This window comes from Alosa alosa, chromosome 3 (assembly GCF_017589495.1).
Source record: "Alosa alosa isolate M-15738 ecotype Scorff River chromosome 3, AALO_Geno_1.1, whole genome shotgun sequence".
NCBI classification, from domain to species: domain Eukaryota; kingdom Metazoa; phylum Chordata; class Actinopteri; order Clupeiformes; family Clupeidae; genus Alosa; species Alosa alosa.
In genome coordinates this window covers 26,856,095-26,981,658 of record NC_063191.1, presented here as the reverse complement: position 1 = coordinate 26,981,658, position 125,564 = coordinate 26,856,095, and the positions used below count along the sequence as shown (strand labels likewise).

Below are 125,564 nucleotides of genomic sequence, written 5' to 3'. Positions count from 1 at the left end.
GAAATGCCTCTGTATTTTGTATCAAAATACTTTAATGGTGTGTATTTTTGTATTTTAAAAATACTGCAAAATACTCTCTATGTGAAAAACACTACAAAAAAAGTAGATACTACACACAGGTGTAATGAATAATTGGTAATTGGGCAACAATGGTTTACCGTTTATCGCAATCAGCTAATGTGAGAACAGCTGTGTTCAACGACACTCACAGTTTTTCGGTGACGGCTATTGCTGAAGCATCGGCTCTGGTCTGAAGCACTGGTGTGAAGTCATACGCAAGTAAAGATGAGCAAGTTTACCTGTGCAAGTTCACAGGGCAAAGGACACCGACAAAGGCAACCAGTCCTATTGTCTCCATGCCAATCTTTAACAAAAAAAATGACGGATATCTCAATGAACCACAATGACAATCAATAGATGGTAAGGTGTTGAGTGTGTTTGAATTCCCTTCCTTGTAGCATCCTTTTCTGCATTCCACAGTGGGGAGAAGTTCACCTTGTTTAAATAACAATTCTATTTCCTTATTAGCTGCGTACTTGGAGGTTGGAGATATTAAGGCATGTCAAGTTTCTCACATACTGGAACTTCAAGATACATAGCCTTGATTTTCTTATTCAGTTCTGCACTGGACTTGAATTACAAAATTCAGCACAGATACACAATTATGATTTTGGCCTATTGATTATAATGTGGTTATTTAAAAACTGCCAGTCGTTTTGGATAAGCATCAGCTAAATGACTAAATGTGTCAGGATTCTCAAGATAGGACCCACGGCAGAGCTAGTGAGCGGAGCGGATGGAATTTTGCTGGAGCGCGGAGCGCTTTTTTATTCAGAGGCCGGAGGGGCCACTCTGTCCCGCTCCATTTTCACTCCAATACCGTTCACGCCACGAGTGTGAGGCATGCCCAAATCCATCCTGACAAAGGCAACCAGTCCTATCGTCTCCATGCCAATCTTTAACAAAAAAAATGACGGATATCTCAATGAACCACAATGACAATCAATAGATGATAAGGTGTTGAGTGTGTTTGAATTCCCTTCCTTGTAGCATCCTTTTTCTGCATTCCACAGTGGGGAGAAGTTCACCTTGTTTAAATAACAATTCTATTCCCTTATTAGCTGCGTACTTGGAGGTTGGAGATATTAAGGCATGTCAAGTTTCTCACATGGAACTTCAAGATACATAGCCTTGATTTTCTTATTCAGTTCTGCACTGGACTTGAATTACAAAATTCAGCATAGATACACAATTATGATTTTGGCCTATTGATCATAATGTGGTTATTTGAAAGCTCTGCCAGTCATTTTGGATAAGCATCAGCTAAATTGGGCAGCCGTGGCCCACGGGTTGCACTCTGGACTTGTAACCAGAGGGTTGCCGGTTCGAGCCCCGACCAGTGGGCCGCGGCTGAAGTGCCCTTGAGCAAGGCACCTAACCCCTCACTGCTCCCCGAGCGCCGCCGTTGAAGCAGGCCGCTCACTGCGCCGGGATTAGTGTGTGAATTCACGTCTTCGTAGTGTATCCAAGACTGCTACAATTAAAAACAAACATATTGACCATAATTGTAACAGTTTAGGCATAGCCAGAGCTTTGCTCATACTAACAATGTAGAGCAATAACAACTATGTGGTGACACTGTTCCAGTGAGATTTATTTTGGAATTTAAGAAGACACATTTCGTGGAAACATGAGTGTGCTAGGAAAGCAAAAAAAAACGTGAGCAATTTGAATGGCCTATGCTTTAAGTAAGGCTGAAGTAAACTCGGATGCTAAATCTGTATTATTTAGGCAATCAATCAAACGTATCCCTTTAGTTTTAGGCTTATTGACGTTGGCAAGCTTGTTCTTTGTTGCACTGTCGGTGTTGCATTAGGCTATCTTTTACAATACATGTTCTACAGTAGGAGTGACATTGCCGTTGCTCTTAGTTCTTTGGGATTTAAGTTTTCTAAGGTGACAATTCGGCTTGTAGATTATTTCTTCCTCCTTTAAATTGGAGCGAGCGTGGAGCGATTTCATTGGAGCGGGAGGATTTTGAAGTGGAGCGGGGAGCGAATTTGAGCGGAGTGGCCTGACGTGAATTTGAGCGGAGGAGCAGCCGAGTGAACAGCACCTGAGCGAGGAGCGGGATATTCGCACCGCTCAGCTCCGCTCACTAGCTCTGACCCATGGGCAAGACTCTTTCAGACAGAAAACACACTTTAATGAATAACAAAATTGACAGACTTACTAGACAAGACTCAGGATGAACAGAGAGACGATCCGATAAAGAACAGAGAAACGGGGGTAGAAATACTCCAATTAACCAGACCAATTAACAGAAAGACAGAGGACTTGATGAAACCAACAAGACAATAACAGGGCGGAGGCTGGGGCCGGCACGGGCGGGGCCGGAAAGACAGGCGTGGCATCGGGTGACTGGGGTGCAGGCGGCACAGGAGCGGACTCGGCTGCGGGCGGCACAGGAGCAGGCGCATCAGGGCTGGGCACAGGAGCAGGAGGCGCTGAAATGTCTGGCAACTGAGGGCCTCGCTGTCTTCTTGAACCTCGCCTTTCTCTGGCTGGCTTGATGGCCGTGTTCCTGAGAAAGGAGATTCCTCAGGGACCTAGATAGCAGTTAGGTCATGGATCTGGAACTCAGGCTGGGGATCTGGATTTGAAGTGGCTTGATAAAGGCGAAGCAGGCCCACCCTAAGGCCCTAGCAATGGGATGCAGGGTCAGGTGGGAGGCTAGCAGCCTCAAAAACAGGATCACCAGAGTGAACAAGGAGGGACTGAAGGCTCTTACCCAGACCTGAGAGCTGTTCGGCCAGGATATTTCTGGAACTTTCTGTAGCCAGGGCCTTGAGGAAGTAGTTATTTTCATCAAGGAACAAATCGCATGCCGGCGCTCCTGTAGACCTCCCCAGCTCAGAGTAGAGCCTGCTGAGGGTAGGGCTGGGCGATATGGACCAAAACTGATATCCCGATATTTTGGGGCTGATTGGCGATATACGATATCGATACGATAGGGCTGGGCGATATATCGGTATTACGACTACGACCGATATATTTTTTAAAACGATATGTAGTTGAGACAATATCGTAATACAGGTATTATGTCAAATAATGGACCATTTTATCAAAGCCACTCTGTGTTCAGACCATTCAGATAGCCGCAGCTCTGCTCAACTGCGCCCCTGCGTGTGCACGTTCTCCCTCGCAGCACTACAAACTTTCAAACATGACGGACACGGAGTCAGATTTTGTTTACCTTGATCAGAGGTTGGTGCTGATGCCTATTCCGTCGGCACATCAACGGCTAGACCGAGAATTCTCGTTGTGAAATCAAAATTCCACTGGAGCTCCAAGCGGTTTTGTACACGCAGATTTAAGTTACAACACTGTTAACAGCTCTTCGACTCGCGGTAAAATGTCTTTTTTGGTACAGTACATAGCCTAGCTAATTTAAATACACTGATGAATGCTTGCGTTTAGCAATATGCAGTAGCAGATCTAAAGTCCTCAGGGAGACAACCTACACGCTGATTTTATTGAGAGGATATGCACGCGGGGACTCGCGAGCAGTTAGGGGCATCATTTTTTATGATTCCTGAAACCCCATTCAATCGATCGTGCATAGGATTTTTCTTAATGAACCGAACATGCAAAATGAACGATACAAAAACGACGTTACGCCTATCACACTCTTGATGAGTGACTCAGTTACTTGTTTAAGTAGCCTAATTGTTTAAAACTATTTTTGTTGTTGATAGCAACATGTCTAGGCCATCATAGGCTACATTTGCTTGTCATCTAGGCCCTATCAAACCCTTACGGGTAAAAAAAACTGCATTGTGTGACAAAACTGCAGGGTTTTCAATATTTTTGTGCCCAAAATATTGCATTGTGCAGTACAATGTAGGCCTGCGTTGTCAGTCAGGGTCAACTTTTGGTCTTTTGTTATTTGCACAGCTTTATCAGAGCAACTGTAGCCTATGCCTATTGTAGGCCTATGTTATTGTTTACACTTTTTTGCACAGCTGTGTTAGAGCAGTCTGAAATCATTATAATTAAAGCTGGTTGAGTGAATACGAAACACTTAGCTCTTTCTGTTTAAAATATCGAAATATATCGTATATCGCCAATCAGCTCCAAAATATATTGGGATATCAGTTTTGGTCCATATTGCCCAGCCCTACTCCTTGTGCAGTTAAATATTTACAAACAGGTATGTGCTGTGTAGCCTACTTTTTTCTTATATGCACAGCTCTATCTGTATGCCAATTGGTTTATTATATTGGCTTTTAACGGTAGCCTATGTTTTGTGTTACCTTTATTGTAAAGCTGTAGGCCTGTGTTGCCAATCAGGGTCGACCAAATATTGTTATTTGCACAGCCCTCAGAGCAACTGTATGCCTATTGGTATATGTTATTGTTATACCTTTTTGCACAGCTATGTTAGAGCAGTCTGAAATGAATATAATTAAAACTGGCTGTGTTGTCATAATTGTTGTATTGAGTGAATATATGTTTGAAATATCAATATTGTATCGATATCGTATATCGCTAATCAGCCCCAAAATATCGGGATATCAGTTTTGGTCCATATCGCCCAGCCCTACGATACAATATTGATATTTCAAACAGAAAGAGCGAAGTGCTTCATATATTCACTCAATACAACAATTATGACAACACAGCCAGTTTTAATTATATTCATTTCAGACTGCTCTAACATAGCTGTGCAAAAAGGTATAACAATAACTGCACAATGCAATATTTTTAATAAAAATATTGAAAACCCTGCAGTTTTGTCACACAATGCAGTTTTTTTACCCGTAAGGGTTTGATAGGGCCTAGATGACAAGCAAATGTAGCCTATGATGGCCTAGACATGTTGCTATCAACAACAAAAATAGTTTTAAAACAATTAGGCTACTTAAACAAGTAACTGAGTCACTCATCAAGAGTGTGATAGACGCTACCGCCGCTTTTGTATGCTCATTTTTGTATGTTCCGTTCAGAAGAAAAATCCCTATGCACGATCGGGATTGAATGGGGTTTCAGGAATCATAAAAAATGATGTTCCCTAACTGCTCATGGCGTAGTCCCCGCTGCATATCCTCTCAATAAAATCAGCATGTAGGTTGTCTCCCCGAGGACTTTAGATCTGTTACTGCATATTGCTAAACGCAAGCATTCATCAGTGTATTTAAATTAGCTAGGCTATGTACCGTACCAAAAAGACATTTTACCATGAAGCCTAAGATCTGCTGAGGGTGTACTCCACCTTTTTAAGCTCCTCCATGCTGGAGTCTGCTGAGGGTGTACTCCACCTTTTTAAGCTCCTCCATGCTGGAGCCTGCTGAGGGTGTACTCCACCTTTTTAAGCTCCTCCATGCTGGAGTCTGCTGGGTCCATGCTGGTCGGATCGGTATTGTAATGCGGTAATCGGTAGCGCCATCCCATGAAACCCATTAGGCCCGCTTTCACACCGAACGGGGGCGGTCTGTTGCTGCATGGCGCATTGCGTGGCATTTCTATGTCTTTGCTTACAAGCATGTCTGATGCGGCGCTGCGGTAGCCTGGGTGCCATTCCGAATTTAGTCCCGCCCACAACTGAGGTCGGGAAGTTCGGTCTAGCATTGCTTCATTGTGGTGGAAGTATGCTCGCCCTATATCAGGCGGACCAATCAAATCAGGCTTTACGATGATGGACAGGTGAGCAACAGCGCCTGGTCTATCATGTCATCTGAGCACGCTTAGATTAGGCTTATGTTTGAAACAAAAACGCTGTAGCTAGAAGGATACATGGCTTTTAAGACCCCATATTGAAAATTCATATTATTTAATGAGGTTGTATCATTGAAAACGATTATTTCTGAAAACTTTGGCCAAAGTTGAGATGTGGGAAAATTCGTGGTTTCACTTTCATCAACGGAAAACAGCGCTGTTGCATTGCAACAGCCTTTCCCAGCTGTTTAACATGTTTGTAGCATATGGTAAGCTATTTTGTTTACCATATGCTACCCCTGTATCGGTTGAAACACGCCCCATAATTACGTCCCAATGGAGCAGTATCAGACTCATATTCTGACTAGAATTGAGTATGACTACGTCAGGCTAGCGCTGCAGTGGCCTCTCTGCCAATTAAAACGTCATTTTTTTTCTTCACTGTTTTGAATGGAAACGCTTCCAACACGATTGCGTGTGGTGTGAAAAAGAGCCGTGAGTCCTATTCCTAGCATGCACGCTCGAACCACGCCTGAGACGTTCATGTCACGCAGGCTGTGTGCAAGGTCTACTCTAACCTGTTAATATGGGAGCCGAAATAAAAACGCACATGCCACGCAGCTGACACACCACGCACCCGGTGTGAAACGGGCCTTATTGTCAATGGCTTGCGCGCGCAAGAACTGGCTGGCCACTGCGCTGAGCAAAGAGCAGCGCAAGCGGCATTTTGCCGCTTAGCTGCTCTTGTGCGTGCCGTGATCAAAGTTGAACCATGTTGAACTTTGACCATGGCGCACTGTAAATCATAGGTCTTTTGTGCTGAGCCCGCAACAAAAATCTTTGGGACATTACCTCAACCAAGAGCAACCTAGTGGCGAGCGCAGCGTATGCCGTGTACAATGTGAACCAGGCATAAGTAATTGACGTCTCTTAAAAATGATGCCTGAGTGAGCAGGACTTCTCATTTCTCATATCTGTCTCTCCTTTATTCCTCCATCCTATCCTTCCTTCCTCATTTCCTTCACAAAATTAATTAGAAGGAGGGGTTAGGACAGGAGGAAGGAAGGAAGGGAGGGAGGATGGACAAAAAGACAAATTATCTGCTGCCAGAGTTTACATTATTAATCATACGTTATGCCTTTAAAACAAACACGTGATAGGATAAAACTACCATACCCACAATTCCACTCAAAGCTCTATGCTGCACATGGTATGGAAAGGGTAAGGTTTCAACAGTGCAGGGGGGAGTATTCGGAATCGGAAGCGCCTGAAGGGGGAGTGGAAACGTAGGTGGAGTGCAGAGGTGTGCGGTGCTGATGCTGCGGCTCAGATAAACTGGATACAGTGGAGATTTGTGCGCCAGACTATAGGGAAATAAAGTTTCAACGTCTGTATTTTGATTTCATTTCTCGGCTAAAATATTGAACTTGAAACGGCAAGTGTGAATTGGTTGGGGCTACAGGTAACGTTAACGCAAAATCCAACACGCTCGAGGAGTTGAGGAGGAGCCGCTGCTAGCTGGCCAAATCGACGTTGATCAACAATGCCCATCCCAGCTTGATGTTTTGCATTGGCTTTGCGCTTTATTTTCGCTGGTTGTAAAAGTTTCTGTGGTCATTTTTACTTGGACTGGCAGATATGGCGGATGCATCTGAATGCTGCGTAAAAGTAATGTGCCGATTCAGACCACTGAACGCCGCGGAAATATCAAGAGGGGATAAATACATTCCTAAATTCAAAGGGGAAGACACGGTTGTCGTATCGGTGAGTATAGTCTACATTTATAAACTTGCTATGTTTTGATGGGCATTTCAATACAGGTGTGAAACCTTTGTTTGGCTACCCATCTTGCGTTCCGGAATTTTCATAGCACCAAACAACCTTGTCTGCTGCACATAACGGGCTAACTTACTTTTACCAGAATTGAGGCGAAGGTATAGGCTTCAAGTCCATAATTGTTTTATGTTTAGCATCTACAAGCGGGAATCATAGGCATATTATTTCAACAGCACAGCATCACACTACTGAGAGCAGAAAACGAGGGAAATCACCACCTTCATTCTTTTATCGGCGAAAGTGATGTTGGTTATTCAACCACTGTCGCCTGATGTATTTGAAATGGTTTGTTGATGGGCAGAACATAATTGAAGTATCATGATGTAAATGTGGGTCTAAATTCAGTCAAAAATCTTAATAAGATCATGCTATGGACACCAGGGACATTCAACATCTTAATTACAGGCCTGCATTGCCGTGGAGAATTTAATTATCATGACCTGCATGAACTCTGTTTTTTGGGAAGATTTGTCAAAGGGAGCACTATGATTATTTTTGCAATAACTTAATGGACTTGCATTTGTTGTTGCAATATGTTCTTGCTAGGGTTGATCATTTTTTGAGCAAATTTATGAACACCTTGTGATTCAAAGGCATTGGCCAACTAACATTTTTAAATGCTCCCGGAGAATGGAATTTGACTTGTCATTTGTGTGATGATTATTTCAGCTATTACTAAAAAATCCAATAGTCTTTGAGTTTAATTTAGCATGACCTGCTAGATCATTCAATCAAACACATGGGTGTTTCTGCTGTGGCAACAGATTGCCTTTGAATGAAAGGTTTTAAATCAAACCAACAGGAGATTTGACAGGAGAAAATGGCTGTCGAATGAAGAGACCAACTGCAGACTTGAATTGTGCCAACTGGCGAGCGCAACAAATAAAAGGTGCCTGGAGATATTCCGAAGAAAGGAAATAGAGAGAGAACGAGAATGTGACTAATAAGAGTGGGCCTGTATTTTTGTAGATTCTGGTGTGTAGAAATGATAACGATCTGAAACCGTTTGAGTCTTTGTGTGACTCATGCCTCTCCAGGGAACATTTGTCCCCAAGCTTGATATTCCCTTAATGTCATATGTGTATGCAGTTGCAGCCGAAGCAGCAATAGACACCGGACTCATTCTGGCTTTGCCTAGCTGTGTCCCCTCCCTAGAGAGTGATGTAGCCTACACATCACCCACATAAGCAAACAGGCCAGTGCCTGCCCTCTGTCATCTACTGCATCACTGCACACTTCTAATTCATGTATTTGTGAACCTAGAAATGACAACAGTACTAGCAATGTGCATGATCAGATTGGACTGGGAATTGACAATGTTCAGTTCAGGCATAATGGCCTGTGTCTAACTATCTAATATAATGTGTGTGTGTATGTGTGCGTGTGTGCATGTGTGTGTGTGTGTGTGTGTGTGTGTGTGAATGTTTTACAGATATCTTTGTGTAGGTGTTTTTTTAATTTAAATCTTCTGCACATCAAAAATGTATACATCAAAATTACTATTAGAGTTTTTGAACATACCTTCACTAAATAACTGGATGAAAACCTGTAATTTAATATCATAATTTAAGATATTTTATTTGATATTGAGCAGCTGGCCAATTTAGTCAGCAGGCACATGAATAAGGGCTTACTAATTATCTGTGGCTAACTACTTGTAAATGCCGGCTGGCAACAATCAGGCTTGCTTCACTGGACATCATAAGCTTTTAGTCGTCCTGACCCCTGCACTCCATCACTTTATCTACTCATCTGGGCATCCATTTTTAAGGCAGATGCACAAATCATGCAGCATCATAACTCTGTGTGAGGGTAAGATGCTTCATCAGCCAGGCTGCTGAATTCAAGCTCAGATGGCTCCTTTGTGCTGGTACCTGTGTAGCTGGCAGTGTTGCTCAGGAGAATTGGAGCAAGGTCTGGTGCCGGGGGTACTGCCAATAAATGGTAATTAGTGTGGTGAAGGGTGGGGGAAGGGTTAAATTCACACATGTTATCCCCCCTCCCCACCATATCCAACCTTTTCCCATTGACAGCTGTGGGTTTTGTGACAATTGCATGATTGAAAGTCTTTTTCATTTGTTGCATCCAAGTCATATAATAGTATGCTGCTTATATTATTATTATGTGTAAAAATGTAGCAATGTCATATGACAAATCCATTATGCTATTCATTTTTTTTAAAACCTCATAGCTTTAAGTATGCATTTTTAGATTTTTAGACCAACTTAATTTTCCATTTAATTTATGAGATAATTAGATTGCCATAAAAGTGTGGAAAGGAGTGCTGAAACTGTTCTGTCACATGATTTCTGCCTTTTGAAGTGCATTTCGCACCATTTACTAATGTCATCTCCAGCAGATAAATGGATCAGTCTCAGCTGCCTGCTTGTTTTGAAAGACTATTATGAACAATAATAGTAGACAACTACCAACACAAAACAAACATGTCAAAACTAAGTATTATTATTATTATTATTATTGTTATTGTTATTAATAATAGTAGTAGTAGTAGTTGCTGTTGTAGTACAACTGATGTTTATTTGCATGCTTATATATATAATGCATTTCCTATTGTCAGTCAAAGGAATGTTCATGTATAGTGTTACTGAATGTAAGATAAAACTTCATCACATATCTTGCTATACTATAAATAGAAACGGAGAATAAAGGGTTTTTTTTCTTGAATAAAGAGATTTGTGTTGTCCACTGTGCGGCTAGGAAACCCTGCCTAAAGTAACCAGTGGGATGCCTTTTATCCCTCATGCATTTTACATTCTCCTCATCGACTGTTTGAAATCCCTTGACCCCCAGACATCCCCCACAATCAGAGGACCCACTTTTCAGAAAAGATACTGTATATAGATAGATCCTTTATTCATCCCATTTAGGCCATCAAGTGCCATCAGCACTGGCTACAGTTGCTCATATTGCATATTTGCCTTTTGTCTTTCCCGTTGTTATAAACACTAAGGCATCCCCTTCCATCTTTGACTGTTAATATATAGAATTGTTTGATTGGAATGGTCTAGCCGGTGGATAATTCCATACATATTTAACAGTGTAGGCTATACTGTGTATTCATTTGTTTGTTTATATAGAAGCTTGTCATGGATGATAGCTGGAGGTAGACTAAAGAAACTGCTGTGAATGGTGGTCAGTCTGGAAAATAATAGATACAGTTATGACATTTGCTTTCCTGAAACCTTGTAAAAACACGGTCTGTCTATAGCCAATAGGTGACGGCTCACTTCCAACATGAGCAAGACCTTGGGGTCCTTCTGTGTGAATAATGTCTCCATGGTGATGGAGATGGGAGGTTGTCAAACCCATCTGGCAGGAGAGTGCTGGTAGGATGAAACGCAGCATATGAATTCCCACAGAGCATTTCAACAGACAGAGTTGTGTGGCCATATACCGGTATGTGCTACAGACTAGAAGCACTACTGCTTCGCTGAGTAAACAATAGCTGGTGCTCTTTTGAAATTGTGGGAGAGGCTTCTCTTCACACCATTTACAGCATTGATTCCTCTGGCTTTCATCTAGTTGTGACGGAACCGCGGGCAGACCTCCAGTTCTCTCCTCTCTTCTGATAAGACCGTGGCCATCTCACGAGAGAGAACATCAATTATTGAGAAAGAGAACATGTCATGTGGAATACACTGTATGTGTAGGAACGTCATGCAAGGATGTGTGTGTGTGTGTGTGTGTCAGTGATATAGCTATGTGTGTGCGAGCATCTGTGTGTACCCCGTACATGTGTGTCTTTGTGTATGCACGGTTACGTATCTCATATGCGTTTTGCTGATAATGAGGTGTCTGTGTAGGAGTGCATCTGTGTAAATCTTACCAGCAGCAGTATATCTCACTCACAGTTTGCCTCAGAATGAGATGGTGAAGGAAAAGCGAGGGCAGTGTGAGGTCAGATGTTCAAGGCTCAGGGATAACATGGCTGTGTGTCCTGTCTGAAAACACACCTTTTCTAAATAGAGTAATTCTCTAGTCAAGACAGTATGCAGGAAGAAGCTGCCACAGGTTCCATTTTTATGTACAAATGTATTGATATATGCTCATGTCTGTATTTACAAAAGAATGTGAGACAGATAGACAGACAGAGAGAGAGACACACAGACACACACACACACTCAGCATTAAAATTCCAGCTCTTCTGAGCAATCATGTTCCCATCCTGTGCAATCAGTTTTGGGCAACACCCGGAGCCAACTGATGTCCAATCAGCAAAGGTCTCTCCCACTGGGAGGTAGTTTCCGTGGCGACTGGCTTGGTGTAGATCTACTAGTGTCTTTCCATCTCTCCTGCCGTCTGTGTTGCTGATGTCTGAAAGTGCAGGGGCAAAAAGCAAAGATGCACCGTGGCTTCCAGTAGCTATCTGCTTCTGGACGAGGAGTTTATAAATGTCATAGATACGCTCAGTCACCCCCCACCCCCACCCCCCATATACACACACACAGACACACGCACACATAGTCACTTACATAAACATATTGATCAGCCTCCCCTTTGTGTTCATAGTATAGCTCTCACAGTGAAGGCCCTTGAGTACCACAGAGTATTTCATATAGTTTACTAATCTAATCTCTATCATGAGGTTAGTGTGATGTGTGCTTGCTCAAACCTCCCTCTGTGTGTTTGCATGGGTGTGACAGATGGAGGAAATCATTTGATGAAACTTGTTATATTCTCTATCCGTAAACATTTATACTTACAAACTTAATGGATCATCAATAAATTTAATGAGAATCTTAATTCAAGTTTTTGCAGGACTTCATGTAAATACACATATTCATGAAAACAGACTAAACATTTTTGTAATTAGACACATTTGGCATTGATGCTAAAGTGTGCCTTTTCTTGCTTTATCAGTGCCACGTTCGGCTAATGGGTTCAGCTCAACAATAGAAACCGTGTGAATTACCAGCTTAATAAGGGGGTCCCAAAGGAGAGGAGCATTGATAGGCAGTTGGGGGATGGGTCAGAGTGGGTCTGTACCAAGGTCTGTCGAAGCTCACCCCGAAGCTCCACTCCCAAACTACCTTCTCTTCTGTATATAAGTAATGTGCAAAAGAGATTGTGAAACTGCATGATTCTCAGTGGATTAACTCACACACAACTGCAATGCAGTTTATTGTCCGAAGACTCTTTAATACAGTCTATTCAGATAATTTGTGTAACAACAAATTGTGTACAGTGTAAGATTATTTTTGCTGGACAACTTACTGATGACCTTGAAGATCCAGTAATAGCATGTGATCTTGCACTCTCACTCTGGTGACCACAATCATCAGTTTAAATTGGACTCTCTCTCTCACACACTATGCAAAAACTCTCTTGTAATTCCCCGTGTTAATAGATGTGGCAGGCAGCCGTGCCGTCACGCTCAGCATGTAAAATGCCCTTATGCGATTTGGCCCGGCTCCCTCCTGTGCGCTCGCAGTCTTCCGAGGGGCTGGAGAGCTCACAGAGCAGCTGGACGCTGCTGCGCTAGCCGGTCCGTAGGGACCCCCAAATCCACTGTGCCCTAGTTATGACTGCGGGGAACCCCATCTTTCAGACACTAAAGCACCATCTCAGACATTTTGTCTCCCCCTAAACTGTACCGTGTAAGTTCTGGCAGGACACGGTCATGAATACATTGGGGGTAGAGCGGTAGGCTGTAAGGGGCATCTGTGGGGAAATGGTTAACTGTTAGAAATATAAATGTACTGTATGGGTTTGCAGGGTACTGTTTGGGGTTGAGCCCCCCCACTTCAATTGTGTTCTTGAATAGTTTCATTCATTCATGATGATATGATCATTTGGGAGGCTGCACTGGCCATGTTGATTATTTAACACCCCCCTTATTTTATGCCTATGTGTGTTTGTAATGAATGTGTAATAAATTATAATGAATCTGTGTGTCACAATTTAATATAAATTGGATTTGCACTGGCCAATTTGATTATTTGAGGGGTTAACACCCCCCATATTTTATGCCTGTGTTTGTATTGAATGTGTAATCCATTGTAGTGAATCTGTCTGTCAAAATTGAATATAAATCAGATTTCATTAAATTTGATCAATTTAATGAAACCCTCTGCAAATAAAAGCTAATTACCTGGCTGATTTTTTTTTTGGCAGGGCAAACCATACATCTTTGACAGAGTCCTGCCGCCAACCACAGAACAGGTGGAAGTGTACGAGAACTGCGCCAAACAGATAGTCAAGGGTACAGTCTTTTTCACAGTCCCTGAGTGTAATTGAGCACAGATAACGTGTTGATTTATTCATGCGTTGAATCTGAAAAATGTGATTGTTTTTTTTCCACAGATGTGCTTGGGGGTTACAATGGCACCATATTCGCCTACGGCCAAACATCATCAGGAAAGACCCACACTATGGAGGTAAGGCACTTTACTGTGCTGCAGAAATACTGTGCTGACAGAACAACAGGGTCCACATACAGCATGTGCTTTCATGACTATTATTCCTGCTTTATTAGCATAAATAAAAGTACATTTTCCAAATTGAATTGAATTGAAAGTAAAATTGAATTGAAAGTAAAATTAATCTGTTTTCAGTTCTACAAGATAATTGAATTACACACATGTTTTTTTTCTAATTTGATGTTCAATAACACAAGCTTCTTGCTGGGCAATAAATTGAGATTAAGTGGTTTTCTTGAGTAATAATCCTGAGGGGTTTCCCGGAAAAGGGGTTTAAAGATGCAGGATTTTTATTTAATGATCTCATAGTCTTAGAGCAGTGAAACAAGATGATTAAAGGATGCAGTGAGGATTACGGGTCTAGGGTTTCACCTGTAGCCTAACACCAAGCTTTGTCATGGTTGCTTTATCGAGTCCCAAACATCCCTCACCCCCTTTAACCAAAGACTTGCTGTAAACATAAGAGATTCGAAACACAAGCAGTCGGGTTGTACAGCTGTTCTCAAATATGAATAGTGGTGTTTATGATGGAATGATGTTGGTTAAATTTGTGTGTGTGTGTGTGTGTGTGTCGTTGGCTGTTTGGACAGGGCTGATACGCAGCGCTGCTTTGTGTTAGCAGTCTTATCAAAGTCATTCTGGGTTATGCAACTCTATAATGCTATCCCCTCAATCAGCGCTAAATATAAAGTGTTGCCAGGAAGCTCTTCATTCATGTCTACCCTTACGATGTACAAGGTAAAAGTGGATGAGATACCTGATATCTTCATCAGAGAGACTTGGTAGGCTCCAGATCTGCTCTATCATGACCCAAATTACATTTGGCCATACATAACTCTGGCCATGGACCAGGACAGTCCTCTTCTGTGCTGCAGAGGAAGTGGCAGTGGTCATCCTCTGATGTAATTTCCTGGTCTGCTGGTTGGTTACTGGCATTCACCTGACTTGGCTGAAACCTAGCCCATATTACTGGACGGAAGTCGCGGTGCGGCAGGATTCTGTTGGTGTGCCGGCGAGGCAGAGGCAGGCCACTTCACCAGAGCAGATTGCTCAACAGGAGACTGACTGCAGCAGTTACCCTGGAAACAGCCGGTAGCCGTCAGGGAGTGTCTGGAAATATGAAAGAAATGATTTTGTTTAGAAACCTAAGCCTTTAAATACCAATAAAAATGTTACACCTGTACACACACACACCTTGATAACACAGTGTTTGATGGTATTTTGGTTGATGTCATTTTCAGTCTTGTGTTTGAAGATAATGTCATTTGCACACACACACACACACACACACACACACACACACACACACACACACACACATACACACACACACACACACACACACACACATGGACACACTGTATGTTTGTGTGAGTGTGCACACATGCGTGTCCTTTGGGCTAAACTGCCACAGTTTGAGCTAATCATGTTTTTATCACTAAGTCAATAACAGTTTTATTGCATTTTGGTGCCCATGGGGCACGCTGCATACAATATCAAACAATGCCAATGTCTAGACTCAGAGTCAATTACACTGAATCCTTTTACTGATATTAGAAAAAGCCCAAGGTCAGATGCATTTTTTCATTTCATGAAAGTTTGATTCATCATTATCCCACAAGGTTGTATCAGTACAGAAATGATGTAAATGTTCTATAACATGACTAAATGCTTAAAAGACTGTGGTTAGAAAAAAACAGAATACAATCCTCACCCAATCCTGACTCCAGTCACTTACTGGAGTTACATCTATCTTTTAAAATGATTTCCCAAGTAATTTGATCAGCTTTCGGTCACGCATGGTGTGCTTTGCGTGTTGCCAGCCTCATTTCCCATCAGTGAAATGAATGCCCTGTATCTATCTTTGTGCATACTTATGTAACCCACACTGTCTCTCCCACCCTCTCTCTTTTACCCTAAGGGCAAACTGCACGACCCTGAGGTCATGGGTATTATCCCTCGTATCGCTCAGGACATATTTGACCACATCTACTCCATGGATGAGAACCTGGAGTTCCACATTAAGGTGATTAAGTGTATTATTTCAAATACAGTGGTACCTTGTGTATTGGATACATTTTCCTTTATGTTAGACCAATTCTCTACAGCAATGGTACCTTGTAGTACTGTTTTAGACTGGAGTATATATAATCTGAGTAGGGGGTCGTTCTGTTGGATTAGAGGACATCCTGACCTGGCGGGAGATTACAGGTCACCCATAGATACCCCCCTGTGATGCCAGCAGATCTGCCACCTGTGCCATATGGCTCTGTATCCAGGTCTCTGTGTTACAGATCCAACCTGTGCCCTTCTGTGACTCGGAGAACAAACCTCACTGGCACAGTTTTGTTCTATTTTGGATTCTTGAAAGCAGCATATAGATATTTCAAGTAAATATTGTTTTATTAATGCCATTGGTATAGACCCCTTCAATGTTTGTAATCATCCAGAGCCTAGGTTGGGTGTGTGCGCAGCATGAGGTCAGAAAAATGGCGCAGCTAATAGACCGACATGTTGAGCTGTCCAGGTATGCACTGTTATTGTTACCCAAGGACCATGATCCGTACCTTAATAAATTAGTCTTAGCTAATGACGATTGTCTGCCCGAACAAAATGGGTAGACGACGTTAGCAAGTGGCCAGAGATTCATTAGTCCAACATATACGGCTATCTGGTTGACAAGTCCAGCATGTATACATGTAAAAAAGTAGAAGTAGTAAGCATTTTTCTTGACGTTTCCTTGACATTTCAGTTAATTGACACACACACAATTAAATGGGGTGGAAAGCTTTCTGACCCTGACATGCACACACCTTTTCTTGTGATGTGAACTGTGAAGGGGTCAGTTGTAGGCTATATCATGTACATTTATATACATGAGTACAGGAATATAGACGAGTTCACTACATGTTAGTGGACACTGGTGTACTGTAGGTAGATAGATGTACAAAGAGTCTAGTAATGTCATAAATGTAAAATTTATTTAGAATTCTCTTTTTGTCCGCAGGTGTCCTATTTTGAGATCTACCTTGACAAAATTCGAGATCTTCTGGATGGTGAGCAGTCTGCCCTTGAACTTACTTGTAACCAGATGAGGAAATGAAAGTGACAGTATGGTGGTGAAAATACAGTAACCCAGGGTTAGGATTATTCTCTGCAAAATATCTTTCTGAAATTGTGAGTGCATTTAAAAGACGTTTATAGATTTGTATTGACTATTTTAGTGTCCAAGATCAACCTGGCTGTACATGAAGACAAATTCAGGGTGCCCTATGTGAAGGTAAAACATTGTTTTCTCTGCTCCATGTTTGTGTTTTTATCATTTTGGTCATTTCCTAAAAGCAGGTACTTCATGTGTAATATCAAATTACATTAAAATATCTTAAGAATATGCCTTTACATCTACCTAAAGTCTTCTGACTACACTGAAAGTTTAATAGTTTAATGGTTTGTGTGTGTGTGTGTGTGTGTGTGTGTGTGTGTGTGTGTGTGTGTGTGTATGATGCTTTCAGGGCTGCACAGAGCGCTTTGTTTCCAGTCCAGAGGAGGTGATGGATGTCATCGATGAGGGAAAATCCAACCGCCACGTCGCCGTTACAAGTGAGACACTCATAACTACTCATATACTGCATGTAGAGTGAACTGGCAGACCTTAAATCTAACATGCTAAATAAGAACACAATGTAAGAATGAGAGGAGAGTACTTTCCAGGCAATGCAAATGTGGTTCTTTTCCCCATAATGAATGCTGTTTACAAGAAGCCATCAATTTCCTTCTAGCCACTCTTCCCAGCATTTGCTTGCCATAGTGCTTCCTCTCTGTAGTATTCTCAGACCATTCCTGTAGGGCATTTGAGGACACTGGACACTCACTCACTCGTCTGCCATAGACCTACATTATAAGTGAAATACAGACCTAATGCAACAGTGCAAAAACAAAGAAATGTTTTTCACCCGTCACTGTCATTTCAAGTGTGTTGAATGCTGGGAGAATGTGAGGGGTTCTGTCCCAGCAGATCTCCCCTGTGTTATTGCAACGTTTTCTCAATGTCCTTCTGCAGACATGAATGAGCACAGCTCCCGCAGTCACAGCATCTTCCAGATCAACATCAAGCAGGAGAACGTGGAGACAGAGAAGAAGCTGTCGGGCAAGCTCTATCTGGTGGATCTGGCTGGCAGTGAAAAGGTTAGACGTCCGGTCGATGTGAGGTTCCCCTTCTCGAGTTCACGGTTGCCTCGTCCTGGAGGAGTGACTGAATTACGGTGATTTAGTGTGGCAACCCATTCAGATGCAACGACAACCAACCTATATTCTCAGATATGTCAGAAACATGCCTTTTCAAGTATATGAAAGTACATGTAGGATATAGTTTATGCCACAATGAAATGGATATGATAAATTATGCCATTCTAAAAATCTCTTGTGGTGCAAGACATTTCATTACAGTACAGTTTCAGGGATGCGTGTTTAATGAAGTTGCATGTTTGTATGATGAGTGTTTAATCATTTGTTCATTCATTAAGTGATCATGAGGAGACAGATAGGCCAGTGTCCATGCACGCACACACACACACACATACACACACACACACACGGCAAATGGACACATGCACACACACACATGCAGTATCCGATGACCACTTTACTATTCAGAAGGTCAACATTTTATATAATGGGTTTTATCCATCGTAGAGATCTTCCATCATTGATTAGATATGTTAGTCCAAATGTGGCATAGGTTTAAGCCTGAATAAAGCATCCTCTCTTCAGTCACCGTGGTAACAGAATATAAGATGGATCGAGTGAGCTCAAGTGCAGTCTACTGTTTCATCACTCTGTCCTGTCACCTCCTGGGTTCCGCTCGAGGTCAGACTCAGTCCCTCACCTCTGTCTTCTCAAGTGTGAATGTTCACCGTGTGTTTGCTTTTAAGGTCAGTAAAACTGGGGCAGAGGGATCCGTGCTGGATGAGGCTAAAAATATCAATAAGTCCCTCTCTGCTCTGGGGAACGTCATCGCCGCTCTGGCTGAGGGGAACGTAAGTGTTCTGTCAGCCCCTCGTACTCTCTCTGTCCTCCTCTCTCGCTCTCTCTTTCTCTCTCTCTCTCTCTCTCTCTCTCTCTCGTTCTTTCTCCATTCCTCTCCTTGCTGTCATCATCATTTTTATTTTGTCAGCCAGGGCTGTGAAGAAATTGATTACTCTCTTCTTTGAGTGATGGAAATTCTTTCTCTTTTATATTTGATCTTTTATTTACTGTGGCCACAAGCAAATAGTTTTCCGTGTCTGTCATGACACTACTGTATAGGATGTTCGGGTTAGGGTATCATAAATATTAAACAAAGTATTTCCACTCTGTTGTTGATGTGCTCGTAAACTTAAAAGCCAAGCAATGTAAGAGTAGTAAAGCTTAATGCATATAATATATCCAATCCATAAAATCTGTATCTTCCTTCTCTAGAAAAAAGATCATTTTTTTCAGACTCATGACTTCCATTTGTTGTGGGTTTCAGAAAACCCATGTGCCGTACCGAGACAGCAAGATGACCAGGATCCTGCAGGACTCTTTGGGCGGAAACTGCAGAACCACCATCATAATCTGCTGCTCCCCCTCCGTCTACAATGAAGCCGAAACCAAGTCCACACTCATGTTTGGACAGAGGTGCACACACACACACACACACACACACACACAGACAGACACAAAGACACACACAGACACACAGACACACACACACAGACACACACACTGTTCCCCGAAACCAAATCTACACTCATGTTTGGACAGAGGTGCACACACACACACACACACACACACACAGACACACACAGACACAGACACAAACACACACACACACACAGACACACACACACACACTGCTCCCCGAAACCAAATCTACACTCATGTTTGGACAGAGGTAAGAGGGATGGATCGGTGGAGGGGTTAGACAGACAGACAGATAAACAGACAGACAGAAATAAAGACAGACAGATAAGCGAGAAAGGAGTGCATATATGGAAGCCTGGGAGTATGTGAATCTGTGTGTGTGTGTGTGTGTGTGTGTGTGTGAGAGAGAGAGAGAGAGTGAGAGCAAGAGAAAGCAAGAGAATGTGTGTGTGAGAGAAAGAGAAAAAGAAAGAGAGAAAGATAGAGAGAGAGCGCCCGTATGCCCAGTTCTCTCCGCGTCACAGGAGACCCATCCCCTCAGGACACTCAGCTGTCTGGCAGAGCCGGCGCCTGCAGTCAGCCAGCTCAGATCCATATTCCCAAAACAACGGCATGCATGGGAAAGCTGACGCCTGGACTTTTAATGAGCAAGGCATGCTGACTACATTTTGGGTTTTGGGCTTTAAGGCTGTTCACTCTGCCATATTATTTTATATTACTACAGGCAACATACGCAAAGATTTTCAGTGAACTCATTTCAAATACATTAACACTAGCTCTCAAGTGAGATGGTGTTACTGATACGTACACAGGCATATTACTGGCAACAATCCAGTTTATTTAGTTGTGCACATTCAGTTAGTGTCTTTGTTAACCTACTGATTGTATTCTGTATCTTAGACAAGGGCTGTGAGCATGAATACTAATATATGACGTTTATGCATGAAACATGAGGCAAGCTGCTTCAGTCTCAGTTACTTTATAGTTAGAGATTAGAGGCGTAAAATAGTATAAACCTGATTAGGAAATAGAATTGAATCAAAATGAGTTTAAGCCATTATTTTAGGGTATACAACAACAACATTCCCCACACACACACACAACTAAAGTAAAACAAAAGGCCAATCATTTACACTATAAGTGTGTATTTTTTAAATATATACTGTATTATCTAAAGATAATATAAGACATATCCAAAGAAATGCTGCTAATTTGATGTTGTTTACAGTAACTTGAAGTATTGATAAATGGTGCATTGTCACTTTAAGGGGCGCTGAGTCTAAATTATTCTCATAACGTCCTTTTGGCCAACTCTAGTCTTGTTCGTGCCACATTGACAGCACAATATTAAGTTATTACTAGCAGCCTTCATTGTTAGGATATGGAAACATGAGTTGTTGTTGCTAAAATTGCATTATGAGCCTGGTAGCCACCTAGCTATCTAAATGGAAAAGCCTAGGCTTCGTTTCAATGCTTCATGGAAATGTTTAACTTAAGGAAAACAAATTATTTAAGACAGACCAACTAATGTTGATTAGTAATTGATAATGTTTTAAACACCAGAACAGCTAATGACAGCAAATGCACAGTTTCATATCTTATATAGAATTTTGCCCATCACTTTGGCCCCCCCCCTGGTGTAGCGCCCTATGCATACCCCTTTTTGCGCCACTGCTTACAACCCATATGTCTGGTAATCTAATGAGAAAATACATGAGAGACATTGAAATGAAGGAGCAATTTCTTAAAAAAAAGTTACAACTCTGCTGATTATTAGCTCAACACACTGTGACCTGTAGATACAGCATCTCTGTTTAACCAGCAGCCTGCAGTGAGAGTAATGACAATTTAATCTCCTTTTATGTGGGTGACATTGGCATTGCGACACACACACACACACACACACACACACACACACGTGCACACACACACAAACACACACACACACACACACACACACACACACACACACACACACACACACATCACTCTCTCTCTCTCTTTCTCTCACACACTTTCACACACACACACACACACACACACAAAAAGCAAAGAGGGAGAGACAAACAGAGAGGAGGTAGACACACAAAGTGATGCTGATTAAATTGATGAATTTGAAATGATGTCTGTGGTGTGCTGTATGTGACCTGCATGCTAATGCAGACATCAAAGACACCAGGTCTAACATGCCCATCTAAGCACTGAGTCATAGATTACTGTAATGTGCAGTGACAGTTGAATATTTGGGTTATCTGTCAAAATACACATGCATGCACACTGATATGTTTCAATTACCGGTAAATCTTCCAAAATACTTAGCTTTCTGTTAAGATAAACAGCATTAATGATAATGTGCAGCATAGCTTTTGACTTAAAAGGCAAATCTGATTAAATCACACACAGTAACAATTTTAACAATGTAACTGATAATCATCACTGAATTTGATTGGTTATAACCACTTTATCATTTATATTTTTATTTCTACCTACAGCCTTGTTATATTCTATATAATGGGACAGCCGTGGCCTACTGGTTAGCGCTTCGGACTTGTAACCACAGGGTTGCTGGTTCAAACCCCGACCAGTAGGACCAGCTGAAGTGCCCTTGTGCAAGGCACCTAGCTGAAGTGCCCTTGTGCTTCACCTCACTGTGTGTTCACTGTGTGCTGAGTGTGTTTCACTAATTCACGGATTGGGATAAATGCAGAGACCAAATTTCCCTCACGGGATCAAAAGAGTATATATACTTATATACTATATACTTATACTATATTCATGCTACATCAGAGTAACACTTTTGTTCATTCGCATCAAATTTTTTGTTCAATTGTCCTGCTGTGTCTGCCAAGACAAAGATATCTTCACCTCCCTAATAGATTGTAAATGTCTCCCCTTTGTGTAGAGCGAAGACCATCAAGAACACAGTGTCTGTGAACATGGAGCTGACGGCAGAGGAGTGGAAGAAGAAGTACGAGAAGGAGAAAGAGAAGAACAGAGGACTAAAGATTGTCAATCAGCGCCTGGAGAACGAGCTGAAACGCTGGAGGAAAGGTAACGAGGGAGAACGTTGGGGAGGAAACACTAATCACAGTGAACAGTAATCTAAAAAAGCCCTGTAATCACAGTGAACAGTAATCTAAAAAAGCCCTGTAATCACAGTGAACAGTAATCTAAAAAAGCCCTGTAATCACAGTGAACAGTAATCTAAAAAAGCCCTGTAATCACAGTGAACAGTAATCTAAAAAAAGCCCTGTAATCACAGTGAACAGTAATCTAAAAAAGCCCTGTAATCACAGTGAACAGTAATCTAAAAAAGCCCTGTAATCACAGTGAACAGTAATCTAAAAAAAGCCCTGTAATCACAGTGAACAGTAATCTAAAAAAGCCCTGTAATCACATAATCACAGTGAACAGTAATCTAAAAAAGCCCTGTAATCACAGTGAACAGTAATCTTAAAAAAACATACTAATCACAATAAACACACTAATCACAATAAACAGTAATCTAAAGAAAAACGTAATTGCACATCAATCAATCAATCAATCAATCAATCAATCAATGGGAGCATCAAAGAAGGTCAAAGGTGAAGGAGAGACGAAATATGTGATACCGGTAATAAACTGTGTCACCAAGACAAAGAGGAGATGCAGTGATGAGGAGTGGGAGGACAGAGAGTATAGACATCAGCACAGCTGTAGTGTGACCACAGGGATGTGAATCTCAAAGAGTCTGTCTCACAGAGCACATGGTAGAATAACATATAGCTTGTCTCCGTCATCCGTCAAGGACATCATTGTATTGTATTGTATTGTATTTTTGAGAACACATTCTGTATCTCTCTTATGCATCTCCTTCTGTAGTGCATTCCTTATTAATGTTTTTCTGTTTCCTGCCCAGAACATGTCATTTAGGACCTTGTTAGACTTATGTTGGAGACTTTGTTGATGTAATGGGTTTAACAATAACAATAGTCTTCAGGATCATATCTTAGCTTTGCTAACAAGCAGCAAAGAGAAGGCCTGCCCAAATCTCAGTTTCTACCTTATCTTTACAGACTGAAATGGGTCAATATTGTTGGCCTCTCATCAGCTTGCAGCTTGGTTACTGCTTTTTCCTTACTCTAAATAACTAACCTAGTTTTGGCTTGTATTTGTGTGGAAAGGCGGAAGTTTAGTGCAGTAATGATATGGATGAATACAATGTTATTGTAATGATACAGTCTCGTCTTGTCCCCATGGCATAAATTCCAGCCATTATATTTGAAGTATTGAGAGCATTTGATCTGAATGACATAGGTTATATTAGCTGTCAATCCATAATGACCTGCGAACATGCTTGAAAGGAAATGTTTTTAATACTTTGTACATGGAAAATCTCACTGAGATTTATGACATTATTCAAACAGCTGTTTCTGACAATGACATACATGGAAGGGTTTTCCTGGCTATTGGTGGTGTATGTAAACCGAAAGTTATATTCTGTCTCGGTTAAAACAGTTACACACTGTGCTGTAGCTTTTGTGTGTCCCCCCACATTCTATAGTGTTTTGGAGAATGTTATAGTGCCTCTTCACTGTCAGTGGATGTGATTAAATGATGAGCATAACACTCATTCTCACTCCCTCTTTGCTTAGCAAGTTGGTGCTCTCTTTTCGGGGGAATGTGAATCCAATTAACTCTTGGCTTTGTACATCTCTGTCTGATGACAGATAACACCCACTTGTGGCTTGCTGCGCTGCAGATATCCAGCTCCACTACAAAGAGCCAGACTGCTTTTATAGACTTTACTGTGTGTCTGTCTGCCTACCTGCCCTGTCTGTCTGTCTGTCTGAGTCTGCCTGCCTGCCTGTCTGTCTCTCTGTCTCTGAAGGCCTCCCTTTAATCTGGACTCCTGTAACTTCCACCACTTTCCTTATCAGTAGCCTCACAGCAGGCTAGTCTCCCGTTGGCTAATCCCGGCTCTTTCTTTCTTTCTTTCTTTATAATTTCAGACTGAGGGGATTATTCATGAAGGCGGCATTGCTTGGCACATGCTCACAGTAGGGAGCTAAGTCTGTCTGCTGGCATTTTTACACTGATATCTGTCTCATCGCCTCTCTCTCACATCATAACATTAACTCCTGGGAACCGTTCCCAGTGTCATACTCTGAAGACATGTTGCTGGTGCACTGAGAATGGACCCAACTACACAATACTCTGTGAAATATCTTTATAAATTCAGGTTTTGGGCATTTGTATTGGTATTTGTTAGGATGGTAGAGGTTATTTTAGGACCTCCAATTTGTGCTTGTTTCTGAAAACAGTGCAGTTTTCTTCACTGAAGAGAGACACTTACAGTGTAGACTAAAAGAAAGTAAAAATAGGACCTTACAGGTTCAAACCTTCAGGTTCTCTCTCTCTCTCTCTCTCTCCCTGTCATACTTCTAGGAGAGGCTGTCCCTGTGGAGGAACAGACCGTTCCCAAAGAGCAGAAGAATGCCGAGGCTACTCCCATGATCGAGTCGACTGCCCCGCCCCCTCTCCCCCTCTCTGACCAGGAGAAGACCCAGTACGAGGAGCTCATCAACGACCTCTACCAACAGCTGGATGACAAGGTAGGCCTAGGACTGCACCACACCTGGACTGCTGTCTGTCATATACTAAGCAATAAGCCCCTTAGTCCAAGTCCTAAACACTCAAAAAAATTACTGCATATTATGTAAGGGATAATGTAGAGAACGCCGGTCATCACTGGGAAAATAAGTCCCGACAGGGCGAACCGGACGCGGAGGGGTCTTGTTCCGCCCTGAAGCGACTTACAGTAGGCTACTGCTCCTAACTGAAGAAACGTTTACGTTACTGTAAGGAAATTATTATCATCATTGTATAACCATTTGTGTAAGCAGAAATATTGTTGTGTTGAGTTCTACGAACAGAGAGTTTAAGTTACATGTTGTTGTGCTGAGTTCTAAGAACAGAGAGTTCAAGTGACATGTTGTTGTGCTGAGTTCTAAGAACAGAGAGATCAAGTTACATGTTGTTGTGCTGAGTTCTAAGAACAGAGAGTTCAAGTTAAATGTTGTTGTGCTGAGTTCTAAGAACAGAGAGTATAAGTTAAGTGTGCACCCAGACAGACAGGAACTGCACCCTGTGTGTGTGTGTGGGTGAGATAAGAGTATGTCACAATGAAGTCGCTATGTCTTGCTTCCTATTTTCTGTACAATAAAAGACACAGATTTTGGGCTGCAGAGTCAGACTGATGGTGTGAGGAATTCTTCCTTACATTAGCAGGCTCTCCTCTTGGTACCAGAGTTTGTGGGCAAAGCCATACTATGTATTGTGGTTCTTGCATCTATATGTTGGGGTTACATTCCCTGACAGTTACCAACAATGTTAACAACAAACTCAGCTTCACTGCTGCAAACAAAGCTGGCTATATGCTTCGCCATATAACAAAATCTTTACCTTTTGTTTAGTCCACTGAAAGTTATCCATATATTAAATGATTAAATACACAGTTATGGAGGAATTGTTTTGGGGAAGCAGTTGCACTATATCCCACTTTTGCTGCTTTTAAGCCACTTAAATCCATAGCCTAGATGAGCATTGCGCATACGTTACAACTTGACGTGATGGTGAAGCTAAATGCCCATGAAACGTCATGTCATAAAAGCTGTAGGCATACTAAACGCAAAAACTTAATGACAGCTTGTTCATGGTGGTGTAGTGATGCCTAATTGAAATGGGATAGGCAAGGGTTATCTTATATTCGGCTATTACGTGTGGCACATTTATTGGGCTTTTAGCCTCTTTTAATTTATTTGATGAGGAACTGATAAAGACTGAGCAGCAGAAAAGTCATAGTCGATACATAAATCGTTTATTATTATAATTAGGCTATTGATAGCCTACTATTACTTTACTATTATTACTGTTATTATTATTATTATTCGGATCAGGCAAAGGTATGTAAATCTGAGTCTGAAATGTTGGCTACAAACTGGATGTCTATACTGCTGTAACTGCACTGCTGCTATTATTAACTTTGAACTTTCGGGAACTATTTGAGGCTTCCATTAGCTGCCATTGTTGTGAAAAAAATGGAACATTAGCGTCAATGGAGTTGTCGCAACTCTACCTTTATATGGCTCTGGCCTAGCCTATTTGTTACCGTTCATCGTGGCATTTGCTGAGAAACAAATAGTTTGCATCAACACGCGCTGAATTTGAATCAAACATTCTTTAGAACACAGCTGATGGAGAATGGAGCGTTCTACTTGTCTTGTGAAGAGCCGTGTAATAATGCATATTAATATGTCATCAATCATACTTTATATATCATTCTTATCATATCATACTTTACATATTGAAGAGTTTGATACTTTTATAATCACAAGCTCAAAGACAAACAAAGTATCCTTTGTTCTCTTACTGAGTAAAAGTAAGAGTGAATACAGGATTTTTGATTGTAATTTGTTCACTAACTGGTAATACTATGTCCCGACTGTTATGCTAATGAAGCAACTTTAAAGGAACACTTTTTTAGCTTTCATTCACCGTATTTCCCAGAGTTTGTCTGTGTGTGTAGTTAGGCTCCTCGGTCTGACGCACCCACCGATAGCCTACCTTATCACAAGTGCCTCGAAGTGGCCGGCTTCATTAGCCTACACCTCCCAATAGAGACAAAAGAATTCCAACATTTCCTATTTACATGCTGTGATTTGTATAGTTACAATGTGTACAAATAACAAACCACAATAAAGTCAAATGAGACACAGCCCTTTTGTAAGCATACATAGGCTACTTGGTTGGAACTATGTTTTCATTCAGGGAAATCAATGCTCCTTGGGGTTTGAAGAAGTACAGTAGGCCTAACACCAGAGCTTTTCAGGTGCTGTCTGCAAATCACTTCGCCCAAGTAGCTGTGCTTCGCCATAATGTGAACATAGTAGCCTACCAAGTATGTGTTATGAAATTGGGTTATTCACTGTCTCCCCTAGAGTTAGATAAGTGAGCAAAAGCATTTTTTCTCCTTGCATGCATTGTCTTAGTCTGAATGACTATGAATGAATATGAATGCAAGTGTAAATCATCCCGTAGCTTGTTTAGGTGAGCCACAAGCTTGCTCTCATGTTCTAGGCAAGTGCCAGCTGCTGCCCTGGTGGCATCCATGTTCTTTCCCACAAAGACAAACTAGAACGCTAAAGTGCTAAAAGATAAAGTCTGAGTCTAGTCTTGAGTCCAAGTCGAGTTACAAGTAATTTCTAATTTCGTCAAGTCGAGTCTGAAGTCATGAAAATCGTGACTCGAGTCTGACTCGAGTCCAAGTCATGTGACTCGAATCCATACCTCTGACCAGAACTATCCTTTTTCCAATGACACTTAACAAGAGGCCTTACAATTACATTATTCATTTTGGGGGTTACGTTCTAATAATAATAATAATAATAATAATAAGCTTTATTTGTAAAGCACCTTTCATACACAGAATGCAGCTCAAAGTGCTTTACATTCGGAGCATGTAACACAATAATAGAGTCAGTCAGTCATTATCAATCACTTTCACTTTTCTTCATTGCTGTGGCCGTTTATGATCCAATCAGCAACATATCAGAAATATAGAAAACTAGATGTACCGCATAGCGGTACAAAATATGACCGCCGCTCAGTCCTGTACATCCGTTCCGCGAAAATAAATCACACTTCAATTTGTCTCCATATTTTACTCCATCCCCACTCTTGAAACTTTTTGTGTATGCTTGTTTGGCATGCCTGAGTGTGTGCAAAAGCGGCTGCACAGAAAGTACCCTACTGGTGCTGAAAAGGTGAATAGATTATAGAATAGCCAAAGAAGATGTAGAATTGTTATAAAACCTTTAAAATCTCTAAACAATCACAAGTAGGGCAGTTCATCACAGTTCATCCATTGCAACTGGATTGATGAAAGGTCACTTACACCTGTAGGCTACATTGTATTTGGGAAAAGCAAAAGGTATCAGCATAATGTTATTTATTTATTTTTTATGTATTTATAAACAAAAACATCTCTGTCAGTTCCATGCCGTTTTCAACAGCTATCAAAAACAAAGGTCATTTTTGGATGGATGGATTTTTTTGTGAATGTTTCTTTGTTCTACATAAGATTTTAGTCATCTTTAGTTCATGTAATAACTTTATTGTCAATGCACAAATTAAGTAACAGTAGTCTGAAACGTTATTGTTAATGCACAAATTAAGTAACAGTAGCCTAGTCTGAAACGAAATGCTGTTTTTTACATCTAACCAGTGGTGCAAATAACTGACATGTCCAAATGGGCCTTGATGAAATGCGTCGCTAGACTGTTCATACACATTTTAACGGGCCAAAGTTGAAGAGCTTTTGTCCGTTATTGTTAGTGCAAATATAGGCTGATTCATGTTCCCTTGCATTGTTTAACTGAGGTCCATGGCTAGTCTGGCTTTCATCAGACCAAGCTCAATTTTTAAGAAATCAAAAAATAAATAGCTGGCAGATCAGGCTGGGTTCACCCATATTGAGATATACACTTTCTGGCTATTCTAAATGCAAAAATGCATCAGGGAGTTATGACAAAACGGTAACTAACAAACTAGATCCTAATAGAAAGTTGTTAGCTTCCCTAAGCTACAGGTAGGATTATAAGGTAGGCCTATTGACAACATAAATTGTCAATAGGCTATGCTTTTGGCGACACACAAATAAAATCTCCTTTGAAACCAATGGCTTACGCATGCTTACAGTATCAAGCGGACTTAAACTGTCATATCGTGGCTTAAAAGTTGTAATAACATTCACGCAGCTCCATGAGTCAAGGAAAGCCGAATGAAGTAGCCACTTCTAAATGGGACCCACTACACAGTAGCTTAAGGTGTTTTGCTAAAGCAGCCATAATGAAATGAAGGTGTCATTGTTTGGATACTTCACACACACGTTTTTTTTAATTTCACAGACTACAACTACCAAGCTGGAATCAAAGCACATCGATTCCCCTCTCACACCCCTGCACGACTTAAAAAAAAAAATAAACAGGCGCCTCAGTCTCAATGATGTATAGGCAAAACTGTATCAGACCGTGTAACGTTGGTAAATCTTCCATTGCACAGAATGATTTTGTAGCACGCAATAAATGACAGTCGAAAGATACAAACAGTGCTGCTATACATTTGCTTGGTATAACCAAGATTTATAGTTTTCTACAAATGCAATAAATCAAATGCCTCCATCACTAACCAACGCTAACGGTAACATTACCTAGGTCCTTATTGATATTACAAGATTAACGCATCTGCAGTAAAACCAAGCATGTCCGATAAACATCCTCAGATTTATTTCGCTTCAAGAAGAAATGGGAATTACACTTCATGTGAACATGAAGTTGTGTGTCCTATCCTTATTAGATGTTCGCCAAGGTAAATTACAGTCCTTGTATGAAGCGCCCATTGTTTTTTTCCAACCCACTTTTAACTTCCAACAAAATTACGCCTCACTGCAAAGATGCGCCATCTAGTGGACAAACGACTACTTCGCCAATACTGAAAATTCAGCCATGATGATGATGATGAATATTTATTTTGGCTTTCTTTTTAATCCTACTGATTTTATTTTTTACCGGGGCAAATCACAAATGAGTGATTATGAGCCAGGTTGATGTGGGCCCTTGAGACCAACATACCATAAAAGATTCACAGAAAACTGTGTCTGCCCTACCCTCCTTTCGGGGTCCAGTCCAGCGGGGGGGGGGCTGCAGATGAAAACTAAAATGACGGTTCCATGCTATCCATGTGGGGGTACATGCTCACCAAGTTTTGTGTACCCCGTCTTTCAGTGTCCCGAACTTTGTTGGTGCACGCCACTAAATGTACACATAAATTATTTTATTGTAAGGCCCCCATGAACGAAAAGTACACAAAACTTGGCATGCATTCAGAGGGTGTCATAATGATCCTACACTTTTAATTTCGTGCAGTTTTGACCTTGTCAGCCAGAGATATTGAGATGAAAAACACCTAATTTTTTGCTTTTTAATTTTAACTAGGTGGCGCTATACATGAAATAAGTGGTAATGGGATGGGTTGACATGCCCCTTAAGACCAACATACAAAAAAAAGGTGGACCTCCCAGGCCCTACGGTTCTCGAGATATTCACAGAAAACTGTCTCCGCCACCTACAGGCCAGTTGGTGTATAGTAACATAAATTAATTTATTGTGTGGCCCCCATGAACGGAATTCCACAAAACTTGGCGTGCATACAGAGGGTGTCATAATGATCCTACACTTCCAATTTCGTGCAGTTTTGACTATGTTAGGTCACAGATACCTTCATTACACCACCTCATTTTTACTTTTTGTGTTTAACTAGGTGGCGCTATACATGAAATGAGTGGTTATGGAATGGGTTGACATGGCCCCTTGAGATCAACATACAAAAAAAAAATGGTCCTCCTAAACCCTACGGTTTTCGAGATATTCACAGAAAACTCAGGTCTGCCCTACCCTCCTTTCGGGGTCCAATTCAGCTGGGGGGCTACAGATCAAAACGAAAAACGATGGTTCCATGCTATCCATGTGGGGTTACATGTCCACCAAGTTTCGTGTACCTCCGGTCTTTCAGTGTCCGGGAATCATTGACGGAAATTTGGGCATGCGAAAAAAGAAAAAAAAAAAAAAAAAAAAAAAAAAAAAAAATCTGACTAAACCTATATGACGCCGCTAGCTCTTGCTGGCGGTCATAATAACATGTAACACAGTTATAGAGAAGAGTCAGTCATTCCCCTTTGTTGCTGTGCCCGTTTATGATCCAATCAGCAACATATCAGAAATACTATTATACTTCTACTTTGCTAACAAATGCCTAGGCTAGCAAATGCTTAGGCCCTGTTGATGCGGACTCCAAGCAGCCAGCCTTAGCATGTTCTTAGCATAATATTATGTTGCAATTATTTGACTTCTACAAGTTCTGCTTGCTCATGGCGATACACTACACCATATAGTATGTGTCATTATGAGAGAAGCATTTTATTATTCTATTGTTGGTCATGTGCTATAAGCACACATACTTCATTATGGTTTACACTCTGCAACAGTGCAGTCTGTGTTTCATTACTGCAGGCTCATTACCATTGTTCCATTACTAATGTGTGCTGTGGTATTTGAGCAGTATTAGTGAAGTGTGTCAGTTTTAGAGACCCTCCTCCAAACGTGTGGAAATGCCCCCTTCCCTCCTCTCTCCCCAGGACGATGAAATCAACCAGCAGAGTCAACTGGCAGAGGAGTTCAAACAACAGATTGCTGAGCAGGATGAGGTGTGCACAGGCGACGTCACACATTCAAGTACACACAGACACACACACACAGACACACACAGAGACACACACACACACACACACAGACACAAATATACACACATGCCCACATTCACATATATACATACCCAATGCCTTCTCCATCTATCTATGCTTAGACTGTACTAATACAAGGCATGCAAGAAGCCCATACAGAAATACAGTATATTCATACATATATTGTATATGAATAGTTCTTTGCAAAAAAATTTTAATATAGATGATTCTCCAGTAATATTGCAAATACCCTACAGTTCAGATTTATTCATGGAATCACTACCAAAATCCCATGTTAGACTGAGAGATGGATTTATTTCCATCCGAGGGGAAATTGGAATATGGGAAATGCAAATTAGCAAGAGGAAACCAATAAATCTACTGCCATCTAGTGGAGAAATATAACACCTCCTCTCTGTGGTAAAGACAAACAAAGCACCATCTTAGCAAGCCTGTTTGTGAATTCATGTCAGGTGTAGTTCTTTTAAATATGGTTGTGGAGCTATAATTTCCTCCAGGACCGATCTGAAGTAGGGAGAATCCATTTAAATATGAATGTGGTTGCTATGATGATGGCTCCATTAAGGCCATTATCTTGTCATGATGCACTTCAGAATTTGAGACCTTCTGTAATTCTCCACACAAATCGTCCCAGTCCTTTTTTGGGCGTTGCCAGGAACAGTGATGCACCCTTGTTGACATGCCAAACTGTCATGGCTACAGTATTTTGAATGCATGATTAAGCATTGAGTTTAATTTGTACATTTCAGTGACTGCAGATGACTAAAATCACAGGCACAACAACTGAAATAACTTTCACATGACTGATAAAAGAAGCTCTGAAACATATCTGTTGTATTTCTAATCGTATACTATTTATTGATTATGACAAGACTATTTGAACTGTACATTAACAGACTGGTATAGTGACAGTGTTTAACTATCACTAACAAACAGTTTTTAACCCCTCTTATCTCAGTGTAGAGAATACGCCCATAAAGACAGCATGCTGTAGTAGCAGTTTGCTGTTTTGCACCTATGGTCAAGTTACACTATGGATGTACCTTTTATTCATGTTAAATTACCATACAATTGATTCAATGGTATCAACTGAATTTTGATTCTGACCTTCCGACAAACATAAACATCACACACACACACACACACACACACACACACACACACACACACACACGTAGCTCCTGGCGTCGACGCGGAGGGACTACGAGAAGACCCAGGAGGACCTGTCGCGTCTGCAGCGGGACCACGAGGCATCCAAGGAGGAGGTGAAGGAGGTGCTGCAGGCCCTGGAAGAGCTGGCCGTCAACTACGACCAGAAGAGCCACCAGGCCGAGGAGCGTGGACGCTCCAACGAGCAGCTCAGCGAGGAGGTCAACCAGAAAACTGTGAGTGTGTGTGAGACGGGGGTGGAGGAGGGGAGGAGTGGTGAGGAAGTGTGTATGTGTGTGTATGTGTATGTGTGTGTTTGTTTGTGCAGAGATGGGAAACGTGGCTTCAGAAAATAAATGTCCTAGCCTGTGCGTGTGTGCGAAATGAGGTGTGTGCGCGCGCGCTCATGCATGTCTGTGTGTGTGTGTGTGTCCAGGCATCTCTGCTGGTGGTGGAGAGGGAGCTGGCCCAGGTGCAGGAAATGAGTAGTCACCAGAAGAAGCGGGCGGCAGAGATCGTCAACCTGCTGCTGCGAGACCTCAGTGACATCGGCAGCGTGATCGGCACCAGTGACCTCAAGGCTGTAAGTACCCTCACTCTACACTTCAGCTCACGCAAACACATATACACACTTCTGTCTCATTTAGAAGATGACATGCGACTCTGCTAAACTGTAACTTGGAACATCCACTTCCACTGAGGTCACACTGATCTGCTTCTCTGAGTTCAGCTGAGCGAACTAAGTGAGGGAGATAAACTCAATCAAGGTAAAACTCAAACAAGGTAAAAATATTTACATGTGAATCCGGAAACGTCACCAGTCTTAACCAATGCTCACTCTTCTTGTGTCCCTCACTCTCTGGTGCCCAGATGTAGTTATTTTCTCACAGCCCATGTTCCTCTCTCCCTCTTACCGTGTCCCAGATGGCCGAGGCGAATGGAGTCATAGAGGAGGAGTTCACCATGGCCCGTCTCTACATCAGCAAGATGAAGTCGGAGGTGAAGTCTCTGGTCAACCGGAGCAAGCAGCTAGAGAGCACTCAGGCCGACACCAGCCGCAAGATGCAGGCCAATGAGAAGGAGCTGGCCTCCTGTCAGCTCCTCGTCTCCCAGGTATGGGTCGACATGGGGCCTAGGAGTCAAGGGCTGGCTATCTATCTATCTATCTATCTATCTATCTATATATAGTGATATCATGAGAGGCTACGCGGCTCTCGGCGGGACAGTTCAGCAGTGCAAGGACACAAATTTAGGGTATAACGGAAGGTTTTAATCAAGTTCTGGGGAATTAACAAAAAAAGGTAACTAAGGATAAGGTTGATTGTTCAACCGTCAAAACTTAAACAAGGTCTCTTCAAACTAAAAAGTCATAGTCCCGATTCCCTCAGGTAAATCTCTTTGTGAAAACTAGTCTTCAGCCTTACTTTTAGACAGCACCGCAGCCCGTGGCCAATCCGTGGTAAGTATTCCAGTCTTCAGGTAAGTATTCCAGTCTTCAGGTAAGTATTCCAGTCTTCAGGTAGAAAGTGCCACTCTCGACCGCCTGTAGCCCTCTGAGAGCACAACTTGAGCTTGTCTCTCAAATCCCACTCTAACACCAACTGTGTCTCTGGGCCTTAAAAAGCCCTTCAGCTCATCAGGCCCTGATCGGTCTCAGGTGTGTTGGGATATCGTGTGTTTGAGGGGTGGAGTTTCCAACTCCCCCAGCAGATGGAGCCAAAGCTGTCCGTGACTGCAGCCATCTCAGGGGAACGTAGCGGCCCTCCAGAACGCAGCCTCTCGTGACATCACACATCCCCCCCCTCGAGACCGACGTCCTCGTCGGGGTGAAGGAGGCTAAGAAGCCGCTACCGCCGGGACAGGGCATCCAGATATTTTGGCGCTTGCCAGCCCTGTGAACAACAGAAAAGTTAAATGCTTGCAAGCTTAAAAACCATCTGGTAATCCTACTGTTAGTCTCCCGGTTCCTGGCCATCCACTGTAGAGGGGCATGATCCGACACCACCGTGAACCGTCGACCCAGGAGGTAGAACCGCAGGGATTCCAGGGCCCAGGTCACAGCGAGGCATTCCTTTTCCACAGTGGAATAGTTCCTCTCCCTTGGAAGTAGCTTCCTGCTGAGGTAGAGAACGGATGTTCCTCACCGCCATGTGCCTGGGCGAAAGTACAGCACCCAGACCCACCTCAAGCTGGCCCGCCTGGACAATGAAGTCCTTCTTGAAGTCCGGGCGCCACCAGGATCGGACTGGAACACAGGACTTGCTTCAGGGTCGACGAAGGTCAGCCCGCCTGGGAGTCCACCTCACCATTTGTGAGTGGCGTTTGGTTGTCAGCTCTGTTAGAGGTGCAGCAATGGTAGCAAAATCCGTAATAAACCGTCTGTAGTAGCCGGCTAGGCCCAAAAATGACCTCACCTGTTTTTTTGGTGATGGGCCGTGGCCAGTCCTGTATGGCCCGCGAACTTGGCTTCCTGAGGCTTGACCAACCCCGCCCAATGGTGTACCCCAAGTAGTTCGTCTCGCTGAAGGCCAGCCTACACTTTTTGGGTTTGCCGTGAGCCCTGCTTCCCAGTGAATCAATCACAGCCTGTACCCGGGCAAGTGGCTGGCCCAATCGGGACTTTGGATGACTACATCGCCCAAATATGCTGCAGCTGCCCTCTTGTGGGGTGCGCAGGGACGCCGGTCCATCAAACGCTGGAACGTGGCAGGAAATCCGTGGAGACCTCAAACGGGGCCGGTATACTGGTAGAGCCCCTGGTGTGGTAAAGGCCGTCTTCACCTCGACGCCGGGTCAGGGGCACCTGCCAGTAGCCTTTGGTGAGGTCAAGGGTGGTTATGGCGAGCATGCCCCAAGGAGTCTATCAAGTCATCCACCGAGGCATGGGGTACGCATCAAACCGGACACTTCATTTAATTTCCGATAGTCATTGCAAAATCGCACCGACTGGCCTGGTTTGGGAACCAGTACAATGGGACTTGCCCAGGCACTTTGGGACTCTTCGATCACCCCCAGCTCCAGCATCTTCCTTACCTCCTCCTGAATCACCACTTTACGAGCCTCCGCACGCGGTAAAGGGTGCTGGTTTACCGCTTTGCCAGGCATGGTGCGGATCTCGTGTTGGACCACCTCCTGTGCCCAGGTAGGAGGAGAAGACATCTCGGTTGCGATCCACCAACTCCAGGGCCATCTGCCGTTGATGTGGGGACAGGCTTGACCCACCTGAACCTCTTCTCTCCCTGGTTCCTTGGTCTCTGTGGGGTAGACAACTGAACAGCGCCTCCTGGCGTGCCACTTTTTAACAGGTTAACATGGTAAATCTGCTCAGGCTTTCTTTTTATCCGGTTGCCTCACCTTGTAGTTTACCTCTCCCACCCGCTCAATGACCTCATATGGCCCCTGCCAGGTTGCCAGGAATTTGCACTCCACGGTTGGCACCAGGACCAGCACTCGGTCCCCCGGCTTAAACTCTGGGTTGAGCAGACCTATTGTAGGAGGCTTGTTGTTGCGTTGTGCAGTCTCCATGTGTTCACGCGATCATGGGATAGACCAGCCTTCATTCTCTCTCTCATGGCCCCCGACATGCTTTCGATCAGGGTCCGCTGTCGGCACGGTTTTCCTCCCAGGCCTCCTTGGCGCATGTCCAGCAGTCCCGGGTCTGTAAGACAGCAAGAGCTCAAAGGGTGAAAAAACCAGTAGATTCCATTGAGGTACCTCTCACCGCAAAACAGTAGGTACGGTAGCAGCTGATCCCAGTTCGCCCATCTTCCCCGACGCCTTCCACAGCATGGATTTTAGAGTTTTGTTAAAGCGCTCGACGAGCCCGCCTGTCTGGGGTGGTAGACCGGCGTTCTCAGCTGTTTGATTTTCAGCAGAGTACAGAGTTCTTTCATAACTTTGGACATGAATGGACTCCCCTTGGTCTGTCAATATCTCCTTCGGGAGCCCCAGACTAGTTGACAGAAGGAACAACTCCTTGGCATCTGTTTGGACGAGCCTTCCTCAGCCGGGATGGCCTCCGGATATCAGGGTTGCATAGTCCAGGATGACCAGAATGTACTGATGTCCCTGGAACTCTTCGGTAAGGGGCCCAACGATGTCCAGTCCAATTCTCTCAAACGGGTCTCGATAATGGGCAAGGGAATGAGATGGTTTCTATATGTGGGCTTTAAAGCCACCCGCTGACACTCAGGGCAAACCGACAATAGTTCTCTATCGTTTTGTGCACCCCTGGCCAAAAGAAGCGCCGCAAGATCCTTTCTTTTCGTTTTTCTCCACCTAGGTGGGCCTAGCGGTGGGTGTGTGCTAGGTTGAGCACGCGGTGGCGGTGGGGCTGTGGTACAAGGAGCTGTTCATGCACCTCACCATTTTTCTGTACCACCTGATACACTAACCCCCGGTTTACTGCAAAATGGGGGTAGGTAGGGCTTGTCCTATCCCCTAGCACCACTCCCTCTATCACCTGCATTCTTTCAAAGCATTTGTAAGAGGGATCCTGTAACTGGGCTGTACCATACTGGCCTGAGAGGGGGAAGCTCTTTGGTGCCATGGACGCCTTCCTCGCTGGAGATTGGAGCACTTCCTGGGACCATGTTCTCTTCCTCCGTGTCTGACCAGTCTCTGAGTCAGCCTGGGCACCTGCCATCCCTGCAAGAGCACAGGCTGGAGTTAATGGTTCTGAGGGTTGTATTTGCGGGTTCTCCGGATACGCCTTACCTCTCCGCTTCCGAGGTACTGGGTCAGCCTCTCCAGTCTCCCCTCCACAGTTGGTGAAAGGCTGGGCAGTCTCGCCCAATTAGGACAGGAACGGGTGGGGAATCAACCACACCCGCTGTCGTGAGGATGGTTCCCCTGGTGGTGGTCATCATGAAGTTCAGTGGTGGGGTAGTCTCTGGTGTCTCCATGGACACAGGAGACCGGGAGGACTTTCCCCTGGGGTCAGATATGATGAATCCACCAGATCCTTATGCACCAGGGTGACCCGGCTAATGGAATCTAGCAGAGCCTCCACATCATGGTGATTCACCGTCACCGGGCAGGTGGGGTGCGTTCTTGAAAGCCATCTGACTCCCCAGCCGAAGCAAAAAGGTGGGCGGGTGGTGAGCTGGAGGACTCAGCAGTGGGCATAGGCTCATCCGCTGGTTTCCCACACTGCCAGGAGATGTGTCCCATCTCCCCACACCGGTAACATCATGGTTTCACTCTCCGGTGTCCTCTTCCTGGTGCCGGCTGGTTTGGGCTCCCCTGGAGCCTGGACAGCTCCTGAAGTGGCTGGATTGGATCCCTTGGGGTTCTTTTGGCCAGGGCTCCCCCCCGCCTGTATGGGACGCACTCTGGGGCTCCTTCCTGGAAGCCCGAAGCATCTCTGCTGTGGCTTGGTACCTTTCCCACGGCTTCCACGGTTAGGTCCGCTGTCGTCAAGGCCTGTTGACTAATGAGCCGTTTAGCCTCATAAGGCAGGGCCCGTAAGTATTTGTCCACCACCACGGCCTCCACTACTGCAGCTGTCGTGCTCTTCTCCGGTCCAGCCATTTCCTGATGATCGGACAAGTTCATGCATCTGTGCAGGGGCTGGTCTGGTTGGAAGGTCCAGCTGTGGAACCGCTGGGCCATGCCAAACTTGGTGAGCCCACCTCTGCTGAGGATCTCCGCCTTCAGTGCCTGCGTAGGTCAGTAAGCCCTGTCAGAGGCCAGGTCCCAGACAGCATTCAGCGATTCCCCGACAGAAAGGGGCTAACAGTCCAACCCACTGTACCTTGGGCCTTCCCTCGTGGCTGTAGCTTCAAAGGCGTGCAGGTGCGCCTCAACGCGTCATCTGTGGCCCCCATTTTGGTTATAAAATCACTCGCCCTTATTGGGTCATTTAACGGCCAACTGTCTCTGCAATTGCAGTTCCTCTGACTTCAGGAGGTTGGCTCTTTTGCTCCTCCAAGAGAGCCACGTTAAAAGCTTGCGTCTGGGCTTGCTGGCCAGCCACCAGGGGCTTTCAAAATGGCCTCCATTTTGTTTGGCAGGGAGGTCTATGGCCAATTTAGAAAATTGGGATATCAGCAGTTCAGTGTCCCTTCTCTGACATGCACTATTCGCGTATGAACTATGCCCACATTCTCCACCATATGTGATATCATGAGAGGCTACGCGGCTCGGTAGGACAGTTCAGCAGTGCAAGGACACAAATTTAGGGTATAACGAAGGTTTTAATCAAGTTCTGGGGAATTAACAAAAGGTAACTAAGGATAAGGTTGATTGTTCAACCGTCAAAACTTAAACAAGGTCTCTTCAAACTAAAAGTCATAGTCCCGATTCCCTCAGGTAAATCTCTTTAGAAAACTAGTCTTCAGCCTTACTTTAGACAGCACCGCGGCCCGTGGCCAATCCGGGGTGGTAAGTATTCCAGTCTTCAGGTAAGTATTCCAGTCTTCAGGTAAGTATTCCAGTCTTCAGGTAAGTATTCCAGTCTTCAGGTAAGTATTCCAGTCTTCAGGCAGAAAGTGCCACTTCGACCGTCTGTAGCTCCTCTGAGAGCACAACTTGAGCTTGTCTCTCAAATCCCACTCTAACACCAACTGTGTCTCTGGGCCTTAAAAGCCCTTCAGCTCATCAGGCCCTGATCGGTCTCAGGTGTGTTGGGATATCGTGTGTTTTGGGGTGGAGTTTCCAACTCCCCAGCAGATGGAGCCAAAGCTGTCCGTGACTGCAGCCATCTCAGGGGAACGTAGCGGCCCTCCAGAACGCAGCCTCTCGTGACATCACAATATATATATATATAAAAAACCTTTAAGACCTCTACATTGCATAGTTGTGCAAGACAAGTTTGTATTTTTGTTGGGATGTTGACCTTTGATGTTTTTTGTGTGTATTGTATTGTTGCTTTTGCGTTTTTTGCTTTTGCAAGCACTCTGCAGTATGAATGTTGGGGAGCTTCTCATTGTCATCATAGAAATCAGTTGACCTTTAGCTCATTGGCTCTGTAAAAGGATCTCACCCATCCTGTTCTTTTTTCTGTTCCTCAGCTTCAGGCCAAGATCAAGTCTCTGACAGACTACATGCAAAACATGGAGCATAAGAAAAGACAGCTGGAGGAGGGCCAAGACTCTCTGATGGAAGAACTTGCCAAGTTACAAGCACAAGGTGCATGTCATGACATATACTGCGCTGCATACACACACATGTACTATAAAGTGTATGTATAGACTATACACACCACACATATACTGGTACACATGCATGGTTACATTTGTGTCCACTTTAACACACACACACACACACACACACACACACACACACACACACACACACACACACACACACACACACACACACACACACACACACACACACACACACACACACACACACACACACATGCACACACGCACACACACACACACACACACTAAAGGACTGAAATGGCTGTATCTCTGCAGAGAAAGTGCATGAAGTGTCTGTGATGGATAAAGAGAAAGAGCACATGAGCAGGCTACAGGATGCTGAGGAGATTAAGGTGAGCCAAGCTCTCTGTCTGCACTAACCTCTCTTTCATTCCTCACTTGTACATTTGCACTTATACATACTGTACATTTCTCTTCCTACACGTGCCCTAGATGTTCTCGCATCAGTTATTTGTTCACAATAAACATTTGTCAAGCAAAGTGGATAAATAATGTTCATCAGTACTAGATATAGATGGATGGAAATGAAAAATTCTGGATATATCATAAAGTTGTGAACTTCAAAGCAAAGGAACCAAGCGAACAAAGATAAAAGCAGAGTGTGTGGATTTTGCCGTGTTTGTGCAGAAAACCCTTGAGGAACAGATGGAGAACCACCGAGAGGTCCACCAGAAGCACCTGTCGCGTCTGCGAGACGAGATCGACCACAAGCAGAAGATCCTGGATGAGCTCAGAGAGTGGGTGACTGCATTAGTGTCTTAGAATAACAGTCACACCATCACCAATATTTAAGCACCTGAGTTGTATGTCAATAGCTTTGCATCCTTCTGATCCTAACAGAGAACTTGAGATGATGACATATTACAGTTTTTCTCAGTAGTTTTGGTGCTTTTCTCACATCACTATTAACATTTGCACAGCAGTTAGTGCATTTCTCAAAACAATTAGTGCAAACTGAAAAACCTAGTGGATAATCTGCAAAAGCACGTCGCTTGCTCAAAATGGATAGTCCATTCCTCAAAAGCAAGTATTTATGTCAATGAAACTGCCAGTGTCATCAAAATGAGAAGTCTTGACACCATCGTTTATGAACAAGATAGTCAAATGGCTTTGTCATGTTTTCATTTTGGCAGCTTATTCTCTACCTGAACATGCTCAAGACAGCACTAAACAGTACTTGTACAGCCATTTGAAAACTACAGTAAAGTTAGAAATTGCTGTAGTTAGGAGTAAGTGAGTACAAGACACTGTACGTTTCACATTTTTACTGTAAATGCTCTTTGCAATTCTACAGCATTGTGACAGAATTTGATAACTAGTTCACCAATTTTGTATGCAATGACTCAAGCAATGAAATGAAGACTATTAGTTTTATTGGGACTATTCAGCATCCATAAGTATAGTTCATTTTGACTGACATGACAAAGCAACTGATACATGTCCAAAAGCATTTGCAATTTGTTCAGAGGAAGGAGAAATTGCTACTATGATGTGCACAAATGACTAAATGTTGTGGAGGTTGAACTAATAGTTATGAGAATTTTCATTCTGATCTGAGAAAAGCACCAAAGCGACTGAGAAAAACTGTAATGAGATATTTTTGACCAGCATCATCCAGGTGAATCATAACACCTGTCCTGTAATAGTACCAGGCGCAGTACTGTTGTGCATACACTCTATGATTAAGTTGAAATAGGATTGTGTTGAGTTGAAATGAGGTTGAGTTGAGTTGAAATGAGGTTGAGTTGAGTTGAGTTGAAATGAGGTTGAGTTGAGTTAAAATGAGGTTTAGTTGAGTTAAAATGAGATTGAGTTGTGTTGAGTTGAGTTGAAATGAGGTTGAGTTGTGTTGAGTTGAAATGAGGTTGAGTTGAGTTTAAATGAGGTTTAGTTGAGTTAAAATGAGATTGAGTTGTGTTGAGTTGAGTTGAAATGAGGTTGAGTTGTGTTGAGTTGAAATGAGGTTGAGTTGAGTTTAAATGAGGTTTAGTTGAGTTAAAATGAGATTGAGTTGTGTTGAGTTGAGTTGAAATGAGGTTGAGTTGTGTTTAGTTGAGTTGAAATGAGGTTGAGTTGAGGTGAAATGAGGTTGAGTTGAAATGAGGTTGAGTTGTGTTTAGTTGAGTTGAAATGAGGTTGAGTTGAGGTGAAATGAGGTTGAGTTAAGTAGAAATGAGGTTGGGTTGTGTTAAGTTGAGTTGAAATGAGGTTGAGTTGTGTTGAGTTGAAATGAGGTTGAGTTGAGGTGAAATGAGGTTGAGTTGAAATGAGGTCGAGTTGTGTTTAATTGAGTTGAGTTGAAATGAGGTTGAGTTAAGGTGAAATGAGGTTGAGTTGTGTTAAGTTGAGTTGAAATGAGGTTGAGTTGAAATGAGGTTGAGTTGAGTAGAAATGAGGTTGAGTTGTGTTGAATTGAATTGAAATGAGGTTGAGCTGAATCGTGAGCTGAATCGTCAGCTGTGTGTGTGTGTGTGATTCCCCTCCAGTCTGAATGAGGCCCTGCAGCTGGAGCGGGCGAAGCTGTTGTCGGACTATGAGAAGCTGAAGCAGCAAGAACAGGAGAAGGATGAGAAACTGCAGAACCTCATGTAAGTCTCCTGGGCTCTTGTGTCCACGGTTACCCTTCCCACGGTAAAGATGTCTATCTGTCATGTAGCCGATCTACTGATCCAAAACCCAATGCTGCGTGGCCTTATGGTTTCACAAAAGTTGCTTATGGGTTTATTATGACCGCGAAGTTGCGTTTTTTTTTTTCTATCTGTCATGTAGCCGATCTACTGATCCAAATTTATTATGACCGCGAAGTTGCGGTCATATAGGTTTAGTCAGATTTATTTATTTTTTTCTTTTTCGCATGTCCAAATTTCCGTCAAGGATTCCAGGGACACTGTAAGACCGGGGTACACGAAACTTGGTGGGCATGTAACCCCACATGGATAGCATGGAACCTCCTTTTTTCGTTTTGATCTGTAGCCCCCCCGCTGGACTGGACCCCGAAAGGAGGGTAGGGCAGACACAGTTTTCTGTGAATATCTCGAGTTTAGGAGGACCATTTTTTTTTTTGTATGTTGATCTCAAAGGGCCATGTCAAGCCATTCCATAACCACTCATTTAATGTATAGCGCCACCTAGTTAAACACAAAAAAGTAAAAATGAGGTGTTGTAATCGCAGGTATCTGTGACCTAACATAGTCAAAACTGCACGGAAATGGAAGTGTAGGATCATTATGACACCCTCTGAATGCACGCCAAGTTTCGTGGAATTCCGTTCATAGGGGGCCACACAATAAATTAATTTATGTCACTATACACCAACTGGCCTGTAGGTGGCCGGAGACAGTTTTCTGTGAATATCTCGAGAACCGTAGGGCCTAGGAGGTCCACCTTTTTTTTCTATGTTGGTCTTAAGGGGGCATGTCAACCTATCCCATTACTACTTATTTCATGTATAGCGCCACCTAGTTTAAAATTAAAAAGCAAAACATTAGGTGTTTTCATCACAATATCTCTGGCTGACATGGTCAAAACTGCACGAAATTGAAAGTGTAGGATCATTATGACACCCTCCGAATGCATGCCAAGTTTCGTGGACTTTCGTTCATGGGGGGCCTTACAATAAAATAATTTATGTGTACATTTACTGACCGAACACCAACAAGGATTCCTGGGACACTGAAAGACCGGGGTACACGAAACTTGGTGGGCATGTAACCCCACATGGATAGCATGGAACCATCACTTTTCGTTTTGATCTGTAGCCCCCCTACTGGACTGGACCCCCCGAAAGGAGGGTAGGGCAGACACAGTTTTCTGTGAATATCTTGAGAACCGTAGGGCCTAGGATGACCAATTTTTTGCGTATGTTTGCCTCCAGGGGTCATGTAACCCATTCCATATGCACACATGTGCATAAACAGATACTGTACACACGCACACACATACATTCACAGTAATCCTACGTATGACACATACTCACACAGTAGACATATATACGCATGCATGCACATGCACACACACAGGCACATAAACAGGCAAACACACAAGCACATGCACGCACACACACCCACACACACATAAACATAAACATGTACACGCACACATGCACACAATTCAAGAATTTCTCAGAATTATGAACCGGCAAGATCGGGGTGGGGTTGTATAAAATGTATATTACATGTGAAATCTATGAACTAATCATGTTTTGGTACTTGTTGTCTAGCAGATACCAGTGAGAATTGAGTGTGCATAATGCAATTCAGTGAGACAGTTAGAATCATATATGCCTTTCAGCATGACTTATTTTTGTGGAAAACATGTGCTGGACTGGGCGGCGGTCATATTTTGTACCGCTCTGCGGTACATCTAGTTTTATTGCACTTAGACTTAACTTTCTGACATTTCAAGGCAGTGAGTAACTTTGTCAAAGATCATTTTAAGAGCAAAATAAGTGCTATATAGCATTTTACACTTGGAAAAAAAACTGCCCTCTTTTGCAACAAAAACATATCACACTACACTATAACACGCCTTCAGACTGTGGAAGGGAATGGGGTGTAAACAGGGGAAGCAGAAGGTCGGTTTCTGACTGACCCACTTGTCCTGCAGCTTGCTCAATGAGAAAAGGGAGCTGGCCAAGGAGGATCTCAAGGGCCTTGAGGAGACTGTGGTGAGTGGACAGTTCACATTTCCTGTTTTGCTCCAACTTTACCTTAGTGTGCTGTTTTATTGCTCATTATCAATGTCAGTATTAAACTGGACATAATGCATGCACATCCACTCTCTTTAAAGCCCCTTTCTGCAAACAGCAGCAAATCTTTGTCCAGAATCTCAATATCACTCTCAAGCAATATGACTGATGTAACAGTAGTATCTGCGACAGTATATGTGTAGTATGTCTGTAAAAAAACATTCAGATAAAGTTGTTCACTTTTTTCTTTTCTTTATAGGCTAAAGAACTTCAAACACTCCATAATCTACGAAAGCTCTTCATTGATGATCTCAATACTCGTGTGAATAGAGTAAGAACACATTTCTATGCTATTTAACAGCATGTTTTTTATTTTCGTAAAAAAGACAAGGATTGACTCGTTTTACTCGTTTTAACTCGTGTTAAGGTTTGTACATCAGTATAAGCATATAAAACACAGATCAACAAACTCAACAGCTTCAACATCTTGAGTTATGTTAAAGGTGAGGTGTGTGTGTGTTGAGTTATGTTAAAGGTGAGGTGTGTGTGTAGTTGAGTTATGTTAAAGGTGAGGTGTGTGTGTGTGTGTGTGTCCTTGAGTTATGTTAAAGGTGAGGTGTATGTGTGCTTGAGTTATGTTAAAGGTGAGGTGTGTGTGAGTGCTTGAGTTATGTTAAAGGTGAGGTGTGTGTGTAGTTGAGTTATGTTAAAGGTGAGGTGTGTGTGTGTGTGCTTGAGTTATGTTAAAGGTGAGGTGTGCGTGTGCTTGAGTTATGTTAAAGATAAGGTGTGTGTGCTTGAGTTATGTTAAAGGTAAGGTGTGTGAAGGTGAGGTGTGTGTGTGCTTGAGTTATGTTAAAGGTGAGGTTTGTGTGTGCTTGAGTTATGTTAAAGGTGATGTGTGTGCGTGTGCTTGAGTTATGTTAAAGGTGAGGTTTGTGTGTGCTTGAGTTATGTTAAAGGTGAGCCCTCACAGCTGCGCTCCCTGCAAGTCCTTGAGTTTGGGCCACTGTCATCTTTCTGTGACGACCACATGGTCACCAAAGGGACCCTCCGCCTCCCTCGTACGTCCGGTGGCTCCGAGCCATCGCTCCTTGGCTCGTGGCTTCGCCGCCTGCTAGCGGTCACGTGACCAGATCGCACTGTGAGAAAGGAAATTCAAAACGGGCCTAGGCTGAAATATTGATGACGACGGGCTCAGGAAATCCCATGGTGGCTCTTCCAGGGAAGGGTGACCCTGAATCACTCCTCAGCTCAGACGTGTGTCAGCGTTTGACTCAGGGTCCAAGGAGTGACACCAGTTTAACTGTTAACACATAGGCAAGGGTTTAGGGATTACGGTACATCCTTTCCCATTGTGTGCAAATATAGGCCTAGTTACAGTAATCTGCTGCAGCAGCTGCTGGTCTTTGACAGCTGAGGGAGCACTTATTCCACTATGTAGTTTCCTCATATAGCAAATGAACTATCGATAAGCACATGTCATAGTAGTAAGAATATAATGGACCTTTGACATTTGAGAAAAATGCTGTTATGGTTATCTAAAGTGTAATAACAGTTAGGGGCATTATCTGATTTATAGTGAAAAAGATTGAGATTTTTATTTTGAACTTTATGCCCTCCTTTAAGTTTAATATGTGCATTCTGTCAGAGACATATTAGATATTAGCATTCTGTGTACATTCAAATTTGTTACATCAAAATATTACCTACAAATTCACCCGGCTCCTGAACCAGTCACTCTCTCTATGTCAATGACATCACTTCCTGCCCTTCACAGAATGTTGAGCTGGAATGTGATGAAGCTGGTGGCAGTCTGGCCCAGAAACAGAAGATCATCTTCCTGGAGAACAATCTGGAACAGCTCACCAAAGTTCACAAACAGGTGGGCCTCTTTAAAAGTCTTCAACACAAGTGTCCACTTTTATCAATAAATATATGGTTGTGACCTTGGATTGTTTTATTTTGTGAAGTGTACTTCTATCATGCACTTCAGTGTTTTTACTCAACTTAAAAAAGGGAGTGGTGTTTTGATAAGACAAATGTGAAAATACTGGAATTGTGAATCGTTTTATTGAAATGTAACACACAGCCTAGATGGTTGTGACTTTTGATATGAGGAGAGGATTGTTTCGCCAAAAAACACTTTCTTTGTGTGATAAGTGTCTGTAAACAAATGCAACAATACAACTAACAAATATTTTCTCTCTCTCTTTCTCTCTTGTTCTGGTTCCCTGTCTCTCTCTCCCAGCTGGTGCGTGATAATGCAGACCTGCGCTGTGAGCTGCCCAAGCTGGAGAAGCGCCTACGGGCCACTGTGGAGAGGGTGAAGGCCCTGGAGACTGCTCTGCGCGACGCCAAGGAGAGTGCCATGCGCGACCGCAAGCGCTACCAACAGGAGGTGGACCGCATCAAAGAAGCTGTCCGCAACAAGAACATCGCTAGAAGGGGACACTCCGCACAAATTGGTGAGTGGGAGCATATATTTTTTCTTTCAGAAGAATAATGTAATCACATATCATGTTTATTTCTATACTACAACTGAGGGCATTCAGTTACTAGGAGAGTATATTCTGTTAGTATATATGTTTACCTCAGTTACTATGAGAGATGTCTACTGGGGCGGTGGTAGTGTAGCGGTTAAGGAACTGGGCTAGCATACAGCATACCCTAGCCAGTAGCCTGAAAGTTGTTGGTTCAAATCCCGGCTTCCACCGTTGTGCCCTTGAGCAAGGCACTTAACCCCAAGTTGCGCCGGGGACAATGTGATCCCTTGTGATATAGTTGACATATATAAGTCGCTTTGGCTAAAAATGCGTCAGCCCAATGCAATGTAATAATGTCTACTCAATTGCTACGGTATGTTGTGTTTACCTCAGTTAGTTACTATGAGAGTATGTCTACTCTGGCACTATACTGTGTTTACCTCAGTTAGTTAACAGATAGACAGAATACTCTGTGACCCTTCCCATGTCCTGTTTTCACAATATGAGATGGTACCATCAGGTAGACGATTTAAACAGACAGATTTAAAGTTTCTGTCAGTCTTCTTTACAAACAACTTAAATAGACATAAACCTGGGCTGCACCACATGCTTATTATTATTTTTATGCATTTTTTAACTGCCATTCTTTTACCCACCTATTCTGTAAGTGTAATTAGAGATCCATGGACAGTTCACATTCTTGCAAATGGGCTCCTCTGTGCTGTGTACCATGCTGTCAATGTTTCTATTTATTATGTAACGTGTTGTCTGTCATGTCCCTGTTGATGTATGTCTATCACTGGGTTATGCTTTGATGAGGCCAAGACAAATTTCCCCATGGGGACATTAAAGTATATTCTGTTCTGTTAGAGAGTGTGTCTACTCTGGCATTATACTGTGTTTACCTCAGATAGTTACAATGAGAGTATGTCTGTTCCCTGTCCAGCTAAGCCGATCAGGGCAGGCCACAGCCACCACCAGAGCCAGGGCGGCTCCCCCAGTATGGGTCAAGGCATCAGAGGAGGAGCGTCCAGCCGGCACCACCACAGCAGCCCACAGCACCACCTCCACCATCAACAGTCACCGCAGCACCATCACCATGCACAGCAGCAGCAGCAACACCACCACCATGCTCAACAGCACCATCACCATAAACAACAACAACAACATCCACAGCAACAGCAGAGGCAGCAGCAGCAGCATCACCAAGCCAAATAAAAGGTGAAGTGAATATTGTACACTTGTTGTGACCAAAAACCTGTTCTTGTCAGGCATTGCAAGTCATCAGTGATAAATTCCTAATATGGCATTTTAGGAGTCCCTTTGCTAAATACATTTTAAAAGTCTCCAGCAGGGGGTGGTGTCCCACTACCACTTGTCCTGTTAATGTTGTAATTTACCCTATCCTATACACACATCTGTCTCACTATGTATATGTTGAATTTAGTGTACAAAAGCTAGGCATTGTTTTCCATTTACATTATTTCTGAAGTACTGATAACAGTCAACATGTCTACTCTATGGTATTGAGATGCATTTCTAATGGACTGTGCATTACATAACATGGTGTTCTTTCTTTACAGAATATAAAGAATGGACGGGCCAGCAACCCATCACATTCATCATGTTCATCAACAGGATTATTGCTCCTTCCCAACTGCCTTTTTGTAAAAAGGAACATTATAACCGGTAAAACTCCAGACTGATGCGTTTCCTGCTTTTTGTTTTCTCAGTATTTCTCAAGTCTGATTGGAGCTAGTTACTTCAACACACACAACTCAACTTAATAGAGGGCCCTAATAGATCTTTCCTTTTCAATTCATGTCCATGCAGAGAGACACACACAGGCACACGCACACACACACACACACACACACACACACACACACACACACACACACACACACACACACACACACACACACACACACACATACACACACACACACACACACACACACACACACAAACAAACATATCTAAGCACACATACCCATACACATACACATTCACAGACAGATACAAACAGGTGAACCCACACACACACACACACACACACACACACACACACACACACACACACACACACACACACACACACAAACAAACACATCTAAGCACACATACCCATACACATACACATTCACAGACAGATACAAACAGGTGAACCCACACACACACACACACACACACACACACACACACACACACACACACACACACACACACACACACACACTGCTTCATGCCAGTGTGATCATATGAGAATAAAAGAGTGCAGTGTATTGTTTTCACTCTTTGCCTTTTGCCAACACTATTATTCAAGGAGTAATGAGCAGCGGTATGTTTTACTATATGGTACAGTTGGCATATGTTTAGAACCTAGGTTGTGGTTACCCAAATAATTAAAAGACAGCAAGCACAGAAAAGCGAGGCCAAACTGTCAAAGGAGGAACATAAGAGGAATTGCTTCATGGTTGATTTAATTGGCTGAAACTGTTTCATTGGGGGTCGAGAAAATAACTTGTATAGACTTGTTTATGAATGTATTCTTTTTTATGAAGTTCATATTTGTTTGGTATTCTGTCCAAATGTTTCTACTGATTTTTTATATTTATTATTTTTTTATATTTATTAATTGTCACAGGTGTTTAAGTTTGCACATCCAAAATATTAATGTTTCATTATTTAACTTGGTAACTTGTACATTTGATTTCATCTTAAATTATGTTTACGTATAACTGCATTTTTTGGTAGGTTTTAATTTATGAAATGTAAATTAATTTTAAACATTGCTTTGATGCAGACAGTCCTCTCGGTTAATTACCTCCAAAGGACTGAGATCTGAGAATCAAAGTTAACACCAAATTGCCACCTCTCAAAATGTTCTCTGTATGTATCTTAAGCTCATCGAAGGCCATACACAGACGGAAACCATTTTGAAATACAACATCTGTTCACAACAAAGGCAAGGCTTCTCTCCAGAGGAACTGATGCTGACCAGTCAATCAGTACATCATGTTTTGAATTTTAAGAGAAGTTTTGACCTTACTGTGAGCACAAATAAAGAGTTCTGTGGTCTGAGCCACATTCCTGGCCAAATTTACCTCTGCGCAAAACATTCCGTTTTACCTCTTATTAGACTCTCAGGATTCTGCCATGAGGGTAGGACATGCCCTTTGTTATTGAAGAAATGTTAACAGTGTTCCCAAAACGTAGTGTTAACTATTCAAGGGTTGGAAATGTATTAATGCAGTGCTCCACTGATGTTTCTTTGAGGGTTGCATTACTCAAAACCTACCTCCTTCTTTCCTTATATTCTCATACATGGTCAGCTATTTTACCAGTTCAGACATTTATATTCTTCCTCTAATGTATTTTGATGACACTTTGGGCACAATGTAACATACAGTATGTGTATATATTGTGTACAATCAAATACTAATCGTCAGTGGTCAGTTTTGTCAAATCCAACTTCCTCATTTTGCGCCTGACAACTCAACGCTAATGCTAAATGCATTCAAATAACTGATTGTACAATTTGGCCTGATGTTGGATGTTTTCTGATGGTTTGATGACTGATTGTACTGTAAAGTGTACCTCTATCATACACTTCAGTGTTTTTTTTATTCAATTTAAAAAAAAGGAAGTAGCATTTTGATGAGACAATATCAAAAAGCTGAAATTGTGAATTGTTCTATTGAAGTGTAACACGGCCTAGATGCATTGCTTCATGTGCAGTGGCTTTGAAGTATCTGCATATCTGAGGTATTTGTTCGCACGCACTGTCTTGCCATTTATCTGTAGTAGTTGGACTAACGTCTGTCTCAACCAGTGACTGTATGATTTTAGACAACCATGGTGCCATATGGTCACTACTACGAAGGAGTGTGGTACAAACTGCTGTTTGTGAGCCACAGTATGTTTGCTGAATCATCACACAACTGTAGTACATTGTTTGTCGTTTCTCTGTTTTTAAACTTCTACTTCCCTTTTCCTCTGTCTGATTCACTACTGTTTATCTTGGGGAAAAAAAGGTATTGGATTTCTTAAGTGTGTATATCTTTGCAGAAGTGTCAATACCTGGCTACTCTTAATGAACTTTTTCACTATGATTTAGTCAGTTTTGTTGTGACAGATATTGGATGCCAGTCTTGCAGCACAGAAAGTATTTGATGGCAGTGGGCATCTAGGATGTGTTACCAACCATACTTTTAATACATGAGACAGGCTACTACTTGATAAAGATTTTAGGGTAATGTTGGGATGCAAGATGTATTATGTGAAATGGTACATTGAGGAAATAAATGGATCAGACTTTTAAAACCACTTGATGTGTTTAATTATTTCCTGACATAGATAATCAGCACCCACTCTTACGAAAAATAACTTACTACAAGATTTCTATAGTAGGCCGAGGCATATAGCCTATAATGGATAGCCTACTTGTATGATATTCTGTAGGCCTACCTCTATAATAGATCCTATTCTTGCCCTCCAGTGTTTCTATAGTAGGCCTACAGTCTAGCACTTCCCCAAATATTATAAGATTCCATAGTATTTATCATATAGCCTATAGTTGTTTTTCGTTAGAGCAGTTTAATAGGCTAGTCTATTCGACATCAAATGTAAGCTGTTATCAAACAAAATGTTGTCTCGCGCTGATATTGTTCAATAGCCAGACAACAGTAACAAGTAACAACAGTTACTTTAGTTCAGGGCTAAAGGGGCGTAATGCAAGCCAAAATTCTTGGGGGGCACAATGGGGGCTGAGGTTTCAGTGCTGAGTAAGGTTAACACTAAATATTTTAATATTTTACTAGGCATCATATATTTCTCATTACCATTATGGCAAGCAATAGGTACCTCATTTGTACTGCAAGTTGCTACCTGCAAATCATGAGCAATTTTGACCTGATACATGAAAGACTGCTATTATTTTCTTGCCCTCTACAACACAAGCAAAACGTGCGTGTGAGTTGGCTATTAGGAAAAGGACTGCTGATCGGTCTTCAACTATTTTGGTAGCCTAACGATTTATTACACATCCAGAAGAATACATTTGAGTCGTTACAGGCTCTGGCTTATTATGGAGCATAATACCGGTTGGAGCAAAGTTATGATAAAAAAAATGATCAGGGAGGAAAAATCCGAGGCATGACGTACGCCACTGGGGCTAAATAGGCTTATATGATAAGAACTACTGGGCTAGGGTCGATTCCTTCCTTAGAGAAGGAAACTTCACCTGCCCTTCAACCCCGCCTTCTTGTCGCTTCATCCCGCCCCTCTTCACAGTCATCTTGCAGTCTGTCATCTATTTGGAAGAGGCATTCTCCGTGAAAGCAACCGAAGATCGGAAAGATTAATACTCTCATCTGCAGTTTCCAGGTACATGAAAGTCGAACTGAGGTAAGTCTAGGTCGACTCACTCTAACGTAGGACTATTTAGTTTAGCCTCCTCGATTTCTTGAGGTAGCGTTCTGTTGCGTTCATGACGATTAGCCTACGTTGATCACAGCCGTCAATATTCAGTGCTTAACTGAAACTTTGAGGATTCTTTGCTTCCTTGGGTAGAATGAATTAATCCAAACTGTAGCCTACATCTATAAGCTAACTTATCTAAAAGATTGATAAAGCAAGTTATACGTCTGTAACTGTAACTGTAATAAGCGCGCAATTATGTCATTGGCTACAATGTATTGAAGCACACTGTCTGCAACGGCCAGCTGTTGAAGACATTTTTAACGAAGGAACAAAAGCCATTGTGAAGCTCCATTGAAACTGTGTACCAAGCACTCTCGCTTGATAGTGTGGGTTCAGGACACAATGGAAGCTGTTAGGTCAAGATTCTTTTTACAGTTACTGTTTCCTTCTTAATAGCTATTTCAATCCTGCCTCCATTCCTGGATGAATTAGAGATTTGCATCCTGCAAAGTCAGCATGTTTGAATAAATGATTTCGTTAAACATCAGTGTTAAACTTAAAAGAAAACCTTGTCAAGTTGAACACATGTGTGAGGCCACCCCCTATAGTCATTGCTCAGTCAGTTATGACAGTTGCAGTGTCCCATATGGGGTGTTTGTGTGTGTGTGCTGCTGGCTGGATGAACACAGGGACCCACCAATGACCCCCTGCTACAATCTGTCACTGGGCTCTTAAGACAGCTTTGGTGGGGAATGTGAGTGCAGTTGCACCGCCTCCCTGTAAGCAAGAAACAAAAATAGTAGACTTGGTATTACAATCACTTACAATCACTTGTTGATCGACACTGTTAATTGTTGCAGTTTTGATTTTACTCTTTTTGAATATCTTGGTTAGCATCCTCAATAATGTACCAACCTGTCACACACAAGTGTGTATCTGGGGAAATAACATTGAGTTAATCAATGTAATAACAACCTTAAAAGTAACAGGTTCTGGGAAATGTGACCAAAGAAAGACAATGAAGATATAAAACATGCAAGAACATATTATTTGAGAAAGTGAAGAGAAAGAAGCAGATTAAATTTACTTTTTCAAGAATTTATTGAATACTAAAGATTTTTAAAACTTAAAAAGTGATTTAATCCTTTGTAGAAAATACTTTTGCTACTACTGTTTTTTTATGACCAGTGACCTAAGCATTTCCAGGTACTCACTAACTCTTTAGCTGGAAATTGATTTCAAGTTAAAAGCGCTGTATACACAAACTGCAATAAATGTCAGGGTAGTGTTGTCCCAATGCCAAAATGTATGGCATCTTTGGTAAAACCTGATTAAAACACCATTCTTAAGCTATTGATTCTCACAAAATGAGGCATTGTAAAAAATGTTTTTATTTCAGGGTGTCACGATACCTTTCAACAAGTATCGGTGCATTGTGCAACACTATGTCAAGGTGTGTGCATCAGTGTTTAGATTAGAACAGACCATAAGATTTATAATGCACTTAGTTATGTTCTGGATAGAAAGTCCTAACTAGTAAAAACTGCCAGGACACTGCTGCATCGCAGAAAAAAGGCCCCCTCCTGAAACTCAAACCGCTCAAACACATTAGCCTCCCAGGATTGCAGGCCTTTTGGGAGTTTGTGACTTTCCAAATGGAATGGCTTTTGTCTGAACTGACTCACTGCTTGAGATGGATCACACCTGCATGATACTAACACCCCATCACATTAGTAATAAAGGTCATATATTCTTTCATATTCTCTCTCTCAGGCAAACACCATTCTGTATGTTTATGGTTTAAGACATTTTGCCTTTCCACCCCCCACACTCTACACTCTGAGCTCCATGACGTCCAGCCTCAAACCCATCGCCCGTCTCCATTCTCAGTCCACCTAAAATCCCGCCCCTTCTCTTCGTTTCTTCCCCTCATTCATTATATCCTCCATCAGCCATGTCCAAGGGCAGTGAGCCGTTTTTTTCCGGTTCTGTCTGACATGCAGGTGATGTGTGTGCTAAGGACGGAAGGTGATCAGAGGAAGGTTTGTAGCGTTTGATGTCTCCCTCAGCACCCAGGAGAGATATAGCTTGCTCGCTGTAGTAAGACAGGGGGGCGGCCGCCATTAGGCTGTCAGAGCATGTTGCCTCCGCTGAAGGCTCCCTAAGTTCAAACTGCTCAACAGAAGAGAAGGGGGAATGGTGAAAAAACCTTGGCATGTTGTGGACAGTGTGCGAGTGAGCCAACATGAGACTGAACAGGTGGGCCATGGAGATGATTTGTACAGTATATCTATCTAGTTCAATCTAGTGTTTAGAATATGGACTGTTGTGGTCTGACAGTGTGATAGATAGATATGATCATGGCTCTGTTGGAGCTTAGACTACTTATACTTGTTTGGAAGGATTAGAAGAATATCAGACAAAAACAAAACATTTTTGAGAATACTTTCATTTGGTGCTATCCCCCCAATAGGCTAATTGTGGGGTTTTAGCATATGCTTGTGAGTCGTAGTGCAAATAACCAAAGGTAGGCCGCAGCTTTATGCCAACAGCACCGTTTAAATTTCTAAGCATAATTTATGATACTCATAATTATTTCAATGTGTACGGTCTCCTGCATTTTGTCAGTGTGTTTTTCTATCCTTAACAAAATGAAACTGTTTGCTGTTAGCAAGCTGAAGATTTTCAGAAAAGGCTGTTTGGATCAAGACTGTAGGTTTTTGTTGGTCTCTTTTCTGTCTCTTTGTTGACCTTATGGAGGGCAGTCCAATTCCAGGCAATTACAGAGGAACTGGAAAGTCATGTGGTTCCAATTAACTTTTTATCACTTGGCTGAAAAGAGTCAGCCCTGTTGAGTTCCTTCTTTTGATAGCTGTGGACTTTTTCTTTGCTGAAGAAAGAATGGGACAGACAGATGGATACAGATTAAGAGAGGAGAGACTAAAAAGGAAAAAAAAGTACAACAGCTGCTATGACCGAGGGTTTGTGGCTGTTGATTAAACATGCGTACAGCTTCAGGAGTTTTGTGCAGGCCTGCCTTGATTGGATCCTATCCACAAGTTTCCATGGGGTGCTGCTGTAAAGAAGAAAATGGGTGAAACGTCTGGTGAGGCAGCGGAAGTAGTAGTATACCTATTTTGTGTGCTATTTAGCGAAGAGTTCAATTATTTCTCAGGTTATTATTTACTGTGTAGAGTCGCAAACCTTTATAAGATCTCCTTACTGTGCTCAGGGACAACATGTGCTGTTTTGTACATATAACTGGACTTACATAAGCCTAAAACTTAATCAGAATGATCCTGCCGATGAAGTTGAATAAAAAAGAATATATCTGAAGAACTTAAACTTAAAGAAGCCCCCCAAACATGTCCTATTCATTATACGGAGAAGTGGAAGTTGCACCCATTTTTGACGCAAGGCCTCATGGGATGTCCGAAAGTTGTGGATACATTTAAATGTATGCAAATATTCCAAATAGCTCTTTGTTTGAATAATGAAAACAAAACTGCCACAAAATCTTAAGATCAATTCTAAATAGAACATTTTCTCACAATATCTCACAATATAAATGGATGATTCTTCTTTGGTTTATGCAATATTGTATGTTGTAAAAACACCTTCCATTGATCTGAAAAATCAAAGATAGACCAAGAACAGCTGGACTGAAGACAGACCTAAATACAAATACATGTCATTTACATTTACATTTATTCATTTAGCAGATGCTTTGTCAAAGCGAATTACAAAAACGAGGAATAACTTCCCAGCTACAATGTAGAGGAGACCTTTGGTAGGAATTAATGCTACATCAATCATTACTGTTACTAGAGGATGAGAGTGCATAGGTTATAAGCAGTAGTCAACGTGTGGTAGGAGAAAGTGGTAGAAAAAGAAGGGGGTAGAGAAGGGAAGAGATCTAAGCCCAGCTTATGGTTGATGTCCACAATCAAAACCTTTAAACCTGCAGTGACACAACATTTAAATATCCTGCATTTATGGACAGTGTGGCTATCTTTAGATGACCTTGCACAAAAGGCTGACCTCACTCACAGCATCTTTAAGCACATTGCATGTTTGGCCCAGTCAAATAAAAACTGAGACAGAAGTCACCACACCAATTGCTTTTTTTTGGTCTTAGATTGCTTTATGAAACAAAATGATATGATAAGATTAGAAATGCTTTAATCGTCCTGAGGGAAATTCAGTGGCACTAGAACTCACTGACTGATAGAACATCTGTAGCATCTTATTGCAGATGTTAAAGGACCCTTAACGTCATAGGACATAGAGCCGGCTGTGACCGTTCTTGTAAAAGGCCTCTATGTTCATAGAACACTCCAGTCTGTGGTCCCAAAGTGAACACCAGTGTATTTGTAGGTATTATGTTATCTCATGTTGTTCTCTGTTGGACGGCAGCAGAGACAGTATCAACACACATCCAGCTCCTTATGGTCATGTTATCCAGCTTCTGGAAGAATGGGAAACTTGAGAATAATTGGACTTGCATAACACCATTTCATTTTGCTCTCCTGAACTGTGAAGGGGAATTACCTCTCACATCTCTCTCTCTCTCTCTCTCTCTCTCTCTCTCTCTCTCTCCCCTCTCTCTCTAGTGACGTAATGGAAATGATTCTATGAATAATGAAGTGTTTGCATGTTCACGCCCTAAGGCACTGGTTTGCTTTATGGTTTCAAAAGGAGAACTACCCGGAACAATGCAAGTAGTATGTTATTACGCTTAGTCAGGGATGCCCACCCTTTTGGGAGCACTATTTTTGTAGGCTCTGTTTTTAGCATCAGGTAATGGGTTGAGCACCTGATCATGTACCTTCCTGCCACCTGTGTTACCTGAATGTCGATGTATCATGTTTTGACAGGGTTATAATGCTAAATCAGTTTAAATTCAGGAGAGTAATTGTGGTGTGTGTACTTTGGCCTATACTTTAACTTCACCTCCTGATGAGATTAGTCAGCTTTGAGATGTACTTTTGGTGGTGGAAGGCTTTATTCCAGTGCAAACTGAAAGTATATTTACAGTTGGGTGTTGTATTGATGTGTGTCCAAGATTTTATGTGAAAGCATATTACTGGACGAAGAGGTTCACTCTGCTTCTTACTTAAAGCAACATTAGTTATTTTACCTTGAAATAATGGTTTCAAACTGATTTTGATTATATAATATGGAAAATGGTGTCTCTGACACTGATGATGCAGGCCTGGAACATCAGGTATTGCACTATGTACATTTGTACACATGGAACAAATGCACATGGAAATGTTTGGGGTATAAATATCATACCAATTCTTACATAATGTTGCTTTAAAATAAACAGGAAAAGTTGTATTTTAAAGTGCATATTAAGCCGAAATACTACATCGGTATGACTAGTACATAATATCTGACCTGCATGCCCAGGCAACATAAGTAGATTATGATCTAGGAATGGGGAATGGAATTGTGGGCACCCCTTTTGGAAAGCTGGCCTGAGGCCTGAAGGACCTGTCCATTAAGAGGGTATCATACTGACGCCAAATGAGACGACGGGGGCGGGTCAGGTGCCCAGACCCCAGGGTCACAAATGACCCCAACACACAAGAGATTCCATGGGTCAGTGATAAGTGTCATGTAGACCTATTGTGTCTTATCTTACGAAAGGTCAGGAAGACCTCTGAGGAGTCTTTGTTATCATATGTGCACCATTCACTGAAGAACAAATTATTCTAGTCTTCTTGAGTTCAGTAGATCAAGAAAGTGGGTTCGCGTTTAAGATTTATGACATCCGTCAGAAATGAATTACATTTTATGATGAATATTTTGTGGTACCCATTCACTTTGAAATAGATTACACCCTGGACCAAAATGTGTGTTTTTGTTCAAAATCTGTCCCAACTGGCATTTCTAAATGGAAATAGCTTTTTAAAAGAATCACCTCACACTTTAATAGTGTTAGTAAGAATAGGAATGCAAGGAATGATGTTTGTCTAAGTTTGTTTTTTCTTGTGTGTATGATTAAAGAGGCATTATGATGATCCACAGATAAGTTTCCACAGATAAGTGTACTGTGCTAGTTTTGATTCCAAAATCTGACTGCACTATTTCCTTGATAGGTTGAATCATAAGTGGAAATATTTTAATTTAATTAATTTAATCTAATATATAATTCACCAATTAACAAGTAACATTTTAATGGCCTATTATCTACCAATAAACCTATCTGCAGGTTTGTTTAACATGATTTAGTCATCCTACTTACTACAGGTAATAGCATTTTTTATGGACAAATACTCCAGCTGTGCCCTCAATATAAGGAGTTCTGAGATGTGTAGTGAGATGTGTAGTGATACAGGCTATTTTCATGGCACAAGCACGAGTTGTGATGTCAAAGAAATGAGAGAGAATAATTTAAGACAGAATATGTCTGAATTAAATGCATCCAATGCAGAAATGTATATTAAATTCCTATTAACATAGTTAAAGGAACCGTATGTAAGAAAAATATGTCAATTAATCATAAAATGGCCCTGATATGTCACTAGACATTAAGAAATCATGTTCATTTCAAATATTTATATCACTGACAACAGTAGTCCAGCCAGGATATTGTTATTTAAAAAGTGAAGTTGCAGCCCTCAACTGTTGTTGATGTTGTGTTTTGTCATGTCATTTTGTGTTTTGAACTGATGCGCCACCCTCCATCTATCTACTAATCACGAAGTCAGTAGTATTTCGCCATCCGCGTGTGCAACCTCGAGTCAGGGGGAGGGGGAGGGGATACACCGCTCTTCAGTATTTTGAAAGTGATTGCAGTACCAGTTTTGGCCACAATCTTACATATGGTTCCTTTAACAGTACATGTTTTGTTTCATTGATTGTGATTGATTGTCATTCTTTCTAAAACTTTCACTTTTGTTGCCATTCAAGTGAATGAGCTTGCTCATTGGGTCTTCTCAGTTTGTTGGATAGGCTTTGTCACTTACAGTGCGCTTTGTATATGGCATCCCTCAACACGATATGGACTCCAATGCCTATCCAACGCACAATCAACCCTCACTGGCTTGGTCCCTATGACACACGAGAACACAGGCACAGAAGAAGGGCTCACTGTATTCGCCCGTACTGGATAAACGGTCTGCCATCTCCATTCAGTTACCTTGGCCCGGGGCCCAGGTGACACAGCTTCAGGGGTTTTATTTAATCTTAAACTTGACAAGGGCGCTTCACCATCCCAGTCTCTCAACATCTTGGGAGATTAAATCCATGCAAGAAAAGCACGGTTGACAAAAGCTTCATAAGAGGCTCTATAACCGTGCTGAACAAACTTTATAGGTCCCTGCAAACGTTTGGACAAGAGCATTGTGGGTCGTTAATTAAAAGTGATTGAAAAGCCCACTGGAGAGTTACCAAGCATCTCAAAATGAATAGAAGTTAATCTGCGCTTTTATATTAGTCAATTAAGGGGCCAGTTAAAGCAAACTGTGCTGAACATAATGACCAGGGAATGTGATTGGCTAATTAAGTTATTCATAGCTTTCAGTGGTTCCTTTCATGCCTCTATTGATGAAGTTTACCTGGGACGAAACAGATAGATCTTTGACCAACATTAAATGGATTTATCCACATTTTTTATCCACACATGTACATTAAAATGAACTTGCATTGAAAAATTAGTGATATACTGTATTTATATATATATAGATCCATATCTATCTATCTATCTATCTATTCATTTGAATTTATTCATTGCATAGTAGTGTAGAGTAAAGCTACTGTTTAGACTGAACATCATGTATGTTTTGCAGTGCTTTACCCCCCCCCCATCACATATCTGATCTGATTCTGAGTTGCTCTGAAGTTTGAAGTTGAGTTGTGCACCTGACGTATTGGGTTTAAATTCTCTGCATACTCTGACCCCCAGTGCCCCCATCACTGGAAATGAACACAAAGGCCTAAGCCATTTGAAGCCAATGAAATCCAAGGAGGATAAGCCTCCTTCAGTATATGACACTGATTTTCAGCTGTCAAAACACAAAAGATGTCCCTTCACCTGGATGAAAGAAAGACCGATGCCAGTTGAAGGTGTGGTGGTGTGAGAGTGCACATTATTTATTGGACTTGACTTGGTTCATGTGTTACAGGGACTCCCTGTGTTTGCTTGTTCCATTGAAACCATGGTGGCACTTTCACCACCTGTAGTGAATCAGGTTTAAGAGCAATGATAAATGAACCAGACATATCGTATATGCATCATAAATCCAATGATGCATATCCTCCAAATGATCTCTAAATTCTTCTTTTGACCTCAAGATGCTTTTAAGTTCATTTAACACGGCGACTTACTCGTCACGCTATAGGTCATTGTCTTTTCATGTCTCTTAGTGCTGTGTGCTCTGCTCTCCCAACCACAAGACTAAATTGCTGTAATTGTGCTTGTGACTTATCTGTACCCCACATCAGTGGTGAGGGACACGAGTTAGGGTTCTGTCGACACGTTATAGTACCGTCTCTGAGGCAGTGGTTTTACCCGGGGCTCTGTGTAGTGTGTGATATGGTCCTTGCTTGTGCTCCACTGATGTGAGTGATCCCTGAGCTTGATGCTCCATCCACCCCCTTCCCCCCTCTCTCCCTTCTCAGTAGCCTCCGAGGCAAATGGACAAATGCGTCTTGATTTCGCTGCAAAATGGCGGCCACAAAGGAGGGCCTTGTTCGGAGGCTCTGATCCTTTTGAACCGGCCGGGAGGGAGAGAACAGGAGGCTACAGAGAGTGGATCGGGTAAGACAGGGGTGGGGGTGGGGGGCAGAGCACCAGGGGTAATCAGTTGGCCAATTAAACAGACCCGGTCTCGCGCCCTTGTGTAATGATGGAGTCTGAAAGCGGGGGAGGATGGAGGAGAGGTCTCCGCAATCGAGTGACCGAGCCAGGGGAGAAGAGGCAAATGCATTATACCTGATATCAGGCAGCGTAGGCTGTCAGCTTGTTCTTAAAGGCAGTTCAGATGATTTTGTTTCATCATCTGCCCCAAAAGGACCCAGCGTGTATGTTGTTGGCTTGGAAATCCAAATTCCAGAAGGCCCTTTAGCAAACCTAAGGGTCATCCCAACGTCAGGGGGTCATCCCAACGTCATGGGTCTGATATGATTGGAGTGTTTCACGTGCCAGTGGAGATGACATAAAGTGGACATGCAATTGAAGTGAAACTCACTATCAAGTAAGGGGGTGTTCATACGCAGTTCTTTGTTCTTGCAAATTTACGGGAGCTGAACGTGAAAGACTATACTTTTAAGCAGCTTTTAAGTGTCATGCACCGAGGGGTAAGCAATACATGGGAAAGTGCTTGTTAACTGGTCCTGGGGATGGCCTGAAATGCGAGATCGGTGTAATTTTACCAAAATGGCCCTTGAACCCTTGAAATTACAGTGGAAGGGGATCCCTGCAGCCCTCCCTACTGTAACTCAGCTCTTTTCCTGGTTCATCGCTGGTGCTGGATGAATACAGGGCGCTCTTGATCTTCGAGATTTTTTCAGACCAGCAGGCAGCCCATAATTTGTTTCCTCAAGTGGTTGCCCTGTAGGGTATGTTGTTTAATCAGGTATCTGTTGTCCTTGTTAACTCCAAGTCCAGTACTGCTTTGAATACAGCAGAGCTGAAAGGGAGAGCTCATTTTCAAAAGAGGTCTTAATTATGCAAAATCAAAAAATAACATTTAACATTCCATTCAATAGAATATGCTGTAAATTACCATGCTGTTTTTTTTCCTTTAATCAATCCTTGAGTAGACAATACATTTTAAGAAACCCTTTAAAAGTTTGAGGTTGATGACTAGAGGCCTTGGTCTTGAACACACTTTAAGATGCATTGCTTTTCCAGATTGGCCTCAAGGTAATTAAAGATATCCATCTCAATGCTGATAGCACAGACACTGATAGCGGTTACCTGTTGCATCCATCAAAGCATGTCCTGGTAGTGCATTACATCTTTAAAGAGTGAGCTAAGGAATGATTCCTCTGGCAGCTTTCCATCAATTACGCTGTTGTCTTGTGTGCGAGTCCTTGTATGTCTGGTAATCATTGACTGTTGTCACTTATCAGTATGGGGTTTATGTGATTGGAAATACACACATGAAGTTACCCATTTAAAATATTTATTATTTATTTACAATATTACAATATATAAATACATACAGTATATGAAACATATGTCTTGCAAACAGTGTTTTAGAGGTTTAAGCTTAATTCTGTTAGGAATGTAACGAATCACAACACTATTTCTGCGGCTCAACTGTGCTAACACATCTTGGCCAACATGATATAGATAAGACAACAAAAGTATGTGTACAATTAATAGCAATGAGTTCTAGATTACTACTGTATATATATTGCCGCTGTCTTAAGGTGAACAGTTTGCCAAACACTCAGGAGATCCGCCCAATCTCTCAACACAGGGATTAGTGCTTGTTTGAACCCATCGTTCATGTCTGTGCGGGCGCTGCGTCCAGGCGGCAGGCCACATAGCCGAGGTCAAACATGAGTCTAGACACTCCAGATCTTCCCAGCAGGCCGCCTCAGAGCCTCGACCTCATCTTCCCGTCTCCTTTCTTCTCTGGGCCTTTGTCCTGCGAGCAGGAGTGCTTTACGGCAGCGGTTCTTATATCTGGGGCTGGTGTGCTTTGACAAACGAGTGGTGGGAGTGTGTGTGTGTGTGTGTGGGGGGTGAACGATCCTGCTCACAAAAGAGCTATAAAAGCTCCAATGACCCCCCACCCCCTCAGGTTTACATCCTTAGACCTGAGGTATTTTATGATGACTGACCCTACAGCTCACTTCCTGTAGATGGGGGGGCTCAAACAGTATGAGAGAGAGGCCGGGAAGAGAGACTGAGTTCAGGCAGACAGTGTGTCAGGGACATGGAGACAGAGAGCACCTTTTAAAGCAGCTTGCGGCTATGTTTTGTTTGTTTTATAGACAGTAAAACGGTTTCCTTTGATAAGGTATTGCAGCTACATCTCTTTCTGGTGATGGTACAGTGAACAGGAGACTAGACTGTGTTATGAAGGCGACCTCTGAAACAATTTAAAGTGAGTTAAACATCTTTTGATCAGCAGGGTTGGTTCTGAGTGGGCTTCACTCATAAGAGTGATTTGACAGTGAAGATGTGTGCTCTCTGGTAAAAAAAGGAATACTTTTGAATCCATAGTTTGGGTAGATGTTCTAAGGTGAAGTGGATGATAAACTAGCTATCTTATCTCTGTACCCATCTCTCGCTCGCTATTTTCACACACACACACACACACACACACACACATTCACACGAATTGACATGCTTTCTGCATGTTGCTGAAGCTTATGCATGGCTGAGGGGCATTAGATAGATCCTCCGTCACTAGGGCCCCGATGCCACTCTGATACGTCCACGATGTAAAGTGGCCCCCATACATGAAGACACTCTCTCTGGGAACACTGCCAGACAGAGCAGATTCCTCCTCATGGCCGACACATTCCTGTGGCCAGTGCTGCTGTCTCCTCAGGCCCTGGCGGCTCTAACACAGGCCTGTTGCTATAGCGGTGAGAAGTGCTCCGTGTAGGGATATGCTTTTAAGTTGCGTGTAACAGGACGTGGGACATGAGGGCTGTTCAGGTGCTGTTGTTTGGGGAAAAAAGAAGGAATTTCTGCTTTTATGGCAATACATCTCACCTCTGCTCTTGCTATTGAGTAGTCCACACTGAACACTCAGCAGCTGAAGGATTTGAGCCCTTGTGTCTCGGCTAAATGAAGACGACCCGTAGATAGCCGTAATTTTTTTAGGATTCAGGATTGTTTTTTTTGGAGTCTGATGAATGTTCTCACATCCACCCAAGGTTGTGTGTAGATACTTCAGTTTTGTGAATTTTTGGTCTGTTTTTCCTGCACAGGCTTGTTATGGCGCTGTTTGTCAGGCATTTGTATTTGGACACCAGCAGGCTCAAAGAGTAGACTGGCTCGGGTCGACTTTGGCACAGCTCCTCAACTCCTGCTGAGTTTCATCATTTGTTGTTCCTGTTTTATTGGCCTGGTTTATAAGTCTCTCTTTTCCCTGTGTTTAAAAAAGCCGAGTGGAGCGTGGGGTAACTGATGACTCCGTGAATCATTTTCATGTCGGAGCGCAGAGCCCTCCAGGTGTCACAGTGCCGCGCAAGTCTGCTATAAACTTAAACTTCCCAGAGTTCCATGAGACCTCTGTCTTTAGATTCAAACTATAAAGTTGCACTCCAAGTTCCCATCAAAACAGGGCAGTAAATCTGTCATTAGTGTCAATTGAAGTAAAGTTATTGACAAAGCAAAGAAAGAAAAAACTTGTGCAGGTGATAAAGGCATGTTGATAATTTTCTTATCATACACTTTGAATGTAAGCCAGTCATCATGATGCAGCTAATTTAATGAAAGCACTTACTATATGTGAGTAATGAGAGTTTTAAAATCATCTTGTTAATTGAGACTATAATATTTATTATCAATTGTGTTGCTGCAACCATAATTTTTGTTTGAGCCTAGTCAACAAAGTTCCCACGGCCTCATCAAAAACCAGTTGAGCCGTCTTGACTCACTGCCATGACTTACTTGTATGGTAGGTGCTGTCAATAATTAAGTCAGCCCTTGATAAATGATCAGATGTTGATTATTTTGACATCTTAGACAAGGGGAAATGACTTGTGCCAGATAAAACTTGTGTAGAAATATGTCTCCGAGTTAAGCTTAGTGAGCTCTGTCTGAACAGTCTGAACAAACCAATTATGGAAATAAAAATGATGTAGATGATGACAGCACACATACATTTTGATCATGTATGTGAAATGTATGTTTTTATTGTCTTGTTCATAGTCAGTGTGCTCTTCATCAGTATTGCTTACTCTAATAAGGCAACCATTGAGTTTCACAGGACAACTTGCATTCTTTGCATTATGTATTGCTTGCTGTGTTCTCATTTATTCAAGTACCAATCTTGTACTGTATACTGCTGTGATTTCCAAAGCCTCCAAATACTGTATATGGAATAGTGAACCATATACTGGAGTGGAATAGCCTACCTTAGACCACAGTGCAAAAATATCAAAGTAACCACTTGGTTTAAACTTAAGGGAATGCATGTGAAACAAAATTGTAAATGAGGAATCTTCCTCTTATGAACATCAAAAAGGGACATACAATACTGATTTACTAGTGTCAGGTGAGAGACTGTAAAACATAATATGCAGGTCTAAAGGAATTTTAATATTGATTTTTTTTTTTTTCAGTTGATGTGGGGGACTTTTCTGTCCCCATGTAGAGTCAGAGTCAAATGGGGTTTTATGGAACTCTTCAAAGAATACTGTCAAACATGCTGGCATTTAAATAAAGCATATAAATTCCCCATATTGCACAACAGAATGTTTACAATTCAAGTCAAAGGGTAGCTTTAAAAACCTTTTGAATTCCCCTATCCCTCAGGCTGTCTCTGAAATCTCCCAATCACCAGATGCCAAATGATGATGTTATCATTCTTTTTATTTATACCAAACACTGCTATTTGCTTTGAATATCAACCAGCTTCTGGACATGCAAGGTTTAATAATGGCATGTGTGGAACATGACTATCTGCAGTCTGCTGTACCAAAACAAGGCAAGGCAGTTTTATTTGCAAAGCACATTTCATACACAAGACAACTCAATGTGCTTTACATCGTCTGAAAACCTTTGTAGCTGATGGTTCCAGATGAGTTTGAGTTATTTGTAATTGCGAGGATATGTTTGATTTGATACATTTTTCCTTTATAAAAAACAAACTCATTGAATTTGTTAGTTGAGAGAAGTTCAAGATCTAGCTGAGAGGAGGATTCATTAACTTCTCAACTGTTGAGACTGGCACAAGTATTGATTACGTTTCTGCTGAAATTGTTAGAGAATAACAATGCGTAGTTTAGAGTTATATTTGCAGAGCATTTCTTTACGATTTGATAGTGGATCAGAAGTTTATATTTGCAAGATTTTCTTTCAGTCTTCCTACATTATCTTTTTAGGAATTTAACCGTTGGATTTTGTTTCCATGGTGTTCTCTGTTTTTCGGTGACTGTTTTGAATGTTGACGGGGCTATGTCATCCATAGTATGTAACATTTTGAATTCAAACAGTCCAGTAAATCATCTACTGGTCCTGATGGCTGACATGACGTCTGTGAAAGTTGCATAAAAGACAACATGTGTGTGATCTTTGATAATTCACTTTCCTACCCTCGTAAATCTGTTCTGAGTGACTGGGGACATAGACACATCAAAGAACACACAGAAATGATCAGATAGGGACTAAATTGAAAACATGCTTTGAATGTGACTATTTCTCCTTTGTTATTAGTTTTGCTTGTACTCATGAAATCTAAATTTGTGGGAAGCTAGCAAACAAGACCTTGAACGCATTAAAAAGAGGGAGCCTGAGAAGTATTAGCGTTTCCTCCTGAGAACAGAGAGGTTTGGTGATAAAAGCCAGGTGGCAGCTGAAGCGTGCAGTCAGGTGTTCCCCCTGAACGGGCACCCTCGCCGGAACCCATGGGGCTGGGGGCCATTAAGACTTCCAAAAATGTGGGCATCCCTGCTGGGAGCGTGCTTGGAAGTGATTGTGGTGCGCGGCGGCTCTCTTCCTTTCCCTATCATGGGAACGAAAGCCGACACAACTCCCACTGGCCTTTAGGGAATGTGAGCTATGGAAACACCACAATTTATTACAGTTAACATTTTTGTCCAATTTTTTTTCTTTCTCTCTCTCTCAAGGTCTTATGTATTTGCCTATCGCACTTTCTTCTGTGGCTGTTTTCTCAGGAGGTTTGGGTCACTGACTTCTAATGGTGCAAATGTCTCAGTAAAGCACATGCCTTGTTGAATTCCCAGATAAGGCTGCCTTTTTTCTTCACTGACTTTTCATTCGATTGTAATCTATCCAGAGCCCAGGGCCTGAGAGAGAGAGAGCGCCAGGTACATTTGTGCTGAATTCCTGCAGGTAGCTGACCTATAACCTATTCCTATGGATCACACCTCCCGGGCTTTGTCATGGAGACGATGTGGCCTCCGAGTCAGATGATATGATACACGCCAATCTAATCTACCTTCTACCGCTTTTTATTCAACCCATGTTTGCCCTCAACCATTAAACAGCCAAACCCAACTAGATAACCAGCCCTATGAGCTTGGGAGAAAACTTTCCCTCCCCCACAGGTGTGTGTGTGTGAGAACATGATGGGGGTGGAGGAGGGAATTACTGCATCAGGCCTGCAGTAGCTTAGAGGAGATGTTGGGGAGGGGGAGAGGGGGGTGTTTGTGTGAATGGTAATTAGCTGGGCAGGCCTCATTGGCAACACTTCAACAGGGTTCTCACATGGCCAGAGTGGCTGTTAGACTCCACCGTTGAACCAATCACAGCTCCTCAGTCAGGAAGTGACTCCTCAGCCTTTTGAAGTAGCTCTCGAGGCTGGAGGGGTAAGGCTCTGGCCTGTGGCTAAAGTCACTTCAGTCCCCAGTGTCGATGCCATGACAAGCTTGTGTCCACTTTCTCTCTGATTTAAGACTCACTCTTTCCTGTGTGGAGATACAGTATTTTCATTAATCCTTTGAGGTAAGAGTTTTAAAAAGTTTTCCCAATGAAGAAATACATTTTCTAGTTTAAAATGACTCACAGGGAGCAGTAATTTCTTGGCATTACGGAATTCAAACTTGTTTAAGGAAAAGCTTATCAAAACTCCATTTCTGGTATGTATTTTGGCATACACTCTGACAAGAATGTGACAACTATTATTTACCAGGCTTCTGATGATAAGACATTTCAAACATGTAATAATTGTTCGGTTGAAAGGCATTTGAAATGGAATGTATGATTGTGAAATTTGAAGGAATATGGAATGGTGTGTGTGTGTGAGTGCGTGTGTGCATGGAGGAGGATGACAGTGTTGGTTATTGAGGTGCTAGTAAAGACAGAGGAAGTGCTGCAATACACACTTTCATTCAGTTCACCTCAGCAGTTCAAAGGTGTTACCAACACCCATTGTCTCACGTAGTCCAGAGAAAATACAAGTCTTTCCTGTCAAAAGAGCTTTCATTTATATGAAGCATGCGTTTCAATTTAACAATTAACTATAACATCCAACACATTGGTCCTGTGTGCTTGCTGAGCATAATGTCTGCTGTGATATGCATAGTTTTGGAATCAGTTAAACATTTAGAAGCAGTGAAATAACAAACAGCTTTTTTTCCTACATATCAACCCATGAGGCAAAGATTGAGGGCAGAGCCTTGGACAGTTGCAAGGCCTAAAGATAGCGAGAGCCAACATGTGTCAGCTTGCCCAAACATATGTTATCCTCCGCTGAGTTCATGCTGGACTTCAGGAAACCCTTAGCGACAAAGCTAACCCTTGTTCATGTCAAGTGTTTGTTTAGATCAGAGTCTAAAACAAAACATGTCACCTCTGTGAAATGGATGGATCAGTCTTAGGTGCTGTGTCAAAGAGATAAGGCGTTTAAACTTGGACCACCCCATGGCGTGCGCTTATCCAGGGGTCAGTGTGAGGGTAGGTTTGTGTTGACCACTGCAAAAACAGGTCAATAATGTTGTCTCTCTCTCTCTCTCCCCCAATAATGTTAATGACCCTAGCTGGTTTGGTTGCATTTGACGTTTGAATGCCTTTTAGTCAACCTTGGCTAAGAGTACCATGAGAATTCTAGAACCTGTTCCTATGGCAGGTCTGGGGGGGACACTAGACGTTACTATTGTTAACTGTTATTGTTAACTAGAAACCTGTATCCAGTCTTACTCATTAACTCATGACACCATCTGGGCTGTCTCTACCCAGAGCCTTTCAAAATACCACAAATAGGTGTCAAAAGGTCAAGGAGCATTTAAAAGCAGGAAAGAAACAGCATTAGTTTTCAGGTAGACATTTGACTTTAGAGATTCCTATTAAGTAAATGTTTGCGGAATCATATAGCATACTTTAATTTATTTATATATTTAAAAGAGTGTCTTGATGACATCAAACTTCCCTAGTCATACTGCAAGAAAATATCATATAGCAACCAATCAATTTAAAATTGTAATTGTGCTGATATTTTATGATGAAACAGGTAGCATTATTAACCATTTCAGCATGTGTGATGCATTGCATTGAAAAAAGCCATGTCAAAGTTGTGATGCCCTGCAAGGAGCCTTCAGATTCCCCAACTTTCAGAGATGTCCTGTTTAGTCTGTTTTATAATAATGGTAGCGTTCAGATAATGGATCAGTCCATCTGTGTATTTGCATTTGCCAGTGGATCATCTGTGCGCTACCGAGTAAACAGAGCAACATTTGTTGAACTCATATCAATTGAACATGAGTTGTTGTTGAAACTCTTAAGATCCTGTTACCGATGGAACAGAAAAGCATGCTTTGGAGGTGTTAATGATGACCACCACCTACCACCATCTCATGAATAAACTCCTGCCATGGCCGAGAGTTCCCCACCAACTTCACCTCCAATGGCAGCAGAGGCAACACTAGCACTATAGAAGCCGAAGCATCTCTCCATCTCTCTTAATCCGTCCCCACTCACCCAGCCGTCCACCCACAAAGCAAGTCATCTGACCTGATAGCAAGGGTCAGTGTTCATTACCTGAATAGGCGCTCCAGCCATTCACCAGCCTCCTGGCTAATCTCTCCCTTCATCCCCGGCCCTCTCTACATGTCTCTGGCTCTGACCCTGAGGATCAGGCCTCCGTGGTGTGGGCCATATTTACTGGTCACTGAATACTTTTAGAGACACGCAACAAAGAATCGAGGACTCCTCCTCCAACCTAACCCTTCAATTATCAGTCTCTTCTTCTCATGTTCCATTTCATGGTTCAGCAGCTGAAAGTGCATCAGTCGTTTTTCAGCTCCAATGGTAGACAGGAGTAGTGTTGCACGGTGTATCGATACTAAAAAGGTATCACGATGCCTTCACGCAAAAAACGATACGATTTCCGACGTATTTAGAATCGATACTTTATTAAAATTAACGTTCTGTGTCTGCGTGAACTGCTGCTCTCACTGCTCCTTGCACGCATCTAGGCAAGTGGGCGTGTCAAGCAGGCAGCTCTGAGTGAGTGAGTGCTAAGCCAACGTCAACATACAGTAGGTCCTCGGCCTTGTGGATAAAACAAAAGTTGAAGTGCAATTATTTCGGATACATCGTGAATAGTGAAGGCAAGCCATCAGGTACACAGAGGCCCGTTTGTGAAATATGTTTCAAAGTCATTTAAAAGCAGTAGGCTACGCATGGAACTTGGCTAAACACCTCGCAGACATATCCCAACATTTTTGTTCAAAGAACAACAGGTTAACGAATATGCTATAGAAAACACGACTACATGGTTAGTGCCAAGTTCTTCTCTTCTGTTTTAGTCTAGCCTAAGTGAAACGAGTATGGTTCTCTGGGATAAAGCAAACCTTCCTTCATCAATGAATTTTGACGAGACATAACGAGCTGTAATCATTTTGACGAGACATAACATTACCATAACTTGTATTTCATGTTCGGTCAGTACAATTACTAAGTATTTGTCATGGCATGTAGACTGCAATTTGTTCAATAAGTATTGCCCAGATGTAGGATAGGCTACCCGAAATGCGCTAATTAAAGCCCACAGCATATAATACCACCAAAGCGTGTTGAGTCCTAATAATAATAGCGGCTTATTGTTACGTGGTAGCAAATTATGTTATCAAATAAATAGACGTAGGCTAATGTAGGAATGCACACAGACATATTGCAACAGGTAATGGTGTAGGCCTATCTGACGAAGACCTGAGTGGTTGGAACGTCGTACTTGTACACTGGGCGCAAAGAAGACTATCCTCACATTTTTTCCCTTTGCAACTTTCAAAGAAATCCCATGAACACGGGAAGGCCTAGGGAAGCCTATACTGTACATCAGATGGCCTAAAGATTATGCCCCTCTGCATAGCATTCAGTGATTTGCATGCAGTAATTTCAACACTGACCTTGATCTAGCCTAGTTTGGCTATTTAAAGCTACTTTATTGGCAAAACACAACACAATGTAAATTAACTATAACAAACAATAAAGGACTTAATCACACAAAGTAGGCCTACTATTTTACTGACTATAAAAATAACAATTATGTAGGAAGTTTAGAACCCAGAATTGACCTGCACACTACAAAAGTGCACCGAATTCAACACAAATGACTCAATACACTTGGAGGAGGTATGAGTCCTTTCTTTTCCAGATATCTTAGGATTTCGCCGTAGTGTCGTTTCAGTATCGAACATCGTGATATGGCAGGTGTCGTATCAAAGTCATCATTTTGGTATCGTGACAACACTAGACAGGAGTAGTAAGAAATGCTGTGTTGTATTTGTTAGGCATTAACCTGTTGAACTTGTGTTTTGCAGGAACCTTGACTGACCAGTAGAGTAAAGATGGTGCTCCTCACAACTCTTTGCCTGATCTCTATTCTCCAGTTGCTCACAGCTTTGGTTTCTTGTGACCATATCAATTTCTACAATGTCCGGCCCCCTGTGGATGGTAAGAGCTAAGGATAAGAAGCGAATTTCATTGTCATGTCTTCATTGAATAATATCATTTACCATAACACATTTCTTGGGTAGGCCTATCGCTATACAAAATATGTTACCTTGAATATTGTGTGATTGTTTTTGTTTATATTAGCTGTGTCATGTAACATTTTTTTAGCTGCTGAGACAAACTGTAGTTTTGAAGTCATATGTACACCATGCCCAGATTTAAGTTTGTGTGTTAATCTTTGCAGCAACTCCATTCCCAAAGAGCTTCAAATGTTTCACCTGTGAGCAGGCCTCTGACAACTACAACTGTAATCGCTGGGCCGAGGACAAGTGGTGTCCACAAAGTGAGTACTTACTCCATGTTATTCACACACACATACCTAAGCCTAAAAATGCATACAAATGTTTACCTGTTTTAGGCAAACCTTTTGTACATTTACACACTTCAGTTTGAACAGACTTATTTCATTTCATCACATGCACAGATAATTTATGTCTTAAAGCACCCATTGGAAAACCACATTATTTTAGATACTTGATTTTCTTGATTTTTCTTATATTAAATAATTGATTTTCATCAAATACTTTCCTTTATTTGTTTCTCTCTAATTCTCCTGCAGACACACAGTACTGTATGACAGTTCACCACTTCAGCCATCACGGGAAGACCAAGTTTGTGACTAAGAGGTGTGCAGCGCGGGAGGAGTGTCACATGTCAGGGTGCCGCCACCACAGAGACACGGGCCACACGGTATGTCCTCCTGATGCGTACTGTAGCCCACGATAGCCACGAGAGCAATATTATGTTTGATCATCTGTAGCATATATGATATTATCTTGTTATTTCACTAATATTAAGGACCCTAATTTGAAAGGCGGCCAAAGTGTAAAGTCTGAAGTCTAATTAAAGCTGATTTAATGAGGCAACATCTATTCGCTAATTTGATATGATGTGCAAGACTCAGCCCTTGCTCAAACATCAATGGATCAGTTCACTGTTCCCACACTCTACATGTAAGGGATAATGTATAGAACGCCGGTCATTATTAGGAAAATAAGTCCCGACAGGGCAAACCAACCCGACGCGCCAGCGGAGGACTTATTTTCCCAATAATGACTGGTGTTCTATGCATTATCCCGCCTATTATACGGCTACTTGCCAAAATGAAAAAAATAAACTCCACGATATGTCTCTTAACATTTATTTGTTAGTGTTTTGTTGTGGCTTTTGCTGAGAAACAAATAGTTCGCAACACACGCTAAACTTGAATCAAACGTTCTTTAGAACACAGCTGATCAACCGTCTGCCTTCACTTTTGAATGAAAATCCGTTGCCATTGACAGCGGTCCTTAGACGAAAATAATGACCGGTAGAACTTGGGAAATCCCATTCAAGTCAATGGAGCGTTCTACTTGCATTGTGAAGAGCCATATAATAAGATGGCTTTAGTTCATGCACAAGACTCTTCACTCACTGAGTGACTTTGCTCTCTGGCCGTCATTCATTTTGTTACCCATTCCTTCAATAGTCTGCATACATAGACTTTATAGATGGTTTGTTGAAGAGTTTAAAATTGCTGTTGGGCAATCACTGGAATTCAGTAAATCACCTTAACCAAACCGAACCCCAAGCCCAACCTTAATCATAGATGGTTGCTAGCAAAGTGTCGACAGATGTTGTTTGTAACCTAATTACCTGCAGAGGAGACCATTCAATTACACAGTCATTTTACAGTTTTAGCCATATTAAAGGTATAGAATGCTCTCTTGCTCATATTTAAGAAGCCCCATGGACCAAATAACACATCTCTCTTTTCAGGAGTGTATTTCCTGTTGTGAGGGGATGGTCTGTAACGTGGAGGTCCCCACCAACCGCACAAATGCCGTGTTCGCCATGCGGCAGCAGGTGCCCAACTCTGCCGTGTCCGGCCACAGAGAGGCCTGGTCGACCCTGCTCTTTATCGCCCCCGTCCTGATCAGAGTCCTTCCACTGTGACACCAGCACACACACACACACACCAGAAGTAACCCTCAGCCACAGAGAGGGCGGTTCCACCCATAGATGTGTAGGTGTCAGTAGACCAGGTCTCTGGTCAGCAGGACTGGCCATCCCGGTCGACTCGGGTCGGTCCATCAGGATGGTGGACGTCCTGGTTTGTCACAGGGCTGCATCCACAAGCCTGAGAGACTGAATGACGTGCACACATTTGTTCCCTTGAGCATGAACACCTCCAATCACAGGAGATTGTGTATGCTGGTCTGAGAAGGAGCGAATGGACTCTTGTGACCAACAACTAAGGATTGAACCTCTGGACTTGCATGAGATGAGCTCCTTGTGTTGCACTAGTGGTATGAAAGGACCAATCAGCTGGCTGCATGGGCAGTGTAATCCCGAAAAGGAACCTCTAAGGTGCTGACTCTACTCAGACTTTATGACTGGATGCTCTTATGTTGGGAATATGTGAAGTTGTCGACTTTGAATCTAGGAACATTCAGCCTGAGCAGTATGAGGGGACAACATTTCTTAGCAACTGATGAACTTTGAAGATAGCCTCTGACCACGGCACTATTGTGTTATTCCTGAGGAACAACTCAAGCACTACTAAGAGTGTTATGGACATTACACTAGAGTGTATTGGAGACAGCTGCAAGGTCATCTGCTTATATCTTAGGCAGTTTGGCATGTCATTTCTTTTGCAATCAGTAATGTAGACCTTTTAAAAATGCAATTATTGATATCAAGATGGCCTTTCACTATAATCAAATTAAAAGGCTGATATCAAATCTGAAGGACACACAGAGTGGGTATTCTTGTCATATCAGCATGTAATTCAAGAACAATGTATGGACCTGTGACATTTCCACTGTACTCCTTTTGATGACTTCCACGTTTTTAAAAGGCATTACAAACAGGAAGTTACGACGATTTCACACTTTAGCATCAGTCTGGTGAAATAAGGCCAAAGTAATAGGTCTCCTTGTGTAAGTGCCATCATACGAATCATGTGATGAAAAAAATATGACATAATAAAACCTTTCAGTTCAGTGTCTCCCCTACAGTATGTACGTCTCCTATCTTCTCCCATCTTCAATCTTTTACTACCCTTAAACAAACAAATGCCATGTTCCATACTATGGAGTGAGTAAAAGTTTTCTAAAATCTCTAGACAGGAACAGATGTTACAGTAAATGAATTTGCTTTTGTCTGGGGATTTCCCAATGGCCAAACCTGCACTGCCACATGCAAGTATTCATACTCAACAGACTACCTCAAGTATTATAACACAGTTGAGGGCACAACAACCATCAAACTGATACTTAACAATACTTAACAACAACAACAAAGATGCACTCATGACTGTTTTAGGGTTGTCAAATGAGCATTCCTCACTCTCAATTGGTTGGCTGGACACATGTCAATATCAGATAATACTGCAGTGTGCAGACACTTAAAACAAGCTCAGTAAGCATGCTTAAAAAATAGTATACCAAATAGTTTGAAGTCCACTTTTAATAGAATGTTTACAGAAAGTAGTGGTATTTTTGTATATATATATATATTAGAGATCTCTTTACAGAAAGTAGTGGTATTTTTTTCTGAAATATTGAAATCGGCTGTGAGCTGTCATCCTTTGAGTCTCAGAAGGATCTCACTGAGCATTGAACATGAACGTTGTGGTTTGTTGTCTCTATACAAGAGATTACAGAAAGTGAGAAAGACAACAAGCCTAAGTGCACCCAAAACAAAAGGAAATCTGCTGTGTTTTCTTTGTGATTGTGGTCTAGCACACTCCAGGAGAAGCACCACACCGCTGGGCGTGTTTTCGAATGCCTGACATTGTTGGGAGTCTGCTCCTTTCCCCCACTTCCCCTGCCTGACTAAATGACTGTTGTTTGTTATGACACGGCTGCAGCTCAACTATGTTTTCCTGAGGGCCCCTCTGGAGCTCAGGCATGTCTCCTGAGATGCCTGACTAAAAAGAGTCACCCCCTCCTCCCTCTGTTGCCACCCCCTCCAGAGGGGTACTCAGGGCCCCCCTGTGTAATCGGATAGACGCCTCTGCAATAAGTACAAAACCACTAACACCCATGATCACAGGAGCGGAATGGAGCGGGTACTCTCCTGACTGTGAAATTGGTGGTGGTTGAATGAGTTAGTGAGTTATATTGTGTGTGTGTGTGTGTCAGTCTGTCTGTCTGTCTGTCTGTCTGTGTGTGTGTGTTTGTTGGGGTGGAGATGGCAAGGTCACTGATATTTAGAAATTAAAACATACAAAATCCAGATGTACCGCATAGCTATGTTTACACCACAGAAAAACAGATAGCAGTGGTTATTTAGCCTCTGGACATCTTTGTCTGACCTTCTTAAAGTGTGAGCTTTGCTGTGGTGGTCTAGCTAAGCGAGCCATGATGGATGTTTGTGTTTGCCAAACACCCCTATTCATTCAGTGCATCATCGGAGCAGAGCTCATCTGCACCCAGCTTAGCCCTCCTGTCACATTAAGCAGACGGGCCAAGGACTACACAAACACACTGCCACACTGAGACCAAGGACTACACAAACACACTGCCACGCCGAGACCAAGGACTACACAAACACACTGCCACACCGAGAGAAGAGACAGAGAGGGGGCATGGACCAGTTGCCTGTACTTTTCATCTTGACTAATGTGTGTGTGTGTGTGTGTGTGTGTGTCTTTTTTACTTATGGCTGTGCAAATACGTCCCCAGACTGTGTGTGCGGATCAGAATTGATGGTGTGTTTGTCTCTCAGTAGGTGTTGGGTAATGACATTACAAGGAGAGAGGGAGGATTTGTGTGAAGTGTGAAGTCACTTTGCTTATGGCTAGTGACTTGTCTCATCTGTTCTGATGGTTGCGTGCAAAAGTGCCTTTGTGCATTTGTGTTAATGTGTGCTTATATTTAATTAATTTTTAAGGTGTGTGTGTGTGTGTGTGTGTGTGTGTGTGCGCTAAATATTTCATTTGTGTTTGATGTGTTGAGTGTGTCTGGATGTGCTGATGATGCAGGCATTTGCCCTTTGTGAAAGTGCATGTGCTTGTGTGTGTATTTATGTATACATCTCTGACAGTGATAGATAGAGGTTTTGTGTGTGTGTGTGTGTGTGTGTGTGTGTGTGTGTTTGTTCTGGCTGGCGATCTCCTTTGTTCTGGCTTTATTAGGCGTGGAACTGTAGCTACACTTCCATGGCCCCTCAGAGTCACTGCACACTCTGGCCGCCGCCTCAATCACTCCCCTGGGCCTGGCCCCCGGCGCCTGCTCCCACCACCAACACCACCACCACCTCCACCCAGCACCACCCCTACAACCCCAACACCACCCTGACCACCACACAGCACGACTGGCCTGGACTTCTCCTGCTCACACCTCTTGACAGAGACAGACATCACTCTTCTGTATCTTGTTAGTTAAACCTATTTTCCCTTTCAGCCTGGTGAACATTTCTGCATTATAATGCTAACCTTTATTCCCATATTTATTTGCTCTCAGGTGTTTTAGGATTTGTAATGTTTTGTGGTGGTGTTAATACTTGTCCGTTGCCTTTTATAGTTACTGTAAAACCACATTGTTAATGTCAAATATTAATTCCTGGTTTTCAGATGAGACTGAAGACATATGTAGCTGACATACCCATGCATGTCTGTATAGTAGAATGGTACGGTGAGCTGGAGCTCTCCCAAACAGTGCTGCCTAGCCTAGCATAGCTATTCTGTGCTACAGAAGAATACAATACTTGGCACTAGACCAAAACTTGAGGAATGGTCCCTTTTATTTTACGTCACACTTAAGTCATAATGTAATGATGTTAATTTTAGAATGTCCAGTGTATTTGCCTGCTCGGGCTTGAATGAAATCTACAGTTGATAATACAATACAATTGTAACATTATTAGATATTATTGAATTAATCTAATTTGGTATGTTGGTCGTCGTCATGCAAAAGGTCCCCCTTTTATAGCTGGCTGGACACATCAGAGTTTTTATGATATCAGTGGCGCCAAGTCTGTTGGGGATGTATTGGAGTCATCAGTGTGATATCAATTTTCCTCCAAGCAATAACACTGTACTACCAAAACAGGACCTGTAAGGAGTTAGGAATGTCCCGTTTTATCCAGCAAGACTTAAGACCCTACCCCGAGACAATTAACCCTTTTTTTAAACGTATTTGAAGTAATTTCTAAATGATTGTCATGCTTACAAAAAGCATTTTATCTGCAGTCTGTCTGTAAGTAGGAAAAGTAAACGCACACAGAAAGTAGAACTTTTTTTTGAGGTGCTGGTCACGGGATATGTAATATTGTGAACAGAAGGAGACCGCACACTGTAGCAGCTCATATGCCAATAGTTTAATAAAATAAAAAAAACACGTTTTGGCCTATGGCTTTTCCCAAGTCTAAGCAGACATGCATGCTCACAGGCTCTCTTCCTTTTCCTCTCTATCCTTCTCGTACACATACACATACACACCCAGATATGGTGGTCAGTCACTTAATGGGAACCTCAAAAGTCCACTTGGTTCAGCACTCCATCGAAAGGGGTTGAATCTGTAATCCAACCTGGGCATTGCGGTGCACATTGTCTGGGTGTGTTTACTTGGCGATGGCCAATGAGGATTAACATTCCGAGGCCAGGGCCAGAGTTCAGTGCGCTAATTGGCAGCAAGCAGCAGAGTCTGAGAGAGAGAGAGAGAGAGAGAGAAAGCGAGGGAGAGAGAGTGAGAGGGAGAGAGTGTGAGAGAAAGAGAGAGGGGGGAGAGAGAGAGAGCAAAGAGAGAGCAGCACTTTGTTCTGTCGTTTGAGTCTTGGACCCTCAAAACGCGGCTAATCCCAGCCTCAAAGGACACGTCGCGTCTGTCCCACTGTGATGCTTAGAGACAGAGGAACTAAATTACTTAGGACTGAGACGATAGCCCTGGTGGACTGTAAAGGCCAAGAGCTCTCTAAGCAGAGGGAATTGTGTTGTGGAACAACAAAACCAACAAGATTACACAATAAGGAAACAATGTTTTTGTGTCTCTTATGAATATACAGCTTTGGAAAAAGTCCAGAGCTGTATCCACGGCACATTTTTCTGATGTCATCCTTCGGTTGCTGCGTGACATTTAAATGAGTTGACAGTCATATTAAAATTCTCTTCAAAGTCTCTTGATTTTGAATATGACCGTCACCTCATTTGAATGTCACTCAACAACTGTAGGATGACGTCAGAAAAAGGTGCAGTGGTCTCTTAATTTTTTCCAGAGCTGTATATTCACAGACTCCAATAGCCCCAGCTTGGGATAGACTACCATTAAGCAGTGTGGGCTGTTATTGCTATGACATCATGGTGTGAAAGTAATACAAAATGTAGACATAACATATTGTTTTTGACGTTACCATCAATAAAGAATTTTAGATTGTAAGGTAATTTGAAGGGAACAGATTCACTAGTTCGCCCGTCGGCATGATTGCTATACTGAGTGTATAAGCTAAGCGCGTGTTTGGCATGGTAGCTGGCCGTGGTCATGGAATGCCTGAAGCGGAGATCGCGATAGAGCGATGGCCGCTTGCACCCCCCAGTGTAAGGAGGATGCGTAACTGGGCTATCAGTAAAATGGAGGAGTAACGGGAGGAGGAGGGATAATTTTGCGAGCGCCGCGGCGTGTGACGTATGGATAAGGAGGCCGGCTTAAATATTCCCTCAGGGGAAATATTTGGTTGAAATTTATTGTGCACAGTGCACTGTGTAGGCATGTGTTCTTGTAGGGCACTGAGCATAAAGCTAGAACTGGCACCGTGTTCCATAAATCGAGCCACGAGACAAATTACATTTATAATACAGGCCCACTGTTTGTTATCCCACATTAAACAATTACCCATTCAAGAAAGATAATGTAATTTGGAATAATATAATTTCTGAACTTACTCTTCATTGATTTAGGTTGACTGTTAATTGATTTAGGTTTTTAGCCTGACTAGGTGTGCCTTCATCTTCATGCCACATTTTAGGCCTTGGGAGTTCCTACGACACAAATCCTGTGACTAATGTCTCTTGTGATCTTAATCCTCCCTGCAAAAACTTTCATGTTTGGGCCACCACTGAGATCCTTTGGAGTCACCTCACAAATGTCAACATATTGAGTTGTCGTGCATGTGTTGCACTCATCTGAGTGGCCAGATCAGAAGCTTGGATCCAGTGGTGAGGGTCACCAACCTCAAACCCGAGCCCAGTGAGGGCCACTCGTGTCTGGGGGTGGCTCTGTCTGCATGGGGCTGGGTGCTGGAGGAGGTCTGTCCCCCTGCTGAGCTGTGAAAACACAGAGCTCAAAGGCTCGGGGTCACGTAAACCACACAGGCCCTCTGATCTCTTGCCTCCCATCCTGTTCCCCACACAGCAGGTCTCCACTGGGGTCCTCCTCAGGCTGGGCCAAGCTCATGTAGACTGGGAAGCTAACCCATCTCACAGAGGCCCCTCTGAGCTAATCCGAGCTCTTTTACAGCAGGATAGTCGCTCACATTTTCCTTTTGGCTGCTGATGCTGATAGTGAAAGTGACATTTGGTCCAAATTTGGCACAGCTTTCATTAAAGTGTTGGTATAATATAATAACGTTGTTTTCATTTTAGCCTATGTTTTTATTTCTACAACACAGTGCACTTAAAAACTACTTGTATGTTTTAGTACATGTAATTGTAGCTAGGTGCAGTGTAATAAATACACTTAAGACAAAATAATTTTGTGAGGTCTACACTTTCCAATCTTAGTTAATGCTTAATTTGTTTTACTGTTGTATTAAAATACACTGACATCACATTACATTAAATTGAACTAGAAATGCAATTCCAAGGAATTACCAGTGCATGAAAATGCAAACGTTGCGATGTAAAATATCATGTATAGTTAAAATAGATAATACAGAGATGGTTACTACAGTGATGCTAGGATAGACATGGTGGTTGCATAGCTTAATAAAAGTTGATAGTTTAAAAGTAGACCGTTGAATGTAGATAGTTTAAAAGTTGTTGATAGACAGCTAGTTTAATAGATAGATGGTTTAATGGTAGTTTACAAGTAGACCGTTTAAAAGTTGAATATAGATCGTTTAAAAGTTGTTGATAGACAGCTAGTTTAATAGATAGATAGTTTAATAATTGTTTGCTAATGCTAACATGCTAACCATGCTACTTAGCTAATGTTTTCTAGTAGTTTTGCTAAAAATGTTAACTATGCTAACCATGCTACTTAGCTAACTTAGCTAATGTTTTCTAGCAGTTTTGTTAAAAATGCTAACAATGTTAACTATGCTAACCATGCTCCTTAGCTAACTTAGCTCATGTTTTCTAGCAGTTTTGCTAAAAATTTAAGTATGCTAACAATGTTACATGCTAACTATGCTAACCTTGCTACTTAGCTAACTTAGTTAATGTTTTCTAGCAGCTTTGCTAAAAATGTTAACTATGTTAATATGCTACCCAATGCTACTTAGCTAACTTAGCTAATGTTTTCTAGCAGTTTAACTAAAATTGTTAACTATGCTAACATGCTAACTATGCTAACAATGTTAACTAGCTACAGTGGGTAGAAGTCATAGTTGATGACAAGTGTTGACATAGTTGATGACAAGTGAAAAGTTGTTGATAGACAGCTAGTTTAATAGATAGATAGTTTAATGATAGTTTAAAAGACTGTTTAAAAGTTGAATGTATATAGTTTAAAAGTTGTTGATATACAGCTAGTTTAATAGATAGATAGTTTTATAAAGTTGAATGTAAAAGTTCAGTAGTTTAATGGGTTAAATTGTTTAACAGTAGATTATTGTAGTGTAGTTTATTTTGAAACAGTTTTGGGCAGAGGAAACAGTTGAATAGGATGCGTCAGGTGGCCTGAACACCTGGCATAGGATTCTAATTGCTTAATGGCCGTATTATGATGTCACAATCGGCAATGTTAAGTGTATGGGGATTTTTTAAAAGTTTTTCTTTAACTCATTGAGTGCCAAAAACGTAATATTAAGTTTTTCCTTCCCATGCGTTAAGTGCCTAAAACGTAATATTACGTTTTTAGCTTTTTTTTTTTATTACGGAACTAGACACTCTAACACACCTTATATGTGATTTTGGGAACTCTGTGAACTCATGAAAACAAAGTGCTAAACATGCGTGAGAAGAGGACACTCCAGAGAAGGGGAACCTGTAACATGCCCAGAATGTTTTTCTTCTCCTAACGCTGAGCCACAGATGGCCATGGCAGACCATCCCTTTCATCCTGTCTGCCTGCCCGAGCTGACTGACATGCCTGCAGAGCGGGCGGCTGCTCTTGAAGAGGCTCTCGCTGACAGACGAACCTGGTCCCGAGGCAGCGGTGGATTCAGCACTCTCTCTCCCAAAACATCATACCGTCCTAGAGTGGAGCCCTTTAATTCAGCACGCTGCCGACTCTGCCGCGCAAACCCGCTCACCCCGTGAGATGGTGACGGGTACAGAGCTTCTCCAGGTGCATCATGCCCAGTGGGTTGAAATATGGCAAGAAAGGAAAAACAAAAAACACCAGAGCATCAATTAAATATGATGACCTGCCAGTTCTTCTCAGCACATCCTGATCCTGTTGAGAGAACAATTAGGTGGCTCCTTAGAATTGTGTATGTTTATTTGGTGAACAAAAATTCCTTTAAATGCTGTGCATTTCATTCTCACTCTTCACAATGTGTATTAGAAGGATGATGTTTATATCATTATAATACATTTAGGGGATACAATAATACTATCATTACACACACACACACAATTACATCAAAGAATCACGTTGCAGGACATGTAGTAATTATTTGAACTACTAACAGAAACTAAGACCTGTGTTTTGGTCAATTTGAGCTGATGTTGGCAGAATTGGTCAGACTGATTCAGAGGATTCGTGATTCGTGAATGGCATTCCAATGTGTCAGAGGTGCTGTTATTATGAACTTGCATAGGCATGCAGCTGCCCGAGGTGGAGAGAGCAATTTGGAGTTGCCTTTTGCTACTTGTGAAAACTTAAACAAAAAAACATCACAAGGCCAATGTCCACTCTCAACATTAAGAATGATGAAGATGATGTTGGTGACAAAAATAATGGCCACTGACTCAATCATACTGCTTGTCAACTGAGGCAATGTTCCATCTACCTACACCTTCTAACCACATGTCTCTCTAATTTACAGTGACAGACCTCCCCCAGATCTGGCAGGTGGTACGAACTTGCCTTTGATACTGGTCACATGACAGGTGGTTCATTCCACTCTCGGTTTACCGAGCTTGTCAGTGTTTTCCCAACTGGGCTTTAATGTTTGCCGAAGCATTTGCAGCATGTGGATGTCTGTACAACCATAAAGGTCTTTCAGGCCTGCGAGAGGGGGACAGTTTAATTGCAGTAAACATCTGTCAGGGCAGCAATTATATCTTAATCCCTCAACACTGAAACATTAACTCTTCATAATGCACATATGCTTAAAGAGTCAGTGAGGGGAAATGGGCGACTAAGGGCTCCAGGCCAGCAATTAAATACTGAACATGCGCCAGGAAACGCAGACACAACAAACAGTCAGGTAGACACACACACACACACACACAGACACGCACACACGCACGCACACACACACACACACACACACACACACACACACACACACACACACACACACACACACACACACACACACACACACACAGAGTGAGAGAGAATGTCTGCTTGTGAGTGACACATTCTTTTTAAAATTAATGTCCAATATGTCAAACTTGTACCCTTGGCAACAACGACTTTCATTCATGCCAATAGAGCATCATTTAATTTGATTTGATTTTAGAGAGAGAGAGAGAGCTTGTATCATTTTACATCCTTTATCAATATTTTCACATAATGAACACATGTAAGATGTAAAACTAAATGATACACATACAGCACCCTCAGGCTGGACTGCGGTCAGCGCTCTATCATTGATGTAAGAAGCCACATAGTTTCAGCCATCTCAGGTTTGTCAGGTGTGATGCTCGCTCGCCAGACAGTCGCTGGCATATCTGACAACTCTTCAGTGTCACCCTCTTGGGCCGAGATCACAGGAACCAAGGATAGGAAAATAGGGATGGGGGAGTGGTGGTGGTGGTGGGGGGGTAGGGTAGCCCTCGTCGCTCCTGATAAGCCTGTGTTACACCTATCCGCTAACATGCCGAAAATGCACTTAGGCCTTTGGCCTTAAGTAGGGAGGAGGGCTGGGGCTCTTGTGGCTCGGCATGGCCTGTCTATAATGTTGATGCGCCCGCCGCATGAATGGGCCTCTGTCTTCGTCCATGTCCCGATCAGTGTTGCCATTGTCCGGCATGACTGGCAGGGTCTCTGCTGATAAAGCCAAACGGGAGCCATATGTCTGGCAGCTTGGTGGCATCTTGCTTTTAGCTGCAGGATGCCGTCCTTTGATTTGCCGTCTCTATTAAAAAAACACAGAATGGACAAATTAATGGAGCCAATATTAATGTAAAAAACAATGACATGTAATTGGAAATCCCTTTTTCAGAATCCTTCTGATCCTTCTTCCGTTTTGATGACTTAAGTAACATTTTCAAAGTGAGGTATATGACAGAAAACCAGACCACTCATACTGTGCACACATGCTTTCACTTAACGCCACAACATGCTTCTTCTCCGACAGTAAACGGATATTGTGGGGAAGAAAAGGGAACATCATTCACACGCAGGCATTACAAGTACATCAAAGGAAACGAGTCGAGTTGTAACAAGCATGGCTAGAAGCAGTGGAATTAGCCTGTGGGATTAGATCAAATTAGTGAGTTATTACGGTGCCGAGATAATGGAGACAGTCAAATAGACATGCCCATTCACTCTCTGTCCTGTTATTTGGGCTAATGAACTCTTCCAGATTATTCCACAGATATAGTGTAAGTATAAACATAAGCATTTTATGCCATATGTTTATATATCCTAAATGAACATAATGCATATGAGAAATGACAATGAGGACAATATTTATGACTGGAAAAGGTTCAAAAGATTTTGCCATCGGGAATGTATTTGACAGTCACCATGGCATTCACTGATTAGTTTCCTAGCAGAATTCCACCCCAGTGCTGTATTGCTCTCATGTCTACGTTATCCCTTTGTTTGTCTGTGTGCTCCTAAATGTGTACCAATACACACATTCCATGGTTTATAATTCATGATCAAGACTCATCCATCAGCAGAAGCTGTGGGACAGGCTCTAGCATCCGTATCACATACGGGGCCAAGTGCCCCTGGGTTTAAATCACTTCCCGATCCCAAACCATCTCTCTATCCCACTTCCTTACCGTCACTCTTCTGTCTTGTCTATATAAATATAAAACATATATACATATATACAATATATACATAACAAAGCCCCTCGCACATCTTTATTTCACTCCTTGACTTATACCAGCTATACCTGATGGAGTAAGAAGCAGACGCATGGCATGACCCCACCCTCTGTTGGAGCATCTTCCTTTTCTTCTCCTCTTCCTCCACTCGTCTGTCATCGCGTGTCTCCTCTCCTGTCATCTTGTCTGTCTGTTCTCTGGATCCACTGTCTCTTACATAGTGATGGGGAAATTAACCTTATCTCTTGGCTGGGCTAGCCGCTGTCCTGAGTCCACCATTACACGTAACCCAACACTCAGGAGAATATGCAGAATTATGGGACCATGATTTTTTTTTCAGATACCCACTTCAAATGCAGTTCATGTATTCAATTTCTACAAATATGTTATTAAGGTTGACTGCAATGGAGGTCCAATTTGGATGTCATTGGTATGGGGATCTGAGTGGATAACAAAAAGCTCATACTTTATAATATAGTTCTGTATCTATCTGCAACTAAATTATGTGAACTAAATGAAATTACATCAAAATATCTTGTAATTCTTGTAATTAAGAGAGATGGAATCAAATTGTACAGGAATAAACCTGCAGTCATGGACCTGAATTAAAATGAACTAAATCTTAATTCAAGTCTAGAAATATATGCCATATGTAGGCTATCCTTGTCTCATATTCTCCATCCTAAAGTGCCAAAGACAATTGAGCAGTTGCTTAATCAGCTTTTGTTTCTTTCTGGCTATTTCATTTCCTTTGGTCAGAGTCATCCTATATACACATTCTACACCAGAGTGGAGTAGTTCATATGGACTACTAGATGAATGTTTCCATTTTGCTGGACCTCAGTTGACCATTTTCTTTAACCCTTATAAGGTGTCCGGGTCTGTGGGACCCGTTTTCAGTTTTTAGCTTAATAAAAAATATTGAAATAATTATTTTTCTAAACTAAGATTTATTGGCCTTGGCTCATTTTCTGTGAGGAATATAAATCAGAAAACATTTTCAATGACCCCCCTTCACATTTATATTACACACAGGATGTTTGGTAGCCTGACGAGCCAGACCCACATTAAAATGTAGGGTCTGAGCACTCATCGTTCGCAGTGCTCAGTCCGAGGGGCGGGATAATCGGTTGTCTTTCAAATTCCCTCTGCACGCAATAGGACAGCGCTATGAGTCCCATGCGTTTTCCCACCAGCGGAGCTAGTTGACTAGTTCAAACTTTTGCCCAAAACTTAACTCGTGTCAGACGTCTGTTCGCCAACAGCAACATCCATCTTATTTGTTTTCAAGTAGCAGGGAATTCAAGCCAAACCGTTGCAACTCTGCCATCAATCATTATGTTAAGCTCACCTAACGACTCTATACACGATTTCATTGGCCTGATTGAGTTTCGATTTCTGGAGCTCACAAGCCAACGGAGAGTTGCTAGACTAGCCCTGGCAGCAAATATAATTTGCTGCTGCTAGGGGCGTTTCTGGATTTCTAGGCTAGATGTTTGGGTCACTGGACCCGGAACTAGTTAAAGTGTGGAAATCATATTTTCCCTTCCTCCTCTCTCTCTCTGTGTTTGTGCTTGTGTGAGTGAGAGAGAGAGTAGGGTGAATGGGCCCTTGGTGTGAGCACCCATAGTGTGCACTCACTGTTCCTGCACAAGGTTGCAACATTGTTGCAAAATTAGAGCACCCAAAACCATCTACACCCACATTCCCACACATTCCACCCTCTGTCTGGCAGGAACCAAGCTTGGGAATCTAGCACTATAAAAAAAACTCTGTCAGCGTGGTTCCTTACCAAAACTGATCAGGATGGCAAAGCAATTATCTGTTCAGACTGTCTTACAGTTGATATTTGAAGAGACAGATAGTGATGCAGAGGAAATAGTTTCAGAAAGTGAGGATAACATTTCTAAAAATTCAGAGTCCGACACTGAGTTGGAAGAGGAGGATGAGCATCAGCCAGCTCCGAAACGTAAAAGAGCCTCAGGACTAGCCCTTCAGCAGCCAGGACAAGCCTGCGAGCAGCCAGCCCCAGGACCATCCAATGAGCAGCTGGTAGCCAGGACCAGCCCACAAGCAGCCAGCCCCAGGACCAGCCCGCAAGCAGCCAGGACCAACCAGCAAGCAGGCAGGACCGGCCCGCAAGCAGCCAGGACCAGGACCATCCCGTGAGCAGCCAGCCCCAGGACCAGCCCGCAAGCAGCCAGCCCCAGGACCAGCCCGCAAGCAGCCAGGACCAGGACCATCCCGTGAGCAGCCAGCCCCAGGACCAGCCCGCAAGCAGCCAGCCCCAGGACCAGCCCGCAAGCAGCCAGCCCCAGGACCAGCCCGCAAGCAGCCAGGACCAGGACCAACCCGTGAGCAGCTAGCCACAGGACCAGCTCATCAGTCAGCTTCAAAACGCATGACCCATGGACAGAAAAAAACACAATATACATGCAACCAGTGCAAAAAATACATATGCAATACACACACAGTGAGACTCTGCCCCTCATGTGTGGTAAGTCTGGTATAAAATTGCCGTTTTCAATGGCTTTAATGTGTTGTTCAGACAGATGTTATTGAGTATGTTCAATTTCTAATGAAATTCAAATAAATAAAACTTGCTTCATTTGTACAATTGTGCCTGTTTTATGATGCATTTCCTTATTTTGTTACATTTTAATACAAAAATAAACAAAACGAGTGGCACTTCTATTCATAAATGTGATTTAACAAAGGTAAAGACAACAAATTTAACGTATGTGTTGTTTATATTACTTGCAATTGGGATGAAGTTTTAAAAAAAAGTTTGATTATGTTTAATTAAAAGGCCTAAAATGCAATGGGTCCACCAGACCCAGCAGCACCTCCTGTGTAACAAAAAAACGAACACCCTATGAGGGCTAAAGCAACACCATGGAAGAATTGATATTAATGCCCTTTGGCATCTCGAGTTACTAAAGACGGTCCCAGTTTGTCAATAACCGACTAAAACCGGGTCATGATATCTGATCAACAATGTTACAAAGTGCAATAACAAGCGTTCTGGGCACTCTCTGGCAATGTCAGAGACTTTATTATCTGTATTGTATGTCAGTGTAGCATCAAAATAAGTTGAAGCCTTCATTTTAAGGTAAAATAACTGCATTGTGTTGCTTTGAATGGTTAGGTTTGTGCAATCACAACACAAGTGAAGGCAAAGAAGGCAACATGTCTGTCAATTTGTGGAATATTAACCTACAACAAATGCTCTTAGTTTTCATTCTGTGTTTAAATCTGACATCATTTTCATATATTAACTACTACTAGTAATATATTAGTAAATATTTGGAGGAACAAATCAGGTATGTGAAACTGGTATAAGACATGGTAAAGCTATGTCCATTCATAAGTTGGAATAGTGAATACAGGGATGATACTCCTACGTTACCAACTCACATTTGCTGTGTGAACATAACATATGTGAGGTAATTCATAACATGTTGATTTATTTTAATTTCTCTTCTTGAGGAATGAAGTCTCTAAGTATGTGAGTTAGACAAAATCCAGGGTTTTACGGAGCAATTTTGGTATCCACTGATGTCATGCTATGTAAGACAACGTTATCGTCTTGAGTGAAAAAGTGTGTCCATTTCCATGCAAACTTTTCACAAACAAACAAGAATTTGTTAAACTCATGCTCATGCACATATTTGATATATCCACAAACCCTTTTAAGAATATACAGTTTTAGACTGTAACTTAATATTAAGTATGAAGTGTGTTTTGTTAAGTTTTATCATCAGAGGCAGCAGTCTCTACCAGCCTAATCTCTACACTGGTGCCTTGTTTTTAATTAACAGTTGACCTAAGTTAAATGCAAGGATATTTGTGCATCCCCTGGGTCTCTCAATACCCATTAGTCCATCAGTGATTAAATAAAACAGGATAACAACTCTTCCGATACTTCCAACAACAATCACCATATCACAACGGAAACACACATTCTGAATGGCAGGTTAAAAGTTCCTTGAAGCACGTTAGATCTGTAGACAAATGGTTTTCCTTTGGTCGCTCTGACAGATTTATTGAAAAAAATTGTGCATTGGATCATATGGTGAGCTGATGTTATTGTAACACATGCCTCTTCCACATACTCAATTTAGACTGGTGTTGCAGATAGCTTATATTTTTGCCAAACTCACCAACTCAACCTATGTAGGCTACAATGCATGCTATCTAAAATGTCACAAAGTGATTTCATTACTGACAATTATAACATTTCAGTCATGTTCTATATGCTGGAAGAAATATAGTGTTCTCCGGAAGTATCAAACCCTATAGGGCATTTAATACTAATTCAAGTAACCCTCAAATACATATATAGTTATAACTGGCTGAATAATATATGATTAAATACAACCAGTGTTAATTTTCTGCAAATCAACACAGTTGCAAAACAAGGAGTAAGGCACATCAATGACTCCCTGCCCAGCAGAGGGCGATGCATTATGAGCTTGCAACAAAAACCTTTGGCAAATGGATTTCAGTGTTCAGGTAGGCTAAACATGCATTTTTCCACAAGAACTTAGGCCTCTTTTCTCATTCTAATAATTGAAATAAGCATAACATAGCATATCAAATTGGGGAGATTATCTGGGAACACATCACATCACCTACCTGAAGCTGAAGGAGATGCTGAAACTGAACTGAAACTGAACTGACTTATCTGAAACGGAACTAAATTGTCTCCAAAGTCAATGAAGAGGGAAGATGTCGACTACAGTAACTTGGCTTTCGGAAACATCAAGTCGAGGTGCGCATCCTCTCATGTTTCCAAGTTCAGCTCCTTAGGTGTGCAGCCTATTGGGACGTCCCCACCGCCTAACGAGCACGCCTACCGCGACCTCTGATAGGACCAGAGCTGCGAGTCTTCCCAAGCAGCCGTCGGGTGAAATTAATTCTTCTCTTAAATCCAGTCAAGGAGACCGGTGCGCAGACGACAACAATCGCACAGAACGACGAGCGGTGTTATGGATATTCACTTGTGATCTGTGGAATACGCGTGGAAACGTCCTCGTTCCGAACTTTGGCAGCAAAGCAAATTTCTGGTAAGCAGACTACTCTTTCTGTATTTTAAAGTGTTACACTTTGGTGTAAAAAAAAGCCATTGCGCACCACAAATTGGCAGTGTTACTTGTTATGAAAACAACAAGTGACTGGACAGGAAAGAATTACTCAGTAGATTAATTAAAAAAGAATTGCAGTTTTCAGTTTGTGTTAGATAGTGGACAGTGTAGGCTACTGTAGAATGTACCTGCTTGACCCACTTTGACCCCAACATCTAACCGAAATGAATGTAATGTAAATGAATTGAACAAACAACTAAAACAAATCAGAAATATACCTCCATTTAGTTAGGTTTGTATTAAAATTGTATATATATTTTTCAAATAGAAAGAGCATAAACAGCTATGAGGTGGCTGTGACATTTGACATTAACTGATGGTTCGGGTCCAGGACAAAAGAAGTCTATGCCTGACTGATGTGCTTCTCTGTTCCAGCCCTGGAATATAATCACACCACTTGTTTTTGTAATTTAACTCTAAATTTAGGGGTTTGCCTCTTTTTCAGTGCAAGAGGTTGAACCCCTGGAGAACACATGGCACAACCGCCCCTGTCAGAATGTGGTAAATACATGCTATGCCATGTATGCAGGTTCAATTTCACGCATTTCGATATTATTATATGGAACTAATCCCCAAGAGGAAAGGGTGACTTCAGTCTTCCAATGGGGTTGCGTGGGCAAGCAGGTGCATGGACATTATTCATAAACAATATTTCTTTCCCCGTAGAAATATGCAAACCATTTCATGGTGGGTGTAACCCCTTGGTCTAGTGCGCTTTGTGTGATGGCTTGTCGTACGATATCCACAATTGTTTTGGGCAGTGGTTCTGCTATGGCATAGGGCATTGGGGTGCCAAGGTCACAGACCTGTTACAGTGTTTTGGATTCTTGGGTAGTACCTTTCAGTAATACTTAAATCAAGGCATGTGAGTTATGAGGCAGATTTCAGAGGTACCATCGTCAGTCGAACTGTGTCATACTGAAGCTTATCAGATCATTAATGAGGATGTTTACTAGCTGGTACAGCCTTTGTCTAGAATTATTCATATCACTATCATCACTGATAATGGTAACACAAATACAAGACCAGGAAAAACTTACAAGTACTTTAACATTTCAACATTTTGGGGAAAAAAAAATCAAGCCTCAACATTATAATAGTCACTACATCTTCAGGAATTCTCCAAGTTTTTGTGGTAGTTGCATTTAAATGGAGGTTTTCACTCTGAACAATGGGGCAGCAACTTTCGGCCTGATTTTCCCTCTGTCTGTGGTTGCTGGTGTGTGTGTGGGTGGAAGAAAATCCAGCTATCCGTTTACCATAGGCGTCCGAGGAGGAGAGAGGCAGAGGGAAAAGCGTGAAAAATTGAAGCTGTGCCGCGTGAGGAAATCCATGGCGCTGGAGTTACCCATGAGGCGAGCTGTCTTTGATATGTGATCTAAGAGTGAGGGGGACCTCGTGTCTTGGAGAAGGAAAAACAACGAGTCTGGTAAACACACACATTTCCACTGCGTTTGTGTGTCGGACCCGTAAAAAGCCTAAACCATGGTTACAGAGGCCATTTTTAGAAATGGAGTTTTGACACAGCTGTGACCAACACTTAATTCATCAGTTTGTTATATTTATACAAAAGTGCTACTTCTTTTCTGGTGAGTCATTTACTATCCTATAACCTATGTGAATGTTGACTAATTCATGAAGAATGTGTGAAAGATGAAAAAAGTCTAAACATGAATTTAAACTTGCTTAAAAGAGCCAATAACGCATGTGAATGTGAACCTGAACTTCCCAGCGCGTTTTGGAAACATACACAAAAGAGTCCAGTGCATAGTGGTTTCTAACCCAAAGGTCGCCCGTCTAATTTTGAAGTTGTTTGAATGCATCCGAGCTGAGGGAAGGAGAGAGATGGCCGCCGGCTCAACAATAGGAGCTGGATGCTGGACGTTGGAGCGATGAAGGGATGGACTTCCTCTCTAAACTGTGTATATATGCGGGCAGACTGTCCAGAGAGCTCAGGGCCCACGTGTGGCCATAACATGCGTGAAGTCTCAGGGGCCCCCTTCATCTGAGAGGTGCGGGGGAGAGAGACAGAGAGAGAGAGAGAGAGAGAGAGAGGAAAATAGAGAGAGAGAGAGAGAGAGATAATCACTTGCAAGAACAATCAAAGGTCCCCAGAACTTCCTTAAACAGGGGGAGTTGTCAACCCACTTAGAGACTCACATTGTATCGTAGGAGTAAAATAATATTTGGTTAGAATTTGTACAATAATAAGCCTCCTTATCCTCCAGTATCCTCTGCTCCTTTAGCAGTTTATTTTGTGAGTTGCACCACATGTCATATTGAACCATGGTTCATTTCTTGCATATAACAATGGATTGAATATGATTTGCACGCCATTGTGTGTCTGCGTTGCTTTTGTCTCCATGGTGCTTTTGTTGTTGTTGTTTGTGCTGACTGAAGAGTTGCCATAACAGGTTATCCATAGCGATGCTGGCCTTGGCTTCATGCTGATGCTGGTGTACGCTGTGACATAGTGTGAAACATTATTGATTATCCCGGCACCAGGAACCGCCTGATTTGAAAAATGAGCCGTGGTTTCGGAGACCCGAGGCTCCAGGCTCCATCTCTCCTCATCAGTATGGAAACATTCCGTCGCGGAGGGGGAGGAGCCAGTGGAAAATGGCCACCTTAATAAAGCACGCACAACCTGGAACGACATCAACGGCAGGCACCATTACCATCATCATCCATCACCAGCTGCAGTCCCACCTGCAGCGTGATCCATGGGCCGACCTGGAGATGCCAGCGTGTTATTTGAGACCTATGCTAATGACAAGGATGTGAAGGCACTGGTACACATTACTGCAAGTATAGGGGCAGCCTTAAGTGCTCTCCGTGGGTAGGTATAAGGGTCATTACACCCAGGTACGATATGATGCAGGTAGAAAGAATGTATCGTCTGAGGAGCGTTGGATTTGGCCAGGTGTGGACATTCCCTTCTGATGAAGTCCCTCCGGCTTGTTGACGGGTTGTGAGGTGTATCCGTGCTCATGTCCGCACACCAGTAGTCTTCGCATGCAAGCTGTTGACAAATGAGTCCTGTTTAACGTTAAATACGCGCTGTGTGGCGTCGGTCTGGTTGAGCACCGCGTCTGTTGTCCTTTTGTCTCTGTTCGTCCAAGCTCTATGTCATCGCAGATTCCCATATATAACTATTTCTAGCTACATATGTATAACTATGTAGTTAGTATAGTATACTATATTCAGTATATATTATGTTTAACACTTTATGCATAGTGGTATGGATGGTAAATATTATTTTTTAAATAACGAAAAGAATGCACACCCTCCGAGGTGCTGGCAAGGAAAAATAAACTAAGAAAAACTTGGTCTAGGAACCTTGACAAAGGCTGACAGGCCGAAACGTTGGGATTAAACGTTAAATAAAAGGAAAAAGAGATAGAGTGTGCGGCGGGGTTTTTCTTAAATATTATTTTTTAAACCATTTTTTGCAGACTGCCAAAATGAAATGCTCATAGTGTCATGTTGTGTTATTCTGCTTTATCTTAAGATAAACATATACTTTAGGGTCTAATGCAATACAAAAACACATTTTTCCTACAGCAACATTTAAGCATGGTTGCATGCTCAACCAGTTCAAGCCAGGTCAAAGAGCTGCCTTTAGTGTTAGTATTTTAAAAGTGCCCCGTGCACACAGGGAGTCTTTGTGGAACATGCCATTAGTCTGTTTCCTGACCTCAGTAGAAATGATGGAGTGGAACATGTTTCCTCCTGATCACCACCAAGGTGAAGGACCTCCCTCCTCTCTGGGAGCCTTTTGTCTGCCACCATACATCAGCAGAGAGTGAGCTGAGCGCTTACATCAAAGCCCTTGTGTCAAATGTTCATACATTTTTTACCTCATTTCTATTAACTGATTAATAAGCACATATCCATCTCTCTCTCTCTCTCTCTCTCTCTCTCTCTCTCTCTCTCTTCTCATATAAACATTAAAAGGGGTTCCACAGGAAACCCCACCATCTAATGGGGGTGTGTGGGGGTAGGGGGTGCAGAGGAGTGTTGCAGGCCGTGTGCAGGCTGTGCACACAGACGTGGGGTGGGGGATGGGTGCTGCTGCAGTGTGGTGAAGGCACCACGGAGAGAGAGAGAGGGGTCTGCCCCAGTAGCCAGAGGGGGCAGCCAGCCCCTGCCTGCCTGTGCGGAGCTCTCCATTTCCTGAAGAGCCCTTTCAGCTGGAGCCTCAGCTTTTCGGGGGTCATGTTTGCCTATCTGACCTCATTCGAGGCTTTTTTTTCCCTGTGCCCCCTTCGCTGCGAATGAGGACAGTGGCCCGTGATGTGTGACATCCTCTATGGTGCTTTTACATGTTCCAATGGCTCGGCGCATTATGATGAGTGAAATCTCTGGACTCCCATCAATGCATTACTCATGCTCTTTTTCAATTATTCAGTGAAGTTTGTTCTTCGAATTAACTGCATGGATGCCCATGGAGGGCTCTCTGCCTTATAGACGACGTCTTGACGCTCCTGGCGATAGGCCTGTTACCAGAGGTCTGTTCATAGATGCCCTTTCATCACATATTCTTTTAAGATTTAAGATTGTGTAGGCTTGATTTTTTCTTCACCTAGTTCTTAAATGGTCACACATGTGAAGTTCTATGTAGGTTCTACTGTTTGTGTGAGAATGTGTTTTTAATTAGCAGGCCTTGTTCTGGTTTACTGGGCAGCAGATGTCTTTGATTTGTTGCTGGGCATTTCCTTGCTCCCTGTAGCGAGCCCCCTGCCACTCTCTGTCTGTAAATATCAACTTCATTTATATAGTACACACACGGAAGACCCTAAAAATACCAACGCTTTCTGACCTAGTATAATCCATGAAACAGTAAAAATCAGTAAACAGCACTGTTGGCCTAAAAACATCAAGATCAAAGGCATACAAAGGAATACATCAACTGATGAATTCCTTATAGAAACACTTTGAACTTTACATCTCCACAGCTTGTAAGGGCCTATACACCCAGTAAAGATCTACACTCTCTCTTGCTGGCACTGGTGAAAAACTACCACCAGGAATAAGGCTGTGACCTCCATTTTAACCCCCATTAGTTCTCTCCCCTCTTACAGTATATTTATTTATTTAGTTTTATGAGCTTCTCAAAGGGTTTGTGAAGTGGTAGGCAGTACACGCTACCAAATCTTCTTCTGTCTCCAGAGACCGCGCGTTTGAACATTCCCTTTGAAGTTCGGCTCTCTCAGCCCATAGATGGTAGCGTGATGGATTATTCATGTTCCTGGTGCATGGTGAGAGGAATATCTGAAACCTTTGGTTTGGTATCACCAATGCATTAAAGGTCAATGACCATGAAAGATATACATTCTCCTCCAAATGAGAGAGCCATCCTCCTGTACTTTGATGTTGCAGTGTATATCTAAAGCCTCATGCTCCGTGTCCAATTGTGCATTTTTCCTTCCTCAGCTGAGGAGAGTTTTGTAAGAGGAAAAGATCAGCCCAGTATTGTATCTCACATTCCTGCAAAGAAATGAATCATGATTCCTCTACTCCCACAGCCAGTTTGAAAGTTTCATTGTCTAAGCTCGGTCACAGCTTGACCAGTTGATCTGTCTGTATAGTCCTCTGTGCTGTTTGGATGCACATTTGAATAGCTAGCTGCTGCTATACTGCTATGTTGATATTGTTGCTGTTGTTGTTGTTGTTGTGTGTTGGCTGCTGCTGATGCCATCTCATAGCCCTTCAGTAAATCAGCATGTTAATAAGCCAGACATAATTGAATTTAGTTACCACAGATTGATGGTGAGACAGCTTACAAATACTGTCTTAGTTACTTATAAAAGTGCTTATCTTAGGGTCAGCAATTCTTACGTTGTCAGTGTATATCATAGTGTGCATTAGGGAGGCTGTTGCATTTCATAAGACCTGTTTTAATCATCTACATCACTACATCAATGTGTGTGTGTGTGTGTGTGTGTCTGTGTGTGTGTGTGTCTGTGTGTGTGTGTGTCTGTGTGTGTGTGTGTGTTTTCAGTCTACAGAACATTGTAGAAGCTGGTACTTTCTCTAATGGTGAACTTCACTGTAGACAAGACTATATTGCTTATCTGAAGTGACATTCTGTTTGATATTGTGAAAGTTTAATAGTTTAAAAGAAGCTTGCCTCTACTTTTGCATTCCAGCTGTCATTCTGCAATCTACACATAACCTATGCATAACCTATGCATTACTCCTGCATCTTTAGCCGCCACTGAGCTCCGTGCCTTCCACACACTGTCCTTTACACCCACTTCCATGGAGATATGTCTGTCTGGAAACAGTTGGGAGTGCAAAAAAAAAAAAATGAAATCATAAAAATCTTGCTTCTGTTGGAGTGCCTTAAGGCTCTTAGAGCTAATTAAAGTCTTTAACTCATCTGTCTGTGATTGTGCCATGAAAAGGACTTTTGTGAGGGAATTGTGAGGTCCGCTCTATCCCCTGCCACAAAGACAAAAGGGCCGAAAGTAAATCTGCTGCCTCTGAAATCCCAATTAGCTCCCTCGTTGCCTTTTCACCGCATCGCGACTCCGGTCGCCCCCAAGTTCAAGGGGATTGGGTCCAACCACTCCCACTCTGTTGCCCACTCCAAAATCTCCACAGCTGCCAGTGTGGGACATTTCATCCCCCTGTTTGCTCAGTCCCCCCTCCCCCCTTTTCGTGTTTCTTGTTCCTCAAAGAGGGATTTAACCCTGAGAAAAGGGAACAATAGGAGATAGCAGGCAATTCCCAGTGGTAAGGGTCAGCTGTTGCCCTGGACCCTTTCCTAAAAACATAAAGCCTAAAGACAACAAAACGTGTGCATCGTGCTCAGGGGCACAAAGACCCTCTCGTCAGGAGGTGCCGCAGAGGGATCAAACAGTATGATTGAGTGAAAGCACTGGGGGGACAGAAATGGCTGTAGCTCTGTGTCACTGATGTGAGATGAGGAAGTTCAGAGATATAGTGGCAGACATTGCGTTTCCTGTTCCAGACATTGCGATTTCCTGTTCCAGACTGACTCAGAGTCAGGTAATATGATGTGGCATCTGAGATGGCAGAACCTGCTGTGTTGCCACCCAAGCCCTCTGTTAACTGCTAACATGAACACTGTTCTTGAATTAGCAAAGTGTAAAATGTTCTTTCAGAAGCCATGATAATCAACCACGTTTTCACCTGCCTTACAATTAAGTTGATGGTCATATAGAGTTAGTTCAGTGAAGGTATTATTTGAGATACAAGACAACAACCTATTGAATAGTTACCCCCAATGCTAGCTTGACAGAACAAGTTATATCTAAATTATTTTAAGTTATTTCCTGTCTCTTGCTTGTCGTCCTTATGGGTCTTGTCTTAAAATAGTACACTCTTAAAACAAATGTGTTGTCCCTATCTGGACACAAAGATGTGTTAAAAAACGAAGCAAGTTGTGTTGTTTTCAACACATTCGTTTTAAGAGTGTAGTTATGTACTGTTGCTCACAGCAAGCGTATTTGTGCAAAGTGCACTCGTTGCATGATCCTGCTGATGTGCTGATGAAGAATGCCTCCAGAACTCCCCAAGGACCCGGGTTTCTAGTCGCTGGTTGTATATTCTCAGTAACCATATTCCTCGTCAAACTCTGAGCTATGAGTCTGATCCTCTGGATCTTCAAATGCGCCAAGTGGCCAAAAAGGGGATTAAAAATTATCCAGCTGACTTGGAGCACTTCAAAAGCATACTGTGGGATTAGAGTTTGTGTGCGTGCATGTAGGATTTCAATTAGCCAGCCTCTGATCATGATCCGACCTGACTTTGCTTTTGTCCAATGACAGAGTAAGTTGAAGGCCCCGTTAGCCTCCATATGGATCCTGTTGAAAGGGGATGGTATGCTCTGAGTTATTCATTTCCTTACAGCACTGCAGAGTCAACAGAGGTCTCTGGATTCAGTTATTGTTGCTTGGCCTGTATAATGTTTTATGTATAATCAAAACACCTTAGATCTAGTTTGACTGATATGTAGGCCCGATAAGATAGTAAGTCTCAGGAAGAAAGTACTTATAAAACCGCTTGTCTGCTGTTTGAACTGGGTTTAGCTTGCTGTCACAAAAACTAGAAAAACTAAAGGTCAAATTTATTCTTGTCTATTCAGTCTCGCAATATTCATTTTTAACCCCCAATATCATGTCTCAACCAATAAATAAATAAATACATGTAAATCTCAAAATCCTATCCATTCAGTGTTGTTGTGGTTGTTGCACAGTCAGATGAGCCACAAGAAGTAACTCATGGCTGTTACCTCGCAACACTGCCCCTCTGCAAATCAGGTTCAGCAAGTTTCAGTCATAGAACAAGATTTGCATTTTTTTCCTCCAATGGGAGATCGCTCTATTCAGGGGCCTATTCCTTGCAGCCTGAAATATCATATTGCTTACCGATACGATACATTTCTGGATCTGGCTCTGTTTCAAAGGGCACTCTTGTTCTTTTAACCCAGAGAACAGCCAGCCTAGATTTCCCTTTTCAATTGCTTTGTCACAAGTGCTTCAAGACTATTTCATATAAACCTGTTAGAACAATGATAATGAATTTATGTCATGAGAGATGCAGAGGGAGGGAGAGTAACATTTGTGTTTTGGGCTTGATAAAACCTGAAAAGGGAGAAGAATAGACCTGTTGGTCAGCCATGTTGTTAGTTGATGATGAATCATACTTGTTTTGGCAGGCGGGTTCCCAGGGTAATCTCACCACTGAAAACACCTCGTTCATCATGCTGTCATACAAAAACCCACTTAGCAGCTAAATGGCTTACTGTACTGCATATCATATGTCCATCTGGGTAGCACGAAAGTCTACGTTTGAAACAGCATAGTAGGGTATGTGGGGATAATCAGGGCATAGGTGTTTGGTGGAATTGTATTCAGTTATATTGCTGGTGCATTTTACACCACATTCACTTATACATGAAAGAGTCAGTTACATGAGCAAGGTCTTATTCGTAGCAGGTGCACAAGTCTATGATGTGTGTGAGATTACTTTGACACTTTCCTCTACACCACTAAGCTACCCGTTTTCCCAAGTAAGCACAAAGCACGCAAACAGAGAAGCCCTCTATGTGGAGTGCACTGGCGCTTAATGGCACCTTGTGTACAGCGGAGCCTCCCCAGTTGCTGCTGAGGAAAGGAGCCGTTCCCCGTCTCCCAAGTGCACGAGGGCTGCCAGTAGTATCCCCTCAGGTGCACAGTGTTGGGCTGCACAACAAGGCACAGATGAGAGTCTAACTTGTGATTCCAACTCAGGGGGACAAACGAGCATTCAGCAGCCGAAGCCAGCTGCTGCGGTCGAGGAGTAGTTTTAGTTACAGGGAGAATTTATGGAATTGAGCAAAAATAGGGATGTTTTTTTATTTCTGCAGTCAGTTACATAATTCAGTTATACTAATGGGTGGATCTGAAAGGGCTAGCTTCTCAGAGAAATGTACCTTTTTAATACAGCTGAAAAACCTTTCAAAAACACTTTCAGGGTGTCACTAAAATGAGGATGTTACTCATTCCAGGGCTATCCCACAACAATTTATGTTGCTAATTTTCATTAAACCTGTTGTGGATCGAGAACATAATTACTGCATAAGTGTATCCACAGTCATTTACTCAGATAACAAGTGCCCGAGTGCATCAAAGTTTCTACAGGAATTAAACTGTACTTAAATTATTTCAGATGTGGGACTTTGTCTGGGAACATTTAAGATCTTCATCTTGTGGCTTGGTTTGCAAAGCATTGTTTTGCTGATTTTCTTCTTAGGGTGAAGAATGTTGATGAACACTTTTTTCACTCTTAGTTGCTTTAGGTGAAACTTTAACGGATGTTTAGATGCCTGCCTAGTAAACTGAGAACCTGAAGCTCAACTTCATTCAGAGATCCTCAGTAATTATTCAATCGTATGTGTGACATATGCATGACAAAACATGCGAGTGTGTGATCAAACAATGTGATCTCCACAGAATGGAATGCTCACACTCAGGGTTTTATCAAGATGAGTCACATCAAATGGCCGCCGTCAAAACACCCAGCTGTCCCCTCCCCGGCTGGCCTAGAGCTTTTATAATTCCCACTGAGACTGTTGGAGCAAGAGGCAGTACACCTCCACTGGCACAAAAAACCGTGCATGTTTGAGCCAAAATGGTGGGTGTGACGGCTCTGATGACAGGTACTGCTTCTGGCAGACATGCTGGCAACACATTAGAGGAGTCATGCGACTGAAGTACCTCTCCAAGTATTTCCTGACTGAGATGTTGCATGTTTGGCCCTATCAGTCACCCATTAATTACAATGTGTCTGAGTGGACCGCATAGGAAACAAATGCAGGTTTTCGACTGTGGTCATGCCTAATTGCAGCTATGTGTTTATATTTTTTTGTGCAGAATGTTCAGATTGAAAGATCATTTAAATGTGTAAATGGTAGCTTAACAAAACTGTTGTTAATCATGTACATTGCAAGTATATCTGCATAGATCTGAATTTTCTAATAAATTAAATTAGATTATCAATATATTACCACATTTATACTCTCTTGCTTAGGTTTCAGGCCATGTCATTATCACTTTAACACAGTCTTTAGTCAGTCTACAGCAGACCTATGAGGCCAGGAAGTCTCAACGGCCTAAGAGTCTGGTATGAGCTTTCCTCTGCTGGGGGATTCTCTGGGAAATTCAGCACCAACACCTGCTGATTCAGCTGCAATAGTGCCCACCAGCACGGGGCAAGGTGGTGACATTTGAAGAGTCATGTCTGTAAAGTTACACTCCTCAACCAGAGATAATGGTGCAGAGGCTGTCACTGGTCTCTGTGTGGACACCTGTAGCATTGAAACCAGACACTTGTGGCCATGTCAATGGGATGTTGTGTGTTTGCTTGCTCACACTTTCCGCTCATGTACCTCCCCATCTTTAAGATATACCCATGGGACCCAGAGGATGAAGCCTCAACAGTGTGTTGGCGTTATCACACGTCCATCTTCCTGGTGAGGTTCTGTGGAAAGTTAGTGCTTTTGTGGCTGCTTTGTGGAATGCTAAGGGCTCCCAAACCATCCAGTCTTCTCTGACAAAAAGTGTTTCCATCTGGGAAGAAAATGAGACAAGTTGATTACTTGTTAGAAAGTGGTAATTTGTGGAATGTATGATTTTTTTTTTTGTGCGAGAAATGTTCTTAACAGCCTCCTTTCCAAATGAGCTCTTATGCTGTAACAAAGAAAGGCTTGTGCATACTTTGGCTCATTGACTAAATCCGTCATAATACCAAATTTGGATAACAATTCAGCAGATTGCGGATTCGCTGTAAGAAGCTGGTGCAGTTTATGTGTATAAACAACAGAATTACAGAAAAAAAGGCTTGTAAATGCCTGTGATTTCATTTTAATGTTGAAGCTTACTTAGGCTGTATGATTTAGAGAACATTTTCTAAAACTATTAAGTGTATTTTTCTTGCTGAAAAACTTGCCTATGTAAGCCAAAGTGACCTTGCATTTTTCATGCTGTTTTTTCTACATTAACAACATATGGCTGCAATCAGTGACATGGAAAAAAACAGCCTTGTAAATGTACAGTTCCTGCCTGCTATCTGCATCGCGTTTACCTGCCCGATACTTTTGTTAATGTGGATAGCAGTGTGGAGGCAGTGTGTTCTCTTAGGAGGTAAATATCTGATCGATGCGAGTGAAGACTCCTAGAGAGCTCTTAAGCTTGCAGCCTCTGGGCTACTCAGCAGTAGAAGACAAGAAATGGGTCAGGGTCCCCCTGCACTGATATATGCACCTCTTGTTTTGGTCTCTCGTTGAATGCACTCTCGGACCTCCATTGGAGATAAGGATCAACTGGAGGAAACTCAATGCAGTCCAACATGGCTTTGGTGTGCTACACTGTATTGTCTGAAGGGCCAAAAGGTAGAGCGCAACAAGACGCCGTGGCTGGGTGGAGTTCCCGATGTCCCAGCATGTACAGTACAATAAGCCACTGAGGCCAGTTTCAGCTATACACAGACAGCACAGGTACAGAAATAGACGCACAGTGCCAAACGTTTTTTTCTCTCTCTCTGTGTCATACGGATTACTTTGTTTGTATAAACAATTGAACAATTCAGGACAGATTGCCAAGAAGGGCTAGACTACTGAGAGGAAAACCAGGTGTTATTTCACGTGATCTGTATTTCCTGTATTGAGTTTGCAGCCTCAGCAATATACTGTAATCATCTCACATGTCATCTCACATTACTCATTACTCACAACTATGCACTCTAATTTAGATCAGACTCAGACTTTGTTGTTTTATATGATTGTCTAAGGAGATTATCTTTAAAAAATATTTAATCTAAAAGTATTAATTTGATTAAACCCAATTGTGAATTTAGCTCAGATATTTGTACTGAATATATGAATTTGTAATCTTCCAGTATTTTTTAGAAAGCACAGTAGCTTGGTATGATATTGGTACTCAATAAAAAAAATACTGCACAACAGTATCATAATCCATTTGGGCTTTTATTTTTGTTTGGCTCCTGGACATCTGTACAGTCTGGAGTTAATAAATCACTGTCCCATAATGGCCCTGCATGGTTTTACCTCTATTATATCATAAATCTCAGATTGTGTCAACACCATCATGCTTGGCGTAGAATAAACAGACCATACAAGTCTTTGAAAATGAAACATATTTTTGTTATGGAACGCTGAGCATGAAATCATGCTTTGTCAGACTTATATCCCCTCAACGCGAAAAGGAAATCCATTCCAAGTTTTTTTCTAATTTCCCAGCTCCTGCCTGTGGGTGAAAACCAGTTAATCACCCACAAACATGGCCAAGAAGCCTTGTTTGAAATCAACTTCGGAAAGATTCCAGAGTTCAGAACTGATGGTTGTATGATTCCACTGGTGCCTCTGACTTGTGGTTGTGTTTGTCTGTGTTGTTACACTCCCAGCTCACGGCTGTCGCCCAGGGATACGGAGGCCTCGTGCAGCCGCCCTTAATGACATCACTGGCAGACTGAAGATGCATTGAGCCATACAAAAGGGGGCTTAGAGAAGAATTAGATGTCTCAGGAAGACATTATTGAGTGCTGTTTGATTTTTGATTTGAGGGGATGTATGAGGTGACAAATTCACACCCCTTCCTTTTGAATTTGGAGACTTTGTTGTGAGCTAATCTTGAAATTGCACAGTGACTTCTAGAAGAGAATCCTTTCATGGCAATAAGTATCAGTCTGACTTTATTTTGGCTGCAACGGTGGCAACTGAACTGTTGAACCCTGTTGAGGGCTTTATATGTGTCCAAAAAGTTTAAATAGAACCAGTTAAACTTAAGGAGCTGATCAAATTTGAACTCACATGCACAGAGGAGGTAAGTGTCACTGATTTAGGAACAATCAGATTCCTGGCTCTCTTACCATCTGCCTTTTTCACTGCATCTGAAGGCAGGGAGACAAAGGACTGGAGTCAAGCGCTTGTGATAAATGTGTGATGTGCTCCAATTTTTCTCTTAGAAATGCAAACCACAGGACCCTTCCTTGTGCATTGGCCAGACCTTCTGTATTCTTTTGGGGTCTCTCGGACAGCATGGGCTTTTTCATTCAATACACAAAGAGGCCAAGGCTAGATAATACATCTCTTCCAGGATGGTGGACCAGCCAGTCTTACGGATGACTTTGTGCTTTTTGTTTCAGACTACCTCTCTCTTTGCACTCCAGATTTCCTTCTTAATCTTGACAATGTAATTAGTGCAACACATTTCAACTGGTTTACCTGATATTATTTAGATGTCATGTCATGCAAATCTTGTACGTTTTATTAAATGCCTCTCTTTTTTGATTAAGCTATGGTCAAAGGTATGCCTGTTTAAAGCCAAAATTGTGGTGTAAAGACACTGGAGAATAGATAATGTTTTGAAACAGCAGAATGACTTTGAGATTTTGTTTTGTCAAAATAACTGTCTGGTTCTCAGCTAATGAAGAAGCAATATGTCTTGGGTTAACAGAGACATCACGTGATCTCAAATGTAAGACCCAGAAAAAGGTTTTCTGGCAAATTGCTGCTTTTATTCCCCAGATGAGAGTGATATCACTTTTTTTATCATGTAAACTCTCCTGACTTCTGGCAGCCTTGGCCAAGCACTCAGAACACATTCAGCTAAATTGGTATTGATGTCTGGAGTAGTTAACAGAACAGACTCTGTCTATCTTAAGAAAAGCCCTGCAACTTTTAATTTAACAGCCCAATGCAAGGCCTGCTTGAAATGAAATATTTAGATTCTTGTACATTAATATGCCTAATCTTAGACTAAAACAAAACTTCAGTGAAATCTCCATTGAAGAAAGCTTTTAGTCTAGGTCTAGGTTTAATGCAGGTATTGGAAACTAGCATTTGGTGATATTACTTGCTGCATATCCAAATGCATCTTATAAATTAAGTAATATAGGAATATATTTTGTTTTAGGGTTGAAATAGTTGACAAATTTTCATATCAAGCTTTTCATATAAGTGGATATGCTTAGCGATACACACTGCTTAAATGTTGTTGTTTATGTGTGTCTCTTCTGTTTGAACAGGTCGCTTTCTTGGACTTGGATCAGATATCTGCATGTTTGAATCGATGCTCTGCAATGGAACCCTGGCCTACAGTGGCCTGGGTGATAATCCTGATGGTCATCGCTAACTGGATGAAAACTGCACATACAAGGGACTTTACTGAAAATGACATTATCTTCCTTCACCCATCAAGTATGATATATTTTTCTTGAACATATTTGAGCTGTTTTCCTTTATAGAGAAACTGTCTGGCATGCAAGTAGAAAAACCCAATTTCTTAATAGGAGTCACTCACAGTGTTCTTGTTTTGTTTCTTTTAAAAGGAGGTGGAATTCTGTAGGATTTGAGTTGTCTTGAGCAGTCACATGACACTCTTCCATTGACTTGCATTGTATTTAATTCAGTGGGAACATGTAGTACATTGGGGTGTTACAAGTGAGCCAGCTCAGTGCTAGCTGATTTGCATGTTAACTTAAGTTGATATTTGGACAACACAGAGCACTGGTGATGTTGTTTCTTTGTACCTTGTGCTATTTCGAGGTAATTTGTGGATATAATAAACAAAAAAAACATCCCTTTAAATAAATGTTCCTGATATATATGATAATTCCAAAAACTCTTTTGAAGTGAAGCATATGGAGGCCAAATGACACCGCTGGCACAAATGGGACCCAAAAGAGTCTTTGTGCACGTGGCACACAGGTCTCATACTTGCACACACCAGCTGTATGACCCCTGTGTTATTTTTATGCTTCGGTGCCATGCCATCGAAATTAGTTTTGCTGCACCTCAGTTGTCAGTCCATGCTGATAATCCTTCCAGGGCTGTTAGCGCGAGAGGATCTCAGAGCAGGGTATCCCTTAAGCTTGGGCTGGCGTGGGCTCGCTAGACCCCGCGTCTCCCACAGAACCTGTGATTAGCCCAAGGCTGTTATTAGAGGGGACCTCCTGAGGGCACTGTGTGTGTAGATGAGGCTCCTCTAACCTACTCTGCGCTCTGGGGTCGTCGTTGGCGAGCCACATGCCCTGCTCACACTTATAGTACGTCTTTTGGAATGTGATCACTTGCCAGAACACTTGTGGTGAAGAAAAAGATTTGCACCTCCAAGTAAGATGCGGTTGCTTGCTTAGTAATAGTCACTTGTGAAACCGACGATGCACAATCCTTTCATGGTCCGACTTTCACGGTCACAGCTGGTAGAGCAACTGGGCTAACCCTCCTTGACAAGTATTTGTTGACTGTTGTGCAACATGTCTCTGCAGTCACGCTTCATCTGTTTAATGTGGTTGCCCACATCGATAGCAGGACAGAGGAGCTCTCAAACTCCTCATTCACCAAATGGCAATCATATGACTGAGACAAACTTCACTTCTTTATTTAGCCGTCTTGGAATTTTAGACATTACCAATACAGCGACCACAATATGAGACGTGGTTCTTTACTGAAGCAAGGCCTAGTACATTATGTTATAGAGGTCATGCATCAACACACATACATTAAACAATGCTTGTAGAACTATAGAGATATTAGCTTGACAATGAAATAAGAAGTTTATTGCACTTTCTGAACAGAAATGTTTTATTCAGAGGTTCTTGGGTTTTTCTCTGTTGGTTTCAAACAATAGTTGTTACTGGGACTTGGGTTTTGTGCCTTCATCAATGTCCATTCCTGCAAATTGCATTAATATTCAGTGCCACTAGACCATTGCGATTAAACAGTGCCTGCTGTTCAGAGTGGATCAGGGCACAAATATAATTGGTGGTACAGATAATTGTCCAGTGTCTCCATGCTTGACTTCAACAATGTGCAGACACTGGTCAAGGTCCAGAAACCAGTCCATTAGATCATATCTCGCAGCCATGGCATCCATCCTTGCCGTTTTGCCCTGGTGTACTGAGTATGTGGCCCTGAACACATAGGGCCTTCATTTAAATGAATGGGTAAAGTGCAATTTTAAATAAGGGCCCATCAAATGAAACAATTTTGACTGTTTCTTATCAACAAAGGTGACCTTGAAACACCTCTTAGTGCTTGAAGTATGGATTTGAATTCTAGTGTAAATGCAGTAAGAGTAACTGTTTCTGCTCTTTCTAACTTTCTGCATTGGTCTGTGTCTTAAGGGGGAGATGATGGGTGGGAAACATGAAAGGGTCACGGCTGAAGGTAAACCCCGAGATTAGAGGCTAGCACAACCAAGGAAGCCAGAGTGATAGAGGTCAAGCCTCCCACATTCAACAGCAGCCCCCTTTTCCTGCATTAGGGAAAGACCAAAAACAGTCTGTCAGATCTCTGAGAATCTTTCATCGTAGCGTGCTAGACCTCCCAGGAGGAGGTTTGCTGCTCCGTGGCTTTCTGAGGCAGATCTGTGGGATCTCTGGGCCACCCCCTTCTGGTTCCCCTGGGGATTTGTGGGACCTGTGGGTGCTGGATTGGCGACTGGGTGAGGGTCTAAGGGCTTGGATGTGGAGCCGTGATAAATAGGATGTGACGGGTGCAATTGACAGCTGACTGAAAGACATTTTTTTGGTGATGTGCAAAAATCTTCCAGCTGTCGCAGAGGGGGTGGAAATGCAGACACCCTCCTTTTCAGACCTCCAGATAGATGTGATGATGTGAAATGTGGAAAAGCAGAGAGAGAGAGAGAGATAAAGAGAGAGAGAGAGAGAGATAAAGAAAGAGAGAGAGACTCTTTGTTGGATTGTAACAGATGGCTGGCATAGATGTGGTCTCTTTATCCCTAGACACTTGAGCAAATCGAATCTGCTTTAAATTCAGATCATATCACTGTAGAATAGACATACAACTTGTAAATCAAGTACATGGCCGATGAGAAGTATATGGCCAACAAAATGTTAAAAAATGTGTGAAAATTCCTATTACAGACTGCCAGGCTATTATACAATTGTGGCAACTGGAAAGTGTAAGTCATGAATCATGTGAAGAATGTCTAGGGAGTTTAGTAGGCCTAGCTAAAAGCAAAGATCAATAAATTATAAGGAGAGCCTCTTCTCTGCTGAGAAAATAGTCCACTCATGCTATCTGAGCTTAAAATGTACAGGCGTCTGCACAAATTACTGTGTGATCCACCAGTGGGTTTTTCACATCATTTTGAAATTTGTTTCCAATATATCATGAAACTTTTCAGTCTGTTCCTCAGTGGAAACCTGCTGTTGGCATTTTTTTTTTCAAGATTTATAGCATCTTGCATCTTTGTAATTTATTTGAAGTGGAATGTTACCACACTTAAATAACAGGGTGTTGTCCTTTTGCCTTCTCCCTAGCCACTCCATACCCTGGCGGATTCAAATGCTTTACTTGTGAGGATGCACCAGACAACTATGAGTGCAACCGCTGGGCACCGGATCTATATTGCCCGAAAGGTAAGAACTTTCTTGAACTTTTTATTTTTCAAACATTTGAATCCATGTAACAAGGAAATTGATAGAATTAACATACTCTAAATTCTGCACATCTACCCGACAGAGAACCTTTTCATGATAGAAAGCACTACTTTGTATTTTTGTGACACACTTTTCGCTGGAAGACATAAATTAAATCTGTGTTTGCTCAGTTACCGTGTATTTATGTGTAATGTAATATATCCTGCTGGCACTGGATGTGTTTAGCTCATAAAGAACCACCTGATACAGAACGCCGGTTCACCTCCTCCTCCAGTGGCCTTGAACTGATTTACACCATGACTTAATAACGCAGCTCCTCGTTTGGAGCCCGATCTTAAAGCACATTCTTCCACTAACAAACAGATAGATCACATGGGATCTGGGATTGAGCCAACAGTCTCTGGAATGTACATCACAGTCTCCCACCTTTTCCTCCAGGTTTTCAGTAGCTAATGGGACTGCAATAAAGACATTCTTTCCTGCTTTTTGGGGTGGGGAGTGGAGGTGGTTGGTTCATTCATATGGTTCTTCCACATAACAATTAAAAGGAAAGGTGGAGTAGTCACTGGACATATCTCATTATTCACCCCTATCATTGTGTGTGTGATAGATTTATAGCACTATAGTGCATATTTACAGATGATTGACAGATGGGTTCATTGGCTCATTATTGTTGTAGATTGTAATGCATCCAAATTACTAAATGGTAGATTTTTTAAAGCTTTTTAATAATATGCTGTCAATAATAACTATAATCTGTCGCTGACAGTCATGAAATCATCTTTCACATCTGAAATGTTTTCAGTTAATGATGGCTATTCAGTAACGTCTTTGAACTATACCAATTATATATGCAAACTATTCTGATGTAGTGAGATATAGGATATTTTTTTATAGGGAGCTCATGTATACATGTATACTTTTTTCAACTTCAAATATATATTTTTTTCAACTTCACAGATGCAAGATATTGCTTCACACAGCACAGGATAAATCTGGATGGCAACACCGTGGCTGTGACAAAGCGTTGTGTGGCCCTCAGTGACTGTCTTTCGACTGGATGCACTGACGTTGACCATGAAGGACACAGGGTAAGGGCCCCCACACTGCTCTCCATCAGATAACGCCACGAGCCATAAAACCCAACCAGCCACCAGGATGGCCAGAGCTCCTCCTTCAGCTCTCCTCACTCACTCCCAAAGCCTTAAAGCCTTCACTAGCCACCTAAACGGTTCCTGTCTTAGTGAGTTAAGGAGAGTTAAGGTCCCCCGGAGGACTGAACTACACACACATGATATAATCTAAAGCTCATACTCTCAACCTCCCTTTTCACTACAGTATGTTTTAGTGTACCTGTAAACAAATACAAGTTGACCTTGGTTTTCCTTTAGCATTAGATTTTATCTACAGTGTGTTTAGATTTGGTACAGTATGGGCTGTTTTATGCCATTTTCCTGTGAGCTATTAATCACCCATATCTCTGCTTTAAATCCTTGACTCAGACAACACAAGAAAGCCCACTTGAGGTAGCTTCCAAGTACATTGTGTGGGAGGACAACAAGCGTGTGTGTGTGTGTGTGACCCTACATCGAGACGATTCGTCTCAGTCAGCACCACTTAAGTGCACTTTCGAGCTAAGCTGAAGATCCTCGCGAGTGATCTCTCTCCAGAGCAGATAAAGATTGCGGATGGAGCTGTGCTTTCTCAGCGCGCTGTCTCACTAATCCGCGTTGAAAGGTGTGCATGTTGCCACTGCTCGGGCCAGCGGTGCAGGTTAAGGTTGTCACTCAGGTGAAGGCCACAGCCTGTTTGAAGACGATTAATGGGGGAAAACACAAGGAAGTACGCTGGAACGAAAAACACAGACAGAGACAGACGAGTAAATTGATTTCGGAAGCAAAAGTGAGCAGGGATAAATAGAGGGATTCTCTGATTGTTTGGCCTCAGGCAACTGACACCGGTGTTGCCAAGTACATCCATTTTTATTGTAAACTGTGAAAACTCTGGGGGCAGTGAAGGGTACTGCACATTTGTGACTTGTGAGAGGAATAGGAAGCATGAACAATGATGCATTATGCCCAAATGTGCTAAAGTAATTTTGTTTGTGAAGTAGTGATGTACACAAATACTTGATTACAACTTGTTGATAGGATTGTCAAAAAAGTCATGATATTTGCTGTGTTTTTATGTTGAAATCTAAATTATTTACCATGGAAAATTTTAGTAGCATAATCGTATATATATTGAATAGTGATGTAAACCAACATAGGGATTGTGGAAAAGAGCCCTGCTGTGGTTTTGTCTTGCTGTCTAAAAGGTTTGTGTCATGTTGACCTTCCTCGACAGACGTGCACCGCTTGCTGTGAGGGGAACATCTGTAACCTGCCAATTCCCCGAAATGAGTCAGATGCCGTCTTTGCCACCACATCCCCCCTCAGTGGCGCCCCGCGTCCCCCGACGAGCCACCCGCTCCTCACCATCACCACCCTCATGCTCACACTGCTCTTCTTCAGCCATGTTTGAGCGATGGAAGGAGAAGCCATGACTGACTTTCTTTTTCTTTTTGGTTTGAACTGTAGAGGCAGCATGTTGTAGAAAGGGCTGAACTTTTTTTTTTTTTAAGTCAACATGCCGTAGTAAAAAAGCACTCGCTCTTAAACAAAGCATGGAATGGTAGTGAAAGTTGTTGTTGTTATCATTGCTTTAAACTTACCTCTTACCAATGAAGTGTTATGATTCTTTTTAACTCTGACCATTTTCCTTTTCAAACTGAACACCTTTTCAGACTACACGTCATGTAGTCTTTTTTGTAGTACTCAGTAGAACGTAGCTTCTTTTCCCTGCTCCTGTTCATCTGTATAGTGACAGGGGTTAAACTGATGCCCTTCACATTTTCCTCAGCATGTATGGACCTGCCTGTGGGGATGGTGCGCAGGGTTGGGGGGTGGGGGGACTCCTGCATTTTACAGTGGCGAGGAATTAAAATGTAATGGGAGGATACAGTATGTTTAAAGTGGAAATGGTTGATTATTGTGTTTAAGTCATTTAGTCTGTCTTATGGTTGATATACTGTATGTACATATAATATATATAGTATTTATTTTTGTATAACGTGTTGACGTTAGGTGAGCCGTGTAAAATGTTTTGCCTCTAGGTCACAGCATGCAATGTAGGAGAGTAGGCAGCTCTTATTTTCCAGGTGGAACAGATAACATCCTCTTATTCCTTTTTTATCAAATGGGACAGTGTATTTTTAGTGGAGCGACAAAAAAGCACTTAGTTTCTTTAAACTAATAAAAATAACCAAAAGGGCGTGCACATTAAAAATTCCCTTAAACTATGGCTATGTTTTGTGTATTGTGCTTTAAGGTTTGTCTAAATCATGGCATTTATCATTATTATTTTTGAAGATATACTGATTGACCAGTGGTTACACTGGCTTCAGTTCAAGCTGAGGATGGACAGTCCAAAACAACTGCATAACATGAAGGACATTTACAATTTTTCATAATTTTTGTAGATTTTGTATTCTTGTAGATCACTAGTGTGGATAAAAATGATGTCAGTTTCACGTCCCATTATCTGGTTGGTATCGAAACTTGTTCATATCAACCCACTGAGGCCTGTATCTCTGTCAGTGGTTTCCGGCTTTATGTGTTCTCTGTACTGTGACTATGTTGTGATTCCCTGTTGGAAGCGTGGCTGGTGAGAAATCGCTGAGTTTGCAAATACAGTGTTATTGTTCGCCCAGCTCCATGAATTGTTTAGGCTGAGTGCCTTGGAGTTGGAGCCTGTGAATCGTTTCCTTAATCTCTCTTGGCCTGTCCTGTTGCTAATTGTTTAGTGTAGTCTGAACCAAACGCAAAAAGTCGACATAAAAAGTCGGAAAACATATCAGTCCTGTGCTTCAAGCATTTCTTAAATGTACTTGTACTTGTAAACTGGAACATTACTTTTGGACTTTGTGTTAACTTAAGGGCTATCCAATAATTCTGTCATGTCTTTTTTAACTCAGGCAATAACAAATTCCTTAATACTACAGTGTAGGGTGAAAATATAAACATGTTTTTTGTTGTAACAGCAGAGAAACATACTCGGATGGCCTTTTTTTCTGAAACTACCACAGTGCTGAGAAAGTCCAAGTGCATAATAATGCTTTGTGTTGCTATTGAGTGTTGCATGCCAGTGTGCCAAATGTTAAAGAGCATGTAAATATTGATTTTGTCTTTGTCATACCCCTGTAAATAATTGTGTATATATAAATATTTTGGAAGCATTTTCTTACTTCATATTAAAGATGAAGACATGGCATTTTAACTTAACATTGGAGTCCCTGTGTGTTTATGGTTGATGACAAATCACAGTAATTGAGTTTCCACTGCTGACTGTTGAATGTGAATAGTGTGGATGGAACTTGCATTTACATTTATTGATTTAGCAGATGCTTTTATCTAAAGCAACTTACAAAATGAGGATTAACATTCAAGCTACATTTCAAAGGAGACCATAGGCAACAATAAATACTACTCCAATCAACGCAAATACCTGACGGTGCGAGTGCAGAAGTATAAGTCAAATGTAATCATGGAGATAGTGCTAGAAAGAGAAGGAGATAAAGAATCAGAAGGAGAGAGGAAAGGAAGGAATATACATGTCTCATATTTCTGTCCTGATTGTCCAATAACCTTTTTCAAACATAGCAATTCAATTCAAAGCATGGCTACTCAACTGTGGGTCTATTTTGTCAGTGATTTAATGAGCAGTGTAGTTTATACAGTAGTTCAGTTGACCCACATTGTGTAAATTCTATCATTCTGATTTCCCATATTTTGCTATTTCTGTCCTGTGAAAAGATATCCCCCTGCTGCCACACTGCTTTCCATGTGCACTTTTCCACAGATCAGAGATTTTCCACTCGCTGGCCCCTGCAATGCACATAAATCTGTTGTTCTAACAGTTGCCCTCTCCCGGATCGTAAATGCAAAAAATTGTGACGACATTCACATGACTCCCAGGAACGCTGCAAAAGCCCTGCCATCATCTACTAATTTAGGTTTCTTGATAAGATATCAGGATTGACTTAATGGCACTGCATTACGAGAGCAACAAGCTTTCATAATGTCTCCTTGAAAGAGTCTCCATTCCTTCATCGCCTTCGGCAAGGCAAGTTTGATAATCTATAGTGATGAGTATGACTCACAGGATAAATCATAAGTCCTTGAGTCCCAGTACTGCTGGTAATATTCCACCTGTTATCTCTGTCCATCTAATATCTTTTAGGCATGAAGGAGAGATAATTTTCAAAGGTATCATCACTGTCTATGAAAGGCCTTGGATTTAAATCCAATGTAAATAAACCATAAGCCTCAACCACTGTCTGAAGTCATGTGATCTCAAATGCCTTTTAATCAAGAAAAAAACTCTCCAAACTAATTTTAGAATGAGATGTTATATTTATGGTTTCATACAGCCGTGGCCCACTGGTTAGCACTCTGGACTTGTAACCGGAGGGTTGCCGGTTCGAGCCCCGACCCTTGAGCAAGGCACCTAACCCCTCACTGCTCCCCGAGTGCCGCTGTTGAAGCAGGCAGCTCACTGTGCTGGGATTAGTGTGTGCTTCACCTCACTGTGTGTTCACTTTGTGCTGTTTGTGTTTCACTAATTCACCGATTGGGTTAAATGCAGAGACCAAATTTATATATATAAAAAGTATATATACTATACTATGTACTAGTTCTCAGGGTTTTAATTGTGCTCTTTAGGCTACTAGCTACAATATGCCACCTGCTCAGTCACAATCAATATGAAACCCACATGCCTCCAGACATGCAATGAACCTAAAATCAAATGATGTATTTGAAAGCAGCTTCATGATGAGGAAACACGAGTCCTCTGGCACGTGGTCCTCAAGGTCAGAGGTCATCCCCATGAGCCTTTTGTCCAGGCCGTGTCACAGATGGACTGCGAGGCGGAAAGATTAGGTGAGCATTGTCCAAAAACACAGGACTGCTCTTTCACTCTGGGGTGGTTAGGGTAAAGAAGAGACTTCTCTGGTCGCAAACTAAACTGAAAATGGCCTGAGTGGATTTATGGAGGCGACCATGAAAACACAGTACATTTCTAGACACTAGTCCAGTATGAGTTTGCTTTCTTGAATTACTGCCAAGCTCCTTCTGAAGCGATTACCCTCCACTGGATCGAGTGGAGGGGCCGTTTTTTTTTTAGGTGACCTAGGGCTATTCTCAGTTTCAGAGGTAAGTCCTGTTGAAGGACTTTCCCCAAAGCCACATGCTTTCATTCCGTCTTATGTTGGAGTGGTTTATTTGCAGTGCTTCTCCGCATTCTTCAATTTAACATGACCCACTGCCAGCCAGGGTGGGAGCTGCAACTTGCAGTGTTACCTAAGCTTAGGTCCTAAGCCTCCTTCTGAAAGTTGTGTCTGGCAGCTGGGCAGCGAAGCAGGGAAAACAAATTCCCTAATCTGTGTTTGGGGCATTCCAACATTTTGATTACTGAAAAGAAAAGAGATGGAAGGAGGACGAAAAACAGCATCACAACATCTCAAGGTTTTTCTTCCCCACCACCCCCACCCAAAGCTAATCCATTTTTGCAACCGTGGAGAGGGCCGTGGGCAATAAAAGTCCAATTTCCTCACTGCGGTTCTGTTTCCAGATGAGCAGTAATGTGGTTTTAATGATTCTGAGTCACCGCGGGCCTGGTCGCAAATGCCTGGCTATGGGTCCAGAAGAATGATCCCCATTGTCGGGGAGCAGGGCCGCATGCCCTTGCTGCCACTGCCACACTGAGATTTTAATTATCAGACCACGGAACCCCCTGCACTGGCTAAGCCCTGGCACAGATAAGGCAGGCCACCTCCCACAGTAGGGGAAAAAAGGCCAACCTGTGACAGTCACCGATAGAGAATTGTTGCAAATGTGTTATTTGTAAATGTATTACTACCATTGTTGAAACATCACATATTGCACAGCCAGAGTGGCCATACTAAGATGATATGATGATATAATTACTTAATGACAGGTACTTTCTGAAGCTCCATGAGCAAATGTACTGTGCACTGAGAAGTATAATGTGGCAATAGACATTAGCAACAAGGTGACAGGTATATGAGGTAGTTATTTTAGTGCTTCCCAGGTTGTCCAGAGCCCAGAGACTTACCCCAAGAGCTTTGATAAGTAGCTGATCATCCAAGAGAGTGCTTCGGAAGCGGTGCGGGGGGACAGCTGTACCCCAGAATCTGGCCGGAATGCAGGGGATTAGGAACGGATCAAGGCTGCAAACCAGGTGAGATTACCGAGCTATATGTGTCTTTGCAAGTATGTTTTCCATACACCTCAATAACCTCTGCAGATGTGAACACGCATCAGACATGCAAACTGCACCTCACTTGCCGTCACAATTATGTATGAGGTGAACAATTTTAGCACCAGACTGGATCTAATATGGTTTCTTTTCAAATTATACTATAGTCACCACAAAACTTTCATGCATCATCCCAAAGGCAGTATCTGACATTTAGTTCCATTCGAATCCACAGTGTCTGTGAGGTAGAGGTGCAGTCCGATGACAGCAGATGACCGTTACTGGGCAGAGATGCACCCCCTTTAGCAGATGACATATGTGCCAAAGACTCACAAAAAGAGAAGCTGCTGACAGTAAGGAAGAGAGCCTGGCCGATCCGTGGGAAATTACCCAGTCTTTGGACTATGGAGATTTTACAGGATGTTTGAAAGGTTTCCTCTCACATGCATGCAGTCAGTAAGACACACATAAATGGCCTGTGTTTTATTCTTTCAATTCATCTGTGCCTCTGGTCAGTTCCACGACTCGTCTTTTCACCAATGGCCACATGTCCCTCGGTGTGACCACTCTTTGATCTTGACCACTGTAGCCGAGCTTCTATTGTTTGCCCAAGACCAAGTTCTCCAGTCATTGCAAATCCCCAGTCTGAGTCTCCTGTTAATTGAGTGAAATTCTTGAATTGAAAGCCTAACAGGATTACTAATTAGATTACTGCATGAATGAAAACAGCACTAGGATTACACTGGCTTCAATTTTATTTGGCTGAACAAGGCCATCTACAAGCTCCCAAACCAATATGCTCTCATATACTGTATAGTGCACAGTACTCCGAGTTACCATGGTGAGCTGATCGAGGCAAGGGTTAAACAGTGTCCCGGCTTGGCACTGCCCAAGAATAACATTCATCCTAGCGCTCCCTGGCAAAATGCACTCTCAATCGGAGCCTGTTTCTAAAAACAGGAAAGTGCTGAGCGATGAGTTATGGGAATCTTCCATTGTTCTGGACAGACCTGTGACACAGGGCCTGTTCATCATCTGCAGTCCATGCCAAACCTTTATACAGACCCAGAGGATGGGAAGTAGAATAGATGAAATGAAGGTGCCTATTAGAGGTGTGCGCTATAAAGGTTATTGCTAAAAGGATTCTTATACTGTTACTCCTACAATTAAAGAAATTAGGTTTTCTTATCTGTCAATTTGCAGAAAACTCCCAACTGATGATTAACTGAGGTTACATTTGAGAGACAAAAGTGATGGCTTAATGCTCAAAGCCACACCGAACAGAAAATAATACATTTTATGAATTAACTAATAATTCTATAATTAAAACCAAACAACAGAAAGGACAAATAGATTGATTTCTGAGGGTGTCAGGTGAACACCTGATCCCATTTGGATTTTAAAGATATGTTCTGTGTGTGCCAAAAGTGTTCAGTAACTGTAAGTCCAGTGTTCTGCTGGAGGTTTACATTTGTCATGGCATCACCATATGTTCATGTTGTTCAGGCAGTGAACAGAGTGCCGAGTCAGTCATCTCCGAGTCCACCATGACACCCTGGACATGCTTCCCACATCTGTTCTGGTTCTGCGGCACTAATTCTGTTTGATCACAGCCAACTGTGTACAGATGTGAACACCAAGGTGGACATCAAGTTCAAATTCTTGGCTGTGAAGATTTTCTTAGATTCGGACTGTCGACCCCCCAAATTCTTCTAACTGTTATGTTGATAACTTGTGAGGAGTGATGACTGTAGGGACCCCTGCCTTGCATATTACGCTCTGAGCAGATATATTTCTTTAAATTCATTTTGGTTCTGTCATTTCTTTATATTGCAATTGCAATTCATTGACGCAAAAATATTCAAGTCAAGTGGCTCTTATAAATTATTTAGACCTTGTCCAAACGGACATGCACCATGTCTGACCTAGATGTATCACCTCAGTTAAATTTTGATTGCCTGCCCTGCATCTTCTTATATGATCTGAATTTCATTATTGAGTCAGAGTGAATACATTATGATTGAAGTGACCAAAGGTGCTCTCCCATATCCCAAGTCACCCTTTGACTCTTTAAAGCAGACTGTTTTAAATCTTCCATTAGTAAGTATGTACCATGTTTAAGTAAAGAATTTCCGTAAAATAACATTTAGAACATGATTGCTGCTTTAGACCACCTTAGCAGTGTGCACACCTCAGTAAAGCGGTGACCTCCTTCACCTTTATTCTTGAAGCAGGAAACAAGAGCACAAGCACTAGCGTCACTCGTCTCAGTCATGTTTGGCCGTGCCAAGTGTTCTTCAAGCACACAACGTTCAAACATACACGTTCAACGAACATACGGCTGTGGAGATGTCCTTATCTCTTTAGAAAGGATGATTCCACTCATGACTCCTGAGGCCAATTGAACCTCATTGGACTAAGATAATTGGATTAAATCTACAGTAGTACAATAGAGTATTGAGAGGAAACATGATGAGGCAATGACAAGAAGGCCTTCCAAAACATACTGCAGGCTGCAGACTGACTAACCAGATCAACTTGTTTGTTTGGAGTTTTGTGCATGTGTCATGTTCTTGTTACAACAGGCCAATCATAGATTGTTGTTACCATACGGCCTGATCTGTCAACACTAAGGCTGATTGCTAGATTTTCATTCAGTGACATCTTCACATCAGTGCTCTTCTCAGGCAAGAGCTGTGAAGCCTGTCACACTTAATCACTTCAGATAGACAATCCAGTCTATCAAAGTTCATACTAAGGTACAAATGATCTTTACTGCTTTTGCATAACTCTCTCTCTTTGGTGTCTGTTTCACCTGTTTTAATTTTATTTTGCTTTCTAAGTAATTTCAGTGGAACTGTAATTGGGTTATTGTTTTTTTTATTATTATTATTTATCATTACTTAGTCAAAACAACACAACTGCTCTTGTATTGATATTACCTGAAATACACAATAAATAACATGACTTATTAAGGTTTTCATTTTGGAAGAGCTCTTCAAATCTAAATAACAGGCAGCTCTTGTCACAAACAAAGTATGATTGGTTACTATTTTCCATTTAACATTATCAAAATAAATACAAAACAAATACATCACAAATACAAATACACAAATACATCACATACTTGAAAGTCTTGATTTAAAATTATTTTTCTCTATGACAATTTTTTGTGAATCCTTGATATTTTCTGCAGGTGACACTGGCTCTATACCGCATTCTCACTTAGCTGAGAAGTTTTGCTTGCTAAAACAAAGACAAAGTTAAATGGAGCTGCTAAAAGACAATTACAACCAATCGAAAGCTCTGTCAATCACAAGGTGCTGTGAAGTGACCTTAGCGGTCTCCAGACTTAAGAAGTTGGAATGATCATTGCACTCAAATGCACAAATCCCAGACAGACTGTGTTAAATTGACCATTGTTTGCTTCTTTGCAACTCACGATAGTCACACGCATGTGTGTCTGATGTGCCCACAATGTCAAAGCAGATCATCTGGTGCAACTGACTGGTAATAACACCAGTCAACAAGGCTATTGCATGCACGCACATTCTGTCACAATCACTAATAAGCAATCAATTGATTTTAGCTTTAAGGTGATCTTTAATAGGATTGTCATTGATTGTTCAAATTGTCTATCAAATCCTGGTCATGTGTATTAGTTCTTGTGATAAACATAGTTTCAGCAATATATTTCACTTTTTGCATTGTTCAGGCAAGTCCATTTCTTTATGAGAAATACCAGAAACCTACCTCCAATTGATTTATTAAAATATGAGGGCACATTACATAACAGGTTGTGATGGAATAAAATTATACAGATTTTGTGCAGGTTCATTGTGAAGCTATATTCATGTATTATGACTCTATTCATGAATGCATTCTTGCTGGTATTGAACTATTCCTGGTTTCAAATGAGACATAGGAGATCTTGTTATGAAGTCTACCCCCTGCCTCGTCTCTGGAGCGTGAGTATTGGGGTCAGTTGGGCGTCTGGGTGTGTTGGCCCACACACTGTCACACCTTATGAGACAGAGTGAGTCCTCCAAAACATGGGTTCATTCATAAGCAAGACCAAACTAGGTTGTAGCCTATACCAGATGTGGTGCTTAGAATCTTAAGTAAAGCCAAAACTATGTTTTCTTTCAAAGACTTTGAGATATTGATTTATGCCTTTATTTCATCCCGCCTGGACTACTGTAACTCTCTTTATTTTGGTGTCACTCAGTCCACTCTATCCCGACTTCAGATGGTGCAAAATGCAGCTGCAAGGCTGCTCACCAAGTCTAAAAAGACACAACATTTCTCCAGTTTTGAAATCTCTGCAATGGTTACCAGTGAAATTTAGAGTAGATTACAAAATTCCTCTTTTTGTCTTTAAAGCTTTAAATGGACAAGCTCCCAATACCTAAGTGAGCTTGTCACTTTCACTGCCCTCCCAGAACTCTGAGGTCATCAGATAAACTACTGCTCTCAGTACCTCAGAGTTGTCTAAAAAATAAAGGTGACCGTGCTTTTTCAGTAGCTGGGCCCAAGTTGTGGAACAACCTGCCTTTTCACATTATTTATATATATATTGGTGCTTTTAAAGCCAAGTTAAAAGAACTGCTATAAATGGCTTTTAAATGAATTGTGGAATGTAATTATATAGGCTATATATATATATATATGAACATATTATTTTAGTTTTATTTTCCTGTTGCTTTTTTGTGATGATTGTCTTTATTCATTTTGTCTTCTATTATCTATTTATTTATTTATTTTGAGCACTTTGGTCAACCACAGGTTGTTTTAAAATTGTGCTATATAAATAAACTTGACTGACTGCAATATTTAATCCATCAGAAACAGTCAGAGGTTCAACAGGGAATGTCAAAATACTCATGGCTGCATAGAAAACTAAAACACAATGTACGTATACAACAAACTTGGATTTCTCAACTCTTTCCAAGTTATTTTGTTTGTACCATACAGTTCATGGTCTTCTGATGTTACTGCTCTTGTATAGCAGAGCACTTCATTGCAATTAGCCAAATTGTAATTCTTGTAAGGACATGTCTAATCTATTGACTTATCAACACAATGATGATGTGCTCTAGAGTGCTGTTGAAATTAAGTTGAAAAAAGGAAAACTTCATCTTGGAGATATCCACATCAAAAGTACTCTAAAAGAATCATGTTCCTCTGAAGCTCCCCACTTCCACTTCATATGTCTGATGTAGCGATCAAAGGGTTCTGCTGCATTTTTCAATCCATGGAAATGGCTGTCTTCATTCACGTGGGTATCATGCCCAGGGTGAGACTGATGAGGTGTCCATCTGCTGGGGGATGGCTGCGTTTGGGTTAATAAATGCTAATGTGGCCCCAGAGACACTCAGCCATGGCAGCTGGTGCCGCCCTCCCACAATAGCCCGTGTCCAGACATCTCCAGCTCGCCCCGTGCTAATCCGTCACTCGCGTGTTTCGGACCCGTCGGTAAGGGTGCGTGTGAGTTTTGGGAGTAGGGTATTAGTGGTTCTTGTCTAGTCATGGAGCAGGGAGCACAGGGGTCCTTGTGGTAGAAGTGTTTGTGGTAGTAATGGACATCTGCATCATTGGAAAGCTGGAATTCAATTTGTTTTTCTAATTTAAATTCTATTTAATCTATTTGTTTAGTTAGCAAATTGACAAATGCTTATTGTCTGATGTGCCATTATACAAGTACTCATGCTTACTTTTATAGCTTAGTAGATGTATTTTGTTTTCTCTTGGCATCCAAACCAGTTTTATAAAATATGCCAATACATTTTAGGTACTAATTCTCAATAACTCACTACTCTTTCAACATATCAATACAATTCTAACACTTTAGCAGTGAAAGTTCTTCACTTTCATTTTACAATACCTTTTGTAAAAGAACATGAGGCATAACATGACAAAATACTTTTCTTTATTCTCTATAGCGTGGACCTCTAGCAAAAGCTGCCATAGAATTTACAATGTTACCACAATCACTCACTCAGCATCAAGTCAAATCTCTTATCTACAACAAAATATCACAGAGCTTAACAACCCAAAAGAGCTCACACAGACACACCAAGATACTAACAACTGAGCTCTCAACCGAACTAAGAGGTAAAAGGCAATGTGATTGAATGCTTTTTTTTTTTAAGCATGGATCAGAGCAGCCATTCCAGACCCAGGGTGAGAGAGTTCAGTGTTGGGAAGATGATCACACACCCAGCGACAACTCGCTAACTTCAGTTAAGAATGGAACATCATAGACTAATAATGTAGTAGACAGAGAAAACAGTCACATATAATACATCACTTATTTACTTGTATTATTAAAAATAAATATATTGTAATCTTATGTGTAATACAGCTCATCGAGGTACCTAATTTGACCACACTTCAAGTTTCCATATAGTGTACAGGCAAAAGTCTGACGGTCTAAGTGCCAAAGACCCACTTTAGTCTGCGTCTTGATTTAATTTAATCAAGAATCATGAATGCTGTACCAACCACAGCATATCTGGACATAGAGCGGTCATCCTGGGTCTTCCGCAGTGGTCCTTTCACTCTTGGCTGCCTTGTAGTTTCTTCATGACAAGACTGTTTGCAGGTGCATTGGTGAGAACCGTTCCCACAAACGCGTGTGTTCCCCAGAGGGCGTGACTGATGACTTTGCAGCAGCCCAGGTCTTCGATGCGAAAACCCAGGTGGCGATACTTTTCATCCGTCTCGAACAGCGTGTTGTTGGTGTACGTGCCAAAAAACTACGAATGCGACAAACAGAGGGTAGAGTTAGTTTACCACATTAATTCAATAACAGGAGTGTGTGTGTGAGGGAAATGAACAATCAGCAATGGTGGTAACTCACAGCGAGCCCTGAGGAAGGGTCTATGAAGTCTGCCCAAAAACCTTCTTTCTGCAAAGCATAACAGATCTCCTTGGCCCCTTCAATAAACTGTAAACATAAATTATGTAAATTAAGTAAAAAAAACAAGACACAAGTAAAGCAATGGATTAAAGATCAATTCATACAGACTGTCTTTAAACAAATATATTCCCAATAAATGGTCATGGGGAAAGCCAGCAGAAAATGAGCTGCTTATTGATGAGGCAAAAGCACAGACATGTTGCTGTTAAGCAGACGGTGAATAACGCAGACAGCGCAGACACACACTGTGGACTCACGCAATGTCTGTTAACACTCACACCAGGCTTCCTGTGCCTCTCAAACTAGTCTCAACTAGTCAACTAGCAAGTTACTAATTCTATACTTTTAAGTACAGTCAAAAAAAGATAACATTAATAAATCACCGATAAAAAAAATTAACAGCCCCATCTACCGTTAAAGTTCAGTATTTCTGAAGGTTTATTGCGGTCAAATGAACAACTGTTAGCAAACATCACTTAATTCATCTACTGTATGTACTTGACTTTCCACACCAATGCACATCTGCCAAGTGATAAGCATTAAGATACCGTTCCTTTATTCAAATGATTAGTATTTTGCTAGCAAAAAATCCTCACAAATAATGTGATCGCCACAATGTACTTGTAATTCAAAGCTCTCCGTGCTCCCAGTCCTTCTAAGGCTTTCTAGCAGGAAGGCTAACTGAATCCATACCAAAACAGGCACCTTTAAAATTTATTGGGCCAGGCGCCTGGATACTGTCCGAGATGTAAATCAGTCTGAGGTGGTGCAGACGTGACAGCATGGCGTACACAAAAGAAAGAAATATCTGTTGGGTCCATGCGGGACTAAACATATAAATCTACAGGGGAATGCCCAACCTAAACACTGCAATTTTTAAGTGGAGGAAGGCCATAAAAAACTAAGCTGAAGCAACATTCTCACCAACAGACTTGTGCCACATTTACAACATGTCTAAAACTAACCATATTGAGGTAGACAAATATCTTATTGAGCATCCGAGTTAAAAGACAAAGTTATGAGTTTAGTTTATAACAATGTTACCCAGTGCTGCAGACTATTTCATTCTGACAACAAGAGAGCCTGGGAGGGTAGACTCACTTTGGAGAGTAACTGTTCCCGCTCGACCTCCACCTCCTCAGACCAGCGGGTCATGTCATTCTCCGTCTTCTGCGTCACGGTTACCACCATCATGCTGTTTGAGGGCGCTTCCGGGAACATTAACTGGAAATCTGAATTATGAAGGGGGGGGAAAAAAACAATTCTTGGCAATCTTCAATTATAATGTTGATTTGTGCAGTCCAACTGGTAGAGCACGTTTATTGAGCCAAACACTGACGTTCTTGAGAATGCTGTAATGGCTTAAATTACTGTCTTAACATTAAACTATTCTGCCATCTACTGGTTTTGCACTCTTGTGTTCTACTCAATGTTAATCGCACTGATTCACCATATTGCCCAAACCAAAGTCATTCATTCCTTGTATAGATGGATGAAATCTGCCTTTCAGGGAAGGTTTTTTTTTCACACAGGGTTAACTAAGACCTATAGCGTAGCATTCCCTGGGTATCTGCACATTTTCCAAGTCCAAATTTAAAGACCTTTAAGACCTTTTCAAGACTTTTAAATGGAAAAATTAAGACTATACCAGGCAAAAGGATACTTTTAAAATGGAAAAATTTTAATTAGACGGTGTGATATTGACTAAAGTGCAAAATGGATACGATTATGTCTCATAGCCCATCTCGGCTTGTCCCCTGCACTCAAAACTGTTTTATGCTACCAACAGCTTTTTTTTTTTCCTACAATAAATCAATTTAAATGCAAATGCAAATAAAAGCATTCAAATAAATCTCGTTTTTACACCAAAGGCTGTATCTCACACACTTCATTGGTAGACTTCGAAGGCCCTGACATTTAAGCGAGACATTGAGAACTTTGAAAAAAAGCATGATTCCAGTAAGCAACTGGAATCCATGCATTTGGAATCTGATCCTTTATCATACCTGCTCATTCTTACTGCCGCCGACTTATCGTGACTAAATTCAAGATGGTGTAAAATGAAGATACTGTCTGTATTCATCTTTAAGTAAACTACCAGTGCTTTTCAAAGTTCTCAATGTCTCGCTTTTAAATGTCAGGGCCCTCGGAAGTCTACCAATGATTGGAGATACATTGAGCCTCGTGAAATGGTGTAAAACAATTTATTTGCATGTTGGTAGCACCACCATTGAAAAGCTGTTGGTAGCATCGGCTAACTAGCCAGATTTTTGGAGTGCAGGGGACAAGCCGAGATGGGCTATGAGACATACGTTCACACTCGGCATCATGTTTCAACACACTTTAGGTCAATATCACACCGGAATTG

At 41.9% G+C, this 125,564-nt stretch overlaps 4 protein-coding genes across 9 annotated transcripts in view; 3 read left to right on the top strand and 1 right to left on the bottom strand.

Moving 5' to 3' along the window:
* The first annotated feature begins 6,982 nt into the window (after nucleotides 1-6,982).
* On the top strand, nucleotides 6,983-49,458 carry kif5c (kinesin family member 5C). Of its 3 annotated transcripts, none has more exons than XM_048239626.1 (26): nucleotides 6,983-7,482; nucleotides 13,690-13,777; nucleotides 13,879-13,952; nucleotides 15,916-16,020; nucleotides 17,002-17,050; nucleotides 17,219-17,274; nucleotides 17,507-17,594; nucleotides 18,055-18,179; nucleotides 18,926-19,030; nucleotides 19,504-19,652; nucleotides 22,561-22,709; nucleotides 25,086-25,252; nucleotides 31,891-31,959; nucleotides 33,195-33,401; nucleotides 33,602-33,748; nucleotides 34,090-34,278; nucleotides 40,179-40,296; nucleotides 40,593-40,669; nucleotides 40,965-41,074; nucleotides 42,824-42,925; nucleotides 44,943-45,003; nucleotides 45,284-45,355; nucleotides 46,805-46,909; nucleotides 47,276-47,492; nucleotides 48,457-48,731; nucleotides 49,094-49,458. In XM_048239626.1, the coding sequence occupies exons 1-25, from the start codon at nucleotides 7,357-7,359 to the stop codon at nucleotides 48,726-48,728; spliced, it is 3,027 nt and encodes a 1,008-aa protein (XP_048095583.1). In that variant the 5' UTR covers nucleotides 6,983-7,356; the 3' UTR covers nucleotides 48,729-48,731; nucleotides 49,094-49,458. The 3 variants fall into 3 exon arrangements, with proteins under 3 accessions (XP_048095583.1, XP_048095584.1, XP_048095585.1); XM_048239627.1 differs by having other exon boundaries at nucleotides 48,457-48,736; XM_048239628.1 differs by lacking the exons at nucleotides 6,983-7,482; nucleotides 13,690-13,777; nucleotides 13,879-13,952; nucleotides 15,916-16,020; nucleotides 17,002-17,050 and adding an exon at nucleotides 17,065-17,134.
* Nucleotides 49,459-52,819: 3,361 nt separating this feature from the next.
* lypd6b (LY6/PLAUR domain containing 6B) lies at nucleotides 52,820-75,531 on the top strand. Of its 2 annotated transcripts, none has more exons than XM_048239721.1 (5): nucleotides 52,820-52,919; nucleotides 72,360-72,492; nucleotides 72,737-72,835; nucleotides 73,112-73,242; nucleotides 74,311-75,531. In XM_048239721.1, the coding sequence occupies exons 2-5, from the start codon at nucleotides 72,387-72,389 to the stop codon at nucleotides 74,485-74,487; spliced, it is 513 nt and encodes a 170-aa protein (XP_048095678.1). In that variant the 5' UTR covers nucleotides 52,820-52,919; nucleotides 72,360-72,386; the 3' UTR covers nucleotides 74,488-75,531. The 2 variants fall into 2 exon arrangements, with proteins under 2 accessions (XP_048095678.1, XP_048095677.1); XM_048239720.1 differs by lacking the exon at nucleotides 52,820-52,919 and adding an exon at nucleotides 68,458-68,544.
* Nucleotides 75,532-90,806: 15,275 nt separating this feature from the next.
* lypd6 (LY6/PLAUR domain containing 6) lies at nucleotides 90,807-111,885 on the top strand. The gene is made up of 5 exons (XM_048239317.1): nucleotides 90,807-90,939; nucleotides 105,574-105,745; nucleotides 108,835-108,933; nucleotides 109,915-110,045; nucleotides 111,301-111,885. The coding sequence occupies exons 2-5, from the start codon at nucleotides 105,628-105,630 to the stop codon at nucleotides 111,475-111,477; spliced, it is 525 nt and encodes a 174-aa protein (XP_048095274.1). The 5' UTR covers nucleotides 90,807-90,939; nucleotides 105,574-105,627; the 3' UTR covers nucleotides 111,478-111,885.
* A 10,301-nt stretch (nucleotides 111,886-122,186) lies between these two features.
* The window catches only part of mmadhcb (metabolism of cobalamin associated Db), a 9,552-nt gene continuing 6,174 nt past the window's right edge, over nucleotides 122,187-125,564 (bottom strand). For all 3 annotated transcript variants that reach the window (XM_048239069.1, XM_048239072.1, XM_048239070.1), the window contains exons 6-8: nucleotides 124,298-124,428; nucleotides 123,137-123,223; nucleotides 122,187-123,032 (exon numbers count right to left, since the gene is read on the bottom strand). In XM_048239069.1, the coding sequence (XP_048095026.1) occupies nucleotides 122,832-123,032; nucleotides 123,137-123,223; nucleotides 124,298-124,428 (419 nt within the window). In that variant the 3' untranslated portion in view covers nucleotides 122,187-122,831. The remainder of the gene's footprint in view (nucleotides 123,033-123,136; nucleotides 123,224-124,297; nucleotides 124,429-125,564) is intronic.

Bases quoted from the DNA above. Each gene is read 5' to 3' on its own strand.
- lypd6 (XM_048239317.1), top strand. From the start codon at position 105,628: ATGGAACCCTGGCCTACAGTGGCCTGGGTGATAATCCTGATGGTCATC. The intron at 105,746-108,834 runs GTATGATATATT...CCTTCTCCCTAG, and splicing joins TATCTTCCTTCACCCATCAA to CCACTCCATACCCTGGCGGA. The intron at 110,046-111,300 runs GTAAGGGCCCCC...CTTCCTCGACAG, and splicing joins TTGACCATGAAGGACACAGG to ACGTGCACCGCTTGCTGTGA.
- lypd6b (XM_048239721.1), top strand. From the start codon at position 72,387: ATGGTGCTCCTCACAACTCTTTGCCTGATCTCTATTCTCCAGTTGCTC. The intron at 72,836-73,111 runs GTGAGTACTTAC...ATTCTCCTGCAG, and splicing joins GGACAAGTGGTGTCCACAAA to ACACACAGTACTGTATGACA. The intron at 73,243-74,310 runs GTATGTCCTCCT...CTCTCTTTTCAG, and splicing joins ACAGAGACACGGGCCACACG to GAGTGTATTTCCTGTTGTGA.
- kif5c (XM_048239626.1), top strand. From the start codon at position 7,357: ATGGCGGATGCATCTGAATGCTGCGTAAAAGTAATGTGCCGATTCAGA. The intron at 19,653-22,560 runs GTGCACACACAC...CCCTTTGTGTAG, and splicing joins ACACTCATGTTTGGACAGAG to AGCGAAGACCATCAAGAACA. The intron at 45,004-45,283 runs GTGAGTGGACAG...TTTTCTTTATAG, and splicing joins AGGGCCTTGAGGAGACTGTG to GCTAAAGAACTTCAAACACT.